Here is a 144179-nt window from a genome sequence, read left to right on the forward strand (position 1 = left end):
TCTTTTGCGATGTAAAGTTGAAAACGTGGTGAAATGTTACAAAGACCAAGTTAGATTTTTTGGCTCCTCTGTCTGCGCCAGAGCATCCCTCCATCCAGGGAGAGAAAGAGAGAGAGATACAGAGATAGAGCAGGAGACAGTGAGGGATGCTCTGACTGAAAGTGAGACGGGAAGTCCGGGATTCTCCCTTTTCTCTCCTGTTTTGGGATTAAAACGATAAGTAAGGGAAAGACTTGACTTTTACCGCAAATGCGCATCGGGGAGCTTCGCGTTTGGTCACTTTTGGGAGAGTCTGTCTCTGTCGACGTCTCGTTTTAAGATAAACAAATAACTCTCCCCCTGTTTATTTTACAATTTCTTGGAGATTGCTACAGCTCGGAGTCGTCGGCTTTAGTGTACAATGGCTGCTCGTTGATATCGCCTGTCTGCCCGTCTCTACATGGAAGGATTGAGGATGGTTGGCTGAGAAAAAGAAATAAAAAGACACATCCAACTCTCGTGGATCTGACCGTCCCGTCCCCCCCACACTGGGATGATTTCAAAGTAACATCTTTCATGAAACCTCTAACCTTTTTGATTTTGGGGGTCTATTCTGTGCATCGCTTTAGTCCGGAGCGCACTGGTGTCTGACTCAACGATGTGCCCCGGTGGGAAATACTGTGTGTTTCTGTTGCTGCTGAAAAGTGTCCTCTCGGACCCAGGAACCACAAACCAAGGTGAGCATTGCTCCATCCACAGACCTACAACAAGGGTGTGGGTGCACAAACATTTCAAGTCTTTTCCCTGGTATCCTCTGCTCCAGCCATCATACTCATGCAGGCGCACAGACAAAACACAACTTCATGTTTGCAGCACAGTCTCATTTACTGTGTGCAAATATATATAAAAAAAAAAAAACACAAAAAAACAACAAAACCACATTCATTTATATTGGAATGGCTTTAAACAAAGGATATAGTGTTATCTTCTATTTTACATGGGGGCTCTGGTCAGTATACAGAGTCATATTTTGGTATGTTACCTAATACATATTTATATGCTAATATTAAATATGGGCAACTAATAGCTTTTCACCTTAGGCCTTACTATTTTACTGTTCTATTTGTTGCTTGAACCATGATATATCAATATCTTTGTTTTGTAAGGAATAAGGAAGGAATGTAAGGAATCATCAGTTTACTGTTTCAGAGGTGTTCATGTCTTGGTTTTACGTCAGTCTTGATGTATTCGATCATTTGAAATGTATAATTTAAAACATACATCCATGTATTCATTCTTTAAACACATAAATCCATCCTGCAGAATGCTGGAGTGCATCAAGTGATTACACCTCAGTAGAGTTGAACAAATAATCAAATTTAATTGAAATCGCAGCCTAGCCAAGTTCACATCTTTCAACCTGAGAGTCCAGTCAAAAAGCCACTTCATGGATCAGCCCTCCTCATCCAGAACCACTTAGGGACTTCGACACAGCTTCAGCAGCAGTTCTTATCACCTTCCTCTGATGCCGGGCAGATTAAAGACCAAACTGTCTGCAAATCCTCATTAGCCCAACTCTAGAGATTCACAGAGAGTTTACCAGCCATGGCCGTTACGCTCTTCCATTAGCTCCTGGTACTTAGTGCACTTCCCCTCATTGACCTCACTCAAATGCTCCTCCCAGGATGCTTTGAATTTGAGCATGATCAGTTTGCTTGGTGGTGTCTAAAAAGATTCATTTCAGCTGCCAGATCAACTACTCTAGTTCCCTACCGATAAGTTTATGTCAGAGGAGCAGCATAATAGTGGGCTTAGATAATGAGGACTGGAATTAGTCCAGTCCTTTACCCGTCTCCCACCTTGGGTTTGTTGGTGTTGATAGTCTTCTTCAGGCCTTAGAGTATCCACCTGCTGGTCAGCACAGATGTGATGTCACAATCCAGGCTTGATCATAGTCCCCCTTTACACTGCGTCTGTACTTTTGACAAGTGTGGACATGGTGACAGAATAAAGATGGCTCAGATAGTGCAGCTAGTTAAGAGGCGTGCCAGTCTAATGTGCCAGGCCCAGTGGCTCTTAGTGCGCCTTTATCGTGATAAAAATCTGGAATAAGTTCCTTGAACATGATATTAGTCTAAAATGTATTAAGTATTGCACCTTTACTCATGTATAAATGAAAAAATGATACTAAATTGTTAAATGGCTTCCAGTCAGTCTTGCTTTTGGTAGGTTTGTCATTATATCTTCTAACACACATCTTTGAAAGGCAAACTTGCTGATGTTGCTTTCTTTTTTGACCTACTCCAGATAAATCAAATTTGTTTCAACATGTTCAGATGTGAAATATGAACATATTTGCAGATTTACAATCTGTGGATGTGTTGGCTGTGTTCAGTACATATAATTAATATTTCACCACTTGTAACACATTTAAAGAACACAGCAATGCGATTTATTCAGCAGTTTAGTCTGAAAATTAATTAATAATATGATGTACATTAAAATGCACATTTACCCAGTCAAAATACAAAAAGTCACATTTAAATGCTGCACTCTCTTAAACCAGCAGACAGACTCTCCATCAGCCAAATTATGATGAGATTGTGATGTATCTGATATATTCTTTATCGCCAACATTTGAGAGCATAAAAACATGGCCTGATGCTTTTTAGTTGACTGCTTTCATCACTCTGACTGAGGCGTTCATACATTTAGGAATGGAAACATAAGCCATTTTTTGCCCATATAGGGTCCCAAGAGGATTTGCTCACGTACTTGTGCTGAATAAAGGAGCATGAATTTTAATACGATAGGTCAGTGGTTGGCACTCCTATCTATCAGAGTCATTTCCCACTTTTTCAAACCAATTTCTAGTCATATGGGGATTGTTAGTATGCAGTATTGATGGACATTATAATATCTCTTTCCATAAATCACATGTGTACCTGTTCTTGATATTGACTTGAAATTTGCAGGGGTCAGTTTAATTTTCCTTCCTTAATGTTTAATGTTTAAGTCACACATTCTCAAAGATAGCAGGAGGCCTTTCACCAACCAAATGTCAGAGTCTCCTTCACTTCATTTCCCTGAGTGTCTTGTATCTGTGTGTGTGTATGCTCAATTTTCCCCATAGGACGTCTCTCTGCCTGTGGTGGTGACAGGCTTGACAGGGATGGGATGCACACAGGGGAAACTTGAAAAAACAACGAGTTTTTTTTTTTTTTAAAGAGAGAGAAGAAGTTAATATATGTTAGCCAGGTGCAATTTATCTGAGCGAGTTTTGTAATGAATGCGAATCACTTGAGTATGTCCTCTGGGACTTACTCAAGAGAGATGAGATGTAGTCGTATGCGTTACAGCTCTTTTCTTGGCTGTTTTGCTGTTTAAAATCAATATAAATTTATAATAATAATATAATTATAATTTCAATAATGTCAAAAGTAGATCCTCATTCAAAGTTGCCTGGTTCAAGGTGGTATAAAAATCAATCGCTCACTTAACTCTTGCACCTTTCGAAAGTTTCTCCAGCAAAAACTTTCTCCTGCTCCACTTGTAGCTTTCATTGATGACAGATGTAACACTGAAAATCAAAGTCATGTCGGAAACATCCAGCTCTTCTCTAATTGGTGACCAAACATTTTGCTGATGTCTGCTGGAGACATATGAACTGTCTCCGGTAGGTGTAATAGGCTGATGCTAGAGCTGAGTCAGTTCAGGTTGATGGCAAAATGCAGTTTCTCCGGTTTGTCTCTTGTCTACATGGAAGTGCACTCCATTTTGTCTGATGAAAGAAAGGAACAGAGGCACCATGTGCCAAAATAAACCAGTCAGTCTAAAGAAGCTGAGAAACAAATTTTTGGCATTTTCTCTTAATAGATGGCTCACACAAAGCAATAACAGAAATTCTTTGAGATTTAGCACACTACGGTTCTGGTAGCCTTTACGTAGATACTGTCTTCTGGCCTCTTTTAACACATGGATGCCACATCCTCTATCCCACGACCAGGTGAATTAGATGCTGCTGTTGTTGAAAATAACAATTTGTTCCCAAAAACACATCCTAAAAAACAAACCCAAATAAAATAAAAGAAATAGAAAAATTACAGACGCGCTCGTCTCTTAGAGAGAGCTCCGCCAAGTGCTTGTCTACATGAATCTCCTCAGCCAAATACTTATATAATTGAGTATCTGACTTAGCTTTTCCTTTCAGCCAAGGTTCCAGAGAGGTGTCACTCAGTACACACAGCAATTTTCTGCTGCTGTTACTTGGTGAAGACTCTTTCGTACTTTTAGTTTTGATGTCAAAGAAAGAGTCTTCGTGATGTATGTGTGTTATATGATTCAGTGTTCAGTCTTCTTTGAAAGTCACATGCAACGAAGCTCAAATAAATTCACATGCCTGGTTGACTCAACAAATGTGATTATTGTTAAATGTACCAACAATAAAATAGCAACAATAAAAAAGTAGCAAACACGTATTGTTATAAAAACGCCCAGGATGGATGGAAGTCCAGTTTACAGCGTTCATGTGAATGTTACACTCAGTACATAAAAAATAAAAAATGGCTTTGACAAAGACACAGCACAGGGAGACCATCCATGGGGACTATTAGCTCAAAGCCCTGTTGGTCTGGCAGTCTGTCAACACCCCCTGAGTCTGTGAATCGTTTCCATCACAGTCATTTTCACCACAGCCATTTAAGTCCAAGGTTGAATTTCTCTGCCTTTACGAAGAGCTGCTAAAGGGCCTCAGCTGAACCCAGAACTGTCTTTCCCTTTCAATGGCTCAATAACGCTTCGTGATAACTTCAGCTAACTTGCTGATAGCACTCTGAAATGTTTCCATTGCCAGTTGGCTAGCTGTTAGCTGAGATTGGCCCATATGACATTTGTGTTAACACTGACTGAATTTCACTTTTCTACACACGATAACTGAGCAGAGTTGTTTTGTGTAGTGGTCACCTTCTGAGTTACACACCTGGTGAACAGGTTTGGGAAATCACTTCATGGAGTTGCGTTACTGAGTTTTCCAGACAACTAGAGGTTTTTCTATAGTGGTAGAGTGATTTTATGAATCATAACTCAACATATGAAAAATATTTACAAAAGTAAATTAAATGTGGATTGTGAAGTATTCCCCCGAGCAAACTGAACACATTTTGCTGTTTGGTTTCTCAGCTTTGTTATCTCTGATTATATAGTTTGCTTTGGAGGGCTCAGTGCTGGAGACAATAGATTCAGTCAGTAAAACTAATTATTCTGTGCATTTAGAATTTTAAAGAAGCTCAGGCACATGCTGAACATGTAATCCTGCAGTATTGATGCATTGTAATATTATCAATAACATCTCAACACGGAGCGTGGTGATTTGCTACAATATAGACAACTTGTCTTATTTGATAAAATTTGGTGAGGAAAATTCAGAAAGGACAGTTGCAGATGATTACGTTTCCACACACAATACCCAGGCAAGAGTAATGTGATTTGGCCTTCTGATAAGTGCTGGACTGTTTGTGAGTGAGCGATGTGAGTGTGTGTGCACACGCTTTGAGTGAGAAGATCTATCGATCAAATTTGCCAGTGTGGTCTGTTATTTCCTGGCTCCGAACATAGTTGCAGGAATATAATTATTTTATGACTACATTACTGCGTAAGTATGTTTGGGTGTGTGTAAGAGACAGAGCGACAAACGGTGAAGGGAGTTGTGGGGGAAAATATGTTGCTGTCAAACATGGTATGAAGCATTGCTCATGGTTATGAAAAAAAATACGTTTTTTTTAATTTTGTCAAAAATCAAATCCCTTTGTCTCTCTTGGCATGTCTTACAATGTCTTTACCTTTCTCTCTGTATCCATTTTGAACAGAGTCAAGGCAACCCTTATTTTAATTCAACCCCTAATTACCAGCTGGGGATCAAGGACAAAATGAAGTTTCTGTAAATACTGAAGCGCTTCATTTAGTGCCACCAAAGTGTATCTTCTATGGTTATCTAACTGCAGCAACCGCATTAAATTTGTTTGGATACGGCAAAGTCAGCTGAAGTGACAGGTTGTCTGATGATGTGACTCTTTGCTCCATAATGTCAACTACTGAAGTGGCACGCACTTTATTGATAGAGATTGTAATTAACTGGCTGTGTGGAGACAAAGGAAATTGCACATTCATCATATCAAATTGGCTCTGGGGGCTTAGTAAGGGCCAGATAATGGTTCTCTTCATGGCTGTGCCGTGACCAGAGTGCAGACAGCTCAACACTGTTGAACCATGTACGCAATGCAGTCATGGACGCGCACAAAGAAAACAAGGTTAACATGCTGACTTGAAAAACACTATTGAAAATTTTCGTCTTTCAAAACGATCACTGTGTGATACACTGTGTACCGACAGAGTCACAACTATTGGTGTGATTTGGCTGACAAGCACAGCTGACTAAACACTTCCACCTGCCAGCACTAGCACTGACAAATGTTTTCATATGTGATCACAGTTTGATGAGTGAAAGTCAACCTCTGTGGAGAAGGTGGGCTTTGTCTTTTTCCTTTCCACTGACTAGGGAGAGACAGCGTAACAAGCTCACACGCAGAAAGATGCCGCATCCATCGATATTATTGAATTAATTATTTCTTCCAACATGCAAATATGTGAAATGGTAGGAGATTTACAGACATGAGTTGAAATATTATTTTTGTTTGGGTGCCATGTTGCTGTACTGAACTGAGCACGAGTGTGAGCGATGCATTCAATCATCTGTCTTTGCCAGTCGACCTATTTACCTTTATCACACACAGCACCGTTCAGCCTTTCAAACAACTGCAGTGATGTGGTTCACCCCCGGGTGGGTGCCCTTACATATGTGCTTCCTACTTTTTGAGGAAGCATCTCCTTGCTGTTGCATTTGCAGGGCATATATAGACGTACATAACTTATTGAAGACTTCTTGGCTCCAGTGAGTGGATTCTGGTGAGGAACCATCCAACATGGGTGTAATTCTGGGTTGTGACAACATGTAGTGGCATTCACATACTCAGTTGGGAACTACAACTCCAACGTATTTTAAATTGTTAAAAAAGGGGTTGTTACCATTTCAAATTGTTGGCAGAAACTGTAATTATCCTAAATGAGTTAATTGTGTCATTTTGTGAAGTTGGATATTTAGAGTTTTCACAGTCCTTCCATCTCCCCCCTTTATTTATTTTTGGGCTTGTCTTATGATGAAGCAGAAAACTCCTGACCTCTGAGAAGGAGAGTACTAATCTTCCAGACTTCAGCTAGATGAAGGGTGGATCTTTGTTGTTCTGAACTTTCCAAAGAGCTGTTATTTCATAGGTTGTTGAATCTGATAAGAGCTTATGGCTCTTTCAGCTCCTCATTGACAGCTTGATAACTATTGTCTGCTCTATTCCTATTTTGTCACCTCCATTTCTCTTCTTTTTAAATTCACCGTCCAATCTCTCTTGCACTCTCACTGCTTCCCTTTCTGCTCTGCCCTGTCACTCTTTATGCTTATACTGCCACTCCTTCATGCATCCGACTATTCTCCTCCATTTTATTGATTTCTTTTTTTCCCCCCACCAACCTGTCTCTCTCTGTAGTGGTTCTGTTGGACACTACGACAGTGCTAGGAGAACTGGATTGGAAGACCTATCCTGTGAATGGGGTGAGTGACACTGACACTGCTTAAAATGCTGTAAGAATGTTATTTCAGCAAATTTTCCCACACTCAATATAACCTGTCAAACAAATTACCAAATTGAATAATTACAATATAGTGATTCTCCAGTTTGCTTTGGCAGTGCACTGCTTGGACCTAGTAACCGTGCCAGGGTAAATATGTCTTTTTTTTTTTTTTTTTGCCAAAAGAAGTACATTTTTGAGCCAGATAAATTAAAACTGGTCTTGTGCTTAAGTGAGATACATGGAGCTGACGGGACCTTGGGTCTCATTAAAAATCGAACAAGCAAAAGGTGACATATTTTACTCGACGACCGTCCTTGACAGAAGTCAGATCTGTGTCACCCACTGAGCAATAATTTGGTGATTTGCAGGGTGGAGCAGCATCCATGTGTCTGAGTAAAAACTAGGAAGAATTTTAAAAGTGAATTAAGTGAAAGTATATGGTTGAAAATTCTTTCAAGAGCATTTTGATGCTATTCCACAGGATGTAGGACCTGCTCATCACTGAAACGTGGTTCAGTCAGCTGAGGCGGAGCGATTTATTTTTTTTATTTATTTATTTTTTGTTAATGCTGATTAAACATTTTTAACCAAAGCAACACAAATCAGAAGCCAACACAAAAGCACATAGTGCAAGGAGCAACCATACCATCAGTCCAAGGGGCAGGTAGATGCCGAGGCCTGACACCTACAGGTGGATGATGAGTTGGAGGTGGTGGCGTTATAGTGGCAGTGGTAACACAAAGCGTCAGCAGAGCTTTCTGCTGAGCGCTCTGACAGCTGCCATGCTGCAAACAACTGACAAGGGCACTGACAGCTTCAGTACAGGAGTTACCCACGTGAGTTACATATTCAGTTTGACCGACCTGAGTAGCTTCCTGGCCTTGCTTCAATCAATGTAAAGGCGCTAAAATCATTGCTATATTCAGTAAAAAAAAAAACAAATAAACACACACACACACACAAAAGCATTCACAAGCGCACACTTAACCAAATCATGTCTTTTGACCTGAAAACCACCACATAGATGGTGTTATACCCCTGAAACTTGGGGTTTCAGGGGTATACACATTTTTACATAATTCTTCTACCTTCAAAATTCAATGGTCTTATGATTCTTCCCGTTTGTGTTTTTATAAAAAAAAAATGCAATAATGCAATGAATGGTCAATCAAAGGGAATGAATTGTTCATACCTTTAACTACCAAGTAGTTGAATTGTAGCATGTCATTATCAGAAGGATAGGTCTGCAGTTTTCACTCTCACAAAAGGCACAGCTGTGATTGAGCAACCACCAGCAACAACAATCATTTTTTCATGACGCCGTGTCTTATTTGAGACACGAGCTGGTTGCAAAATTGTGCTTTCAGGCTACAATTAAAAGTGTTGTAAATCCTTTGGAGCAAAACCAACAAATAGGAATGAAACTCAAAGAATTTCAGGGCCACACGCCAATATCGAAAAAAACTTTGTCTGCTCTGCACACAAACTAAACAGGTATTTGTTATAGGGAGCAACAATACCATTAATTGGTTTAACAAAAACACAAGACCACAACCTATATTCACATCAAATCAATAATTCATCACAACTACAAAGATTTAATGATATTTTCACTCCACCCCTCTCTCCTGCCTTCCTTTTTGTCTGACAGTGACAAATTGTCTTGTTTCAATGTAAATCTTACATCTCTAAGACCTGACTGTTGCCTTCACTGTTGCTGAAGCAATACCTGTTTGTGTAATGTAGTTAGGTGTTTAAGTGTCTTTAACTTTTGGAAACTGCCTGTAGTTTTTTTTTTTTTTCCCCAACATCTGACATGAAACATTGAGTTGAATAGAAAAAGACATTTTTGCCTAAATGAAAGTTCCAAATATTTTTTTCCCCATTGCCCATAACTCCTGGCGGCTTGATATTAATTATTACACATCTTAACAGTTTATAGCACTGAAATGCAATGAACTGGCCACCTCTGATCATAAATTTTTCACAACGTTAAAGGTTTTTTTTTTATACTGTGAAAATGTATGTAAATGGCTCATTGGTCTATCATCTCACTCACTCAAAAACACTGTTGTTGCAGTATTAACACATCCTCTCAAACCTCTGTGGTGACTAAGGCACCCTGCAGGCTGTAATCACTAACCACTAATGCTAATTATTTTCTTTTTACATACTTAATTTATAACAGGACAAGCTTTTGATGAGCCACAGTGAAACCAAATTGTTTCTTCTCTGAAATACCAATGTATTAATAATAGAAAAAAAAGTTCAGCAGTTTCAGAACACAGAGGGTGCTTCAGGGCCAACAAACTAAGATTTTTGTTCTTGAGCGCCTCATAAATATTGCAACAATCAACAATCATATGATGTGCAGAATTAAAGTTGCTTATTTGACGATGAGCTTCTAGCATTGTCAAACTGGGGCTCATATCTTAATACACATGGGTCACTGCTTTTGTGAGCAGAATTTTGACCCTGGTGAACCACAAAATCCCAGCCATCTACAATAATGAGACTGGCTCAGATTTTAACCTTTCATGTCTCACTTATTCTGCACTTTGAGAGATTTAATGTCAGTATCTGAGTGGGATTTATTTAAATGATCACATAATGTAGTTCACAGGTTGTGGGCAAATGTAAAAATTCTAGTTAAGGGTCTAATTCTGCAAAATTTGCATGAAATTATTACAATAAAATGCTCAACTTTTATTGCTCTCCCCTTCTCACAGTTCTCAGATTGCAGTCACTGACAGCGTAGTTAGCTGTGTAACATACAAAAGCCATGAGTATGCTCAGAAAGGTAAGAAGCCTGAAAAGGCAATCCATGTGTGAGGCAAAAGTAGTAACTACTGCAGCAGGCTTGTCTTGATATAAGCAATGGATCTCGACTTTCTGGCCCTCCTCTACTTCCCAGAGAGGATATTTAAGTTTTTTGAAAAATACTCAATCTAGAAATATTTATTTGTTATACTTAATTAAATACCAAGCTGAAGCTGATAGAGAAAGTAGAGGGTTGTGCTTATGTCAGTAAGCCTGGTCGCTGTGTAGCCGTCCCTGATTTGAAAGATCTCTTTATCTGCTCAGCAGAAGTTCCATCGAAAATGTCTTTCAGCAACTTGGTGTTTTTTTTTTTTCAGCTGTCAGAAATTCTTGTCAAAAACTGAGTGCAAACTTTAAGCTGCCGGGAGCCATTGTGTGTGTGTGTATGGGGAGGCTCATCATAACAAATAGTTATGAAGCTCACAGTTCTCAGTATCGGCATCAGAACATCTATGCATAGTGATTGAGGTTTGCAGCAGCTGCTGAATATCACGAATAAGGCTCAAGTGTGTGGCTACGAAATCAGTGAGGGGCTGTAGGAACGTGGCATCATCAATTTGAAAACACATTCAAGCAGGAGGCAGAATACTTTGCCTGAGAGGGATTCCTCTCCAAATCCCCATCCCAATGCTACATGGACTAATCTAATTTGTATTTCCATCCAACAAGTTGTAGCTGCTTGCTCCTCTACTATCTGTGAATACTGGGCAAAAACTGGAGCACAGGTGGAGGCATTGTGTTGTTGCTATTACCGCGAACAGACTGGAAAATATCTGGTACAATATAACTTCCTCTTTCATGGAGAGCCATCAAGTTTACCCCAGTTATCACCCCAGAGATAACTCACTGATCATCAAGTTCTTTTAATGACAAAGTTGGAGGCGGGTCTGATCTAACCACCTGAAGGAGCAAATGAAAACAGTATTTTTCTCCTTTTCAGAAAAGATTAGATTAGATTAACCAAATATGACAAAGACATTAAAAATAAATAAATAATCATAACTGCAGATATCAAAAGTTGACAACTCCCAAATTTCATAAATGTAGATTCAGAGCAGGGCCAGTTGTATCTCACTGAGATTTTCAATGTGGATCCTTTGAGCTGTTTTGCAACATATGAAAGTTTTCTCACCAGCAGCGATAAATATGCCACAATACGAATCCTGTTAGCATCACTTCAGTATATTAATATCGCTGTCGCAAGAAAATCATTAAAACTGAGCGACTTCTTCAACTCTGTGGAGGGATCGGGACACTCTCATTCCTAAGTAATAATGATGAGGCCTTCAGTGGTTGCCTATCCCTCTCCTTCATCACCAGCTCAGCCATTTATTGCTGTGCTGTAAACTTTGCAAACGTTAATTTAAACAAACAGGAGTTAATAAGACACCTAATAAGGGCAGATCTCATTGTTGCAATAGTTTCAATGTGTTGACGGAAATTTGAAAAACTCTTTGTGCTGAGCGAACTTGGCTCAAACTAAGTAATTACGCCTAAAATTGTTTACATTCCTTCAATCATCTTCCACCACTTACCTGTTTCCAGGTCACACAATAGTTTCCATTTCCTTAGTATTTCATCGTGAGATCAGCCTCAAAACTAAGTCAACAGCGAACGTTTTTCATGGGCCACTTTCATAAAGTCACTATCATCTTGCAATATTAGTGTGAGTTCTGCACATTAATTAGTTCTACACACTGTACTCAGCTCCTGGTTCATGTCTGCTACAGTCTGGTAAGCTTGGGGCTAATAGCCATAGCGATTAGAAGGTGCATATCTGATTGCCCGAGAGAGCACGGGCTGCAGCTCATCTTTCAAACTCCAAGATTTTATTCGTTTTCTCTGCTCCGAACCATGCCACGTCCCAAGGGTGCATTTTAGAACAGTGACAAATCACCATTTTCTTTTGTTTGCATGCATAATGGTATGCCAATTACTTACTGCTGACTTTATGCAAAACCAGAAAGTCTGCTGCCTTTAAAAATGTTTTTGAAAGTCTTTTTTTTTTTTTTAAGCATTTTTCTAGTTTCTATTTGAAGGCCTGTAGAGAGGGCACTGATACGTTGAAGAAATTCCACTCATATCAGGTGTGAGTCCTTTTTTTTTTTTTTTTTTTTCTTATGACCTCTACAGCATTTTACACTATAGTATGGTAGAGCATAAAATCTTGAACAGCATATGGAAACACACAGCAGTGGCTTGGCAGTACAGCAACATTTCAGAAAACTGAATGAATGTTTGAATTTTAGATCTCAGACCTAGCAAGTGTGTGCGATAGATTCAAGGTCCCTGCAGTATGACTTTAATCATAGCTCGAGTATATTACATTAATGCTGCGTATGCATGCAAGAGTTAATTATGAATACCGAACAAAACTGGGATTTCGTTTTAACTAAATACTGACTAGAATTCTGTACATTTAACTAGAATATTTCCCACGCAATGGCAGAAATGATATGATTATCTATCACCTCAGAGTCCACTTAACATTAAGGCATTGGCACTGCATTATCGGGTGGCTAGAGTTCCAGATGAAAGAGGGAATGACTATGGTTGATTAATCATCTAGCCCCTGGGTTGAACATAAAGCTAATTTAGATAGTCTAATTAATATAAGATTAATTGCTTTTGCACACGCCAGTCAAGGTTAAAGTGTTATTTAATGTTTTACATTGGAGAACACTCTACCTGACTCGCTTCAATTTCCTCTGTGGCTCAGCTCATTCTCTCTGTCATCTACTTTTATTAGCTTCCTCTCTCGCTCTCTCTGCACACTGTATTGAATACAGCAGCTTTGGCCAATTTTCTCCCATTGAATACCCAATTTCGCAGATGTCGCTGGTAAGAGAATTAGATAATGTAGGCACCAATATGGCAGAGAATTAAATCAATAAGTTGTCACCAAAGAGTGTTTTCCATTTAGCTGCTTAGCTTTCTCGTGCCAACTCCAGTGTGAGACTCTGGAAATGAAGCCTCAGTCTTCTGCATTCAGGAGAGAGCCAAGGCTGCCAGAGGAAAGATACACAGGTTCAGCCCATGTGGAAGTTTTTTTTTTTTTTTTTTTCTCTTACCCGTTCATGACCCTCCATCTTCAGTGGGAATCTCTATTACCTCTGGAAAACTATTCAAGACCAAAAGTCATATAATCTGACTATTAGTTACTCTAATAACTAATGTGATCTTTGTCAAACTGTAATCTCAAAAAAGGTCATATTACTGTAGATTACAACAGTTTTTTTGCCGGAAATTTGTCTAGTTTGCATGATAAATGTATGACATAAAATAAACAGATGAAGGAGTTGCTGCTGTAAATGATAAAAACAGGCGCAAATTCTGTATTTTGCTCTATTTAGCAGTGTGTAATGCGTTTGAGTGTGTTGCATTGGAGTGTACTTCCTCTGAAATTAAAATGTGCATTGGAAATTTTTAAATTGTTGATGGGGAAGGCATAAGTGCATCACTAGGTCTGAACTCTGTGAGGCTATGATGTCTCTTTTGGGAGACTAAGGTCTTAGCTCTGTGAGGACTGAGCTCTGAATGGGGACGTGGCTGTAAAGTGTAGCTGGCCTGCTTGGAGGAGAGGGCTGGATTAGCATAAGCATTATTGTAACATAATATTGCAAAAAAAAAACAAAATAAAATACAACCAAAACAAGTCTTTGAGTATTCCAATGGCAGGTTTACATTTTATATTGGCTATAAACTGAGAGCACACACAAATACTCTTAGGCCTCTTTGGCCAAATAGCTTGGAAATCCCTTCCCCCTCTTTCAATAGCTTTATGAAACCAGCAGTTGAACATTAACACTCATTTCACGCTCTGGCAGCTGGAACAGAGGTGAAAACAACTAATTGCACTGCTCTGCTTGGAAAACCATCCAGGAGAGAGTGTTAAAAAATGTGCACTATAAAAAAAAAAAAAAAAAAAAAACAACTGCTTTTTTGGTTTCTGCTGTTTAAAATCTTTCTACAGGTTCTGCTCGAGCACATTCCAAAACTGTCTTTGCTAACATGCAGAACATAAGATAGCATAACTATGAGTAACACTTTTGTGAAATCTCTGGACTATTAACCCCCCATGGGTGCAATAGGGTGCCACTCCCAGATAGTTTTTTTCAACATTGAGACGCCATGACTGACCGTGAAACACAGTGCCGTGGTGACCGTCCTTTGGTGCTGTGCTCTGTTTGTACTGCTGTACACACAGTCACATATGCATATTTAGTAACCCTCCCCCATAACACCAGTTTCAAAGCAGTGGAGGTCTAAACAATTCACTGCTGCAAACATACACTTCAGTGTGTTGTTTATCTGAGCGGTTGATGCTTCCACATGACAGCTACCAGACATACACAAACCTTGTGTTCTGACCTTGTGACAGAGGCCAAATCTGAAGGAGCTGCCAGCACCTTTATGCTTTTCAGCTGAACTTGACAGAGTATCATAACTTTCAGTTGCACCACCTTCACATATCTCTTCCTTGTCTTTATCTAGAGCTGCCAGACTCTCTTTTTTTTTTTTTTGAGAAGCCTCCATATTCAGACGCTTTGCAATAGTTAGCAAACGTTCAGTCCCTGCTACTGTTCTGTCACGGTCAGTCTGCCACTCCAGCTTGAGGAAATAAGTACTCCCTCCCATATTCAAACACACTCTAGGCCCAAATCAGTTTTTATAATGGCTACATTATGACACTGGAATGCAGGATGTAATGGAAAAATCATTCTGAAAAGATATTTATGAATTTTTTCATTATTTATTTTGAAACTCCCACAATCCCCAAAACGTATCCCCCAACACAGCAGGGGTTCCTGGCCCCCCGGCTGAGCACTGCTGCGCTAGCGAGATCTGTGTGAGTATGTGTGTTAAATGTTAGTTCTTTTGCAAACATTTATGCTAATGACATCTCAACCAAAAGTTCTACTCCCACTTTAAATAAATTTTAGATGTAATGTAATTTGTTTTTGACAAAAGTTGAAAAGTTCTCCAGGAAATTTATTTCCTGAATAGCAGAAATGACTTGCAAATATCGAAATATTTTCAAAAATATTATCTCCTTTTCTCTACCACGGCCATTCCAGGACAGAATTAATATGAAATGCTAACATGAATGTTGTGCTCTTGAGATACAATTACATGTCCAGTTGTGGGACTGACACAATCTCAGCCCCTCCCCCCACCGCCAGCAACCCCCCCAGCTGAGTCAATGCCACAGGAAAAGTTCTGTCATGAAACATTACATCTTTTGAAGTTCTGATCATCACACCGTTAAAGTGAAGCAGGCAAATGAAAGCCTGGCTGATGCAACAGCTTGAAAACAATGGTGAAACTAATACAGTGTCTCTGAAATGGCATGTTTCTATAGAAATGATGTTTCATTACATGCAGGTTTAACTTCTTTTGAACATCCAGATCATTAATTGGGTGCATGCACTATATTAGTATATTAACTATTAATTTGTAATCTACTATATACAAATATTATCAATATCTGAATGAAGTGAATATATACACAACGTAATTGCATATTAGCCAATCACTGTCTCTCACAACAAGCCACAAATTACTGTTTGCTACAATTTTATCTATTCATGCAGGTGGGGCACTTTCTAATACTGCATACACAACATCGCATAAAAGAAACATGTTTATTGAATTTAATAGTAAACGAAAGTGTCGATATCTGATGGGTGTGAAGCCTTTAAATTCAGAAGAGCTTGCATTGTTTACAAATGTACCCATGTCTACTTTCTGTACTTTTACAGTGGGATGCTATCACAGAGATGGATGAGCAGAACAGACCTATTCACACCTTCCAGGTTTGCCATGTGATGGAGCTAAACCAGAACAACTGGTTACGGTCTGGATGGATCCAGCGGCAAGCTGCACAGAGGGTCTGGACTGCATCACAACAATTCCTCTGACGCATATTGTCCTATTTCAGAAGTCTGTCTGAGATTTGGATCAGATGAAGTTGCCTTGGAGCAGAGCTTTGTCGTCTCATTGACAAAATGATTGGCATCGTGGTGATAATGAGAATTTGTGTAGTTCACAGCAGCAAAATCAGATTATCATGGATTGTTCTGAATCCATCTTAGTATAGATTTTTGTAATCAAACATACATTTTTGAATGGAAAGGCTTCATGTGACTGTCTGAAAATGTGTTAATCATTTAGTATTTGTAATATGAAATTGGCTTGTGATCACCCGAATGCTTTTTCTCTTCTATGACTCAGGTTTACGTGGAGCTGCGGTTCACTCTGAGAGACTGCAACTCCATTCCTTGGGTGTCTGGCACCTGTAAGGAAACCTTCAACCTCTTTTATCTGCAGACAGATGAGCCACTCACTGCAGGGGTACGATTTCGGCCTATTGACTATGCCAAGGTTGGTAATCAGATCTGTATCCGTTGCCCTGACGGTGTCAGTCTGTGGCATTGAACAGAAAATAATGCATTTGTTGTTGGCTTTGAGGTGGACACCATAGCGGCAGATGAGAGTTTTACACAGACAGATCTTGGAGATCGTGTGCTTCGCCTCAACACGGAGGTCAGGGAAGTGGGGCCACTGACACAGAAGGGTTTCTACTTAGCCTTCCAGGATGTGGGAGCTTGTATTGCTCTTGTGTCTGTCAAGGTCAGTGAGCAGGGTGGTGCGGATTATGTTCGCATGAACTACAGCCGTGAAGTTGTCTGTTTCATTTAATCCGCAAGACCAAGATTTGAACCTTCTCTTTCACCTCAGGTCTTCTACAAACGCTGCCCATCCACCTTAAGGAACCTGGCAGTGTTTCCCGACACAGTGCCACATATGGACTCTTCTTCTCTGGTGGAAGTGAGAGGTGCGTGTGTGGAGAATGCAGAGGAGAGGGACACACCCAAATTGTACTGTGGCGCTGACGGAGACTGGCTGGTGCCGCTGGGCCGCTGTGTCTGTAGCATTGGTCATGAGGAGATGGATGGCTACTGCCGGGGTAAGAGGTTGTTTTTGTTATTTTTTGTGAGGGGCTGTGTTTGTGTTTTGCACAAACACTGTACGCTCGTATGCTGCACTAACAGCATACTCAAGTTTACTAAAGCTGCAGATACAGAGGGAAACAAATGGATAGCAATGGGTAGAAAATAGGAGAGGGGAGGAGAGGAGAAGAGGAGAGAAAGCATTGCATCGCATTAACAAATCTCTAAGGCCTCCGCAGTTGTTGGCAGAAGTTACAGAGCTGTTATCCCCCCCCACCCACCCACTTCTAGAGATTCTGCATCCTTGTCTGATCCTTTCCATCCACATCTCTCTTCATTTTTTCAGCTCCATCTCCCCTTGTCATCTTTTCTTCTCTCTTGTCCACTTTGTTCACTCTTCACTAAACTGCCCCCTCCATCTTCCTGTCACTGTCTCTCTTTGCCAGCCTTTTCTGCCGTGCAACCCGAAACAGTGTGAATATAAATAGTGTGTCGTTTGATGAGATTCCAGATATAAAATCATTACTGTTGCTTTCATGAAGGCCTCTCTGTGTCAGTCATGTAGCTAAAATATAATTGAAAGTAATTTCTTGTAACATCTGGATTTGAGCCATTAATGTCTGATCTTACCTTGATAAATGCCTTCCTGGGGCAGATATTCAACCACTTAACATTAACATAAAGGCTTTCAAATCTTTTTTTTTTTTTTGTTTATTTTTTTTGGGTATACCTCCTCTCTAATTTGTACAATCAGCATTGCCTAGATGTGGTCCATTGTGAGCAGAACAGATTGAAAAAAAAAAGAAGTAACTGTTGAGCTGTTCCAGATAGTCATTGACCTGGTTGCACAAATAGACTGTGCAGACAGACTGCAGGCTAGCAGGCTAATTGCCTTCATTTGTTAGTTTCATAGATAGTTTAGCTCACTCCAAGTCTCTTTTAAAACTCCTCCAGCCTTCTCTCTGTTTGACCTAGGCTCAGATTGGTTCTTGTAATTAAGACAGGAGCTAAATTTTGGCATGCTGCAGTTACAATTAAAGCGTACCTCGTGTTACTTATTACATTTTGCACTAGTCTCAGCTGGTCGGGGTGGAATTCATGTGGTGATACGGATACTCAGGTTATTACAGCAAGAACTCCAACAATCATTAGCACAGCTGATATGTAGCACAGGCTGTAATATCTCCTTATTTTGCTCCTCGGGTGTAATTTTCCTTTTTATCTTCTTTGCTTCTATCTGCTTTTTATTTATCTTTTCTCTTTCTCGCTCTCAATCATCTCAAAGACATAGTTAAACAGCGCAGCAGTCAGGAGAGATTACTGATGAGACGGCAGCTCAGAAGCAGAGCTCTCGTGGTGTCCCTAATACATGTCGTAAATCTAAAATCCCTATCGATTCCCTTCAGCTAACAGTTGCTTCTCTCCATTGTACCTGCAACAGCATCAAGGGGATCTTGCTGGCCAGTACAAAGAGTAGGTCAGTAATTCATACAGCAGCGACCAACTTGATATAGTGATATAGTATTGAGAATCAATCTAGAAGTTGATAAACAGATTAAACAAAAAGACAAGAATGTCTAACCAAGTCAAGGTATTTGTCTCCATTACTGTGTAAAGGTAATACGGACTTTAGCAAGTCTGGCTCTTTTTTTTGCAGCACTACCAGATGTTAGTGTTTTTTTTTTGTTTTTTTTTAACCGTTAAATTAAAGTGACCTCAATTTATAATTTCTGCATGTGTCACAGAATATAATAATGTGGTAGAAATAAAACATCTAAATAAGAATAGTAAAATAAACTGTAACCTTCTACTCCTGATTTAATGAACGTGCATGAACATATGTAACACTAACCACTAAAGGAAAATACTTAAACGCTGGTAAGTTCAAAGAATAAAAGAACGGTGGAGCAACAATATATGTAATTAATGATAATTGACAGCAGTCAATGGGATTTCCTGCCTACATGGCATTTTTCTTGAACAAACTATCAAAACAAATAAAAAAAAAAAAAGAGAAATTTATTTCATTCATTCATCTTCAACGCTTTTCCATTTCCGGGTTGCACAAGGGGCCTGGAGCCAATCCCAGCTCACTCTGGGTGAGGTCAGGGGTCACCCTGGACAGGTCACCAGTCCATCACAGGGCCAACACACAGAGACAGACAGAGACCAACAACCACTCACACAATTAAGTCACCAGTTAACCCAAACATGACGTTTTTGGAGAGTGGGAGGAAACCAACACAGGCACGTGGAGAACATGCAAACTCTGGACAGAAAGGCCTCAAGCCAGGGAACCGAACCAGCGACCTTCTCATTGTGTGGCAACAGCACTAACCACTATACTGCTGTGTTGTTTTATCTACTCTAAAATAAAAGTTTGAAAGCTCTTCTAATCCATACATTATACTTTTATTTTTGACAAGGCTAGACAAGCAGTTTACTCTTGTGTCCAGTATCAATTCTCCGGGCTATGTCTCCACTGGAAGTACAGACGTGTAAATAATATCGATTTTATCATCTGAAGGTAAGTCTGAGAGAAAACAAGCATTCTTTCCAAAATGGCTGTTCTGGCAAGATTCATCCCTCTCTGGAATACTGCTGTAGCATCTTGAGTAAAAGGAAACTACATTGGTCAGTTCGACTCTTGTGTTTTGACATGTGAGGTTTTATCTATGGCGGATGCTCTGCTGTGGACCTTGGCATCTCTAAGCTCAGTAGGGCCAGAGAAGTGATCAATCGCAAAAACACCTTATGGCCTTCTAATGAATAATGAATGATTTTCATTAGTTATGACCAATTTTTTTTTTCTTCTCATCAATAATTTCCATAGGTCTAGCAGAACCGACGCTGTGATGAAGATGTGCACTTTGCAAGTAGTTGCAGGAAGTTTAGGCATGAACTTGCGATGACTTCTGCTTTCTCCTCGTTTTCATTTTGGAACACTGCTTCAAAGGGTGCTGTGATCAAAGCTGTCTGAGAGGCAGCATGGGGAAAGAGCAAAAGAGGGAGGGGGAGAGAGAGAGAGAGCGAGAGAGAGAGAGAATAGGGAAAACCCCGACACTACAAAATATAATCAGACATCTGCACTAACACGTTAACACGTCCTTCTTTCCCTACCAGCTGCCTAAACAAATACATCAGGGCTTATCAAACACGGCTTTCCACCCCGATAGCATTCTGCCAGACTCTTCTGACATCTCAATCAAGTGCCTTATTATTCTATTCCTTTTATACAGTGTCAGCCACAAGAGGATTACTCATAGATAGGATGGTTATATCATGACCTAGATAAGGCAACATCATAGCGATAATGCTATTTGTTCCGCATCCTTTCGTCACAGCATCATATCCAAGAGGCAGCGAATTATGGGGGAAACTGACAGAAATGTCTTTTTGAATTTCATTTGAGCCAGAACAGACACAGACAAGACCCAAAAACCCCACCAGTAGGTGAAGTGATTGGTTTCAATTGCTAAAAAAAAAAAAGAAAACATCTATATTCAAATTGTTTTGTTTCAGTAAAGCCTCATGTATGACAGCTTTTGCTGCTTACACCACCCATAAAACTGGCAACACCACAACTCAAATTTTCTTCTTACTGTAGGGAAAAACGAACAAATGGAACGAATGGATCAAAAACGCAGACATGCATTTTGAGAGTCACCCTAAAGTGAAGTCAGCCTTTTTCCTTTCCTCTTTTCCTCCCAATGCCAATCAATGCCAGAGTTTTCCAGAAATCAGCAACATCTGTCACAGATTACCTCTGCTGTCTCAGGATGTAGGAATGGTCAAGCAAGGAAGGTGCAGGCATGTTACTTCAAATTCGGGTAAAGTGGAAGAGGTAATGAGGAAATCGATACGTTGTCTGAGCTGCATCTGACTCTCTGTGCCCTCTTGTGTCCATTAAGGACTGTGTTTTGCTCCTGCTTTTAATGCAGCTCTGCCAGACCAGAGCATCATTCATTCTGTGTGAACTTCCCATCTGCATATCAAAGCCGAGAGACCAAGGTAAACATAATCTCTGTCTCCATCTGTTTCTGACAACGTAAAGCCAAGAGAAAATTTCCAACTCAGCCCACCCAAACAACTCAAAATCTAGCTGGCATGTCGTTACATTCCTGGAAATGTGCAGGTGATGTGCCTCTTTGGACCAAGTTCCTGTGAGTAATTTCAAGTGAAACTCAAATCTTAAATTCGACCTGAGGCCAAGATTTAAGTTGATCTCATCAGTTTTTTTTTTTTTATGAATCTCATTACCATTTACAAGAGATCACTTGTAGTGATAAATTTATACAGAATTATAGCCCTACTCTGGATGTTTTCAGCAGGCAGGAAGCTATTTGCAGCAAAATGCTCTTAACAACTGCCTGTGTGACACCAAACAGCCAAGTTAACAACTACACACTGGAGCATTAATTTGAGTTGGTTGAGACAAAAAAAGACCAGCAGAGCGATTTTATTTCGTACTTAGATTCATCAGCTGTGCAAAAATGCTAATGTAGCTACATATCTGGCCGACTTGTAAAAACGCAGCTGTGCTTAAACATTTGCCATATTCACTTGCAATGATATCCCAAAGTGTTGCTCAAAGTTTGTTGTGGTGCCAAAAAACAGGTTCATATAATAAGAGTTTCCTTTTATATCCTCTTTCCACCAATAATTGACGAAAAGTATTGGTAAGCCCACTCATAAAAGCCTATTGACTCCTTTTCCACCACAAGTGGAGTTTCTGTTCCAACGTCATTCATATTAAAGTACAAGGAGAGATATCATCACAGGCACTTACAGAACACACACAGGCATCTCATCACCACCTTGCTATTCCAGTCAGTGTCACAGCATCCGTTTGATGTGCTTTGATCAATGATTGAGTGTTTTGAAATGATTTCAGGGCTCAGACAGCAACTGAGTGCGGTTTATCCGCGGTGTGCCTTGTGTTATGGTACAACAGGTGACAAGTGTATTTACGCTGTTTATGCTTTGAACGATCTTACAGCAGGAGAAAGGGGCGAACGCAAGTTGAAATATCCGCTTTTAAATCACTGCTGATCAGAGCCAGCCTTGATGAAAACCGGTTGTTAGGAATTGGATTTTCAATATAATTAAATGCTATGATTCAGTAGCATATTTTGTGGTGACTACTAACATGTAAGTGGATTCCAAAAAATACAATTAATTTTACTATGCAATTCTACTTTCTGAAATTTTACAACTCAAATGATTATGATTTGATGTATTCACTGATAATAAGTAAATAAGCAGAATAATGGTTCATGAAAAGCAGCCGCTACAGTTATTGAGAGGTGAACCTTACTCTATCTGCAGGGTTGTGGTTTATTTTGTGTGCAAGACAGTACCAGTGTTGTTCCTTTTCTGAGTAACAAAGTCTTCCATGAAAAAAGCAGGTGATAGTGAACAAATCAGATGTCATTATCAGTCTGTGTGCATGTGTGCGCGTATGTGTTGATGTTTTCAAACCATTTTTGTGATGGAAAAAGTGGTATGAGTGTTGTAATTGCTTTTTTGGTGGTGATCTGCGCAGCTCATAACAGAGAGCAGGGAGCAGGTGGAAATTGAAATGAATGTGGGTGTTGGTTGCCTCTGGTAGCCGCTCAGCATAGGAGAAAAGTAATATCCAAGTGAATGAGGTGCCGCAAAAATTGGAAACACGGTGACAAATTACTCTTCTCCTTAGGAACTAACTAGCGATGTTATTTTGGCAATACTTTGTGTCTGTGTGTTTATCTTTCGTCTCAGCCCTTTTACATGTCTTCGTAGTCGACTCTACCTGTTTATGTGGATTGTTTTTACTTGAATTTCTTTCCTTCTTTCGATATTTGATGTTCACTTTACCCTGCATGTCATTTCTCATGCACATTCTCTTCTTCAATAACATGCACTACCCCTGCATTTCAAGGATGTCTATTCATTCATTCATTCATTCATTCATTCATTCATTCATTCATCCATCTTCAACCGCTTTATCCGTTTCCAGGTCGCGGGGCTTCTGGAGCCAATCCCAGCTCACACTGGGCGAGGGGCGGTGTAAACCCCGGACAGGTCGCCAGTCCATCACAGGGCCAACACACAGACAGACAGAGACCAACAACCACTCACACTCAGACCTACGGACAGTTTAGAGCCGCCAGTTAACCCAAACATGATGTCTTTGGACGGTGGGAGGATACTCACGCTGGCACGGGAAGAACATGCAAACTCTGCACAGAGAGGACCCAGGCCGGGACCTTCTTATTGTGGGGCGACAGCATTAACCACTACGCCACCGTGCTGCCATCAAGGATGTCTAGCTATAGCTAAAATAGAAATGTACTAAAAACGAACAAACAAATCATCCAGTTCACTGACTTATTACTCAGTGAATGGATTAGTTACTCTATCAAAAATAAATTGGTCATAATTTTGATGATAAAATAACTGGCTTGTGTGTCAACAGCTTATTTAATCAGAATATCCATTATTTCACGAATATACAGATTGTGATCAATTTCACAAATTTTTACTGAGTCATTTAAATTGGTAATACATTTAAAAATAATGATCCTTCAGAGGGAGTCCTCGTTTGTAGTTGTGGATGTAGGTAGCAGCTGGACATTATACGTGTGACACAGTAGGAAACTCCCCGCTGTTTAAAACAAACTCACCCTCATACAGTAACAACAGATGGATTAGAGCGGTAATGTTTTGTCATTAGATACCCAAATACTAAAAATGTAGGCTGTAGCTGACAATGAGAGAGACAAAGAAAAATAAATAATTGCGCAACATCATTACATCTTCCACTCCTAGTTTTAGTAATTATGGGAAAACATTTAAAATAAATAAATAAATAGATTAATTAATTGATTGATTAATTAATTTCCTTTCTGCCATGAAGTTTCGCTAATGTGTGTCTTTATTATTGCCTTGTCCATCTTATAATCTGTATTCTCTTTTCCCTCATTTTGAAATTATTACACCACCCCCATTATATATTCTCATACAATTCACCCTGCAATGAAATAACCCCGGGATTCCCAGAATATTAAATAACTGCACTATTGCTGCTTTATTTTTTCTCTGCTAAGATAACTCTGGGGAGAAGGAGGCAATTTGCAATGGTCTTGCCATCATCTGATAAGCCTTAAGGGAAGGCGCTAAGGAGAGGAAAGCAGGAGGAGCCATATGAACAGGAAATTATTGGGAGAAAGATAAACAAAATCAAGAAAAGTTGAAAATTGTGGCAGTGCTGAACAGTAAGAGAAAACTGGAGTGATAAGGACAGGAGAGTTGCTTGAATTGATGAAAAAAAAAAAAAAGAAAAGAAATGTGAAGATAAAAATGGGAGAGAACTGGTGGAAATAATTATCGAGGAAAGTGAACCAGGGAATCCCAGAATGGTGAAAAATACTTAGGTTGGCAAAATGGACTATGTATTTCGGTGGAGGTTTTGAATTTAAAGCGGGGTGTGATTACATTTCATAATGTATTATTTGTATATTCATTTGTAACTTTCCCCACCTGAAAATCAATACAAACTTTGCACAGTTTGTATTTAAGGGAGTATGAACTCCATTAAACCTGCCAATTGCAAAACAAATGAGCTCTGGTCATTTCCATAACTTAAAATTTTACATGGCACCCATTTATTTATTTTATTTTTATCTTTATCCTATATCTCTTAAAAAGTTTTAAAGACTTAAACACATGTATTTTGCTGCATCCTACAGGAGGAATAATTTCCTCATCTGCTTAATCTTCATCATCACCAGCAGCTCAGCGTTTCAACTTGTGCCACACCATAGTTTAAGCATTGTTAAGGCTTAGCCAGAAGACACTTTCCATGTCCGAAAAATGTGAAAAGCATGCGCTGGCAGCAGAGTGAGGACTTTGCGTTTTGGCTGGGCTGTGTGAGCTGGTGATGATCAGCTCCAGTCCATTGTGTTTTCAGGGGACTCATTAAACCATTATATCATCTTTGTTCAGATTTTTGTGGACTCTTCCATGCAGCTTAAGTAACACAAGAGCTAAAATTTGACTAATTTACTTGTTATCAAGTAGTTATTATGCACCATGGCTAATATGTTAACCAAGAACTGGAAGTTACTTCCCACACATTGTTAGTGTTGTGAGTTGATATGACACCTATTGCATAGCTGTGGGAGTCTGTAAGCGTGTGCCTGTCAACTGCTTTACCAAGGTGTAGCTGGTCTGAGAGCAGCTGCTAATGTGTTTTCATTACAAAACAGTGAGTTCACCATTCACTGTGGAGAAAATATGCATTATGGATGTGTGCTCTCAGACAGCAAGACCATAAATATGCAGCTTAGTGAGCTACTGAACAGGTAACTGCGATCCATAGTATCTCAGGAAATAAGGTCAGATCACAGGTGAGCAGAGGAGCAGCTGAAGCTCTGCCTTAAATGCTGATGGAAATATGAGCTGTGCAAACGCAGCAGCTCCAGGACCATTAACCTTGTATAAATGCCCCCCCCCCCAATAACTCTGCATCTTTCTGTCTCCAGCTTGTAGGCCCGGCTTCTTCAAGGCATATGCTGGGAACACTAAGTGCTCCAAGTGTCCTCCGCACAGCTCCAGCCATGACCAGGCTGCCACAATCTGTCACTGCGATAAAGGCTTCTACAGGGCTATCAAAGACCCCTCCACTATGGCTTGTACAAGTTAGCATTTGTATTTTTATTTATTTATTTATTTTTTGCAAAATTTCTGACATGAAACTGTATCCATGAAACTGACCAGTGGCATGCTTGAATGAAACACTTAGGAAACCGTGAGAGCTTACAACCCACACACCTACGTGCAGATATTCAAAGGTAAAAATTGGGGGAGGGAAAAAAAAACAAAAAAAAAAAACGAACTACCACAATTTTATCCAAGAAACTGACACAAGCTGTTGGAATGAAATCGTGCAAGACGTGTTGGGAGCCAAACACCCACACGCCTACTGTACCTACAAACTGAAGAGACATACTTCAAATTCAAGTCACGCTAACTGGCTGCTAAAGCGACCATGTGCTCACTACATTTTCCCCGACAGATCTATCTATCTAGGCGGATTTGCCGCTTACTTCTGATTTTTTGTAAACTTTAAGAAAACTGTCAGAGGCAAATCATCTGAGATGTCATACGTAATCCTGGCTCATATGTCAAACATAATAAAAATTTTGTTTTATTTTACTATTCAGTTGGACTATAATCAGATCTTTACATGTGGTATACTTGCAGTATATAAAACACTATTTAAATAAGCATGAAAAACTTTTGTTTGTTTTTAGTACTGGTCTAAATCCTTTCTCTCTCTCCCCAGGGCCTCCCTCTCCCCCCAGGAACCTGGTCTCGTTGATCAATGACACGGCTCTCTTCTTGCAGTGGATGTCTCCAATTGACACAGGAGGCAGGAAGGACATCACTTACAACATCCTGTGCCAGCGCTGTGACGGAAACGAGGGCGACGGTGGCCTGGCTCAGTGTGAGCCATGCGGACCAGACCTGCGGTTCATCCCGAGGCCCCTTGGTCTGACTGGTACCTCTGTGGCAATACTTGATTTCGCAATGCACGCCAACTACACGTTCCACGTGGAGGCTGTGAATGGCGTGACTGGGCTGGGTGTGGCCGTACGCTCGCTGGCAAACGTCACTGTCAATACGCACCAAGCTGGTGAGTGGCAGAAATCTTTTCAGTTCAGAGCAACTTTTCTAATTGTGCTTGTTTCTGTGTTTTCTGTACCGCATTCACATCCAAATGCAGCAAGTATGATGAGTGGATGTACTTCACACAGAAAAGTAACGATATCCTTGTCATTTCTTCACTTGGATAAGATTTATAATAAATTATTCATTTCATTAGTATAAAAACAGTTGGATGGGATTAATTTGTCATTAACAAAATTAATTGCAAATTGTTCTCCATTATCATTATTTATAAGTCATATACGTGACAAAACATTTGCTGGTTCCACCTTCTCAAATCTGGGGATCTTTCCATCTTACGTTATTAAAGAAGGTTCAAGTCAGATGGGTGTTATAAAGAGCACCATTTTCTGACCTTCCAATGACTGAAATTTTTAAAACATATATGCTTTCACAATTTTAAATGGTATAGCTCCAGGCATGAATTTTTCTTACATAAATCAATTTTCAAAACATTTTGCTGAAATAGTTCTGACATGTGGCAATATATTCACCATTTCGATTCTGCTGGCATGGGAAAAGTCACCACCTGGAATAGTGGGAATGTTCCCAGTGGACCATTCTGTCCATGTATTGGCAGGGAACCAAGCCAAACTGATGAAAACTAGTTTTGTAGATAGCAAAAATATCTAGACTATCCAGCTTACATGAACATTGACAAAGTGTCCCCTGTTTCTGTTGCTGCAAGTATTTCTGCGGTAGATACAAGGAGGCATCAAATTAAGTCAAATGTTCATTATGATTGCGCGACTTTCCTTTGTATTTGATTAATAGCATGAGACTTTAGGGGTGCAATTGGAGAACCTTGATGTACAGTGGCTGTTGGACTAGTCCTCCTAAATAATAGTTGAGAGAACATTCAAAGTTAATGAATGAATGAATTCATTTCTTTCCCTTTTTCAGGACAGATTGTTGAGGGTCAACATGCAGCCAGAGATATGTTTTCATTGCAGCTTGGGGGAGATATAAGATAGCTATGCTGCAGTCCTGGAGGGATTTTTTTTATTCTGTAGATGGATTTGCCTTCCTTCTTACTGTGCACCCTGTTTTTTTTTCCCCCCCACAGTCACTGTTTCTCCATTCAGCTTTAAGTGTCCATTGTGCAAAGCACATTTCTGACCCTTGGATAGCTGAAAGAGCAACTGTGACCTGAACCAAGTCCTAATTAAGAGACCCCGGCTGACCTGAGGTGAACTACCACTAGGTGTCCTTAAGGCAGCATGGTCTTGGGCATGCATTACAGAAAATAAGAGATCTATAGTTCAGGGACTGAAACTTGACCCTAATATTTTAAGGGCAGGAATGTTGATGGAATAATTGATGGAGAAGGTTAAGCTGAAGGAAGCAAAGAGAAGATTCATAAATTATGCTGCGATGGATGTCCACATTTTCTCCATTTTCAGCATACACAGCAAGTCAGCAGTGATGTGAAATTCTAATGAAACTCCCATTCACGGTGCACCATTTGTATTCTAGCACACGAGAAACCAATAAGAAATAAATACGGAAAGAGTTTGGAGATGCTTATAAGTGCAGTATATCCAGAACATTCATATATTTTACATACACTATTATGTCTGAAAGCAATGTTGGACTTGGCCAGTTTGTCCAACTACTTGTACAACAGATGGCAGGAAAAAAAAGTCTTCTAAAGAAAGATACCTGGCCTGGAGTCTGTGACCTCTGTTTTGGACCAAAATCAACCAGATAATTAACTGAAAAGATTACCAAAAAAAAAAAACAAGATTTGTTAAAATCTGAGCCACACTCAGGTTAAACAAACAAAGAAAAAGAAAAAACAAGTCAGTGTCTGGAGCACTGCACTTAAGAGACCTGCAGTAAGATTATAAATGAGAACAAAGCAGCATTAATGGTGGAGGTGATGGCTTAAGTGACAGCAGGTCATCAAACAAACAGTCAAGTGTGTTTGATATGAACACAAAGTTTCGTTCATAAACCATCATCATATTATTTTATCATCAATAGCCATCAATCATTGTACAGTTGGCTGTGAGTATAACATGATCTCAGTTATTATAACACCAACATAGTGCTCATATTTTAGGATTAAATCTCCTTTAGCAGACAATAGAATAGTGGCTACAAAATATGATTTCTTGACATTAAATGGTATGCTGACAGGCTGTCATCATCCCATGGAGAGCAGCTTTATATGTCACCCATCTCTCTAGCAAAGGCATTTATACAGATGGGAGGAAATCGGAAAATAATAAAATAATCTGTAGAAGAGAAATAGCCATTGGGGATGCTTCCCTAAGGATGTTTAGAGTGGATTAACTTGTCAAACTGCCTTTCCTCAGTAGACGTATTGTATGCCCATGTAGCCTGACATGCATGCAAATAAGCAAGCAAAACAAATTAATATACACATGACATTTACACACACATTTGCTTCATCCATGTACCAGCTACGGCCTTGCAGATGATTAGTTATAGCCCAGCTATGCTTTATGCTTTCTCTTTTTTTTTTCTGTTTCCCACACACGTTTTTTTCCTCTATCTGCTATTTACACAAGAGATAACACCACATAACACCACAACATTCTTACTGGTTTCACATTTTTCCAGGGCTAGTTATGATAGTTTTTAAGACTGAAGTATTAATCGCACTAAAAATAACTCCTGTTAAGGTAACATGAGGCATTGGTGTGCAAATGTATGATAACATGCACAAGGATTCATTCATTCATCTTCCACTGCTCAGGCGTTTCCGAACCCACGCAGGCACGGGGGGGAAACATACAAATGCCACACAGAAAGTGGAAACTGTCCCTAACCCAGGCTCAGGAGCCGCACCTGCAACCTTTTTGTTGTAGGGAAAAAGCGCTAACCACTATTCCACCATGCCGTCATACACAAGGATATATGTTTACATTCAGTCACATGACTGTTAGTACTTCAACACAAATGAAGTTTGATATTCATTGCCTTGAGAGGCCCGGTATTGTAGATGTGTGTTAGTGGATTCAGGGTGGAGGGGCTATCTGCCCATTAATGCAGATGCTGCGAGCTGATTCATGTAATTGACTGCAATATTTTGTCAGTGATGGAATAATAGCCCATCAAAAGCATAATTAGATATTAACTGGATTTTTTGTGAGGCAAGGGAATATTTATTTTCTGTTGGAAAGTTAGCTGTTAATAAATCGCATATTAATGCATCATTATATTTTTAATTATGCTAAACACATTAATCGAAATTACTAATAATTGTTTCTTCACTGTTGCCTGTTTGTTTGTCTAACTTTGATAATGCTCAGTAAAGCCTGATGCTACATGTTTTTGTTTTTTGGAAGAGAACAGTGTTCAATGCCATTGTTCTTCTTTGCCACTCTAAGTGGTGAGCAGTATCTGTTTAGTCACTGAGAACATATCTGATGATTTTCAGTGCCTGTGTGTTCACTCCTCCACACTCACTTTCACTTTGTGAAACATGATACCAGTTAAGGTCGGCCAAAACCCTCAAACCTCTCAAGGCAGCTTTGCAAAGCAGAGTGAGTGAGCGGGATGATGTCTGCGTTTAGGAACAGTGAGCTGCACTCTGCCCCAAATACACTGTAGTTATTGCTCAGTAGAGCAATTCCCACTGCATATTCCTCCCACAGAGTTCACTGCAGTGCTGTGTGCAGAGCCAAAGAGAAATCAGTGTAAAATCGTGTAAGGTTGATGCCACGCAGATGGAAAAGTGTGCTTCTACAGGAACAGAGAGCCAACTACAAAGATAGATTCCCTCTGTGATAAATGTACAACGTACGGCTGTGTATAGCCCTGACTGAACATATTGTATATTGAACCCTTGAAGGTTTGTCAGTGGTACAGACTGAAGGGAAAAAAAAAAAAAAAAAAAAAAATCAAGTCAATTACATGTTTAATCCAATGAAATCGTTCATAAAATGTGAGATTTAATGATATATTGCGCCGTTGCAGAGACAATTGAAATCCAATAGCTGCTCATTTAAATGGTGAAACCTGAATATATTTCCTGCAGCGCATCAAAGTGCATCTCTATTACAGCAGAACAGAGCAGAGGAGATGCACTACATACATTATGTTTCTTTTTAAAATCAGATAAATACTTAGTGGACAGCCAGCAGCATAGTAGTTAGCACTGTTGCCCCACAACAAGGCCTGGGGCCTTTCTGTGCGGAGTTTGAATGTTCTCCCCGGGCCCGTGTGGAGACATCATGTTTTGGTTAATTGGTGACTCTAAATTGTCTGTTGAGTGTGAGTGGTTGTTGGTCTCTGTCTGTCTCTGTGTGTTGGCTCTGTGATGGACTGCTGACCTGTCCAGGGTGAAGCCCTCACCCAGTGTGAGCTGGGATTTTTCTGTCTCCCACACACACACACACACACACACACACACGTGTTTTTCCCCTTTATCTGCTACCTTTACACAAAAGATAACACCATTCTTACTGTTTTTACACTATTTTTCCATGGCAACTATGTCACATGCTAACTCCACGTGTGAGCATTTCCCAGCGTTTTTTGGTGCCCTGATTCAGGCGATTTTCTGTTATACTTTGCTCTTTCCCCCATTCCCCCGGTGGATTCTCTTCTGTTTTAATCTCCCTTGCTCTGGGAATAAGGCTGGCTTCTATTTATATGCTCAGATGCTGGGGAGATGCAACCTCATGAGACTTCTTTACAGCTCTCCCTGCTCACTCCCCTCTCTGTCTCTCTTCTTTCCACTTCATCCTTTCTTTATATCTGGTTTGAGCACATAAATTTGGGGGTTAACCTATTTTTACATTTTGCCAATAAAAGAAACTAGAGTGTATATATTCTCATTTATCCTCAGCTGTGTGAATTGTGATGAAACTGTAATGACCATAATTGTTCTCTTTGAGCCACTCATCCACAGCAGTAGGCATCTATATAGCAGATTGATTTTTCCTGAGCCTGAAAAAGCTTCTTGCAACAAAAGGTGTTTACCTTGAGAGAAATCTTAAAACTTGAGTTGGTTCTCACAGAAATGGAAGCACAGAGGCACGCACACACAGTGATTGAGGCAGAGCACAATATACGGTGGGTGGGGCCAGAAATCCCCCTCTAGTAATGCAGTTCTCACAGAAACTCTTTGGGTCTTAAGTGGGTTATACATATTTATCTGCTTGGTTGCACTGAAGCCAACTACAAATTACAGTCGTTGCTTATTTGAACATGAAAATTCAGGATAGGCTATTGAGGGATACACACAAATTCCTTACTCGTTACAAATTCATTCAAATGCATGATCATATTCATGCATAATTTTGAGTATAAGCCACAAAACATGTCTCTAAGTCTTCAAGTTTGGGCTCCGTTTAGACATTACTGTCGACCATAAGTACGTTGGAGTTTCTCCGTCAGAGATATTAATCGTCGCTTCAGGTTTTCGTGTGTCTTTTTCTTGGACGCATTTATTTATACCGTCACATGCATCACAGGTGAAATTGAACTTAACTCAGTCAACCTGCGGAAAATGAATCAGTAAAAAGCCCTCCTATATTTCACCTGTAAATAGAGATTTAAACAATCTCTGCTTTATAATAATGAAAGCAGCACTGCACTAGAAAGGTGATTTAACTCGATGACAATTGACACTGGGCTCATTTAGTTCTGTCAATACATGCATATTTTCAGCATTTTGTATATATTTTGCCATAAATAACTGCAGTAGGTAGACTGACTGGGAGGGGTGGAGGGGTGAGATATTTCCATACCTTCATGAGGCGCTTAGACACCACCTGCTACCAAGAGAGAAAGGAGCACGATACCTGAAAGGACATGACTGACGGCTGTGTAATCTGACTCTGCAGGTTTCAATAGCAGTGTCGACTTCCCTTTAAAACAAATCTTAACTTTGCGAAATACACGTGAAGACGTTGGCCAGAAATTCACATCTAAATGTGTGTGAGTGTGACATGCTTAGAAATGCAGCAGACTTGAGTTGGGAGTCTGAATTTTTGCACCTCGCTGTGAAAGTTGAACCACTTGGATTTACATATTGGTAAGCTTCACTGTGCATTTTTGCAGGAGTCAGCACCACACTGTTACTTCTGCTATACGGCACCCCCCCCCCTCCACCAATCTTCATTTGGTTTAATACAAGTTTAAATGATTTTGCTGTTAGAATGTGAAGTCTTGTGTTTAGAGCAGGACCAAATTACTGAGAAAAATCCTGGCTCCTTGACACGATGTGAAGGTTGCGTTGGCACTTTAGTACGTCTGACTTAATAAAGTGGCACATCACCTTTCTGAGGTACTGCATTTTTTCCTCTGTGTAGTAGGTTATCTGCTTATCTGGGCATAAGGACTGTTTAACACATCAATCTGCCTCTGAATTGGTATTCCAGCACTGATCTCCCAAACAACACTCAACAACAGAGGGGCTGGATCTATTAGACTGTCAAACCTCTTCAAATGAAGGTTTTATGAATAATTGATGATGAATATTTGTATCTCTGCCAGGTGATTTTATGTCTCCTAAGCAACCTTGTACACAATATGCCCCCAAATCTGGCAGTAATGGCAGACATGATAAACAGCTGCTCTGAGTCTAGTGCTTCAGTTAACAGAAATCTTTTTCTCAGGCTGCCGATTAAGCTGGCCAGTAAAATAATTGTTTGCTGGCTTGTCCTCCCTTTAGTTATTCCTGTGATACTTTGCTCAATTTAAATAGCTTTAGAATTAAAACATGTGTTTTGAGGTCATGTCTCTAAACTCAGATTACCTGTAAAGTGGTTATGAAAATCAGTGCAGTTAAGGAACATGTATAAAAGAGTTATATTTACATTTCAATAAGATAACTTTTAGTACAGCAGCTCAGTCAAATGAGCTCAACATTGTTTTTGTAAATTTAATTCCAAGTTATGTATCATAAACTTGTGGATATTTATTATCACTGCATGATCTTATCCACGATGTGACAGACATGTGTAATTATGTTGCTATTGCTGACACCCCACTCCTCACAAGTTTGTTCTCACAGTTCATCTAAAGTCCCTGTACTCTAATACTGTGTAGCAGGTCCTGCTTTGGTGGGTGTAGTCAGGAAAGATTGGGCCACTCAAAACAGCATCGCCCTCTCTTGGTCAGAAGTGAAACAGCCTCCTTCGGACATAGTGGACTATGAGGTCAAATACTATGAGAAGGTAAGGTCAGTTTTCAAGGTGCCGTTTATGAACCATAGAATTTAATTGCATTGTGGCTGATTTGTACTACAGTCACAGATGGAAATGCATCACGTTTGATTATGCAGACATAGAACAATTTTCATTGTTAGCATACAGAAACTCATGTGCAAGCGTGCAGCATCCAAAAATGAATTACTATCTCTGTTTCGTTCAGCATCTGCTCTGATAGTTAATAGGATAAAAGATGATGTGCTTTGTTCTAACAATTTTGTGATAACGGGTTTATGCAAAAACTGTTTTTTTTCCCTGCCCTTCTGTTTATCATCTCTGGCAATCTGTTTCCATTTCTGCTTATGTAGGAGCAAGAGCAGCTGAGCTACTCATCAACACGGACAAAAAGCCCCAGCGTGGTGGTAACAGGCCTCACCCCCTCCACTGTCTATGTCTTCCACGTGCGTGCTCGCACAGCAGCTGGCAATACAGCTTACAGCCCCAACTTTGAGTTTGCTACTGCAGCTGAGGGTACGACTGTGCAGCAGTGGGCATGAAGGATTTTTTTTTTTTTTTTGGTTCTTTTTGTGCTTGAATTCTTGAATTTTTTTTGCATTCCAGGGAGGACCAGCCCAGATTTTCAGTCAGTCAGTTAGACCTGTGTTGAAATCCAAAAGGTTATGGACTTTAGCTTCCAAACAATGCTAAGGATAAGAAGGGAGTTTTAAAGACATATGGAGTGGTTCGTGTTGAGGAACAACCCTATTAAAATCTCTGGTGAAATGTTATAAACATTAATTGCCAAGGATATGTGAAACCCCACTTCTTCAGGTATGAGCCTTTTATTTAAATGTTAAGAAGTACTGTGAGCTTCTGGTTCAGGCTGAATGCACAATGCTCTGATTTTAATCCTGAAATATGCAGGAATGCACAGCCTTCTACAAAAAACAAACAAAGAAAAAAAAAAAAAAAAACAGACACTTTTAATTATGAATATGTAGATTCCAAATCCTCATATTCCCATATACCAGTGACTTCGTTTAATCCATTTACACACTACCACACTCTCACATAGCCTCATGTCAAAAAAGGTGCAGTTATTCAGTCTGTTTCACATTTTTTGGCTGTTAAAACTCCATTCTATGCTGAGAATCTAATGCTAAAGGACTCATTAAAATAATTGGGATCTTGTACTTCTGAATAAATGAGAGAAAATGAACTGAATCATATATACCCGAGAAATCCAGAGACTCAGTCACAGAACTGCTCAATCAGAGGCACATCAAATATTTTTGACCGCTTTCTTTGTTTACTGGGGAAATCAAAGTACAGCACTTACGATAATTACACACTAATATTTGCAGACACACCAGTGAAGTCAATTTTGAGCTGAGTTGCAAGGACAGTCTTCAGAAAATTCTTTTAAATTTAATTTAAAATTTTAGATCTATGTGAAAATGACTGTGCAGCCAGCTTTTTTGTGACAACTGAAAGATGTGTGCCTTATCTGAATTACAACAAAGTTTTCTGAATACAGAACAGAAGAAGAGCATTTACTTGTATGAATTGGAAATGTAATTGCACTGTTCATAGATTTGTGCAAGAAAGAAAACCACAATGAATAAAACGAGAGGATGACTGAATATACCACATTTAAAGTGTTAATTCGGTTTTTTAAATTGCGACAGCTTGGTATCGTCCACGTAGCATGTCAGTTCTCTGGTCTGAGCTTACTGATCTTAAAAAGTAGTAATTAGTTTTTGCTTTCTTCTTATTAGATCCTGATATTGCTGATCAGGGTCAAGTTCTGGTGGTTGTCACAGCATCTGTGGGAGGATGTTCCCTGTTGGTCATCCTTACCCTCTTCCTCCGCATTACAGGACGGTAAGGCACCCTCAATGCATCACTGGTGTTGGCTGGACTATCACAAGTCTCTCCTTTTCTGTCTTTCACATAAACACCTCAGTGCTTCTCTTTATAATCTCCAGAGTGATGCTACAACCAGAAGTCTGTTAATGGATTCCCCTTTTCAACCAAGCAGACACTCTTATTTTCCAAATGGCTGAACCAATTTTCTGCCTAATTACTCAACATGTAATGCATGTACCGGCAGTTTGCCCCATTCCATTGACTATCCAGGTTAGTTCAGACTGTTGTCTTCAGCCTGCCTCTGATTAACATGATTTTATCATTAGGGGCATTAATAAATAAACAATGAGCAATGGTACTGAATTTGTAAATGTCTTGTCTGGATTATTGTTTTGTTTTGTTTCTATCTGAAATGATAATCAGTGTGATGATATCACAGTTGACAAACGTCATGTTGGAGTTTAGAAATAGAAACATTTTGTAGGCTACTGTAATAAACTGTGGTTAATAGTGGTTGGTATCATGTTGCCAACTTTCCAACAAAATACATAGTCATATTGTAATTAGAAACTAAAAGACATGTCCCATGTCCCAGTCTTGCATTTCTCTGACTCAAGTCTGTCCAAATCTATGGAAAGAGAAATATTAAAAGTTTAGACTTTCAAAACAGGGATCTATGAATGAAACTGAAAAAAAGAAAATCCCGTCCTCTCACAGCTTGACTGCCACCTTATGCTCTACTAAGTAAAAAAAACAAAAACAAAAAACAACAGCAACAAAAACTACAGTTGGCTGAACCTCATAAAACCAGCTGGTCACTCACAATTTCTGCCGTCTCTATTGTATTCAACAGCAGTTTGTATCCATTGTGTATCCACCTCGGTTCTTCCAACATGTTTTCAACAAGTTCGAGCTTGGGAATTTTGGGTATCTCTGTTAGTTTACTGCTTGGTTATGAACTCCTCACCAGTCTCCTCTGGAGATGACGACGACAATGAAATAAAGAAATAAATCCCTCTTTTAACTCACAATAAAAACATGAATTGTTCCTGGAAAACTGGGCTCACCCTAAAGTGAAACTTCAGTTACTGCATCCAAACAAATGATGCTAGTCAATCATGTTGAGTCTTGTGCAGTCGGACCAAATATTCTGAGTATTGTTCCGGGGGGGGATTTACATTGTAGGGAAACGCTCAGTTTGGATTAGTCCTTTTTCTGTTGTTACCATATTGGCAGTTTAGTTTTGGCTGATGTTCAGGAGTGGCTGCAAAAACACAGCAAAATAATGCTGACTGCAGTTCACCTCAGGGCCACAGTTGTCTTTAAGTCCTACAGATCAGGTCATTTTAATTTGTAAATCAATCAAGTCATATCACCACCCTGGAGAAAGGTTGATGTATATTACTTGTACAACATACAGCAAAAAAGAAACTGGTATCGGTTTGCACTGAGACTACTGTATGAGATGCAACAACATACAAATGTCCACATATATCCAGATATTCACACTGAGCTTTTCACCGTCTATCAGTTCTGCAAGTCCATATCCCAATTTTGGCCCTAAATACATTAGGAATGTGCAACATTACAGGCAATGTTATTAGTCAAATGTTACTGTGGTGAGGCTACATGAGAGTGCTCCAGGAGTCAAACCTCTTCCTGTCCCTTTATTCAAAACTAAGTGCATTAAGTAAATGTGGATGAGTCCTCTGAATGGGCACAGTAACACCAGCAGCAGAGAAGCTACAACTTAACTTTCAACTTGGCAATTATTGCCTCATTTTCTATTTCTCTTTGACTTTGGTTTTGATCCAAGTGACTATTTTGTATCAATACATTTGTGAAAAGCTACAAAGTATTAACACATTTAATCTTCAGATGAGATTTTCTAATGGAAACCATCCTCTATGTGGTTTTACATGCAGGATGAAGACTGTTCTAGTTGCTGAATACTCATGTTTGCTCCTTTTGTCCCAGCTCTCTTTTCTATGGCGACTTGAAAGCCCTTAATTTAGGGGACTGTGAATATGATAAAAGTGGGAAATTGGGAGAAAATAAAAAGAACGGCATAAGAGCAAGAACTAAAAATGCTCTGAAGGAGAATTTATGAAAAAGGAAGGGAAATGGCTGTTACTTTTTTTCTGTAGAGATGTCTTTGCAAAGCAAAAGACTGATGAGGGGTTTTCATAATAAACACTGACTTTTCCAACATTTACATAATCTGTCATGCCATATTGATGATCTTAGCATTATTGATTAATGAATGGATGAATGAATGATATCCTTATTACTCCTCTTGGAATTAGTATTGCACTAAAAACCTTACATGAATACAAATATAAAACCTGAGAAATATTTGTCTACCAGAGAGCAGTTCCACACGTCGTCAAATAAATTCAACGTACAAAAAGGGAGTGATTCTTACTCTTGGTGATCTGTGCAGGTGTCAAGGATATATTAAAGCCCGGATGAAGTCAGAGGAGAAGAGGAGGACTCGCTTCCACAGTGGACATGGTACTGTATATCGTTTTAACATCTATAAATAAACAAGTGGCAAAATGGCTTTATTTTACAACCAAAAGCTTTAGTTTTGAAACAAATAAACCACCCATAATATCAGTCACCGGTTATTTAATATATTCTTCCTACTTCCATTCTGTGTCATTAAACTTGAATTTATTTAAAGTTTGATTTCAAACATTTTGTTAGGTTCTGCTTTTGTTTGCTGTTTTTCCCCCTAAAATTGACAAAGATTGAATTTCTCAGTTCTGTATGAGAGGATCTCATACACCCATATTGGATTTTGACAAAACTGTTATTTTCAGCACCACACCTCACGCAATTGTGAATAGCAGTTACCAGATAAGAACAGGGTCATTGATTGGCCCACAGGGAAGGTGTATGATTCACGGGGAACATAGTGGCCATTGTGTCAGTTACCAAGACAGTATTTTTGTAGGATTCAATCTGAGACCTTCAGGGGCACCAGTCTGGCTCAAAATCTACCATCTATGGGTTTGACTTGTGTAAATAAAATAGGGTGACATGCAGAAAGGATCACCAATCCAATATATGAATACATTCACATCTATCCAACCACCCTCCATGAATGAGTGATTTTTACAGTTACTACTTGAAGAGCTCTATCAGTTTTGCCAATACAGACCATGTATTTGTGAGACTTTTAATCCAATATTGTGAAAGTTATTTGAAGAGCTATAATCCTTGCCTTCTCACAATTTTTCGCTGCTTGTTCTTTGTGTTCATGTGCAAGTGAGCAATCACCCCAGGCAGGGGAAGCCAACAGGCTCAGCAAACTGTTAGAAAAGTTTTGTTCTATTGTAGAGCTGGGTTTAGACACCCTGGAGACAAAGGTAGGAAAGCATACTCCGAAATGGGATCTATCTCAGACGAAGCCTTCAACCCAGCACAATGTGAGCTGACGCAGCTATAAAATACATTTAATCCCAAGATCATCTGTTTGAGGTGTACCAGAGGCTGCGTCAACTTATCATTTCTGCCAGTCATGATACACAGCTCTCACTGTAGCAGCAGCCTCAGCCAGAAAAGAGAGCGCTGTAGTCTGCCTGCCTGCAGTGTCTTTATGCCCAGGGCTCTGGGTTTTCTCTCTCTCTTTTGTTAAATCAATCAGAAACAAATACACCAGTACCAATTACTATGTGGTCTCTGAATCAAGAATCAACTTCCATGGCATAGCTAAATGCATGAGTACACAGCAATGCTATAGGACCATCCAACTGGTCTTTTATTGTGACAAATGTTTAGTGTGAGCGAATTCAAATAAGCACTGTGACTGACCGACCAGTGAAAAAAGTAAATGGCAGATTGGGAGGCAGATGTTCCAGCTATCAGGCTCCTCTTCTATGGGACCAACTCCCTGTATCATCTCAGGGGGTGGTGTGGGGGGGGGACTCTATCATAGCTTTCAAGATCAGGCTTATAACCTTCCTTTATGACAAAGCCTACTGTTAAAAAAATAAGGTTTAATTACTCTCTCTCTCAGTTTTGCTGCTGTTGGGTGGGGGTTGCACTAAGCACCTCTGTCTCCTTCCTCCTTCTCTTTGTGGCTCTCTCCCTCTCCTCCACGCATCTACATTACAACCTTACGTCTCTAACTTTGCTTCTGCTTTTTGTCCCTCCTGTCCTCTCTTCCCATCCCCGTCCTACACATGCTAAATCAACTGCTCCATGTTCCCGCTCAGTATCTGCTGCTTTTAGTTTTAATTTTAGTGCTACTAGGTTGCAATCACTGTGTTTTCTGTATGTTTTGTCTATATTTCCATGGCATCTTTTCTTCTCTTGTTCTTTCTCCATCCCTGTACCGAGTCCCCCCTTCCCCTCCTTCATGCTCGCTCTCACTGCCTCTGCTTCCCTCTCTGCCCCATGTGTTAAAAATATGCTTTCCTTAATGTACTCCAATCTTTTTATTCCATGATGTGTTTAAATCACTTGAATTTGCTGTTCTGTGTTGCAGTCCCATTTTCTGGGATAAAGACCTATGTGGACCCAGACACGTATGAGGACCCCACTCAGGCTGTGGAGGAATTTGCCAAAGAGATAGATCCCTCATACATACGCATCGAAAGGGTGATTGGTGCAGGTGAAGTCAATACTAACCACTGAGTTCTGATCTTCAGTAATATATAACTAGACAAAGGACACTGATATGCTAAAGCCATTAGTTTAAACTGGGTTTTGTGATCTAAATTAATCTTGTACACAGCTCTGTGAAAAGGTCCTAGTTTACAGTTGAGAACCACATAAAAAATGATTTTAAATTGACCAACAATTTCATTTTATTTTATAGGAATTGTTAAACCCTGTGAAGTTACCTCTAAAGTGATATAGCTGACTAGTAAGTTGATTTAAAGGTTTTTTTTTTTATTTATTTTTTTTTTTTAGATTATACCTTAGAGGGGTACAAACACTGCTTCTGACAGAGTAATAATTTGTCGTGGTTTAATTCAATTTAACAGCTGCCATTTAACCCATGAGTCGAGAGCGACTGTAATGATGTTTGGTTTTTGAGACAAGAGCTCCATCTGGTGGAGGCAGTGTGTAATGACTGGGTTTCAAATTTCCAGGACAAGTACCAGACACTGGGTGTGAGCTGCAAAATCCGCACCTGAGAGCGTTGTTTCCCCTTTTTGTAAAACACTTCATTTCAAGAATATCTGGACCATTGATACAAAAAACTATTTGAAATTCAAGTTTTTGGAACTGCCCAAAAATGTTTATTTCAGCTTTTGCGGAGTTAAAATAAAAAAAAAAAAAAAAAAGACCATTTTGGCAAAACTAAGAATCATCAAATATTTCAAAGGAGGAATGAGTTCTGAAATAAAGATTAATTTATAAAACAAAAACTATTTGCATATTTACAATTAAATTTTAGTTACGCAACAGTGTGTAACAGTGCATGTTTGCAAAAGTACATGCATAGATCTGTGATTTGTGTTCTTGCAGGTGAATTTGGAGAAGTCTGCAGTGGTCGTTTGCGTACACCTGGCAGGACGAGCATTGCTGTGGCAATAAAGACACTTAAAGGCGGCTACATGGAACAACAGAGGCGCGACTTCTTACGAGAAGCTTCAATCATGGGACAGTTCAACAACCCCAACATCATCAGGCTGGAGGGAGTAGTCACTAAGAGTAAGGTTCTTTTCATGCCACAACGCTTTACTTAAGTCTCTTTGCTCAGTTGGTTATTAGGTATAGATATATACAGGTATATATTGGGTAAAGTATGTCCTTTACCTTTTCCTTAGGCAGACCGGTAATGATAGTAGTGGAGTACATGGAAAATGGAGCACTTGACTCGTTCCTCCGGGTGAGATTAAATCATCATCATCTTTTTATTTTTTGCCTTTAGGGGGTATATTGTGTTCTTGGAGCCACATTTGTCCTCTCTCTCTCTTTCACAAACACTCCAGACACGCGACGGCCAGTTCACGGCACTCCAGCTGGTCGGCATGCTGCGTGGTATCGCAGTAGGCATGACCCATCTCTCAGATATGGGTTACGTTCACAGGGACCTCGCTGCTCGTAACATTTTGGTCGATGCAAATCTGGTGTGTAAAGTTTCTGATTTTGGAATGTCCAGAGTCCTTGATGATGACACCACAGCCGCCTACACTGCCACAGTGAGTGTGGATTTCATAGCACAGGGTGGAACAATCTGAGCGTTATGAAGGTAAACTCTGAATCTCAAACAAACCTATTCTGTGTTACTGTTCTGAATCAGAGAGGAAAGATACCAATACGCTGGACAGCACCAGAGGCTATAGCGTATGGAAAGTTCTCCTCAGCTAGTGATGTCTGGAGCTACGCTATTGTCATGTGGGAGGTGATGTCATATGGAGAAAGGCCCTACTGGGAGATGTCCAATCAAGACGTAAGCTGCTGAGCTCATTAGTGTCATTTTATCTTTTAATGAGAATGACTAAATAAAAAAAAACTAGATGAGTAACTGTTCCTTTTTTGATACTTCATTGCGCTTAATTATGTTTGTTTTAGGTTATTTTATCCATCGAAGAAGGATACCGTCTGCCAGCACCAATGGGCTGCCCTGTGATGCTGCATCAGTTGATGCTGCACTGCTGGCAGAAGGAGTCGAGCAAACGTCCACGCTTCAATGACGTGCTCTCTTTCCTTGACAAACTCATAATCAATACCAGTAGTCTGCTGACTTTGGTGAATGATGTTCAGATGTAAGCACTGAACACAGACACTGAGGAATTCTACTAGATTGACTAAATTTAACACAACCCACTGTAGTAGTCTCCAACATTTTTAATCTGAGCGCCACATTAACCAATTAAAAGAGGCTGAGTGCTACCTAGGCCTGACGTATACATTTCATTACATATTGTGTCAAAAAGAGCCACAAAACAGATCAGACGAGTGAGATCACTTAACAGACCAATGTCCTTAACTCAGATCAATGTAATGTAATGACAGTCATTATTCAGCCAAACCTGAAAATTAACATTCATGGCTCTGCTTGGAATCAGGGAAAAAAGTAAGTAGTCAGTTGAATGTTGCCCCAAGGCACATGCCAAATTAGCTATTGCTGTAAACTTAAATTTCCAAAATGTAAACAAACATGGGCTATAAAAACAGAGCTAAAGTTGAAGCCAACAGTTTAACTGACATAATCCACAGGAACATATTTCTGATTTCCTGCTTCGCTTATAGCTTTATAGATTATAGATTGTTGCCAACATATCTAATGTAACTGATACTCTGACATTGTAGTGATTATGGTTTTGACCATGGCCATGAGAGAGTTAGCCACTGGTAGTTTGAGAACTACCTTTTGGAAACCGCTGATCTACTGCTTTTTAAAAGAAATTATGAGGTTATATTCTTATATTCTTATCCAGCTGCTATTGCCTTCAATTTTACTTGGGTATGAAAAAGTATTTACTCAGATAACCACATGAAACATTAAATGTTCGAATGCTGTCTGCAGAATCGTATTGTACATTTTTTAATATCCATTCTTAGAATACCAAACAAATATGAACATCGTGAATTTGTAGACTTTCAAAAATGTGCCTACGTTTTGCATTTTTCTGATTATTCAGCAACCTTACACCTACATATTCACTCTGATCCACTACTTATCTAAACCGTATTTCTTCAAGTTGATTTGCATGAAATTGCATGAAATTAAACCAATGACTTATTTGTAGGTCAGAGGTTATGGTACGTATTGGAAATGGTAAATAGTAATACAGAGGATATAAGGTTTACAAATCATGGGATTAAATGTGCAGAATCTGGGAAGGTGCTAATGAGATATAAGATTTTCTTAACTTGCTGGTCAAATATGCTATGCTTAACTTTGCATTTGTCATCCTAGTTACCCTGAATCGCCAGAAGACATGCCAGACTACCCTCTTTTTATCTCAATCGGCGACTGGCTTGACTCCATCAAAATGAGCCAGTACAAGAACAACTTCCTTGCAGCAGGATACACAACACTGGATTCCATTTCAACCATGAGTATAGAGTGAGTGACATTATGAAAAGCACAGCCAAATTATCAGAAGCCACACTAAAAGGACACAGAAAATTAAAAAGGAATTAGAAGAAAGCTATATTAGATATGTTCCCTGGCTTATTGCTGTGTTATCACAAAGCTGTAAATATTTCATTCCTATTTCCTCTGCACTCTGACATGGGAGCTATATTACTACAAGAACTATTACTATAATTATAGTTTGTTCTCCTGCTTTGCTAACTTTGTTCTTATGATCAACTTTTCTGAATGTGGAAGTGATGTCGGCACAGCATTGCTCATTTGTCATGTTGGTGTGCTGCACTTGTCAAATGACTTATTTCAAACTACAGAAACTTTCTTCTCCCCTTCAGCGACATCAGGCGTATCGGTGTCTGTTTGATTGGTCACCAGAGGAGAATTATAAGCAGCATACAGTCTCTGCGGCTGCAGCTTCACCACATTCAACAAAGTGGCTTCCAAGTCTGAGACCGATGCACAAAGACACGTGGTGTGTGCTGCACACTGAGGTGGAAACGAGTCTCTTGCATTTGTCATTTGACTAATTGCACAAACACCAGACTGTTAGGTGTAGCAGGTTCCACATGCTGCTCGAGTGAGAACGATCCGTCAGTAGACCACATGTGGTCTAGTTAACACACGCTCATCATCTAATGGATCATTATCAGCGCAGCATCCACAACAATCAACCTCTGTCAGCGTTGGCCAAATGCGGTCTCTGTATTATCTCAGCAATTTATAGCATTCACTTGAATTAAAGACTTCTTTTCTTTATTGTTTATTCAAGTGTTCACCAATACCTCTTCTCTTTCCAAGTGACAATCCAATGGTTTCTATTGACTTCGAATGTCTCAAGTCTGTTACCTCGTGACCAGAGAAGATGTGGACAGAATATAGGGTATGGTAACATATAGTGATATCAATAGCAACCATTCCAGCTGATTTATGAATCAACTCATCAGAAATAAAGTTTGATGGAAAGTAAATACAATCATGTTTTTTTGAGCTGAAGACCGCTGAATGTCAAAAGATTTTATAGAAATGTATGTTCTATCCTCATAATGCAGTATGTCTTGTACAAAAAGTCTTGTGAAAGTTGTATGTTTTATTGAGTATGTTTGTTCCTTAATAAAGAGCCCTCTTTTAATACTTAAAACACCCCAGGCAAAAGTATCTAATCCATCTCTCATACACATTGGTACATGTATCCATGGCGCCACGCTCCCTCTCAAACATGTGCACGCACAATAACAGCGTTCGCTTGATTGTCCCTCAAGAGACTGACAGCTTTTCTGGACATGAAGAATTGTCAGGTGAGTTTGTCAATAGGTGTTTGTGGACAGTTATTAACACAAGGCAGAGAAAAGAAAGATACTGAACTTCTTTCTGTCGACACTTGCACATATTTACATTTAAATGTCATATTTAACTTTACATATTCTGTCCAAGTCAACTTGTAACTACAGTTACCGAGATGATGCATAAACGGATGGCTGCATTAATAGTAGGATGGATTCATGACAAAATTAACTTCATACATACTATTTTAAAGAAATTTTTTCCAATTGAATTTAAAATGATTTAATTTTCATGGTAATTTCTGTATAACCCCCCACATACTCGATACTTGACTGCTATCATGTAGAGCATGAGCTGCTGCAACATTACAATCCTGATGTTGAAAAAGTTTCTCCACCGTAATATTAAAAAAAAAAAAAAAAGGCACATCAAATCCTACTGCTGAGAGCTGAAGCTGAAATGGTTTGACCTTTCCCTCAGAGTGTAAAGATCAACGTTCGTATAGTGAATTCATGCAACAGGACGGTCAAAGGCATTTCTTATGTTCATGCTGAAAACAGTTACACCACAAAGCATGACACAAAACTAAATAAAAGACAGTCAGTGGTAGCATTAGTTGTGAAAGTATTTTTCTCACCTCTATCTTATGTCTCAAGGGATAAGAATCTGGAAAATTTTGATAAAATACAAATTATATTCTATCATGTTCTAAAAATCTAAATGTGCTTGTGTAGCTTATTACTGATAGTCCTGACAACCATTACAGGCATAAGTGATGAGCAGTTGAGTGGACGTGAGCAATAGACAGACATCGTGGATACAGACGCCACAATGACTGTGCTATCCTGTAGCTGCTATATGTCTTTAGAAAGCGAGAGAACTTCTAAATAAAAAGCAATTGTGCTTACATTTGATTTATTTTGATTAATTGTTCCACAACCAACAATTTATTTCTATTTATGTTCAAATTATTGAGACAAAAGTTAGTCTTTATATAGTATGGCATTCATGGTGAGGCACTATCCACCAAATTTTCCAAACACAGAAGTAAATAGTGGCGGACTTCCGTGTTTTTCTGCATCTCCTCCGGTCAGACGCTTCCCCTTACCGTGCAAGCTAATGTTCATCATTGTCGTGGGTACACTAAAGAAATAAAAAAAAAAAACAAAACAAAACAAAAAACAGATGGGAGACTGGTACCACATCCTCAGACGCTTACCGACTGACAGTACCAGTTCATAGCTGCCCAGTCAAAGCAAAGCTGACCTCCACTCTGCTGGGGTCCTTACTACATCGGTCGGTGTGTCAACCGATTTGGTTCCCCATTGGAATTCCTGTTCCCCCTCGAAAAGCCATGTTAACTGACACTTTCCACAGGTCCAACCCAGAATTAATTGCATATTTGTGATTTCTTAGCTCCGAGTACACGCCTGTTGATTTGTTTATAATTTTTAATGAGTAAATAAATACCATGCTTTGTTGCTGAATTGATATTGGGTACATGACAGTTTAACTTGCTGATCATCACAATGACAATTATGTAGGCCTATAGCCTATTTTACAGGCATGTCGTGCAAGAGATAACAGATAATGGGTAGGCTTTCAGTATTTTAAGTGTTCAGTGAATGGCTCATTGACTTTTGTATAAATTATGCACTTACCTGGAACTAACCTAGTGCGTAACCCAGAGGTCGGCAACCTGCGGCTCTTTCAGCCCCCTGATTTAAAAAAAAAAAAAGTGAACAATTAATGACCAATTAATTTATTTTATCTTATTGTGGTCCGAGCCTCCACAAGGCAACACACACATGAGAAAAGGCAAAATAAAGAAATCGACATACTGCCAAATTAATAAATTACATACAAAACGAAATTGCCGGTTACCTCCGATTATTGCGCAATACTCCTACGGGAGAGTCACATGGAGATGCCAGAGAGCCAGGACCTAAAACAAAATAACAGAGTGTAAGACACTGCGATTGTAGTGTTACATTAACAGTGGAAAGGCCACCATCCTACCAAGAGACCAGCAGCATGGACCCGTCGCACAAGGAGTCGGGGGGCCCTGCACGCTGCATCGGGCAACTTAAATAATGGAATTAATTGATTAAAAATGCGGAAGTAGGCGTTACTGTGGCTCATCTGGTACTATGGTAGCCCACGAGTGACATTCTGCCGCTGGCTATATTATTTATTTAGTTTTTTTTTTTCGTTTTACAGTTATTTCTTTGGAGATTCACATGCATGTGACTTTAAAATAAATGTGGCTTTAATAGCTAATGGCTTGCTCAGAAGCACAAATGGAGCGGAAAAACCGGATAAACTTCAACACATGGAACGCCATAGATGACACTTATGTAAACGTGGAAAAAGGAAACATTTGGAGTCCCGTCGATCTTTGGATCCAAATACCCGTGCGAGCAGATTTTTTTCCACAATGAACTTTTTAAAAGTTTCATTTACAATGAATCAAACAGGCCTACATTATGTGTTGGTGTTAATAAATGGAAAATAAAAAAGTAATTTTCTGTTCATACTTATTTCATAAAGGTAACACACTCTCATAAAACATAGGTTTAAATAAACTATATGCAATAGCTTCAGCGTAGTGGTCAAATAGATTTTGTGGGATTTAATTTGGTGGGAATGGGCTCAAACGGCACTTTTTGTGCTAAAGGCTGCAGACCCCTGGCGGAAATTAATTCCCAAACCAGTTTTCCAAGGGCGCGAAGTTGATAAATGTGGGTGGGCGGGATGCGTGTTTGTCACGTGAATGTATGTTCATGCTAGTAAAATGGACAAACTTATGTTCAACGAGCTCGTAAATTATAATATATATATATATATGGACGCTATCCAGTGGGTATTTCCGAGGAGCAGAAATATGCCATTCGCAGGCACTCCGCGCATTTCCAAATGAACGGTAAGCATTTGTAATGTTATACGTCAAAAATGTTACTAATTCGTCAGTCGAGCACACTAACCAGTAAGCTAGCAGGGCATTTCGAATCGACTACTTAGTGTAAGTGATCCGGCAGTAAAGCTACTCTCGCACAGCTAGGCTAGCTGGCATCCATTTACACAAAGATTGAATGGTTTGCCCCATTTCGCTTTCCGTACACCCACCTGTGTTTCTCTTTGCGTTTCTTCTTTAAGTACGTACGGTAACATAGCAACTACGCACGAATCAACAGTAAATGAGCGTAAAGGGGAACAGGAACCTGGGGGGAACCGACTCGGTTAACACACCGGCCGGCTATTCCCGCAGTCAGGCATGAAATAAAAATTCAACTTGAGAATGAGAAGACATTTTATTTAACATCAAGTTGTATGTGTAATTTTATAGTCTGAAAATCTTTTGGTACCATTCAGTTCCTGAAAAAACAGAAGAATTAATGAAAAATACAGGTGGCAAACACGAACTGTTCAGAAAAAAGCGAGCTCATTCAAGAAACACCCTCTTTCTCATAAATTGTAATTGTTTTGTTAATGTAAACATACACATTATATATGCATGTATATAATATGTAAAAATGATAGCACAATGGTCTGTAACTAGATAAAAAAAAACAAACAAGTGGACATGACATTTTTACTCAGCATCCTCATGAAGGCAAAGGGATTTATCGCCTTTCGGCGGAGAGTGCAGATCATATCGCGCCTTACATCCACATTTAGCTCGCGGCCGATGTTCAAAACAATCCCCCTCTAGGTAAACTTTGCGTTTATACCAGTTATTATTATTGGCCCTAACCGCACAAGAGACCCCAGTCTTCCTTGAAGCCATTACTTAACAAAAAACAACAACCGCACAAATATCTCTCTGTAGCTGCGGTAGACACAAGTTAGCTAATAGCTACACACTGGTGAAGATTGCTGGACCGGAAGTGTCGCACAAAAACCGGAAGCGGGCTGTGTTCTGTCTTGCCTCCGTGCTTCCGTGAAAAGTTTGGTGAATAGAGCAGGTGTAGATCAAACTCCGTGGGGGGGGGGGCACATAAAGATGTGGGAGCAGCAGGTGTTGCAGAAGCATAGAGTAGCGATGATTCATCACCTGCAGGATGAGGACAGGGAGAGACTGAGACTTTAGGAAACATGGTTAGTCAATACAGAACACATGCTTAAAACTGGGAGAAACAGGGATTTAGGAGAAGCGTGGTTATTGTTAGCGCATGCGGGGGTCAGTCTTTTCCCAGCAGACTAGGCCTATAGCAGCATAGCTAAAGAGTAGATGGACTTTAACTTTTTATACTCTTTTTACTTTTTATACAATACTCTGTATTTTAGCGGCAGCCAATGAAGAGCAGCTAACACAGGAGAGATGTGATCTCTTCTTTAAGTTCCTGCTCATATAATCAACTGAAGGCCTTTCAGAGATTTCTTTGGACATCCAGATAATAATGAGTTACAGTAGTCCAGCCTAGAAGTAACGAATCCATTGACTAGCTTTTCTGCATTCTCTTGAGAGAGGATGTTTCTGATTTTGCTAATGTTTCTCAGGTGGAAGAAAGCTGCCCTACTGACTTGTTTTATGTGAGGGACAAAGGACCTGTCCTGGTGAAAAGTTACTCCAAGTTTTCTTACAGTGGAGCTGGAAACCAAAGAAATGCCATCCAGAGTGATTAGATGCTTAGATAGGGTTTCTCTAAGGTTCTTAGGGCCAATTACAATAACTTCAGTTTTGTCAGAATTTAGAAGGGGGAAAAAAAATCCGTTTTTTTTTTTGTTGTTTTTTTTTTCTTTCGAACAACACTATTTCCTGGTTTTTGGCGTAGGTACACTTTTAGTATGAACCCCACGCACTGATTTATAAATGAGACCCCTGAGCTCCATAGATGGTGGTTTCTTCTTTGATCATGGAAGATCATAACTTGGTGTGAACAAAATAGGGTGACTGAACTGGCTCTAATCAGCAGTTGTGGAACCAAAAGTCTCCAACTCAGGGTTCATGGATAGACTCCGTGCCTTGCTGTGTTTTGTCTTCATTAGAATGGGAATGATGTTTCAAACTCATTGAGGTTCCCTGTTATACATATGTTTTTATATCTCTTCAGGCCCATGGAGATACCCCCAATAAGGGCAGGTTATCTTCTGCAAAATGCCTTTAATTGGAATCCTTTACGTGGCTGTGGTAGTAGAAGAGATGATCATCCTACATGACATCAGAAGGCTGGCAAAGTACTTCTTTGAGCTCCTTCAGGAGGTCTTCATGAACATCATGCAACAGCAGGACCAATGCTCAACAAGAGTGCACGGGCTCAGAAACAAACTGCTAAACAAATGACTGCTTTGGGGGACTTGGGACTCAGGTGAAGACAAAGCAAGCTATACAGTAAGTGCAATGAGACACATGCAGTATATTCCCACTGCAGTGTCAGGGTGGATTATGTAGTTGGGATTTGTGTCTTTGTGTTGAATTAGTTCTGGTCTCCCGGTTCAGAGAAACAAGTTAAGACTCCATCTTGCTAGGAGAATATTAATATTAAGGCTGGGTGATATGTTTTAAGAATAAAATGTCAGATTTTTTCGCACCAAGCTCTAAATATGATTTTAATCAAAACTTTTTTCTTTGAAGCACACTGCAAATTACAAAGAAGTAATTCAAAACAAGTTTACTTTTATTTAGTTTTGATTTTTACTTGTGTGATTTGAACAAATTTCCCATCAGGATTAAAGTGCCCAAGTTCTTATTTAGCGTCTTTTGATTGAGTTGGGTGCCATTTTTGTTTAAGGTGAATTGCTGTACGTAGCTGTCCAAGATGCATAATTCTCATTAAAAACAAGTCGTCCTAAACTACAAATTCTAAATAACAGATAAAATTTATTAATCGCCCAGCCCTTGTTAGTAGAATAATTTTGGGGATAATTTGTTGAACTATGTAGCCACGAAAGCACGTTTAAATTTCAAATTTGAAGCAAGAAATTACAAGTCGTATAAACCTTTCAGCTATTTAAACTTCACACCACAAGTGTTGTTGGGAAGTATTGGTAAGATCGCTTTACATTGTTGTATTAATTAACTTCAGTGAAAAAACAAAAGCAAACTGACTGATTCTTTGACCCGTGAATAAAAGTATTTCAAAACTGAGTAAATGACCTTAGTGGTATGTGGGGTATATTAAAATCAGGGGTACTTGACTAGCAGCAGTCGTCATCATTGTTATCATGATTCTGTGTGGTTCTGCTCATGTCATGGAACACTTAAATGAGCTTTGTTGCATCACAGTTCTATAGAATGTTTCACACAATGAGAGATCAAAGTTTGAGCTCACTTCACCTGCAGTCATCACAGAGAGAGACACAAATATCCTCACAGACCTCAACTGGAAACGTCAACAAGACCAGGTGAACTGACCAAAGCATCAGTGAATGCAACAAGTATGAACTGAAATAGATTTTTTAAAAGCTGAGCTTTAAAAAATATTTCTTAAAAATGCTTGTTCTTTGTGTTTTTCAAAATCATAACTTAGATATACCCCAAACTCTTCTGTGAGATATTAGTTATTAACTTCACCAGATATGTTGACTAAGTGAAGAAACACAGTTTATTGTTTTATTGGCTGAAAGTTAGGCCGATGACATGATTACATTAATATTTATCAACATGTTTGCTGAGGTGAAAAGAATAATTATATATTGTTGAATAGTTTTATCTTTCCTAAATGAGCTACATACAAAATAATTTTGAAAAAAAAAAAATACAAACTGTTCGGTGAATGTAGCAAAGAAACGTACAGTTTTTCACCGTGAATGTCTCTCAAACAGCTTTCTCTTTGTGTCCAAAGCTCAGCAAAGATGGACATCAGAGGACATCTGGATCATCCCAGCAGAGGAATAAAATGGTGTGAGCTCTTTCAAACTTTACCGGACATGGTAGATGAACTAATCTCTCCACTTCTGCCTCCATCTCCTCCTCCCTCCCCTCTTATTCCTACTTCCACTCCTACCCCCTCCCCTCCCCCTGCTTCCTCTCCTACTCCTGCCCCTTCTCCTGCTCCCCCTGGTGTCTCTCCTCCTTCTCCCATCTTTGCTCCTCTTCCCCCTGACCTTGAGGACTTCATCAGTGACCTCTTGGGTGACACCAGCTGTGGAGCCATTACCACAGAAACAGCTCCACAAAGCTTTGAGCAGCCATCAGGGTCCATCTTTGATCCTCTTCCCCCTGACCTTGAGGACTTTATCAGTGACCTCTTGGGTGACACCAGCTGTGGAGACATGACCACAGAAACAGCTCCACAAAGCTTTGAGCAGCCATCAGTATCTGCTCCTGTATTCTGTGATGAGGCACAGGTAAGACACTAAACATAGCTGATCAGTAGAGTCGTGAGAATTTTATCAACCTCTGAGTCAAAACAGATTTTTAGTTTTAACACAGGAAATTTGATTTATTATTTAAATATGTAAATCAGGGCAAAGGTAATATAAGAACATTACTAAACAAACTTCAGTCTTTATTAGACTGACTCATACATCCACTGCTGTATTGTTGGTTTACAATAAAAGTCCTGAGTTCACAAATGTACATTTATGATATGTAATATATTACGTATATAGATAATTAACCTCTGCTCCCCTCTTCACAGTACCTGCCCTACCAGTGGCCTGGACCCCAGATCCTGGGAACAGTAGATGCCCTCGCTCCTCCTCCACAGGTAAGGCCCAGGTTTTACACACTCTGAAGAAACCTCACTGACCTGGTGGACAGCAGCTTCAGGAGCATCCACTTGGTATCACTAATGGATTTCAAAACTTTGATACAAGCAAATCTTCTTTTAGCCATATGACTAGAATTTAAACAGGTCTCACTGTGATGCTGACACTCCATTAAAAAGTGATCAGAAACCAGGTTCAATGAGATGAATAAAGACTATATACTGTATTTATTAAACCTAAGTCTGTTCAAGGTGCACATTTAAATCATTTTGGAGTCATTAAAGGTGGTATTACAAGATCACCAGCCCCTCCCCTCCTCCTCCCACACATTCACCATTCAATAAAGAACTGACTTCAGCATGGAGTGAGGAGAGGTGAGAAGACATGGCTTGCCTCCCTGTATTTGGATAAAACACTTGTAAACAACTTCCCTTACTGGTGGACACTAATCACAGTCATGCTTGTCTTGTGTTTGTGTTTATTTGCGTGACATTCATTATGGCTGTTGTATAAGTCTAAATGTTCCTGAAGGAAATGTTTATATATGTACAAATAAAGTTTCGAAACATGGGCTTCATGAAAGAATTAAAGCATTTTCCAATGTATGATGTGTGCATCAACCAATGTGATGCACACATTACAGGTTTGTAAGATGATATTTATTGCCTGTATAGATAATCCTCCTGCAACCCCCCTTCATCCACTTCTGGGGTATTATGGTTATTTACTGTGTGTGCCAGGTGACACAGATGATGAAGATGGAGCAGCTTGTCTAATCACTTGTTGTGTACGTTATTTGTGGTTCCAGTATTACAACGTGCCTGTTTTAAGCCCTCCAAACAGCATGCAGGAAAACCTGGTTCCCGTCAGTGTATTGTAAGTAACACGCACACACCTGGAGGCCTCAGTCTGTATTTTGAATTACTTTTTTTTCTGTGATCTAATTTATATGTCTGATGTTATTCATGCAGGAATGGTGAGGTGGTGTACGCATTCACAGCCGTCCAACCCATCGCCTCCTCTGTTCCTTCTGTTTCCACCACATCACAGTAAGTCATCCTGACTGGTTCACAGGAGCATGTCACATCCGAACTCTGTATTTCATTCCAGTTTGGCTCATTGGTGATAATCTGTTTTACCACAGTAAGAAAAAACGTGAGCAACAACAGGACAATGAACAGGAATATGTGAAGAAGCCACTCAACGCCTTCATGCTCTATAAGAAGGAGCAAAGGAACGTTGCTGCTGCAGAACTGAACACCAACAACAGTGCAGTAATAAACACTCTGCTTGGACAGAAGGTATTTTGATGGAGAGATTGATTGATTACAGTTACAGACCATTGATTGATTTCCTGAACCAGGATTTCCAGTGTTTTAGGACTGTGGGGCCCGTAACTGTTAATGTTTCCAACGGTATGCATTGCAGTGTGCTTTGAAAATATGCTGCTGTTTGTCTGCAGTGGAAATCCCTTCCAACGGAGGAGCAGGCCAAATATTATGAGCAGGCAGCGAGGGAGCAGCAGCTCCATGCCCAGATGTTTCCAAACTGGTCCTGCAGTGACAATTATGTATGTAGATGATGCAAACATGTTTATATCTTTATATTAGATAATGCTACACAGTCACTGCACAAAGGTGATGTCACGCAGAATGTCAAATGTGTTTGTGATTTTGTAGGGCAAAAAAAGAAAGCGAGTGAGGAGAAATGCCACAACTACAGCTGAAGGTACAATAGTATTTCTACTTAAGTGATGAAAACCGTGATGAATGCCAGCCTTTATTTTCTGCTGTAAACTGAATAAGAAACTACTGAGAATAGTTTTTTTTTCTTTTTTTTTTACTATGGCAGTAGAAATTAAAGTGTTAGAAAGTCACAGTTGACTGATCAGTGTGTCTTTGCTTGTGTGTTTGGCAGCCATCTGAAGCATAAGCTCCGGCCTCTCTGGAATGAGCTCCCTGTCAACTCAAGCCAGACAGCAGCTATGGAGCCCTCCTCGTGAAGCCTCAAGATCGACCACCACAGAGACCTCATCCTCCCAGACCACTGCCCCAGAGGGCTTGACCCCACTAACTGAACAGACTGAGCCTTCCTGCTCTGCAACCTGCAGGAGTACCTCAGATTAACATCTGAAGCTCCACCCCGCCGCCCCACTTTCAACACGTCTTCAGATGCCTCCAAGTTCTGCTGAAGATTTACCCTCCCCCTCAGACTACCCCACCTGTCTCTCTACAACTTCCAGACCCCAGCACCCTCCTTCACCCAACAAACAACCCCACCTAGCCCGCTAGCCAGAACTCAACACCCTACTCCTCACCCATGGTGGGAATGTTAGGCTTCTGTAAATAAAATAGTCTGGACTCTGGTCAAGGCACAAATAATATTGATGAGTGAGTGTTGTCATTGATGAAAGGTTTCAAGAACAGCCACAATGACTCAAACTCTTCAAGTCAAGAATTTGTGATCTTTACGTGAATTCATAAACTTTGGATTTTAGCAGAATGCATTTTACCTTGTGGATTTGTTACATTTACACAAGTAACACAAGACACCTGCAGCTGATCTCAGACTCTCTGGGACCAAATACCAATCCACTGGGACCTTCTGGTGCCTCGGACCCTGATTGGCTGCTGCGAGAGCTCAACCACTGTTTAACATCCAGTCAACGACGCGGGAGGATGGTGATGTTGGAGGTCCCCACATGTTTTTTTTGTTAAGAAGAGTGATACCTGAAAAAGAACAATACAAGTTCCACTATGAACATCGCAGTAACTTAGAAACATGACTATTGGTATGTAAAAATCAGAGTATCGCTATCCCCCAACTCTTTTTCTTTACATAAAGATGTTGCTGCTTATGTGTACAACACCACAACAGTGCTTGGAGTTAAAAAATAAAAACTGAATAAAAAAAAATTAATAAAAAAATAATTTTATATACACACACACACACACACACACATATATATATATATATTTTTTTTTTTTAAATCAGTACTAATCATAAAATTAGTACTAATCAGTACTAAATTATATAGAAAAAAAAAAAGTGACTAACTCACTAAACTTAACAACCTTGCGACCTGCCCTACATGCCCTAAAGATAATTATATCTATCTTTAATATAAAAACCAAAAAAAAAAAAAAAACAGAAGCTGAAAAGAGGCTGTGGACATGGAACAAGGCAAAAGAGATGACAACGGCAACAACAACAACCGACCAAGGCTAGAAAGAAAACAAGACTTAGATACATAGTGATTAGACAAGCCAGGTGAACCACATGAGGGCAGGGAACGCAATCAATAGGAGGGAAACGGAAACATTACAAGACTTTCAAAATAAAGCAGGACGTGAACACAAACATATAAATCTAAATCAAATTTATTTATATAGCGACAACTCATGACAAGGTTACATCAAGGCACTTCATATTCATTTTAACATGATAAACACTTACATATTAAGCCGGATCTTCTTCTCTTCCGTTTTACATGTTCACAGTCATGATGTTGAGTTCAGGTTTCCAGTCACACAACTCGTCCACCTTGGTAAAATGAAAACATAGTTATTCAATTCAGTCAGTAAATGCAGACGTCCTGATGACTTCCCTGGATGTGTAGCAGAAGCTCCTCAGCTCACTATCTCTGAGAAAGGCCTGCTGAAAACTAACAACCGGAGTATTTATTTCAAGGCGCCTTGGTTCAACTAATTTCTCATTAACTTCTGAAAACAGTCCATATGGTTTTACGCAAGGCGCTTTTCGGAGGCAGCCTGACGGCGAGTATTCATGCCAACAGGACAGTAAACCTCAGTGGAAGCAGGTCCTACCTGAGGAGTAGCCGGCGAAGCAGTGTGTACAGTTAAGAGTTACACAACGCCACTACTAATATGGCGTCGGCGTATACGTACGACCCGTGACTCCATGTGCCGTTGGCGTGCGTCCTGCACTCGGGAGGCCGCCATGTTTGACCTGCAGGTGGCGGGCTGGAGGCAGCTCAGTGGTTTCCCGGCAACGCAGTGTAAATAACTCAGATCGGTGTTTTTATTTTTTTCCTGTGAGAGTGGCGGAGAAATGAAAGAAACGCTGATCTTATCCCGGTTTACTTCTTGAGCGCGGAGGCCATAGTGGAAGCAAGACCCCCGAGGCCAGAGAGGTGAACTTTGACTCCACAAAACAACCCGCGAAAGGGTAAGACAAGCTAACGTTGGTGATATCGTTAGCAGCAGCAGCTAGCGTGTTAGCATTAGCGGTGGCGCTAACGCTGAAGTTATGTCACAAACGTGTGTTTTTCATCCTGTCTTAGAAACGTTACTGTCGTGCTAAATGAGTAATATGAAAGTGCCTTAACTAAACATCAAATATATGTAATATGATATTTAATCCCAGCACACCGAAGTAAATAGTGGTTAAACGTTAGCCGTGGCTACCAAGCAACATTACCAACAGGAGATTAACTACATAGCTGTTAGCGAATGTTAATTACGTTACTTCCTGCTGGTTGGCCTAAGCTACCAGTCAGTGAGTAAAAGTCCCAGAGAGGCATTTATCCGAAGCAAATCCACACATGTCTTAGTTTCATAGTGACTTTTTATCAGGGACTGGGAGTTCATCCAAAGTCTTTGCTGAACCTGCGGCCTCCTTTCGAGTCAGTGCAGCAAGTAAACGCAACAAAAAGGAATAATTTACATCTTCCGACCTAATACAGATGTTTATTCGTTGACATTCTTATTTCCTTAATTAAACTTTGACATTGTCGTAAAAGATGATGATTTGCGTCCTGCTTCCCTAGCTCTTGGTTCTATACGTAATCTGTTTAAAATACAGACATCCAGTTTATATGCAATACATATGTACCGCGATTTAGTTCACAAGAAAATGTCATTTAAATCAGATCAGATTCATTGGCGGGGAATTTGACACAGACATGATTTCAATCAGGAAAAAAAATAAACAAATAAACACGCAAAAAGCCCAAAAAGCAACACAACAACGAAGGTGAGCAAAGATGACTAGACTCAAACATCACTAGTGTGTACACCGCTGCGGAAGAAAAAAACATGTTTTATTTATCTCGTTTCTTTTTTATATCAGATTATATTTGGGGAAAAAAACATGCACAGAGTATAGCATCAACAAGCAAAAAAGTGCTGTGCTTTTATGGAAATGTGCAAGTGTATGTACATATTTGGTTTTGTTCAGTATATGCAGTATATACATGTGTATATACAGATTATACACCTCTGATAGCCACCCAAGGCAATTCAATAGATATTGAAAATTTATGAATGCATTATGATGTAGTTGTTGGTGTTTTTCCTAAAGTGAATCTATTTTGATGTGGTGGTGAACTCTAAAGGTTGCATTTTTGTGGTCTTTTTCTTGAAGATCAGACATCTCATGGTTGCTGGCTAGCCAATGGGGCTGTTCGACAAGTTGGCAGGATGGCTGGGGTTGAAGAAGGAGGTGAATGTGCTCTGTCTTGGCTTGGACAACAGCGGAAAAACAACAATCATTAACCAACTCAAGCCCTCCAATGTAAGGCTGCCTGTTCCTGACATAACTAATATCAGAAATTATATTAACTAATACGGCTGCATGTGTGACACTGTACTTCTCCCATATTAAAAAAAGTGCAGTTATGCTACACATGTATTTCTATAAATACATTGCTGTAAACAAGAGTGCTGATGTGTGCTGTCACTTTAACTTCCTGCTGATAACACAATGAATTTGTCTTTCAGGCCCAGGCACAAGACATTGTACCAACCATTGGTTTCAGTATAGAGAAGTTTAAGACGTCCAGGTAACTATTCATCATAAATCAACAACTTACATTAAGTACAATTAATGTTAAGTCCAACGTTTCTCAAATTCTGTCAAAGTATGATATATTTGTGTTAAAGTGTGTGTAATTTGCACGAAACTTTCTCTTCTCTTAGTCTTTCCTTCACAGTATTCGACATGTCTGGTCAAGGGAGATACAGAAACCTCTGGGAGCATTACTACAAGTGAGAGCACTGATGTAGTGAAAACAACAATCTCCTTTGCCATGTATCCATTTATGCAGTTGACTTCCATGTTAATATTTATAATCTCTTTGTTCTCCCCAGGGAAGGTCAGGCTATTATATTTGTCATTGATAGTGCGGACAAACTGAGGATGGTTGTGGCCAAAGAAGAACTGGACACATTACTAAATCACCATGGTAAACCCATTCATATGTAATACAGTTCTTGATATTATGCATGCATGGGTTTGATTTCCTGCTCCCCTTCTTGGTGTAGCAGTGGGGTACATAAAGATTTTAGACTTTATAAAAAAAAAATCTCTATATATTTTGTCTAAACAAGTTTTCAGTTGAAATTATTGTTTCTATGAAGGGATTAGCGGCACTAAAGCTTTCCTATCTGTCTGTTCGCAGATATCAAACACAGGAGGATCCCTATCCTGTTCTTTGCTAACAAGATGGATGTCAGGGATGCTCTGTCTTCAGTCAAGGTCTCACAGCTGCTCTGCTTGGAGAACATCAAAGACAAACCCTGGCACATCTGGTATGACCATATACGTATTTACCCTTACACTTATGTGCTTGTACGCCTGCCTAATCCCAACCCTTTAGTGTCAACAAAAACAGCTGATTAACCTACACAACCAGCATGTGACAGTGGCTATGCTGCCATCAGAGTAGCCATAGACAGTCTTTAATGCATACTGTTGATATGTTTCAGTGCCACGGATGCCCTGAAAGGAGAAGGTTTACAAGAGGGAGTCGACTGGTTACAAGGTATGCTGACAGTTCATAAGAATGAAAGTGAGTGTAGAAGTGTAAGGCTGTATTCACAGGTTTTCACCAGGTTTTGTTGCATCTGTATGCAGATTAACTAATTGAAAAACAGGCTGCTACACTACATCAATATTTCCTTTTTCCTTTTTGAATTGTGTTAAATGCTTTCAATCAAAATCCTCCATAGATCAAATTATGCAGTGAGTATTGGGTGTTCTGTGGGTGTTATTGTTGGTTATTAATTGAGTGGCTGTGTAGCTGTAAAATATTGTTTGAACTCCCCTGGTTTCTCCTTACCAAGTTGATTTTACCACTGTCCGTAGCTGAGTGAAGTCTTTAAACTTTCTCAAATTCTTCCCATATCTGAAATTTATTTTCTTCAGTTTCATCACCTACAGCGTTCTGACCTGCAATTGCCTCTCCTGAATTTTGCTTCATCCAGTTAGGCTGTTTGTTAGTGAGGGCAGGTATCAAATTCTCAGAGGATCACACCAGATGAGTCTGAAAAATTCAAATATCAACACTTGGCTTTGAAAAGTTTTATACTTCACTCTATTACAGTGGATATTTTTCTTATGATAACCTGCTCTGTTTTTGTGTATTAATGACACCCCTCACCCTTTTTTTTTTTTAGATCAAATCAAAACAATGAGAACATGAGGGCCTAAGGAAGACACATCCAAAGTAACAGCATTCATGGAATTCTTATTTATGACCATGTATAAATAGCTGCAATGGAATAGTTCTCTTCCAAATAGAGTATTTAGATTGTTTTGGATGAGTGTTGTTCAACTGAAAAGTTAGGAAATAATAATAATAATAATAAATAATAAAAAATAAAATCACTCTCTGGTGACTGTAAAACTGTAAAAAATCCATTCCTCAGCCACCAGTTCTTAGCCTGCAAGGAGCACCAACTTCAGCAAATTTGTTTTGGGTAAACAAATTTTTGAGTTAAACTGAAAAATACAGGTGTCCAAAGAAACAATAACATTTCAATTAGGAATTGTTTCAAAGTCTACCTCCACTTACATCACTCCTCCATTTTTCAATATCTTTGTATCTTTATGAACCAGGGATTTTGACGCACTACAGTTGCTCTTAAACATGTTATTGTGGATGGTGCTGTCTTTATTTTAAGGCGCATGAATACCAAGGATGTCTTGTAGAAGGTGGTATGTGATGCCTTCCCTGAGGAGACTGACACTACGTTAATTAATTAAACTAAATGTCTTTTGCTGTTTTTTCCACTTGCTCACAATTACCTTAATAAGCTGTGGTGTAGCTTTGTGGCCTCTGACAATTGCACCTTCACAGCAGGGGATAGCTCTAATGTGCAATTTTATGACCATTACTTGACAGCTAGTGCAAGTCCTGACCTGTCTCAAGTCTCCAGTCATCAGACACATTCAAACCAATTTTGAAAAATTGTGGCGAGTACAAGCATTCCCTGTATAATAACCTAAATCGTTTCATGCAACCTGTAATGACTTAACAAATTATTTCCACCTGTAAAATAAGCCACATGCTCAATTTAGTTCTTTTCTTCTTGTTTCCTGGAGCCTCTGGACATTAAACGTTTATGTCAAATATCCTCTATATGTGCAGCAGAGGCAAATTTTCTGGTATTAGTAGGACAAAAATGTTCACTCTATTCAAGGCCACATCACACGCTTGCAGATAATGCCCTCTCAGTGTCATCTTTACTGCAGCTAATAGCTTCATGCAGCTCTGCTCTGTTTGGTTATCCTTGCCCTTTTTTAGTAGCTGTGAAAATGTATTTAGCAAATTATTATTATAGTAATTATAATTTTAACAAATTAAATGCTACCTAGGACACAGTTGATTCTGTTGTACATATTATTGTCTGTGAATATGAATATTAAAGTGAATATGGTTAATTGTTACCTTAGCTGTAACAAATGAAACTTGATTGTCACAAATGAATGTCAAGTTAATTTTCGTGAAAGGTTGGTTTTAAAGTGAAAGCTCATAGATGCATAAGACATATTTTAAACTAGTGTTGCCTTATTTCATTGCTCAAAAAACAATTTAAATAAAATTCTTCTTAATAATTATGGTGAATTCAGTCATTCAGAGACAGTTAACTGAGAAAGCCATCAGCTCAGTCTCAGTCAAGAGTTTCAAATTAAGCCTGTTATCGTCTTCTTCAGTCTCTGACTAAAAACTGTACAGACCACATTGAGAGGTTGATTCTTTTCTTTTTTTTTTGTCTAATGGTGTTTTTGAGAAGTTTCAAGGCTAAGGGAAATACAGTTAGTTAATAAGTTATCATAGTCCATTTTACAGCTTCTTGTCATGTCTTATTTGGATGTCCTCTTAAAAATTCAGCTTTTGTTTCTATTGGCATTTTAAGTGTTTGTTTGGTTGTTGTTTTTTTTGTTTGTTTGTTTGTTGTTGTTTTTTTTTTATACTTCATGCCATGTCCCCATGGCAATGAGACATTTTTATTGACAATGCTACTTCTGTCTCATAAAACTCAGGCACCGAGTTTTTAAACCACCACTACGGGACATCCAAGTTAAAAATACTCATATCTGTTCATGCTGGTTTACAGGACACCACATGGAGGTCTTAGTAAAATCATGTTTTGTATCCTTTTTGAAACCAAGGGCCTGGGTTCACCTTGGCTTCATAGAAGCTATAGATTCTTCCTCCAACTGTATCATCAGATGAGTTTTGTTTTGTCTTTACTATATTGTATGTGTTAACTTTCACAGAATAAACAAAATGAAAAACATATTTTTTTCCCCATTATTTAGGAAGTAATGACAGTGATGGTTTTTATGGATTTTATGGGTCTTATGTGTTTGTACAACCCCCCCCCCCTCTCGCTCTCTCTCTCTCTCTCTTGCATCTTGAGCACTGCCAGCAACAGCTGCTCATTAAACCTCAAGTCCCTTTGGCTCCAACAATGTATTTATTTCAACATAAATGTTTGTTTATACAAGCTACGAGCATTAGTGTTCTCATGTAACGCAGCACACAGTTAATTTCGCAAATTGTCGTTTGTATTCATGTCAATGTCAATATAAATGGCACGATTAAGGAATGTGAATGTGGCTCTGTGGAGGCTCGGCTTCAGTGTTGAGCTTGTGTTAAGGTCATGCCCCTGCCATCTGCCAAACATGTAGTTTGACACATCTCCAGCTGTCTTGTGGATGTTTTAGCTTTTGGCATCAGCATCACTTGTCAGATGTTGAACAAAATCCAATCCAAGTATGTTTACTCATCATTTTCAAACTGTATCCAAGGCTCCCCATCTTTATTTACAATTTTTTGTTAGTTTAAATAGGAATCAGAATGAACAGAGCAGAAATGAATAACCGTCATTGATCATTATTCCCAAATGAACCAATCACTTCTTCAGGGAAGAGAAGAAAATGTTTTTTGCAAGGAATTATATTCATTTTATTGCTTAAAGCAATAACAAAGACAGACCTGTTTACTGCTGTTTACCTCACAGACTAAACATCAGAAAAACACATTTTCATCACATACTGAAATGATTGACAGATACAGAGAAACCAGCTCTCAGACCAGAAAGAAAATGAAGTGTTTCTGGACAAACACACTGGACCCTGTGAATGATGTTGAATCTATATTTCCAGAAGGGGGCGCCAACCTGTCCCCCTTCTGAAGTTGGACTACCTCAGTCCCCTTGAGCAAGACGTCTAATCACGGAGCTGTTTGGTGTGGCCCCTTTTAAAGGCAGACTATCATTAAATCTCTGCGTTTCTCTCCAGGATCCCTCCTAATAGGGTGCCTGTCGGGTTTGAAGAGAGGAGCCCAGATGAAACTCCATTAGGCAGCAGGGGCCATTAAGTAGGCACACAGATCCTGGAGGGAAAGTGGCAGGTACATCGGCCTCCGATGACCCCTTAATTGCTGAAGGGCGAGGAGCGTTTAAAACTCCAAGAAAAGGAGGAGGAGGGCTGCTTGTTATTAAAGCCGAAATAGACCAAATCCTAACGAAATGTGCTAAAAGAAAAAAAAAAGAAAGAATTTTAGTTGGGGTTTTTTCCCAGCATGTTTTAATTGACGCATCTCAGTTGTTTAAAGTCAGTTTTGTCGTCCTCAGTTGCACAAGAATAGCTGCCGTGGAGCAAAGTTTAATTGCGGTTGTTCACTTAAATGCCAACCGGAGAGAAAGACAGCAGAATAAAGGCCACGCCTGCACCTTTACGCAGCTTTTACGCACTGAGTTTGACGGAGCCGGAGCCCCCTCAGGCACAATAACTCTTCCGCAAGACGTCGATATAGATGAATTAGTAAAAAAATGCAACGTTGCCATTAAAATTCCTGCCACGCTGTCCATCTATTAGCTGCTTAGTGAAGGAATCTTCGGGCAGATCTGACGTCGGGCCGTGCGCGCTGCGCTGTGTGGGGGGGTGGGGAGGGGGGCTTTATAAGCCTCAGTCAGTCACCGGGGAGATTTCAAGCTGGGTTTCTCCTGAATGTCGCTGGAGGTGCCACAGGGGGGGACGAGGCTCTTCATAAGGTCTGCCTGCTCCGCTCACCGCTGTCCGCCTCAGCTGCCCCAGCTGCCCCGGCACATGACTCCAGCTTCACTTCAAGTAAGTTCCGATTTATTTTTATTTTTTTTTAGCAAATAGCATTGCGGTGCATGTCCTGTAATTTCCCCGGGAATTTACTTAAGTTCTATTTTTCACATATAATAAAGTAGTACAAAATAGGGAGGTTATGTTTCTATCGTGAATGGCTGTGCGTAATTTGGCTTTTACGCACGTGTCACTAGAGATGGACAGGAGATGGACCGAAGAGACGAATTAAAGGGTTGAAGGAAAACCTACAGCCAGTGGGAGGAGAATATTCATTGTTTTCAAACATTTGTTTCATATATGTTATTGCTATTGATCTACTTTACATTTTTGCACTTAAATGTTTCAGAGAAAAGCCAAACTATCCATGATAATCCATGATAAGATCAACACAAAAGACATGAAAAAGGGTCATGGCTCTCTCTTGGATTTGTTTCCAGGAACACCTAAAATCTGTAAAATCAGCCCAAAGAAAAATATTCAGTTATGCCATTCTGATTTTTTTTGCGTTTTATTTCACACCAACGGGTCAAAAATGTCAAAAATCTATCTTTTATTAAACCAAATCGCGCAACATCCCCCAAAAACTGAGAATTTAAACGATTAATAATGATTATTTATTTAGTATTTTCCATAGCCTACTTCTTATAAATGATCCCTTTGCTCCGGGCGGCCCAGGAGGTCTCCATGCCGTCCCGGTCCTAGAGCCAGACCCGAGCGACGATGACCATCCACGTAGAGGGGCTGGTGGCCATCGCGGTCTTCTACCTGCTGATCCTGTTCGTGGGCATCTGGGCAGCATGGAAGAACAAAAACTCCGGGGAGGGCACCGACCGCAGCGAGACCATCATGGTCGGCGGGAGGGACATTGGATTATTTGTCGGTGGATTTACCATGACAGGTAAAATCAGAAACTTTAACAACAAAACCGTCTTAAAATTGGTAAAAAAAAAAAAAAAAAACCCAGAACGATTTAGGTGCATTTTATGAATCCACTTCTCTGTTAATTATGTGATAATTCTGCTCTTAAAGAAATAAAAAAATTTTTTTGGACTCACTTTGAATATCTATCTGCACCCTCTTTAAGAAGTGTTTGTCCCAGAATGGTCTTCATTGAAAGCAGCTTTAGTGAATCCTCTCAATGGTTTTCTTGAAAGAAATATAAGCATATAAATAAATGTTTCCCTTCAAATTTCAATTTAAATCAAAATTTCTCTGTGCTTAGTGACTTTTTTTGTGATTTTCAGCAACCTGGGTGGGAGGAGGGTACATCAATGGCACAGCTGAGTATGTGTACCTGCCAGATTTTGGTTTGGCTTGGGCACAGGCTCCCTTTGGCTACGCCCTCAGTCTGGTTGTGGGTGAGTGCTTGTGCACGAATCTCATATTTAAAACCGCTTAAAATCCAGGTGTGTACTTTCTGCAAGAAGGTGGATAGCCCAAGATTTAGTGTGACTTTAAAATGAAACATACCTGCACACATTAATACAAATATTATCCTTTTGGTTCTGAGCAGAAATATCTTTTTTTTATAATCCTCTGTATACTTGACTTTATTTTTAGTAGTTTTCTGAATTTCACACAATCTTTTTTGAAGACTGGATCTATAGATATAGATATAGATATCCACACTTGAGGTCGTTCAGCCAAGATTTAGACCCAAAGGAGCTTGGAGCGCTTGGTGACTCATGTCCCTCTGACTGTGACGTCTGTCTCCTGTGCCCTCTTGGTCCCAGGGGGTCTTTTTTTCGCCAAGCCCATGCGCTCACGAGGTTATGTCACCATGTTGGACCCTTTCCAGCATCTTTACGGGAAGCGCATGGGAGGCCTTCTCTTCATACCTGCACTCATGGGTGAGATCTTCTGGTCTGCGGCCATCTTATCTGCACTCGGTAAGTTCACAGTTTTTAAAGCAAACTCATCGCTCGTTGAGTGTTTGTCTGATGTTATGTTGCCGTTTGTGCAGGTGCTACTCTGAGCGTCATCGTGGACATCAACATTAAGATGTCTGTGGTTATTTCAGCACTCATTGCAATCTTTTACACCCTGGTTGGAGGACTGTACTCTGTGGCCTACACTGATGTGGTGCAGCTCTTCTGTATCTTTGTTGGCTTGGTAGGTTCATATTCAGTTGAAAGTGAAAAGGAAGTGAATGTATCTTCATAGTATAAGTCATCCAACATTACAGTGACCATCGAGTCTGTTAAGTTGGCTTGTGACTTGGCTGTTCTCGTTTTTTGGCTTTGTACAGTGGATCAGTGTCCCCTTTGCTTTGACCAACCCCGCCGTGTCAGATATCACTGTTACAGCAGTGAAGCAGGTCTATCAATCACCCTGGAGAGGCAGCATTAATAAGAGCGACACCTGGATCTGGATCGACAACTTCTGCCTCCTGGTACAGCAAGTTCCTCAGTTCACTCAAATAAAGTGTAAAAACAAAACAAAAACAAAAATCCTTAAAACTCATCAAGTTGATTGACATATTTAAGAAAAATATAACAAATGAAATACTCTCAAATTAAATCTACATATGAATCAAATATGATATGTCACAGTTGCTGTTAAGGTGAACAAATAAAAAGTATATTGGACATTCAATAATTTAGTTGAAGCTTTAGATGTGTGGGTTGGGCTCAGTTGTGTGAAAACTCAGTGGTCTGTAATTGTGCTGCAGATGCTTGGAGGAATACCTTGGCAGGTCTACTTCCAGAGAGTCCTCTCTGCTTCCTCAGCCACCTACGCTCAGGTCCTCTCCTTCCTGGCTGCCTTCGGCTGCCTCGTTATGGCTGTGCCCTCGGTTCTCATCGGCGCCATCGGGGCCTCCACAGGTTAGAGTGCACACATTACGTAGTGTTTGGTTCATCTCTTTGTGTGGATGGAAGAGTGAAGCTGGGAGTTGGATTGGATTTTATGGGAAGTGTTGCACTAGTGCGTATATTTGTGTGTATGTGTGTGTTAGTGTTTGGGTTTGGGTGGGGGGGTCCCCTCAGATCTCAGGTAGCCTGGCAAATAGCAGCTGGTTCACCTCATCCATTATGAAGCAGCAATCCGTTAAATGACCATGCTGGTTGTATAAATATTACATTAGATGGAGGCATGGGACCAAATTAGAGGCTTCACATCCAGATTTCAAGGTGGTAAAATATTTCCATAAACAATTGAATACACAACTCTTGCCCGGCAGTAAATTGGGAGATATCATTTCAAGACTGAATTTGCTAAAGTGAAAATCTACACAGCATATCCTGGCAATTGGAGACATTTAATTCTCACAACTGACACTTAACATCCTCTATTCTCCTCGTCAGTAAAATATTGTCTAATGCTAGGTGTTTGCAAAACAGGTAAACATAAATTTGAGAACGTAAATGGACAAAAATAAAAATGTTCCATGACAGCACATACACACAAACATGACATTGTCAATGACATGTCAATATGTTATAACTGAATCTCTTACTTTGTACTTTGGCTTAAATTCTATATATTATATATTGAACTGGCTTTTAATATTTAAACATGAACAATCTTATTTCGACAGAAATTTACAGCACATGTATACTGTGCATACTGGATGTGTTTTTCAGACTGGAACCAGACAACTTATGGTCCCGTCCCTCCCAGAGAAAAGGATCAAGCAGATATGATCCTACCCATCGTGCTCCAACACCTTTGTCCACCGTTCGTCTCGTTTTTTGGCCTCGGCGCAGTGTCTGCAGCTGTCATGTCCTCCGCGGACTCTTCCATCCTCTCAGCGAGCTCCATGTTTGCAAGGAATATCTACCAGCTCGCCTTCAGACAGTCAGTGAGTACACCTGTTTAGTAAACTGGCAGTTTTGTTTTGTTTTGTTTTTTTTTGCTAGTATTTGGCTGCTCTGTATACATTTTAATTCCTGTTTCACTCCTTCCTATATCCTCAGGCATCTGACCGTGAGATTGTGTGGGTGATGCGCATCACCATCTTTGTCTTTGGTGGCCTTGCCACAGTGATGGCACTGGTTACCGGGACAGTCTACGGCCTCTGGTACCTGAGCTCCGACCTGGTTTATGTGATCATCTTCCCCCAGCTGCTCAGCGTGCTCTTCGTAAAAGGCACCAACACGTATGGCTCAGTGGCTGCCTACCTGTTTGGCATGGTGTTGCGTATAGGTGGAGGCGAGCCCTACCTACAGCTGCCTCCCTTCATTTATTACCCCGGCTGGACCACCGAGAAGCGAATGCATCACATGACCGGAGAAATGGAGGAAGTTGTCATTCAGAAATTCCCCTTTAAGACCGTCTCTATGCTCGCATCTTTTCTGGGTAATGCTGTTTTCTCCTACCTGGCCAAGTACCTGTTCGAGAGCGGCAAGATTTCACACAAATACGACTTTCTCGACGCCGTGGTGTCCAAACACAGTGGTGAGATTATGGATAAAACAACGCTTGTTGCTCGTGGCAACAACATTGGGCTGTCGGAGATGACATCCGTCAAACCGCGCCTGAGTGTGACCTTGGCGGCTGCCTTCACTCGTCGTGATACACTGCCAACAGAAACTGTAGAAGAGGAGGAGGAATCCAGTCCTGACTTCTCCCAACACGATGAAGAATGACAAGTTCAGGATGTCATTTTAACAAAAAACTGAAAATGAAAGACTAAACTGCCAGCGAACTCGTTACTCTGTCAGACATGGAAAAAAAACAAGTCAGCAACAAGCATACTATTCCCCCTTTGGGACTACAACAAACCACATGCCACTTGTTGACTGGAAACCAGCCATGTCAGGATGTAGATATGTAGTGTAGCAGCTTTCTGATTGTCTGGAGAAGTTGTACATCAATCGCACATACATTCATATAGTACTTAAAGATAGCTGGGTGTCCTTTCTTGAACTGGAATGCAGATAAACTTCAGAGAGATTTTCACCAACTTTATTTTTTATCAGTAATAATAATAATAATAAGAAAATGATAATTAACAAGTGCAGGAGAGGATAAGTGGTGAAATATAAAACAGGCTTGAAGTGACAGCACAACCATAGTTTAAGAGGAGGGAATACTATGTGAAGTAACAAATGAAAAGCAATAACACACAAACACAGTTTGAATGCAGCAACGATTCAACATCTGTCTGCTAGAGTGGAACCAAAAACAGAGCAACAAAAGACAGATAACAACTGATGATCTTACATCTTTAATGTGCCATATCAAACAAATGAATTCACGTATTGTCTAATTTAATTTAATTTGTAGCGCTGCGACAACTATGTTTTAATTTATAAATGAATGAACACACAAAACATACTTTAATATCATAAAGTGTTACATCAGCTCTATTAACCCAAAGGACTCCGTTCCTTTGAAGCAGTTTCAACAGGTAATCACATCTCTAATGTATATTATTAATTGTTACTGACGAATGTGTGAATAGTACCGTGAATCAAGAAAGGAACACACATTTATCACGCTGAATAGAAACTATACAAGCAGTAGTGATGGTAGTTGACTTAAAGCATTAGCTCTTTACTGTCAGGTGTAGAAACAGTTTGAATCATATGAATCAGTATAAATTAGTGTTTGACACCTTCTTGTATTCAGCAGCCTTAATGAAGCTTATAAAAAGAGATACTTTTACTCCCACAGTGCAGCCTCTGGTCAGACTGCACTGAACAAAGACTTGAATATGAATGTAACCTCTGCAAAAGATCTAGATATATCAAGTGGTGTACCTCTACTGATGTTTGTGTACGTTTTTGTTTGTGATTCGCGTAGTCAAATAGTAACTGTTGCAGAACAATGTGGCAGCGGGTTCTGATTTACAAATCAGCTCTTTATTTGTTGCAGTCTTCAGATTATTTTCTCTGTGGCGTCTATGTTTGTATACATATAATGAAAAAAAAAAAAGGATTTACAGAAAAATGATTCAAATAAGATGGAAATGATGCTATCAAGATGTTTATTTATTTTTTGATGTCCTAAAAGATGAAAAGAATCAAATAAAAGAGAAATTTAAGGAAAATGTATATAAACTCTACCATTGTGAGAAGATAACATTTGTATTTCATGTTTGCTTTCCGAATTTTCAACAATCCACGGTGGGGATACTATTGATTTGTAATTTTGTTTAAATCAGGTATGTGTGTGTATGTGTAGTGTGTTTTAAACATTTTTTACCTTTAGTTGGTCACAGTGATGACAGAAAAACAACGCTGTGATCCTGTTAAGACGAGGTCCGCTTGTGGGGGGTTTTTCAGCAGTTGCTTCTGACATTTATGGCCCTTCGGTTTTTAAAACATAGTTTCTTTGATTTGAAATGCCTTGTCACGTAGCATGGGTTCAACCAACAAGTCACTACGGTCAGATTGTTTGATATTTTAGTTTTAGCAGAGAAAAGTTTTTTTGTTTTTTTGTTTTTTCTGGCTTTTTTTGGTCATTTTCTCAAACATTCTGTGACCACCTCAGATTTATCTTTACAGCCGTGGGGAGGATTTTCTAGGAATTATTATTGTCAGAGTCAATGACTAGAATAATATTAATGAATTTTAAGCCTTCTTGTCTATTCAAATTTGAAGCTTAAGGTAGGTTTATAGATGATTACCTTCACCTAATAGTTCAGTCATTGGAGAATACATTTTTTAAAATCATCTTTCTTTTGAGAAAGGCTTACATTGAATTTGCAGCCAAGCTCTTCGTTGTCTGTCAGGCCCTTCAGCTAGCACGAAAACATCACCGAAAACGTGACTGACATTACAATCGCTTGGCTTGCATCTTTGTCCCCCTCCATGGCCACAGAGAAAGACAGCATCTTAAAATAGCTCTTCCTTCCTGATTATTTACATTGCCTTAAGTGCTGTACTCTCCCTTGTCCAGGACTCTGGGAGGAGCCGGCCGCGGGTGGGTGGGGTTACTGATGGGGAAGATGGACTGGGTTGAGGTTAAGGGGGGAGAAGAAGCTTACGAGCACCCATTGCTGTAATATCCACAAACCCCAGTGTGCAACAATGACGCAAGTGGCCCACCCATTCACTACGCCTCCTCCCTCCATCATTGGTGTCCTCTTTGGCGTCCTTGAGAACTAAAACCAATCCCATAAAGAGACCACAGGGGTGGGGGGCAGCAGCAGAGAACGTCCCATCTGCATTCATAGAGTACCACAGAGAGCACTCATGATAATTAACAGTTATGGAGAAAAACTGTCACCCGTCCAAAAGTCAATCCATTTACTTACAGATGACACAGAGATTGTTCAGGGAGGGTTTTTCTGCGTAGGACTGTCTTGAACAAAGCATTTGGATGCATTCCCAAAAACATTCATTCATTCATAACCACTAGATATATTTAGAACATCCTACATGATGTCTTTCCAAGAGTCTTTAAGCACTTGGTCAGATATTTATTTTTCATCTCCTTTTTTTAAAATTAGCTTGAAAACTGCGTGGTCATACTGGCTCAAGATCACACTCACATTTTTACTTTCCATCTTGGTCTGGAAGAATCTAACCAGCTTCCAAAAGGAGAATTAACATGCTTTAAGCTCTGGGCAATGGGCAGACAGCACGTTTAAAAATGTGAAATGAAATCGATTTTCTCTAATTAGATTTTATCTCCCACAGACTGTCGAGTCTCATTTCTACCCAGATATTTTTTTTTTCCTCAACCAACCTTAACAGATAAAAAGGAATTCTGGGAATCAAGGTCCCACTGGAGCACTTTCCTTCCATGTGGACATGAGTAGATGAGATTACAGCGAGGAGACGGTGCATTCAGATAGACATCTAGTGTGCCAGAGACGGGGATAACTTCAGAAAGAAGGTGACTGTCCAAACATCTTGCCAGAAATGTGATTTGCAATATTAAATGTTGTCTATTTAGTTTTGGTTTGTTAATTTTAACTGTTTACACTTGGAAGCAGATCAGAATTTGAACAGAATACAATTGTTGTTAATATTATTCAAATAATACATATACGAAATAGGGAAAAAAATCATCAACAGTCATATCTGAACATTGAACACATATATTAACCTGCATCCAGTTCCTGTCCCTCTCTCTTGAAATGTCCACAATCTCTGGATACAAAGTTCACCTACAGCGCACAGGTCATGTACAGTTCAATGTATAAGTGACTTTGTCCTGTAGGCTTAAAATTTTCACATCACATTTGTGAGTTTTCAAATTAGAAAATGCATCTGACACTTTCTTATTCAAATAAATAGGAAAGTGTGTCTTTTGAAGGGTAGTAGAAGGTGAGGATTAACCTTTTTTTTAAGTGAGGGTGGATCGTCGTATTTAAAATGCAATATAACAACAAATATAGTTTCTGAATTGGCTGGTATGCTCTCCAGACAGAGTGACTCAAGGCAGCTCATAGCTCATCTGAGGCCGTGGCACCGCTTGCTTGTTGGCAAGCCACAATTCATGTCCTTCTTAAATAATGGCGCCTGTAATTTCACTGTACAACACCTAACTGAAGCATGGAAACAAGGTGAGGGAGAAAGGGAACAAAAAGAAATTATCATAGTTTGAGTGTGAAATTGAAGAAAATTCTGAGTATGTTTGTGCTCCACGTAAATGTTGAGAGAGAGAAAAAAAAAATTCTGAATGTAATTTTTGACTAATTGGCTAAAACACACAGTTGAAAAGGACCCACTCTCAAACGCAGACAGCATATGAAGATGTGATATCTTACTGTGTCTCTCCATTTCCTCCATTGCTCACCCTTCTCTCCCCCCATCAAAATAGCAGCTGAGGAGCATCCTTAGCAAAATGAATGTAGCAGCTACTCTAATCAAATCAGCCACGAGAACCTAATTATAGAAGCAGCCGTGGTGCATTTGGGCAGCCTGCAGGTAGACTGTCTGGGACCCTGCTGCAATCTTCAAACCAAGCAAATCTTAATGAGTGTGAGCTATGAATCAGCTTCAGTGATGAGAAATTACAACTGTGAATTAAACAATTGGTCAGATCAGACGATATTTTACAAATGGTGGAGAGAACATGAGGCTCAACAACAATCAAATTTTTCCCTTTGAACCTGCATGTACAGTCAGAGGTGAAGGGATCGAAAAGGAGAACAAAAAAAAAAAAACCTTTCTATGCAAAATGTTTTGCAGTCTACATATATAGTTTACTGTCAGACCCTGATTTAATTATATATAATGTAGTAATTTTCATTTTTGTGAATTTGTTTACATTTCATGATATTTGAACATTTGCTGTGAAACTTACATATACTGTGGAAGAAACACAGATGCAACAACTGTATTTTTAGAAGCATTGTATGTCTTTATTCATCTGCGTTATAACATGTTCCCATAAGCCCATCTCTTTTCTAAAGACTGGAAGGTAGGGGCAGAGTCAATGGACAATTTCATACCATAGAAAGTCAGTGAGGAGAATAATGTAGTGGCCATGCTCACACACACACACACACACAGACAGACAGACAAAATCACACATTGGCCCCTGAGGACCTGTTTGCTCTCTGAACAAAGAGGCAAAGGGAGGGAAGTGGATAGGACCAATGAGAACCATTCAGATATACACGAGGGCCCTAAAAGGAAAGACACAACATTTTCGATAAAAAAATACTATCTGTATGTTGTATGAATTTATTCTGAATACCTTAAAATTTAAGATCTAAGATGGCTAAAGAAAAAAAAAAAAGAAAAGATTTCTTGTAAGATGACTAAACATTAGATCTTTTGGTTAGATTTTATGTCACCTAATTCTAAAATACTGAAGAGTTACATAAATTGAGTGCAGGAAGTGCAGCATTAAGAGCCTGGTAATGACCAGGCACCAGTGAGGGAGGAAAGGACAGATCGGTAGAAAATGTTAGGAGGGTCGTTGTACCTCTTAGCTCATCACGACGCACATGCGCCTTCAGCCCCGCCCTGTCTTACGTGTGTGTGTGTGTGCGACTGTAGTATCAGTCACAGTCCTCTGTCTGAGTCTGAGCCAAAGGATTCATTAGAGCTGATTGAGGAGCACAAGGGTGCAGACTTCACCCTGAGAGAAGGTGACGAGAACACACACACACACACAGAGCGAGAGAGAGAGTTTAGTCACAAAAAGAAAAATGACAGCCACACAATCTCACAGACAGAGATGGCAACAATAATGTCTGTAACGCCGTGTAAGCACACAAAGACACACTCAGTTAAGTGACCCCTTTTCTTCACTGATGTGTGCAGTTGAATTGCAAAAAGAAAATAACTCAGTGATGTAATCTGGTCACGTGATGATGAATTCACTTAAAATTACTGTACATTTAAGCTGTGGTGTGCTCACATACTTTAGCAACTAATGGAGTACATTAGAGTGAACTAAGAAGCAAACAAGCAGGCAGCAAACATTTAGCAGCTAAAGAGCTTTGACCAAAAACAGAGCTCACAGAGTACAAATTCATTAGGAGCTAAAAAAAAATGTTTTTATTAATGAATGCTAATGTCACTTATATCCAAGAAATGGGTGAACTGTGACTCTTTGCTAACTGGTGTGGAGTACGCATCCACTGCCCCCTAGTGGCCAATAAGACTAGTCACTGCAGGATTAAATCTGAAACATAACCCCTGTGAGAATTCACTCTTTGTTCACTTGGATCTAACTTGCGGGTTTGTTACAGAAGGTCACAGGTGTTCTGAAGGAGCCCATGATCTGACAATCACCACTAAGTTTGTCCACAGCTGTGAATGAGTGCACTCCTGGGCACCGCTGGTGAAACTGGCCTGAAACCTGTAAACCAGGAGCCACAGTAAAACATCGTTTTACATCTGTTAGTTTCTCAAGGACCGAAGTGAACTCCCCTCACCCTTCCTTTTCCATGCACGAAAGAACTGTGGCCTTCAAATAATAATTGAATAAAACGTGAGAGACCCTCAGTGATTGGCTTGATCTCTTCTGGGAGCTCACTCTGAAGGCAAAGGCTCCTTCAGAGTTCACAAACACACTTTCAGGTATTCAAACATATATTCCACACCCATAACGCCATTTCTGGGAGTATTTATATCTCATACTGTTATTAACTGGTTTGATTATGATAACAGTCGATAATAATAATTTTGATCCAATCTAAATGAGTCTTGCTATGATCCAGAGCCACTGGGATATTTTCTTAGAACTTAGTTACTTTTCCCTGCTTCTTTAAACACCCATTATATAATTGGCATATTATGAACAATTAAATTCAGAGGAGGGGAATAAGGTAGGAAGCAAACAGCACAAACCAACAGAGGAATCAGGCGAGATGGGAAGTCCATAGCCCCACGTGTGTATACCAAGGGTTAAGACAAAGCAAGTGCAAGGGATTAAAAGTCTGTTTTGGAGAGAAAGGGGAAGTAAAGGGAGGAGCTGAGTGAGGGATGAAAGGCCTGGTGCTGTACAGAGCACAGAGACAGTGTCGACAGGGTCACGCTGCAGTGCGCTGCAGACTGACAACATTTGGCAGGAGGCTGCTTGACATCACGCACAAAGGCTCCCACCACACATTTATATAAACATACGCAAAGTCACAGCAAACCAACAGCTCCTCAGGGTACAATGCACTTTTACAACCATAAACGCGTACCAGCAGAATCTAAAAACATAATACATGTAGTAGCCTTTTTGCCTTTTTTTGTTAATATTTACTGTTTCTGGATGAAATTAAGTGATTTATTCATCAATTTAATATCAGTATTTTTGCTTTTTTTGTTGTTGCTTTTTATCTTTTAGTTTATTAGGCCCAATTTCAGCTCACACTTTGATTATTGCTATAAAATGTTCGAATTGGTAGATTGTTTTGTATCAGTTTATGGATGCCTCATATTTTTTTTTAGATTTAATTCCTTTGAAACTTATTAGTTCAGAATTCATCTCTTTTGTTTCAGCAGTCCGAAATTGAGTTTCGATGCAAATATATTTCCTGAATTAAATATGAAACTTGATTCTAAATATAAACTTCTTTGACCTTGGGGTTAGTTATTTTTTCCTGATATGTTAACTGGAGTAAATTGTCATTTTAAACATTTAGACTACACATGCTACATCACAATTAAATCTAGGATGTCAACAACACATGACATATCTCAAAGGAAATATATAACATGATCTATGTAATATAATCTTGATACACTGGGCCATAATATAACCTTCATATGCTGGGCATAAACTGCTGTGTCTCAGAAGAAACTGTTTTAGACAATGACAGGGAGCACATGATGACTAAATGAGCTGCCACAGTTATTATAACCACCATATTCTGCAGAAAATTGTTGAAGGACTAGACTTGAAGATATCTTGTATCCAATTATCTTCCATCAGGCTGTGAGGAAAATTGTAACCTTTAATGGTGATGACACAGACACTGAACCTCAGCCAGGAGGGTGAAAAAGGGTGATGGTTACTCGCAAAGAGAAAGAGGCAGTTGACCAATGCGTGTGAAATGTGTTTTCCAGTGTTGATAAAATGTGTACAAATCGCATAACAAGCTTGTTCTACTTTATACAATAAAAACTGAGCAGGGCAATGCAACCAAAACAATGTCTCACACTGATTATTTCTACACAAACATCTCTATTTTACAGTGACAGAAAATAAACAACCTGTTACTTTGTGTACTTTCCACAAGATGTCACTCTAATCCAACAACTGAAGTGTCTCAAAGAAGGCATTTACTGTACATTTAAGCTCCCAAAAGCCAACTACAGGTATTTTATGCTTTTAGTTGCAAAAGAAATTGCACGTTATAGCCAGGGCTCTAAGTTAACACCCCAAAAAAATAACTTTGGCGGGCACCAATAAAAAAGTTACTGGTGACGATGACTGAAAGAATGAAACAATAATTTCTCTACGGCTCTTGGCAGTAGGCCCACTTTTCCTACATTTCCCATAAACATCCGTAGCAGATATGTTGGTTAAGGAAGAGTAACCCAGCTGCTGCCGGCCCGGACAGAAAGCAGGCCGGGGATATCGTTAGTGTCGAGTGGCTCGTCTTTGACCAGGAGAGAAACATCATGCACTGTCAAGACTGTCGAATTTACAGGAAAGAAACAATGCTTCAAGACAAAGCATTTTTTAATCGGCACAAATAACTTCGAAGTCAAGGCCGTGAACGGCCATGAAAGTGCCTGAAGCCATCTAGGCCGCCTGAGTACGAAGACGGCCACGGCGGTCAAATGCACTTTCATGTAATGCAAAAAAAAAAAAAAGAAACAAACAAACAAACAACTACAACAAAAAAAGTATGGCTAATTGCATTCAGCTGCCTTTGTTTTCACCTGGAAAAAATGGCGAGTAGAAATTGTGATTGGCTGTTAACTTTAGAAATTTACCAGCCACAATATATGGTGATGAAAAAAGGCAATTAATAACCCTGGTTACAAACACCAGGAATCATTATAATGTCAACTGGGAGGTGATGGCTTAGATTAGTTCACATCTTACTGATGTGTCTTCAGCACTTCGGTCGCTGGTTTTCATTCACTTGTACAAGAAATGATGTAAAAACAAAACAAAACACCGAGAAGCAGCCGTGGCTGACGTTGTAGAGCAGTTACTTCACTGCATTTGTCAGGAGATTTCCCAGCAGTACCTGAAATGTTTTCCTCAATTATTTTTGGGTTAAAAATTACTTTTTAATTGCATAAAGACGGCTGTGAATATATAGATTCAAAAATACTTGATTTCAGAGATTACTTTATCATTGTGTTCGTGCCATTTAGATGTTTTTTTTTTCCATTCAGCAGAGTGCAGGTGCAGGTTCTGGATTTCACACAAAACATCCCCACTGCTGCGAGCTGTGTTGTTTGGCGTCTTTATAAATCACTACAACATTTATATCATAACCTTATACATAGTGCAGCTGCGTCCAGGGCTGTCACTGCAATGCCATTCTGACTGATCTTGATTACTTCCTGTATCATTATGATGATTAGGGATTTCTGGAGGCAGCAGCTGCATCTCTAAATATTCATGTTCTCTCTAAACTTGTTTGTGTCTGAGTGGCATTATGACAAGAGTTGTTCCCTTAAAATCGATGGCTCTTAATCAGCCTTCTCTCTTGTTAATATCATCTTAATGAATTAGGCAAAATTCAATATTCGAGAAGGGCCCAATTACATCTATTGGGATTATGTGCTGTAATGTCAGAGGTGTGTGGACTAAAATATGAATGCAGCCCACACTGCACTCCCAGACTACATCAAAGAAGTCTCAGGTGCTAAAATTAAATCAATTCTGGGTTAAGAATTTTGGGGGTTGGAGGAAAAGTGCAGCCTCAATTCAGAGGAATTTTGAAGACACCATAGATCAGAAAGGCCAGCTTATATCGTACTTCTAAAGCAAAGGTACCCAATCTCTTCTCCTGTTGCCTGTCAAGTTTCAGTCCAGGGGTACACACACAAAGGCCTTTGGAAAACTTTTACTCTTTCCCTCGTTGTACTAGGGAAATTGGGGCTTTACTGGTGGATTTTCAGTTCCGTGTTCCACCTTTGAAGTAAGGATTTGACTTCAAGGCAAATGGTGTTTTCCGCCTCGGATTTTGATTATATCAAGTACATTGCAGCTCTTCCTGGTATGAAGAGCTCAAATTCTCACTCCTAACATGGGAGGCCTGAGGATGAATTTGATTCCTGCAAGCTCCACTGAAAAAAAAAAAAAAAAAAAAAAAAAAACTCCAGGCAAAATATTTCAACTAATGTAAACAGCCCGTTCTCCCTGAACTTTGACGATGTGACTTAACTATTTGAGTTAGAAAATAAAAGCACTGCCACCTCACGTTTCAGCAACGCTTTGGAACTTATATTATTCATAAATGATGTTTCAAAGATTTTCATCTCTGGGTCTGTTTAACAGCTGAAACTTTTGATCATATCCCACAGTTGAAAATTTTTTAATTCATCAATTTTTACTGAAAGCTCCAAATGTCACTATTGTGTTTTGTGACATGCATTAAAATACTATGCACTATGTCTTGATGTTTGCTACTCTCAAACAAAGAAAAAACACACAAACTACAGATAGAAACACATCCTTACCTTATTTGAAGCAATCGGTGAGCTGTCATCAGGGTAAACCACCATGAAAACTGACTAACTGCACTTATACTGTTCTGACTTATGGTGCATTGTAGTGTTTTCATTACATTAGTGAGGTTGATAGAAACTCTTACCATTATTCCTGCTAAAAGAACCGATTGTAATTTTTGCTATTGCTGCAGCTCTTTGTTTACCAGCTGAGAAGAAATGTTGCAAGCTCAGAATCAATCTTCATCACTTTACTCAGCAGGAGCTGTTTCAATCTGTGGGAAGCAACACCAGTCTAAACTCCTGACTCTGTCACGTTTTTCTTCTGCCTCTGTTTAGCGTGCTAACCCGTCTGATCATATTTCAAAAGTGCCATGCTGCAGCTGCACTGGTGCATTATAGCCTTCTGTCTTTGTCTTTAGACTCAACAATGGTCAAAGCTGTTGTGAAGGAGCTATCACAACCACTCAGAGCAGCAAACCAATTGGCCCCTTTAATCTGAACTGCCTGTGTTAATTTGCTGTATTAGTGATCTCGGTGGAAGGAACAGATCTTGCACGTCGTTCCTGGCCTCATCTGAAGTTAACTCAGTGACTGTCGAAGTGACTTTACAGCCCCACCTGGCCCAAACACCCCCCAAAAATGCTAATGCTAACGAATACCAAGTGAAACATTTTTAAGTGATGTTCTAACTATAACCAATTTTGGGGATCCGTGTCACACATGGGTCCATTTTGTGTTGTTGTATCCCATGCTAATCGGTCGCCCCTCTGTGTGAAAGTCTGTTTATGTTTCGCCGCAATCAACGCGCCGACGTTGCTCATTATTTTCGCACTTTGGTTCCGGGTTCCATTTTTTCCCGGTCTCCAGACCGAGCGCATCGCGTCATACTCCCAAAGCCACGCCCACTGGAGGGGAAAACAATCGGCGGCACAATTTAAAAATTGTGTGGTAGTTATCTTGAAATATTATTTCAACGTGTCAAATTATTATTTTAGCACGCTGGAGATATTTACAACTACCTGATAGAGTCCCCCGATAAAGTCATCATTTCATCCTAACAGAGACAAAAAGTTAGGCTACATCCACATCACTAGATCATCATTTTAAAATAGCTTTTTATAGCCCAAACGTTTCAAATCTGCCTGACTGATGAAGTTAGAAAGCAGTTGGGTGGATGTACTTTAGCCTTGGTTAGCTTCAGGTCTTGCAGTAAGCCTTGCCAATTCAGCAACCTTAACTTGGAGTTAAAAAAGAATGAATGCGCATAGCTTTATTATCTTTTTATTAGCTTTATAAAATGTAACATTACAACCTTTATGTTACAAAATATTCGAAGCTTGGCATGAGAAGAGTACCCAGTGACGGCTCATTGCTTATTTATCTTCCCTTTTGTTGGGAATATACGCTCACACCAATGAGAAATTACAGATCTCTGGATGCCCATAAATTTTTTTTGTAAGAGGACGCCTCTCGTCTTACTGCCTGTATCCCCTTCTCTCGTCTTAAAGGCAATTCTTCTTTCTGTTCGGCAGCTTTTAAAAACTTTACCCTGTTTGTAGAGCACCCTACCACACAGCAGCTTTTGGGCATTTGTTTGTGTTTGCTGGCACACTGAGAGCAACAAGAGACATCTTTACACAATACAAAGTCAATGGAGAGCTATTGATTGTTTTGCCCTCCGATGTGGGTATACATGCAGGCCATTGATGGTTATGTTGTTTGTGTGTGAGTGTTTAGTGTTGAAATAGGATCTTTGTTGGCAGTAACGAAAGGCCTTATTAAAGATAAGCATGAAAAGAAAACACGTCCTCCAGTTTGTCGCGCCCAAGCTGTCATGTCTCTGTTCCCCACAGAGCGGAGAGTTAACCTAACCAGCTGCTGGATATACTGAACAAGTTGCTCTGATCAATTGAGTTCAAGTGGAAACCCATCGTGATGTCACCCAGTACTTTGTGAAGCCTCGAGTTGTTTTATTTGACCAGCGTCATCTTGTTTTTTGTTTTGTCCTCCAACCAAAAGAAACCTAACTTTGACGAGAGTATGGGGCCATGCCTTTCACCAACGACCACCAGGTTGTAGTTATTAAGAATTTAAAATAGCAGTTGAGATAAATTAGAAGTGGTCCCAGAGACTACAATACAATTGGACTTATTTTTGGAAGTTTCTGATGCTCAACAATTAGTTTAGGGCTCTTAAACTATCCTATTATGATTCCAAAGTTTAGCCCAATTTAAGTACTCAACAAGTGGTCGCAGCTAACTTTTTGCCAACATCGTCTCTTCAATCATTTCAGTGCGACTACCTGCACTGCTGCTTGTTAGAATATGAGGCGATAAGGGTATGAATAAAGAGTACGACTGTGAGGCTTACAGGGACTGTCAGTGGGCAGCATGGCGTGTTTCTCTGAGCTCTCCACTGAACAGTTAAAGTGTGTGTTGTCCGTCCTTCTCCTCCTCCTCCCACCCAACCAAAGCAATATAAACATGACGGCACGGAGAGGACGCCGCACTGCCGCCCTTCCTTGTTAGGGCAACTACAGGAGCACTACCAACAAGTTCTGTTAAAAATAAGAAGAAGAAGAGAGCGATGGCACAGAAGAGCCGAGGTTTCCCTGAGATAGTGGAGCTGAACGTGGGGGGGCAGGTGTATGTGACCCGGCTGCAGACTCTCACGGCGGTGCCTAACTCCCTGCTGTGGGCCCGCTTCAGCCACAGCTCCCCGGAGCAGCTGCCGAAGGACAGCAAGGGCCGCTTCTTCTTCGACCGGGACGGCTTTCTGTTCCGCTACATCTTGGATTATCTGCGGGACTCCGAGCTTTTCTTGCCCGAGTGCTTCAAAGAAAGGAGGAGGCTGCAGAGAGAAGCGGACTTCTTCCAGCTGCCGGAGCTGTCGGGGCGACTGGCAGCTCCCAGCAAAGACGGCTCGGACAGCGGGGAGCCGGAGGAGGCTGAGCCGCCCAGCCAGGTCAGCTCCGGCTCGGACGGGACGGCGCGCCCCGCCGGGGCCGACTCCGGATACATCACCGTCGGATACAGGGGCAGCTACACCATGGGGAGAGACATGCAGGCGGACGTCAAATTCCGCAGGGTGGCCAGAATAACAGTGTGCAGCAAGATCTCTCTGGCCAAAGAGGTTTTCGGAGAGACCCTGAATGAGAGCCGGGACCCGGACCGGCCGCCCGATAAGTACACCTCCAGGTACTACCTGAAGTATAACTTCCTGGAGCAGGCGTTTGACCGGCTGGCCCAGGCGGGATTCCGCATGGTGGCCTGCAGCTCCACCGGGACCTGCTCCTACGGAGGGAGTGACTCCGGGGAGGACAAACTGTGGACCAGCTATACCGAGTACGTTTTCAGCCGATGAGCCTCCTCCTGCCCCTCCTCTGGGATCAAACGCAGTTTTAACTTTAACTAACCCCTCAAACTGGCCATTTCTGCCTCAGCTCAGATGATGCTTCACTCACTCTTTTTACAGCTGGATCAGACTTAAACCATTTCAACTTTTGGGCCGTTTCCTCCTGTTTTCTGCAAAATGAGAACTTCTCCTTTTGGACCCAACTAAATTTTGCCATTGCGCTATTTTTAAGGTTTACTGCAACTCCCAACTTTTAGAAGGCTCACAAAGAGGTCTTTGTTTTTTAAAATAAATTACATAAGTGCGGTAAATGGACTGATACTGTGATAATTATGGTTACGTTTGAAACGACCAGACAGAGAGGCACGTCTTTAGAGACTTTGTCACAGTTCTACATTATTATGTGTCATATAAGTTGCCATAGTTTTTGCTTCAGCAAATAAAGGGTGACAGTGTAACACTATCCACTTCATTCATTATGCCCTTGGGTTCATAAGAGCTATTTAAAATCTGTGTCTGTCTCAAATAAATTGATATTACACAGTTTTTAAGTGATTTGTCAGACAAAACAGAAGGGTTGTTTGAAGATTTAATGAGATGCTTTGATTTAGTCATTTTTAACTAGACTGACCTCACACGTGGTGTGCATGCATTTTATTTCATATTTCTTTTGCGCAGAGGTTTGTCAAGTTATTTGCCTGAACATCTTATGTCCATTCCAAACTAAAAAATGCAAAAAAAAAAAAACAAAAAAAACAAAACAAGACAACAAATTGAAGTTAAATACAGAAGTTTGTTTCCTATCAGGATGGGCATGGTGTTGTGTCTTTCTTTGCTGCACAGAGGAGCTCTGTTATCTCTTCTGGACAGGATGCAAAGACGGAGGAGGGGCTTTCTCTTTGGCTGACAAGTACAGTAATCAAATGTCTGTTCTCTTTTGGGATCTTCGGCCGCCATCCAAGATATCCCAGGATTGGGTCTAATACAAAAAAGCTTTTGTGTGGGTGTTATATGGCGCTGCAACACAAATGTGTAAAAAACAAAACCAAAAAAAAAAAAGATAGCAAAATGAATCATTTGTAAGATGTCCAGGAGCACTAAAGCTTTCACTGTCAAATATATTAGTGGGAAGTTGTTTCATATCTCTCCTTGTACAAGTGAAGTTGTATGAAGACATGTACAAAAAGATACACACACATTTCACTCAGCCCCTCCAAAAACCCAACCCCATCCCACTCACTGTTTGGCCATGAAGCAGCATCATAAAAGCTTCAAAGATAAACATGTCTGAACAGAAGACCTTGTATCTGCTGACAACTGATGCTGCCATCTGGACAGGAAAAAGGAAGGATCCACTGCAACTCTTCCTCTGTTGTGAGCTTCAGAAACAGGATGTAGAACTTGCTGTCCTCTACCAAAAGTGAAAGCAGGCATTTGTCATCAGGCCTTACTTTGCATGTGTCGTTATGAGAAAACTAAATGGAATTGGGGCTTGAATTTGCTGTGAGATATAAAAATGCCCTCCAGTACCTTAAATCCCCCTCATTACACTGATAATAAATTAAATTGTGGGGGAAAATGTTGGTCAAAAGACACAAAAAAACCTAATTAAATTTCCTTCTCTTGTTCTTCTGAGACAAAGATGAGTTTCTCTGCCAAGCAGCTATTTCTGATACAGACCTTGTTGAGAGTGCCCACTGCGTGTCCTTGGTGATAAAACACCTCCAAAACACATTTCACTTGATGTATGCAAATTTTTTTTTTTTTTACCCATGCTTAAAATTTTGCATTCACACACACACCCTAACACACAGGAACACACAAAGCGCAGGAGGGGGACAGATAAAGGGAGCCATATTAGCCTATTTGCAGAGTTGGAGATAACACAGACGTGCTGGCTTTCTTCATATCAGCCTCTGCATGTTAAATCTGTCACACTTTCTCTGGCATTCGGCCACCAGCGCTGCTTAACCTGCACATCTTTAACAGGCCTACTGTTCACTTTTTTCTTATCCATCTCCAGCTCTTCTGATAAAGACAAATCACACTGTTCATGGAGAGAGCAAAACATTCACATTTAACTCAAGCTGTGTTTCTCTTTTTTCAGACCAGGTGTGAATATAGACGCCAACTAAATGTAATGGCATTGTCCCCTCATTTCCATGTTGTCTTAAACGTCCCCTCACAGCAGGCACTTCTCCAGCCCATTTGCATGAGTACTTATAATTAGTTAGATAATTTTGAGAAAGGAGAGGATCCTCTTAGGCCTCTCTGTACTTGAAGGTCTTATCTCTCCTGTGAAATAACTCTACATCATATCTTGACTACATTTATCAAATTGAGAAAGAAGAAGTAAAACCCACTGAAATTCATAGAAAGCAAGAATATAGTTTTCCTATCAATGACATTTTCAGGAGGCCAAAACTTGTACCTCCAAACCTCAGCGCTACCACAGTCCTCATATAGTTAAAAGATAACCTGCCAGCAAAAATATTTAATAATCCTCAAAGCGCCTTAAATCTACTAAAGCAGCAAGTATTTATTAATTAAAGCAGGATTTCTTTCAACATACAAGTAAAGCTGTCTGTTTACAGCTCAGTTATTTTGCTTGTGTAGCAAAATTTGCCCTGATCAAGAAATGCTTTGTGGTTACATGTAAACGGTGAAAAGTATGAAGTGTCAAGGATCTTCAAGTATCCCTTGAAGCTCTGGTTTGACATTTCTGTAATGTATGTTCTTTCTGCGAGTTTGATGACAGATTTGACAGATTTCTGTCATACAAGGGGGGAAATGGTTAAATCTTAAACTAACAAAATCTGCCCCAAAGCACATCTAAAGCTCACTGATGATACACTAAATAAATAAAACCAATAACTGTATACATCAAACAAAAGAGGTCAAGAAACCCAGATTAGACCCTAAATTAGTTCATTTGTTGAAGGTACAATCAGTGATCCAAATGGAAACTAATCTCAACAGAAGACTGCAGCCTTCCATCATTTCAAATAATTAAGTGAAAACTCATCGTTGTCCACTATCAGGGGTTATATTCAAGATCGACAATTCACCACTAGTTTCTTTTATCAACTGCAAACAGCAGTTGACAGATTTTGGTCCCATATTGTCCTTTCTTAAACTATTGAGTTTGCACAGCTGCCTTGAAAATATGGAGGCTTGAAATTTTAATCTCGTCACTTATCACAGCATTACGGCAAACACTTGTTGTTTGTTTGACTAAGCCCTGAGAAATTTTACAGCCATTGATCGCTAATATAATGTACACATATTGTAGCAGACCAGCAAAGGCCTGTGCAAACTTTGACTGTTTACTATCCATGTGAACACATCATTAAGCCAGTTAGACGTTTGGGTTACCAAGCAATGAAACAGTGAACGATCCATACATTCCCCAAACCATTAACTGTTCTGAGAATCATGCTTTGCCAAAATAAATGTTACATCTACAAAATCTATGAAATCATCACTCATCACATAGTCAACATAATGTATTATAGGATGTATTAGTGACCCTTCCTTTTTCTTTATAGTTCTTCAGCACTTCACATAAAAACAATCACTGTCTTTCAAAAATCCTTCCCTGCAGCAACAATCTGGCTGAGCCATTGAAACACTGTTTAAAGCCACAATCAATCATTTGCGTTCTTAGCTGCTGAATTGTGACACTCTAATCTATAACAATGTGACGCAGAAATCTTTTATTCAGCAGCATCATTCAGTGTTACAGTCTGATAGCTGTGTTATCGTGATAATGGATCGCAGTTACATTTCACCCTATTTCCTCTTCAATTACAACACTCTGACACACTCTGCAGTTGAAGTTTTTATTTTTTTAATTAATTAATTAATAATTTTTGTGTGTGTGTGGGTTTAAGTGTCTAAGTACTGGATGGAATTCAGTCACTGCACTGGAGAAAGGTTATGGGAAATGAAAGCAACAATAAATTGTAATCAGCAAAAATAAATAAATAAATAAAAATTCTAATCAACAATTCGCTCTGCATTCAAGTCAATCATACAATCCTGCAGCTTGATGTGCGTCAGATGAAACGTAAATTAAAATGCTAAAAATACACTCTGGCTTAAATAGAGTGAACTGGTATATAGACCCAGAGCAGCTATATATATACATATTTATGTGTGCTTTTTAAAAAGTACAATATTTTCTAATCTTTAACAAGGACCTTCATAAAACAGCATCTGTTTGCAAATGTTTGCTACATTTCAGTAAACTAAACTGCATGAAATTATTATTAGTCTAACAAGTTTATATAGTTACACTCCATTGTCAATTTTTCTTTATAATTATAGATCACTTGCTTCTAAAACAGGAAAATAGCATACTGAAAACAATATACCTGGCACAATGCAGCTGTTGGGGGATAATTCCAGATAAAATCTAGTCTTGGCTGCAAAATCTGTGATTCTCCCGTGGCCATGTTAACCGTCTCTATCAAGGGCTCAAACTCTAAGTCAAGCTCTTTGTCCCTGTTGGCTCCATGTAGTTAGTTTAGCTGGGGTTTAGTAGAGAGGAGAGTCTAACCGTCGCCAGTGTCCACTGAGCTTCTCTTAGCACCCAGCGGCACACCGGAGACGGGAGCAGTTCTTGGTGACAAGTCTTGCACTGTGCTGGTGAGCTCAAAGGTAAAAGGCTGCCAGCATCAGTCAGCTGCAGGGAACAGAGGAAGAGAAGCAGCATCCATCTCCCCTGCTGTTGCTGCACCGAGCTTCTTTTCACAAGGGGTCCAACCCTCCACCCAGCCAGTGCCGCGTGAAAGGAAGGATCCAGCTCTTCATGCTGTGCCTTACTTAAGTCAGTCATTTCAACTGTTACACTTGCCCGTGAATAATGAGATACTACAATTATTTTCTCATTCAAGCAACGTGTCTCTCCACAAGTATTTCCTGTTGACAACTGACACTGGTAGAGGTGTCATATTTGAGCTCTCATGTAAATGTACATATTTCGGTTCCTCTATGTCAGCCTGCTGATGCTGTTTTGACTGTGTTCCTTAAAATAATATAGAAATGACTACAACATGCACAAGAACATAAACTGGTCTAGCAATTGTAGGTGCTCATTTTTTATTGATCAGCCTTTGACTTTGGTGAATTATTTCAACAACTATCAGAAGCCTTGTGGTGAAATTTTACATTTTGATTTGGAATAAAAAAAACAAAAACAAAAAAACCCTGATATAAAAAATACAATAATGTGAAGATACCAAACATTACACTTGCTGACCTATTAACGTGGCTGTAGACTTTTGTTTAGCCTTTGGAAATGAATTATAGTCCCAAACCTGGCATTCCGCTTTGATAACAATTCAAGTGACGCTTGTAAAAACAGATTCCAGGTCACCCAGTCTGTGTGTCTGCCAAGACTCTGGTCAATGTTACAGTAGTGATGTTCCAATGGGAGGACAGTTGCCAGACATCCGCAAGGCCCAGACATGCCCGCTTCTTCTTGGCCCTTATTTCCTGCGTCATCCAGACAGACAGACAAATGTGGGGTCATAGTGCCGTTGTCACATATGATTGACAGATAGATGGTGGGGGTTTGTGACATTCTTGAAATGGTCGCCTGAAGTTTTTATGCTTTCCTGTTATACTGTGTAAAAAACACACTTGTGCATTGTGCATTTTGTGCTGCGATCTTCTTGAAGATACTTTAAACCACACAAGCAAACCACAGGACAGGAAGTCTCTTTCTCATCTTTGATAAAAATAGTAGGGTTTACTTTTACAAAGATAAATAAAATTTAATGGGGATGTCTTTATGAAAAGATGGAGCAGGACGGAGCCTAACTAATGATGAAATATGCGGCAGACTGAATAGAGAAGCTCTTATGGAAACTTCGTGGTGAGAGCTTTCCAAGAAAAACCGCTGAAGATCAGCACCATAATAAATTCAGAGAAATTCAAAAGAAGCAATAGGATCTTTAAAAAGATTGGTTGACAAAGACCAGGGTCATGGTTTTCCACTTGGCTTCTCTGCAATCGGGTATTAAAAAAGGGAAAACAGTAGCTCTTAGAAAATGTCCTGGTGATGCTCAACACATCTCTCCCAGAAGTACTTACACACATTTACACTTACACAGCTGAGCGGTTATAAAACCAGTCTCTCTGTGAATGGCCAAACATATAAATCAGCATTATTCAGCAGCTGTGTGCTGTTTGCAGTGCCGTTGTCTGGATGTCTGCGAGAGCCACTGTCCACTGTTGCTCTGCAGATAAGGTTTTGCTCATTACTAATACAGATACACTGATGCATTTTATCTCTGAAGTAAACATGCTTATGTTTTGTCTGGATTAAACGTATTACTGGAATAAAGCCATGTTTTGACACACAAAGTGTAAAAGCGTGTAGGTGTTACACTGAGATGAATATTCAGAATCGCTGCTCTGTAAACACCTTCACACAGTCACCCTAGGTCATATTTCAAAATTTGCAAGAACTTATGTGCACATGTGCAGCCTGACTGTTATGCTGGACCCTTTACTGGTTCCAACTTTACTCCTCCTCTGTTTAGCTGGAGTCACAAGAGTCACCCTAAACAGATGGAGCATGTCAAAAAGTGAACTATGGCTTCTCGAGAGCCTTTGGGGAACTGAACTCTCCCTCTCCAAAGACCAGGTCACATAAAACCATAAAAACATTTCCATCCATCAGTCCAAGAGCCCTGGACAACATTCAGCTTGACTGTCTTTGTGCTCAGGGAACTCATCTTCAAGAGCCAATAAAAATCATTTCTCTAAGGTTAAACAAAAAACACTCTGATCGCTGCCACAGTGGTCAAAATAACATCTTTATTGCACCATCCTTGATTTTGCTCACCTCAGATATGAATCAAACATCTGCTGAATGGTGACAGTAAAAAAAAAAAAGAAAAGAAACTACAGAGTGAGAGCAAGATCTGAGGCATCATTTGCGAAAACATGATTTGAATAGTTTACACAACTTCCTCCTATGAATGAAATACTGCTCTAAGTACTCAAGGGGTGTGTTTATTTCCCCGTATCTGTACAAAGTAATCTTATCTATTCAAACTAGTCACCTATAAATCAGAGCCACATTTCCCCCCCATTCGCAAATACAAACACCATTGGCAAATTTTGGATGTCACAGTTCAGGTCTTACCATTTTAGTCTACAGTACTTTCCCTGTTTCAAGGCCAGAGGCCAGAAAACTTTCTCTTCCCCTTTGTTACTTTTAGCTTGCTTCATTTCCTGTAGAAGACCAATGCACCCAAGTAACATGTTGTTTACTCCAAGTACAATACATGTGAATGTAACTAAATGTTTTGCTCCCTTAAGCATTTAAAATAATAGCTTTTTCCCCCCATGGACTGTTTCACCCCCCCCCCCCAACCCCACTCCCACTTGATATGAGCAGCACTGTTCCCGCACTGACTGATATAAATGTCCTCAATGGAAGGAAGCCTGCTGCGGGTGATCTTCACCATCCTCTGCAGTGCCTTCCTGTCAGCAGCACAGCAGTTTCCCTTACAGGGGGCTGACGGTCATATTAGTGTATTCTGCCAATATCAGTGCTTTAGTTTAATAGTCATAAATTCTACCATACAATGCAAATGCACACTACAACCACATTAAAAGAAGAAAAGAAAAACCCAAACAGTTTCACTGCCTTCATACCATTTCCACCCATAGAATTAGACTGACATTACTATGGAGGCCAGCAATGCCATCATGTGGTACATGAATGAATAACAAAAACATGTATTGACAAGATTGGGTGCAGTTTATTTGCAAAAAAAAAAAATAATAATAATAATAACAATAAAATAATCATTTTAGTTAAGATGAATTTTTTTGTGAGGAATACATGTCACATATACCAGTGATTTTTCCCAAAGTGCACTTGGTGATAGTTCAACAGAGAGTGCTTCAGTACAAGGTGTGCTTCCATATATTAGTAACATTGACAAACTATATAATCTTTAATGTACTACTGAGTGACAATCAAAGATAGTTCAAGGATATCATCAACAGCCACACTAACATTAAAATACAGACATTAATCAAACACTAATAATTCCCATCATTACTTTATTTCATATATTATCCTAAACCTTTCTCGAAAATAAGTTAGCAAAAAAAGAACAAACATACCGTATCTGTTTAAAAAGCAGTCATAATGAACCTTTCTTGCGGGTCAAGATTTGACTTCAGAGGGTCGAGTTTAAAGTTTTACTGTGAATGTAGAACCCAAATTAAGTCATGTCTTGGCTGCGCGGCTGATGTTTCTCCTCTGTGTTCAGTTTATTCAGCTGCTCAGTCTGTGATATGGAGTACGGCATACTGGTCACACTTGGGGTGTGCTAGTACCTAAATTGTTAATAGAAAGAGTTTGCTTTTTACTTGCAAAAACGAGTAAAGCAACAATCTGGGCAGGGTGGTGGCATGAGGTAATGAAATGATGAGGTATGGTATGTTGAGACCTTTTGAGGCCTCACAAAGGTCAGCTACTCACACTTTGGATGGAAACAGCGGAGCTCACAGTTGGGCTTTGTGTTTCAGATTCCACCCTGGACTGCAGTCTCAGTTCCTCTGAGATGTTGGTGGCAGCCCACACACTGAGGAGGAGGAGGGAGAAGTGAGAAAAGAGTGAAATCCAGCAGACCTGTGATGTGGGCTTTTTGTGCTCAAGTTATTTCACCAGATTGTCTGCGGCCCAAAGCAGAGACCAGCTAACAACTTTGTTTCAGCATGAAACCAAACAAAATGTACACGATAGTGTCAAAAGTTTGAACACGTTGAATGAGATAGTGTGCCCAAACCTTTGACTGGTAGTGTATTATCAACATGTATGCCTGTAACTCACACAGGGCAGAGTGATGCAGAGGTGAACTGTTTTTCACGTCTACATGCAAATGACTCCAACTCAAGTAAATGTGACAGTGCATGTAAGAGCAGAACAGGATGAGCGAAGTGGCTTCTTCCATTTAACCACTTGCACACGGAAAAGTAAAAAATGAACAGAGAACTCTTCCACCCATGCGTTAAAAATTGGGTAAATGGCTTAAGTTCTGTTTTAATTATGTTAACTGACTGTCTGACTGACAATTTACTAGAAAAATACATTTGATGGTCTTGACCATTTGTTTTGCGTCATTTGTTTTATGTTTTTGTCTGCCGCCATTTTATCCACACTAAATTCTTCAGCTCAGTAATTTATTTTGCGCTTCATGCACACACCCTTATGGATAACACACGAAGCAATGCATATGATGCAGCTTTCAAGTTAAAGGTGATCTGGTGAAAAGGTGAAATCTTTCTGTGTAACATAATTCCTGCTGTATGCCTCTTCCTCACATATTTCCGACACCTACGGCTTATAAAGAAGTGCGGCCTATATATGTACAAAACAGTTTTTCTCTTTAAATTTAGCAGATGCAGCTTATATTCAGGTGCGCTCTATAGTTACTTACCGTAATAGGAAATTACGGTAAGTAACTCAGCATGTACTTCATGATTTATTTGCTTTTTCCAAAGCAGTTTAAAACTACTTGGTTTTACTGACAGTCCTTCCTAAATCCACAAAGCTCTTTAAAAATGTATCTGAATTTTGTTTCCTTTATAATTGTTTGTTTTTTTATTGTGTATTTAAAAAAAAAACAACAAAAAAAAACAACAAAAAAACTATTTCTAGACAGTGAAGTGTGCTTCTTTTGTTGGCCATTCTTGATTTGCATGCATGACCGAGCACATGAAAGAAATGAACCCCACCCTTAAAAGGGTGAAAGAAACAAAGTGAGCGTTCACAGGGAGCTGAGCTATGGAGCCCAAACCTTAGCCCAGCAATGACCTCTCACCCTGAAACAGGTGAGGTGGAAAGCAGTGACTAAGGGCCTCTACGACTATGGCTGACCCACTCCAAGGACACACACACTGGGTGGCTTTGACTACCTGCCAGGGTCCATGGATGCACTTCTCTGGGGTATTATTGCTCCTGTGCTGTAGCGGGAGGAAGAGTTCCTGCTTGGAGCGTAGTAACCTGCAGCGGCCGATTGTGGACGAGGGTAACTGAATGTGGCGGCCGAGACTTGAGACTGACGCAATGTATCCAGATTATCCAGAGACTCGTACCTGCAGAGGGGAGAGTTGTCGTGGTTCATAAACTCGTCAGCCACTGAGTTCAAGTCAAACTACAGTCTGAATGGGATGCAAATAAAGAACCCACCTCTTCATTGGAACCCCAACATAGACTGGCTCCCTGTAAAAGCTGCTGCTGCGCTGACGTATCCAGCTGTTGTCAGTCAGGAGCTGAGTCTTTTTCTTCATCTCCTCCAAAATCTGCTGCCTGTCGAGCTCAGCCTTGGATAAAGGTTGCCCTTTTCTTTTCCTCTGATCACCTGAACCAATCAAAGTTTTATGGGGGTGTTAGCCCAGTGTTTTATTTGAAGAGAATATTTTGGAATATTACGACAGACCAACCTCTTGTCGGTTTATGGTAGCTGGCTAATGCTGGAGTAGACAAAGACTTTGCCCTGAGGGGAGACAGGCACACAGTTGATAAGGTCTGCGCTCAAGTGTGTGCATGCTGATTGTGGATTTATGGTGCCTCATCCTATGATAGCAGGTAAATGTGGCTGTATACCCACCAGCAGCAAACTTTTCTTTGAAAACATTAAGAACATGCAAAGTATGTGAAAAATCAGTGGCAACTGAGCAGAGCTTTTGTTCCGACCTGTGTGCAGGAGACAGCCGAGCAAAGCCACAAGATTCCACAGCCCTGAGGGAAAGCATGTATACCGTTAAGCCCCAAATGCTGCAAAAGCCCAGCAGATTCAGCACCAACAGTAGTCAGAAAAAATAAACACCCAGCAAACTAATATCACTACATTGCTACTGCTGAAACAACAACAACAATTCTCGTGACATTAAAACAGGAGGAAAGTTGTTTTACCAGTCTTGTTCAGCTCTCTTTTCATTCAACATTGTACTTTGAGGTTTTGAGCCGGCTTCCTTCAGCTCATCTGTGCCAAAGCTCTGCTCTTCTTCTCTGGATTTGTTTGACAATGCCTTCCTGTGGATCTGGGTGCTAGCAGGCTCCCCACCACCATTGGTCATCTGGGAGGTCGTCTGCTTTAAACAAATACATGAATAATAAAAAAGGAAAGAAAAAAAAAAACATTCTGGAAGTGGACCTTCAATTCCACTAGGATTCCCTAAAAATTGTGCAAAGTGAAAGCAAATGCCAGAAAGCATGTACCTTATTAGCAGACATAAGACAACCAGGTTGTATTTCTAATCAGACTGATGTGCCTGTGATTACTTTGCCGTCAAGTACCTGCTCATATTTCAATTATGAAAACATGAACTTTTCAGATCTTGATTAGGATCCAAGGAAAAAAAAGCCAAAAAAAAAAAAAAAAAGAAGAAGAAAAACCTGATAATTACTTTTCATGAACACTTGATAACTAACAATGGCCTGCAGTTTGGAACAGGCTCCAAGGACGAAACACATGACATCACCTCTGACTTCCTCCACGAGTCTCCCATCACATCTTGTTGTGCTCTCCACCACTCTGCCTCCAGCCTCTCCTGATCCCGCCGGTATTGCTCCTGAGAAACCATAAAATAAGCACACATTCACGCAGGCACACCCACCCACACACTTTGGATGATGATTAAAATGAACAATAGCCTCCTCAGTTCAGTGTGAACCAGTGTTTGACACACACACACACACACACACACACACACACACACACACACACACAAAACAAAAACCCAAAAGTCTTCACCTGTAGGAGGCGTTCCTGCTCTTCCTGCCACTTCTCCTGACGCCGTCGGTCCTCCTCATGGTCCCATGACCAGCTGGATGAGGAGGGGCTGAGGGACGGCACTTGGAGCTGATAACACACAAACAGACCGTAGGCTCAAACATGATCACAGTGCTGTAAACAAATTCAGAGCACATGCATGCGCACAAACACACAGCTTATGCTTGAACATGCAATAAAATATCCCAAAAATGACGTGGTGAGGTGACTTACATCAGATATTGCAGATTCTGAACCTCCTATGTGAGAAAGTAACAGGTTAGTGATGACAGCAGCAAGAAGGGAGGATTATGTTGTGCATTTTATGAACACACACCACACGGAAACATTAGTAAGTGTGAAATCATGGAAAATGTGCACAAAAACTAGCTGACTTTTTTTCACATTTTCATTATTTATTCTAATACCTGACATTTTCTGAGAATATTATTGTATGGGACACACAGAAATTTGGGTGTACAGTTGTAGCAGTCAAAAATAGTGTCACCATAAGTAATTTGCATTAATGCCAAACCTGGACGTTCGCAGGCCGCTTTACAGTAAATAAGACTAAAGTATAAAACCCTACGTTCTTGTGGCTACAGTGTTCACTGAAACCAAAGACAAAACATGCTTTACCTTAAGGATGGGTTCAAACATTTGGCCATAAAAATCGAGCATTAGGTGGCTCACAAGTCTGAGTGGATCAGACTGAATATGCCCGATTATGTTTGCCAGCCAGTGGATCAGCAAGTCTGCATGTTAACAAGCAAACTAAACTAAGCTAATGTATCCCCAGACTAAAGATGCTTCACACAAATACTGAAAAATAATCATCTGAGCAACATGCACAAAAGCTATTCACATTGCCATCTCAATACAAATCTGCTTTGTTGTAGAGCTTGATCAGCAAAAGAATAAATAGCTTTTAGACTCCAGGAGAGAATGGTGAAAAACAAAAGCACACAGACAGGGCAAAGCATTTACCGCACAAGTAAACCCATGAGCTGAATCCTGCAGAGCCTGAAGAGAACCAGTGCAGGGCGACGCGCATCAGATTTATTAGCAACATAATAGAACAGCAGTACAAACCAGTCATTGTGCAAAAGAACAAGAAAGTTTCCAATTGAAAATAAAAATAAAAATAAAAAAGCCTGTTCACACACAAGAGATACTACAGTGAATAGAAGCATCTATTGCACATCCCACATGATACACGAGAGACATGATGAACACCGTCAGCTCCGTGGTCGATAGGAGAAGCTGTAACGGACTTTTGATGCAGAAATATAGTGAGCGCTAATTTAAAGAAATGCTGCTTCTCTCATAGTTATGCTAGTTAGTTTGGCTCTAGGCTGCCTTGGATTAAAAGTAGAAAACTAATATTATTACGGGGTACTGAAGTTCTCATCTAATCACAGCGGATCTCCTGATTTTCTGTTCATTAGCAGGCTCGTCCAAAAGTCTTGAAGAAAAAAAACCTGCCGTGCATTAACATATCCCATGATGAGGTGATATGGGAATATGGCAAAATTAAAAATGAGCCTTTTTATTTGCTTTTCATGAGAACGGAAAAGTTAACCAAGCAAAGCGTCAGACACCAAAGCTGTTGCACAAGGAGCCAAAGTTCAAACTAGAATTTTACCTTTTGGATTGAAAAACTCTGCTCTCCTTTTCTGATTTTTCCTAATTATTTTATTATAATCTACATGAAAGAAGGACAAATCAATTACAATGAGAACATTACCCTGAGAAGGTAATCTTAGAGGGGATTGTGTGTCATGTGTTGATTTGTTAAATTAGTCTGTTACCTTTACTTGTGCTCATCCCATGACTGTCAGCATGCACTCCAGCCATCACTTCCTCTTGAACCTGGTCAGGTGGCAGAACAATAAGATCAACTCCACTAAATAAGCTCCACGATCAGAAGCACAGCTTTGTGCAAGCATTTGTTTGATAAGGACATCTGAGGTTAAACAGTCCTCACGTGGTCTCTCTCCCTGCTGAACTTCTGTGCTTTCGTGACTGTGGTCGCCGTGGAGGCCGTAGTGTTGGCATGGTGATCAGGGCAGCCAATCAGAACAGGTGCAGCAGAGGTCAGATTGATGGTTTTCCTGCTCTGGCCTGGCTGGCTGTGATGACTCCCCTCAGTGGTGCTCCAATCTAAACCAAGAAAAATAAGGCCATGTCGTAAACTGGCGGTCGGGGTATTGGGGGTTAAATTACTGTCTCGCAAAATATTTCACGAGGTGGTGAAACTGGCTTACCCTTGTTGCCGTAGCGGCGAATGTCCATGGTCAGGCTGCCGGTTTGCAGGGCGGATGTCATCACGTCCTTCCACTGGCTGTAGTTCATATATGCCACTGAAACTCCATCAACAGTGACAATCTCGTCATCCACACCGAGCTGGCAAAGCTCTGCTGGGCTGCCTGAGGGAGGGAGCCCAGGCATCAGGAGGAGGACGACAACAACAGAAAGATTAGAGCAAGGACAGCACAAGAAAAGACGGTACTTGATTAAGGAATGATTTTCCTTAGAAGAATCTGAGTAACAAGGCTCAGCAATGAGGTGAAGGTCGCTTCAAGTAGCAAAGTAGACCAGTAAGATAAAACTACATGAGTGAGTGAGCAAGTGACACCTCTCTCACATCTAATCAAACATTTATTGTTCGTGTTTAAAATCACTGGCCACATTTCAGAGTCTTTTTAATGGACAAGTAGTAAGTGCATACAAATTCAGAAAAATCTGAAAGGTACCTTAAGAGTGTTTCCCTGAACATCATCATAATCAGTATAGTCAAGATAATAACTTTTATCAGAACATTTATTTTTTGTTAAAAAAAAAAAAAAAAAAAGAAAAAAGAAAGAAAATAAGGAAATGCCAGAAATTGTACACTCCTTAAATTCAGTTGCACTTCAGTTTCAGTGTCACTATCTCGGCTGCAGGCTGTGACAGCAGTAGAACCTATCTGGACTTAATGTCACACTGACATCTGTCACTGGATTGTTCAATTTCACACAACAATGTGAAGTCCTAAACTTCACGCTATTTCACTAACCGGTGCTAGTTCAGAGTTAAATAAAGTAAAAGTCTTACCGGCTTGAATGGATTTTATTCTAACCCCTGTGGAGTCCCTGTGAGTCTGAAAACCAAAGTCTGGTCGACTGTTGGGTTTCAGGGCTAGGCTTACTCTCATGTCACTGTGATCCACCTGTGAAACACACACACGCGCGCACACACACACACACACACACACACAGTTAAAGGTGACACCCAGTGATCCAATGTCTTGTGCTTCCTGGTGGAAATTAGAGATGCCTGCCACACAAATATAGTGCGAGATCTACTAAGTGAGCAGTTTATTATCTACAGTGTAGGCAACAACTAAACAAACAAAAAAAACACAACACTTTAAGAAATGTATAATGATTGGGTTTGTTTGTTTTTTTTTTTTTTTTTTTTATAGATGCATTCGTTTCTTTCACCGTTCACCACATTTAAGTTTGCTAATCACTGGACCATTGAGTGATTCCTGACAGGGAGGAAACAGGAACCGAACCAACACACCTGCTCACCTGAATGAGTACAATGTCATCATCTACACTTGTTTTGTTCTCACCATTACACACAGATGGACAAGTGTATCGTACTATTCGAAAATATCAATTCATATTTCAGGTGTATAGTTCCACATTACACATACAGTAAGCTTTTTCAGTAACAGAATTATATTTGTCCTTTATGTTACAAATATGATTTGGCCCCTTTTGTTTCACTCAAATGTAGATAGCTCAGTCTGTAAAAATCATGAGTGGCACTTTTTTTTAATGCACCCAAAGCACCTTTACTGGTGTCCTGATTAGTGATTAGTTAAATCATAACAAATAGACTAACAAGCAGTGAGTTTTTTTTTCCCTAAATCAGAGCATCAAGTATTAAATGTGATTATTTTTAAGTCCATTTTAGCTGAGTAGTTTCTAAGACTGTCCCTGAACAGTAAATGTGGACAGTTTAATAATCCCTTGTTATAAATAGCACAGTTTAATCCGACATAATTAAATTCAAATGTTAAAGTTTTGTTTGCAGCTTTGCTGCATAACTGTACACAAACAAAACAACACAATATACCTTCGTAGATGGCAAAGTCGAACTGTTGTGGTGGGACTGTAGATCTGAATAAGGCTGTGGCAGCAGCTGAGTCGGGGCAAAGGGTTGATGGTGATCGTCGGTCGTCTGGAGGGAGGTCTGCTTAGAGACACTGGCTCCCCTCCCATCCTCCCACTGCTCGATACTCCTCTGCTTCGCTTGGTTGGCTTTCTTCTGTTTAATTGAAGCCTGGTACTGACCCCTAAGATGGCTGGCCGCAGGTCTGAATGAAGATTTGGTTGGAGAAGGAATAGTTTCCACTTTCTCACAATTCACCAGCAAACTCTGGTAATCTACCTGGAGACCAAAAAAAAAAAAAAAAAAAAGTGGCGAAATTAGACTGCACCATTTATTCTGCAGCATTAAAATGGGACTGCACTGATGCAAAACAGTTGGTACTGACAGTTAACACCACTACGTATATGTGAGTAAAAATGCGCAATATTAAATGAGTTGACAGTTCACAAGAGGTGTAGCAGCATTTCTATTATTCATGAGCACAGCAATCCAACAAAAAGGCAAGACTCACTCACACGCGTCACACACATACCTGGTCCCACCCACGCCAAGTGCTCTTATTACATTAACAAGCATGAATATTTGGCTGACTTAACAAGCCCTGCACCCTTTGCTGAACACTACCATTCCAGTACGCACAAATAACTAGAAAAGTGAGCAGGCTGCATCAAAAAAATAAAATTATCTGGTGCATGTTTTGTAAAAGCCCCTATATTTTAGGAATAGTGGAGAATATTTTCATTTTTTACTGTTGAGACACAGACCCATCTATTTATTTCTGTCCTGAGGTCCATGTCCATCACCATAATTACCAACAACATAATGAAAATTCATCAGAGATTGTTCCAGTTTTGAGGAAAGTAGAGGAGGAGAATAGCAGAGGAAGGTGCAGAGGAAAAAACAAAAAACAAAAAAAGAAAGACTGCGTGGTTGGTACTGGATAAATGTTTTACATATGCTCATTTGTATACCAAGAAGCTACCATTAAAACTTTGGTCTACTTCGTATTTTTTATATTTTTTTATATGTGCATATTTTCTGTAATTGCCAAGTCCCTTTAAAAGACCAATACATAACCCCCCCTTCTCCAAAAAAGAAAACATTAACAACATGTTACTGTGAGTGTGAATAACATTGCTTAATTGGGGTGTATGCGGTTGAACTGAGAAAACTCAGTTAAACTCACCGTGTGCTGTCTCTGCAGTGAAAACGACTTTGATTGCTTGGTCATGAAGGGCCGAGCGGTGATTGCAGAGGAGAGACGGGAAGACCCGTCGGACCGCCGGTAACCACGTGGAAGGCTGGCTGAACCGGACCATGATGTGGCTCTGGACAAATACTTGTAGACACCTGCAGCCTGCTGGTCTCCAGCTTCATCACCTGCAGTTCCCAGAGATGTCTTCTGGCTCTCTCTGCGGGACATGTGGTTTTGGTCCACTGGAGCATCAGCTGTTTGATCAACTTCGTCAGTGTAGAAAGGTGGACATTTTGGATCAACACTGGATGGATGGTCCTTGTGGCTAAGTACATACACAGATGGCTCTCTGGTGCTGGTGGATTTTAGGGTCCCATTAGGCTGTATGGTTGTGACCAGAGTAGAAATCTGGCTTCTGCAAACCGTTTGTGGCTGCTCCAGTTCTGTTGTAGGCTGGATGCCCTGAGCTTTGACTTGGGTCAGGGAGGTGAAAGGGAAGTCCAGAGAAGGTGTGGTCACTCCAACTCCATCTGAAGCCAAGGAGGCAATGTTGGTCTCTTCTCCCAAGATGTCCCCATCAGGGCCAGGCATGGTTCCAGCTGATGATCCCTGATGAACCATAAAAAAAAAAAAAGTGGGAACAACAGAAACAATGGAAAATAAATGGAAAATAAAACAAAACGTGTTGCCCTGGACAAGTGCACCGATTTTTATTATACATCATTCAGATAACATTCATGTTGATGTGGTGAAAAAGCACAGCTGTAAAGTTACCTGAGCGTGGGCTGCATCATGAGAGTTAAAAGTCATCTCAGTGGCGTAGCTGCGGGCCAGCAGAGCTCGAGTACGAGGACGGAGATCAGAGCCGGATGATTTAGATGGAGGGGAGGTGGCGTGAACACGGGGGACAGGGTTATGTCTGCAAGGGGACTGCTGCTGTCTGGAGAATTGAGATGTCACAGGAGAGGAGTAAATGTAATGAAGGAGGCAGAAAACATTGGAAGGTGGTGTGTGTGTGTGTGTGTGTGTGGACTTCACTACGGCTTTTTATGCACGCTATAAATATGCAGCAGGGTTTTGGAGTACTGGACCAAAGATTTCCAGTTTCATTCTTAGCTAGATTGTACCTCTTCAGCAGTCTGCCATGCGCCTCATTCCTCTCAGAGTTTGTCACAGCACCATTGGTCATCTGACTGATGACATGCTCTCTGTCTTGGGACTTTGTGCGGAGTTCAGACTTGGTGCTCCTGCGACGATTCTTCCACTTTGTGAAGTCCTGAAACAAACATATGTGCCAATAACATTGTTTTTGTGGATATACAAACAATGCAATGTCATTGTCACTGATAAACCATGTTCATTGACTGAAAGCTCAGTCTTAACCTTGAGAAAATGTAATTGATATAAAAACTCTAGAGCTTATATTCATATGAGTAATGCTGATAGCATTACATGACATGACATTGTAGAGGCTCCAAGTTACCGCTTTTCCTTTTCAGGACAACATTTAAGTATGAACTATATCAACATAGGAGTACGTAAAATGCACAGAGAAAAAGATTTTAAATACAATCTGTCAACAATAGGGAAAACATCTGCTGAAGACAGTGAGGTATGGTGTGCTCAAAAGCTACAGGGGGAAAAAAAAAAAAAAAAAAAAAAAAAAAAGAAAAGCAAAACTTTGTATCAACACTGTTGGTATTGACAGTGACTTACATCTTGCCACTGCGCCTCACTGTCCTTGACAGCAACACTGCTCTTCTGTGTGTTGTTTCGATTCCACCCCCTTGGCGTGTTAGCGCCCAGGCCCACATTATGGACAGCACGCTCGTTAGAAAATTTCTGCACAGGGTATACCATGGGGATGTCACTGAGTGATTTGCTCCTGGTTCAGCAAGACATGTAGACAGGACAAGGAAATTATCAATGGATATACAGCAAAAACAAAGATGCTATTTACAGCACTGCTGCTTTATCTTATGTTAAAAAAAAAAAAAAAAAAAAAAAAATCCTACTAGTTTCTTCACGTGCTCAATGCCAGCGTGCGCACATAGAGAATATTAACAACTGCAACATGGCACATTCTGCATTCAGACAACACAATCCTTACTCAAGTGTGAGCCAGAAAGTAGCATGCAAGTCAGATAACAGCAGCATAAATGGTAACAGATGTTGCTGTCTGGATAACAACTGATTCGACTTGTAAGGAGTAATAGCACCACTGCGGGCAACAGAGGATGTCTCGCATGCCATTCAAATAACTTAGAGCAAAATTTAGTGGGCAGTACATCAAAGCTCTGACATAAAGTGATGACGGGAACAAAGACTGATCGAAAACAATCCTGTAGTTTGTTGTAAATTCTTATGTCAAGTTTCATTGAATATTAGCAGTGTGAGGTATACCAAGTGCTCCATCTTCCAGAACAAACAAATGCCAGGGCAGCGTAGGAAGACACAGACGAAGCCGCAGCGAAGCAGTTACGAGCAGAAAAGCCTCAGATGCCACACAGCTCCGACTTTATACCCAAAACTTTAGTACTTACCAAATCCAGCCAGGGTTGACCTGAAATGGTCTGTCACGCCTGGCCTGGTTTTGATACACACTACAGAACCAAAGACACAGACAAGCAGATGGATGACTGCAACTATAGAACTAAACAAAGTTTGACAAACACAGCTATTTGCATAGTTAAATGGCCCGGAATGACGAGGGGGTGAACTAAAAACCACATTATGTTGGGAAGAAGAAGAGTGCAGATTACTGATGAAAGGGGCACTGCTATTTGTCCGATACAAGACATTGTTTCAATATCAGCCCTGTAATGCAAAACACACAAGATTTTGGCAAAAATAATGTGTTTAATGCAGAAAAATCACAATTTCAGCATTTTACTTTGTTATGCCACTATGACACACTATTATTCCTAACCAAACCACATCAAAGCAGAGGAGATAAAGTGGAAAACATTAGTGCTTGGACAGAAGGTGTTATAAATAACATGCATCTTCAATGAAAACAAAACCATGACACAGCACATGAGTCATCTGTTTAACCATTATGAGCTAATGACTCACTCAGCATGATGCTGTCAAAAGGTTCTCACATCATCAGCGCTATAAAAAGGTGCCTCAGTCAATACCAGATAACAATATGCAGCGCTTAGCCCATTTGACTTGCCCGATAGCTTCATGAAACATCTACTTAATAAACAAAGAAATTTGCATCTCTGCCCAAAGGTTGTTGCTTTTTCTGATGCAAGATGAAGGTGCAGTTCATCAATGTCGAGATAATGAGTAAAGCGTGTGCAGTGTGTTCTGTTTGCAGTATTCAGGACTGTGTGTGCGTTCATTATGGGTAGTCAGGGCAGGAAGTCATGTTCGCACTTGGAGGAGGGCTCTCAGTGATGGTTGGGAGACGGAGCTGAGATGTCTGGCACAGCAGCAGATGTCATAGGCCAGGAAATGAAGTCGAAGTCAAATTCTCCCTCAGAAGAACTGAGAGCTTTATGGCTACCGTAAAAGAAAAGGAGAAGAACATGCATGAAATGAGTACAACATGACGTACAGACCTTAAAGAATAACATGGAACATAAAACAGAATTTAATCAAATAACTGAAAATTAAAAACATTTTAAGTCTGTGACCTTTTAGCATTAGTAGCCCTGGCTGTAGCCCTAGCTGATCTCCGCAGTTTAGCAAACTAGTTTGCTTTTAGTGGTGTAGTTAAACTGGATGCTGCCATGTAATGTCACAGCCAAAAGCAAAAGTAAGAAAAGGATTACATGGCAAAATAAGTTTCTGTTCGCAACACATACAAAGTGCTACATTTCATAGTTAAGATTTAATTAGATTTCAGCGGGAAAAAAAAATTAAAATAAAAATATTCAGACTTGAATCTGATAACTGAGCCATTAGATGATGCATCATAAGATGTGTCAACAGCTTTGGACATTAGGCAGAATGCAAGAGTGCAAAATAAGCATGCCTCATATTATTATTATTAAGAAAATAATACTTGCACTATTAGCACTGGATAACAGAGCTCTAAAAGCAGCCCACCGACCTTAAGCCTTGCATTTTACGATACCAGGGTCTTCTCTGGGAGCCAAGGTAGATAGTGCGCACATGAATCTCTTCTTCGGGGGTCCAGTATTTGGGCAAAAATTGGTCATAGTAAGGGTTGATAGATGTCTGATGGAGTGTTTGCTGCACTCGCCGGAAATACAAGTCATCTTGGACAGGGTCCGCCTCAGTGTAATCATCCTCTGAGTCTTCCTCCTCGAGAGCCCGCATGAAAAGCTCTTCATCGAAGGCGTACGCAGGAGGAGTCGGAGCGAAATCAGGTGGCGGTGACACAGAGGCGTCTTCAATACTGTGGCAAAGAGTTTTATACCTACAGCTTTTATCACACTACTGACGGTCACATAGGGATGGTTTTGGATCAAATGGTGACATTAAGAAAAGCTCTTATGTTAAATGGGACAAAGCTGCTTTCTGCACGCCCGCTGTCTGCTGTAGATATGAAGTAAAGTTGCTTAAACACACGTGATGTTAGTGCATTAGCTTTACATTTGTTCCATGCATAAATCTGCTGATTGGAGGTGACGCTTCTTGCGTGCTATGCAGGATTGTAGTGACGCTTAGAGGAAATGACTAACCATGACGCCTATCCCACTTTGTAGTTTTAAGGACAGTATATTGGTTTAATTTCTTTATATTCTTTATTTTGTAATTTAAGTTCCTCTTTTCCTCATCAGGAAGGTGATGGATGTATTTAACTGCGTGCATTGTTGCTGAGGGATAGCGAGTAAAGTACACATTTCCAAGAAATGTGTCTTTTCTTTCTACACAACATAACGCAGCATCAGACCTCCTACTTAAGCAGTGGAGTAGTCGGTCATGTTCTTAAATAGCAGCAGAGGTCAGACATCCACACTTCTTCACACTCCCACTCCACACTGAGTGTTATTGTGCTTAGAGCCAGCATTTTGAACAGCCACATTAATAAAGGCTATTGTCATCTACCTCTAAAAACACCTCCTCTCCATTATTGTGCATTTATCAGAGCTGGGAGTCTGTTCTGACAGCTGCAGTTGCTGCTGCCATGTGGGCACTGACAAACTGACCCCTAAGGTGGTCTAACACTAATTCCAGGGCTGCTCCAAACAGTCCTCAGATTTATTGTTACTATGGTAGCTATACATTAGATGCACAAAGTCACAAGCAAAAAAAAGGTACCCATGAGTTGGAGAGCCCATTTGGTCTAAAATAACCCAAATAGAATTAACTGACAGCTCAGGGTTAAATTTAGAGGTTAAAGGCTATATATTCCTGAAACTGAAACATACTTTAGGGTAATAAATCAACTTCCTAATGCAGATAATAATTACCATCTTGTGTGAAAACGTTGTCATCTTTTAATGACAATGTCCATGAACACATGCACGTTCACACAGAGTCGTTGATATGGCCCTAAATAGTATCTATTAGTATGGAACTAAATAGCCACTCAAATGCAAATGAGTATGAAATGTGTGGGAGCATATGCTATATATTTGTTAATAGCAGAACAAAGCACTGCCCATGCCAATGACAAGATTACTGTCTGCATTTTAGTGACTGAATTTTTGTGTCCACCTTCCAAAATAATAGCAAAATTCACATAATCTCAAATATACATGGAAGGACTACAAAAATTAGCGAGACAGTATCCAGATAAATTCAGTTAGTAGCAGTACGTCAATTCTCTCTTTACAATAGCTGCAACATTTTCAATACCTGGCAAGCGGACTGGAGCCGCCTCTTCCATTCACCTCCTGTTTCCTTCGGAGGAGCGGAGACGGTACATAACCTTTGTTTTGACGGACTGGAGGTCGTGTGGGCTCCATCCTGAAGACTTGCTCGGCTTCCGCGTCGCTTCCACAACCTGAAAGGCACACAGACATATTGTAAACAAGCAGGAGATTAGTTTTGGGTTTGTGGTTGGGGGGTGAGACAAGTCAGGAAACTAAGGAAACGGTAGCAAAACAATGTGTGGTTAAAATAAAAAGTCCGAATATTAGAGAACAAGGAACCTCTAGTCGATGACTGAGTCTACACACAGCTAAGTCTTTAGTGAGATTCACGCCAAGTGCATGAATCTGCAGAGGGTAAACTCTGCAATCACAACCTCACTCTTATCACCACCATGCGGAACTTGCCACAATATGTCACTGATGTGGACTGAAAGTACAACAGAGTGCAGAAATATGAGAGAATGATATAAGACTGGCTGCTCCTAGATAGCTATGATCTAACGAAAGTAAACTGATCCACCATGAAATGGAATATTTCAGTTTTAGCTTTTTCTGCAGTTTGACAAGTGGCTGGGCCACCTCTTCAGGGAGAAGCAAAGGTTATCTAAGTAGTTCGTATAGAATTATACAAAGTAAATTAGTCTAAACACTAACAAGCACGACCCCCCACCAAAAAAAAAAAAAACAAAAAAAACACCCCACACACACACACAACTAAAAGCTGCAAAGAAGTGCTTCATATGAGTGGGGTGTACTGACTTAACTAGAATGACACTGTATGAAGAATGGACAAGTAAATGTACCTTCACTATTTGGACGGGGGCCACGGGAATCCACAGCGTTAACACTGTCCGCAGACGTCCCTCTCTTATTGCTCAATTTCATGTGCTGATCTTCCTCCCTCTCTGGGTACCAGCACTCTCTGTCCCCACTGCCTTTCACAAATGCATTACTGTCCTCGTCTAGAGCCTGGATATAAAAGGCAGGGTTAATGTGGATACACAATAATTACATGCTGAAAAAGGGAACAACAACTGTGAAAAAAGCCTGGAAGAATAGCTTACTTTGGACAAGGCCAACCCTAAAAGCCCCTCAAAGGCCTTGAAGTTAAACTCGGGACCAGTGTAGAGTGAGTCTAGATGAGCTTTGCGGCCCAACCAGTAGATAGTGATCAGAACCTGAGAAAGAGTAAATACAAGAACTGGGCATGCTATACATTTAATTTGTTCTTTATCCTTACCCGAAATATGCTCTCCATCTCCGCACCCTAACCCTAACCACAGAGAGATATTTCTGATTTAAAGTTCTGTGTTAATTTACCGTCTGATCAGATTACGATTGTCAAGATTCAAAGTGTTTGTCATATGTACAGTAAAGAAATGCATTTCCCTGTACAATGAAATTCTTATTAGCTGTCCACAATGAATGCGCGCAATATAGACATAGATAAATAGAATTTAAAAAAAGAAAAGGTTTAATAAAAAAAAAAAAAAAAAAAAAAAAATGTTGGGGAGGAAGTGGAAAGCCCATCCAAAATAAAACTACCAATGTAATAAAAAGAAGCGAACCAAAAACCTATAAATACAAATCAAAGAAGGTGTGGCACAACGGCTTCCGTTTCTAAAACATACTGTACAAAAGGTCATTTTAACTGGCTGCCCAACCTCAAGTAAACTCACCACCAGTGTGACAGAGATAACCAAAAGTGACAGTTAAGTGGTGCTGTGTGTGACACTATCCCCATAGCAGGCTGGACAGAAGTGCCAATCTGTGCCTGTTATGTTTTTCAATTTACGAGAAAGGACGATATACCGTGAAAGTCCTGAGAGAAAACGCTGAATGATGCTGCGCCGCCACATATTTTTAAGTCTATGACCAAAGGAAAAGCTTTAAAAGGTGTTACACTGACATGTTAATGTTAAGTAGTATGATTTTCATCATCTTATTCCACTCATTTCATAGATAACACTTGCTAATTAGCACTAAAAGTACTATGGTATTTTACATAGATTGGTATTGTGAACTGATGATGTTGCTAGATGAAATGTCAGCCATGAGAATGGGGGAGATATTTTACTGTTGAGATCAAACGCTTTGTCTTATTACTAAAAAAGGTACTAAAGGAGAAGTCATGGGACCACTATATTTATTACAACCGTTTAAGGACCAGCCATAGGTTGTTCCAAATTTCATTTTGATCCACCCAGTAGCTGTTGTGATATTTCAAATAGCGGACAAACAAACACTGCCATCCCTACAGCCAAAATAGTTTCCTGCCAACAAAAAAAACAAAACAAAACAGTAGCCCGTTTGTGTTTCCGTCCTGCACCCCAGCATATGATACAAACCATTGGCTTTAAAAAAAAAAAAAAAAAAAAAAACACACTATCTGAGGGACAAGCTAACCAAGAATGACAGAGTCATTCAGACAAACACATGTAAAGGCATTGAGTGCAAGTCTGAAATATAGGCCATTTCCTGGCAATTCTTTTTTCTTTCTTTCCAAAAAGAGCTTTGAAACCTGATTTATTTCTCATTTGCCTCTAGCAAATGATTTTTCTTTTTTTTTGGACAGATTGCCTTTCACTCTGGAACCCTGTGTTTCAAAAGGCATACAATTTTACATATCATTAGTCTCCTTCATAATCTATCAATTCATCATAGGGCAGTTAGGTAAAAAAAAAAAAAAAAGAAAAAAAAGAAACATGTTATTTGTGCTAGCCATTAGGAGTTGTCGCAAAGTCTAAGTATGACTAAAGAGTTATGCTTTGATAAGAATTAAAATGTAAAGAGATCCTCTATGATTGATGAATTCTGTCTGTGCTACTGAAGTTAAAATATCTAGTTTCCCTTCTTGTTGCGAGAAGCTTATAGTTTATTTCAGTTGTAAATGCAGGAGACAAATACATTCATTATTCTGTGAGGGCTTTGCAACAGAACTAATGGCTGGACAATCATTCCACTGCAGAATATGTTCATGGGTCAGTTCTCTTACCTGCCCAAAAAGACTGTATCAGGCCCTGTCAACAATGCTAATCCATACGAAAGCTTACAGTACGAATGATTCCGCTTCAAAAGATCTGCATGTTGGTTTGGAAACCAGAGTGAAGTGGGGGCTTTGAAGGCTGCAAATTGACCCCAATTGGTTAATCCAAGCAAAAATGCTACACCCTGCTCAAAGAAAGAGCGCTGACATGCAGCCTCATTACCAAGTCCAAGTTGTCAGCTATTGTGCGATTCAAACGAGGCTTCCCCGATAAGCAAACAACTTCATGAGCCGCAGAACATGTAAAATACCAACAGTGCACAAAAGCGTGTACACATGTTCCACAGGACATAGGAAACACACATGCCTATTATGGATGGGAGAGACGCATTTACAGACAGTGACAAAGCTCAAGGCTACTCTTAGGCACGGACTGTGACATGCACAGTAGTGCCGGATTAGTGAGATGGGCCTCAAACTATCAGATAAGCAACCCCTTTGACCACCATCGTTCTGATTCTGGATGGGTCTTCTGCTGGTGGGATGCTGGCATCAGCTTGAGGAGCTGAAACACACGTGCTGCAGCTACTGGTGATTGGATTGATTCATGAAACGTGGACTACCGATTCACTCTCGTTTGCTGAATTCCGCTAAGTATGAGATGCGGAGCAGGTCAGACCTCCCTTTAAAGCTTACAGTCACTGACAGAGAGGGGATTGGAAGACTATATGAACTTCAGATGCAAAAGATCTAAAAGCTGTTAAGTAGAAATCGTCCTTGTAAAACTTACATTTTTGAGCCTTCTGTCGCCTTCGTCTTGCCTAAAATGAAAAGACGGAAATGTTACGTATGAGAGCTATTAGGAAGTAAAAACACGTGGCGTGACAGTTCAAAATTTCTCATTTGCAATGCTGTACTAATCTGCTGCTTATCAAAATTTATATAGAACAGGCAATAGAACTGCAGCTTGTTAGGCAAACCTCTTATCTTCAAAAATGCAAAAGCAGCCATGAGCCTGGTGCACAAACTATAAACCTTTTAAACCTTTTCAGTCGACAGTCTGCAGCAAATATCTCACTGGTAAATCCGTTCTGCACAGCCAATTCAGAAATAGCTCAGAGACGTAGAGAAGTGGAAGAAGTAAAGTGCACTAGACCCTTTGTCACATTCAAGAAACCAGATTGAGAAGATGTTTGCCTGTTGACATGTTGCTTTAACCTGACGGGCCGAACCATAAGCGGTCATAAAGAAAAACGGAGAAGGAGCAATACTCAGTCTGTGGCCCGATAGGCTAAAAGCCAAATGAACATTACCTCACACTGAAGATTAAGAAAATTGATTCATCTTTAGGCCAAATTCTGACCCCACTGGTGTCAGCAAAAAAAAAAAACAAAACAAAAAAAAAAAAACAAAAAAAAAAAAAAACTACAATTTTGGGCGACCAAACATTTTCTTCCACTGTGGGCCTGTGCCCACTCCAGCCTCAGACTTCCTCAGATCATGAACTGAATCTCCTCAGCATTGTCTGTCTGCTGCCATGGCTGACTGGATACTCATGGGAGAGCACGCCTATTAAAATGTTCCATCAGTGTACATGCTTATACAACGTGCACTGCCATGAACACCACCATCGCATACATGATGGCACGACTGCTTGCAGAGCGGCAGTACCTGAGGGTTACACGAGTAGACAGGTCCTGCAGGTCCCCTGGATGAAACAACTGCGACTCATTCAGTCCCAGCTTCCCGCAGGCTTTCAGGAAGACATTTATATTATCCTTCGAGTTACAAACAACAAAACGAGACGGGGAAAAAAAAGAAGAGGCAAGATGATGATATTGATGTTGTTCAAATTCATTTAATGCTACTAAGCCTGAAAAATAACACTGACTAAAATGTTTCAAGAATTAAAGTTGAGATAAAAATGCAGCACCATCTATAAAATGAATGATGAATCGGACTGGGACCACTGTTATAATTACTGATCTACCAACAATTATGCCAATAATGAGTCATTAATTTGCATGGCTGATGAAATAAAGTTTTGTAGATGAGTAATAACACTCTTCCCTCATATTTGCTTCAACCTGACGTTGAAAATGTAATTGTCATGCCTAGATTGTCATTTTCATCTCTCATTTGATTAAATTTATTTTTAAAAACAATAATCCTTTGCTCAAACATCTATTTGGTTATACCTTTTAATACAAACAAAATAAACAAAGGAATCAACTCATCAGGTAAAATGGCACATGCCATTTAAACAATTTACACATGAATTATGGCAACTGAATATGCATCTCACCAACACCACACCAAAAGCTGCACCGTTGGGCTCAGTTTATTTACGCTCAGTGATGTTGCAATCAATCTTTTTCTGCTTTTACTTTGGGCAGTTTAGTCAATTACCCTTTTGTGAAGCTATCCAAACATAGCCAGAAGAAAAATTTGAATCTGTGCTTACATTTGCACAGTAAAGACAACACCCCGCCGCCCAAAAAAAACAAAACAAAAAAAAAAAAAAAAACATCATCCAAGTACATTTTTAGCAGTTGCTTTGTCACACTGAAAGGCAGTTTCAAGATTAGGTTTACTGTGGCAACATTGTCTCTCAGTGTCTAAGTGCTCATTTAACAGGAAACCACAGAATGTGTCAAAACTTCCTGGCTGGCAGGTGTCTTGTTCCTTTCTTTTGTGATTGTATTATGACCAATAAAGACATTTAAAATATAGTTGAATGTGTTAATTTTATTGTCAACAGAACTGAAAAACTGACAGAAGTTTTTTTGATTTTTTTTTTTTGACAAGCTGTGCTTCACAGCCAGGCTACTTGTTACAGACACAGACAAAGACACGTGGTCACAACTGTAAAAACAACACTCACCAGGCCAGCGATGGGAGTAGAAAGTCTGTTTACCCTCTTAATGATGCCAGGCTTCAACTGGTTGATCAGGCTATAGGAGACAACAGCAAAATAGCGGTTTAAAAAACAAAAACCCAGCATTGTTGTGCAGATACTTGAGCACCAATATAAATCACCAGAGTCCTATCACACAAGGTAAGTAAAACAGAAAGGCTATTAACTGGCAAAAAAGAAATTGCATTATGAAAAGATACACAAAAATAAGAAAAAAGACAGACTAGGTTGATTGCATCTGAGCTTTAACCTGCAGTTTATGGGCTTATGAAATAAAACTTTTGGAATATGCCTTTACTGGTGTTTCAGGGATATATTGAGGGCCATCTACACTACACATCAACATCAACATGGCATTTTAGCCTTAATATCCTTCTATCCATCTTCTACTGCTTTTCCGTTTCCAGGTCGCGGGTGGTGCCAATCCCAGCCAACATTCCAAGCGAGGAGCGGGGTACACCCTGGACAGGTCGCCAGTCCATCCCAGGGCCAACACATAGACAAACAGACGAACAACCACTCACATTCAGTCAGACCTATAGACAATTTAGATTCACCAGATAACACAAACATGGCGTCTTTGGACGGTGGGAGGAAATCCACGCAGGCACAGGGAGAACATTCAAACTCTGCACAGAAAAGCCCCAGGCTGGGAACCAAACCCGCAACCTTCTTATTGTGGGGCAGCAGCACTAATCACTACGCTGCAGTAGCCTCGACATATTTCTCTGAAATAAAAATATCATAACATCAAAGTCCAAAAGCCCTGTCACTCACTTGCAAAGCAGGACTCCATTCTCCAGGGCAGCACGGAAATCATTGCAACCAAATTGTTTTCCAGTCACCTCCTAAAAAAAAAACAAAACACACAAACCCCAGCACATTTAGAGTTTATTTACTCACCGTTGTGTGGAATTTGCATTTCTTAACTGAAGTGTGTGCTCAAAGTTTGTTTTGTTTTTTTTTTACTGTTCGTCAGTGTCATTTTTTTATGTTTTCAGATCTGAAGGTGACCTTCAGTAGATCACTCAGAAACAATGCAACATTCTTGGATGAAGTAGAACTTGCACTGCATTAGACGCTGCCCACATCTACACACTTGTATTTTTCATCAACTCAAACTTGCACGTGTCATTTTAACTTGTGCTGACTATATTATTACAGAAGTAGGATCCTCAAGTGATGATGCATTTTGAATTGATGGTCCAATTTGACCAAAATTATCTTTGAGGCAACTTATTAGTGCTATATGTAGACATTTTGCTATCTGCATATACATCAAATAATAATTCACTGGGAACATAAAACATGCTTATATAATAAAAAATAAGTACATTTGGTGCCAAATTTCCTCAAACATATAATTATCAATATAAATTATAGATGAGCCATAGTGAGAGAGTAATGCTTTAAACCAACTGTTTATGAACAGTAATGTAATTGAAACAGTTTGGTTAAATTGTTAGAGGCAAAGTCAATCCTTTATTCGTTCCAAGTAAAATGCACACTGATGTGTGATTTAAAAAATAAAAATAAATACATAGCCACAAAATGGGGGGGGAAAAGGTCCTGATTGAAATTCATGGAGAATTAAAAAAAAAAAAAACAACAAAAAAAAAAAACATGTAGACAAGCATTCCCACAAATATTCAAACATAACCCAAATGGTTTTACATAGAAATGCCAGAGGGCTCTGTAATGAGGACAAAAATGAGGCTATTAAGGTTCAGCTCCATTACTAACAGAGGGCCCCAAAAGACTATTCTTCTCACTAATTAGTCCCCCCAGGAATCCACAGCCACAATTTGTTTTTGGTAGATCTGGGCACTGGGCATGGAGTGAATGCTTCTCAGTGGAATCAGACAAACAATGAATTCTCAGATTAACACAATAAAACATTATCTTGCCAAAAATACCGCCTGTTGTCACTACCAAACTCTAATTGGTCATTTCAATAAAACAGTCGCCTCTACGAAACCAGTTTCAACAGATTTCATCAGCATGATCTTCAGTGTTCCCTCAATTGGAAACATCAAACAAGGCAACACCTGGGACGAAAATTTAAGCATCATTATTGAATGTGTGTGACTCAGCTCAAACGTGCAGTTTACCGAATAATATCAAATATAGAACTGCAATGATCAGTCAGTTTCAATTTATGTTTTGTTTTGTATGAGGAAAGAAAATACCAAACTTCAGCTGGTTCCTGTCTCTCAAATGTGACTATTTGAGGTTTTTCACTACATATACAAGGTAAATTTCAAGACCCTTCAATACACGCACACGCACACGCACACGCACACGCACACGCACACACAATCATCCAGTCTATAGCAGAGGATACTGGTGATAACCCATATTCACTGTGGTTTGGGACCAAGAAAGAGTTTATGACGCCATTTAACAACTAAATTCACTTTTCATCTGCCCTTTCATCCATCAGTGCTGGAAATAGTAAAACTGGCATGGGCTTCCTGCCTGCAGAGCTCTGGACAGAATTCCCATAATAATCTATTGAGACACAATTGCCATTAATTCCCCCATTTGTTAACATTCAGGGCCTGCTGCCTACAAGTTGTATTCAAAAGCTTTTTAAGGCAGGTTATAACTTTGGAGCAACTGACAAAATGCACCACCATGAAACCACATCCTCCATGGTGCATGTGTCACTCACAGCCTTTCACGTGACCACAGTCATTGTGCAGAGAGCTCCTACTGACTAATCAAATCAATCGGATCCAAAATGTAAGGCCCAATCTGCATCTGTTCTGCATCTCTCTTTTGCACATTACCAAATGATGTGCTCTCCTACCACGTGAATTTGCCTCTGGAAGCTCACACCCAGGTCTCTGTTAGGAGACAGGCTCCTTCCTGAGGCTTTTATCAGCCTCTAGTTTGCATTTAACCATAAAGATAAGTCTGCAGAGGTGGCTCAGTTTGGTTTTATGAGTGTCATTTAAAAAAAATAATAATTAAAAAAACAACAGGGAGCATGAGCTTTTTTGAATTATAGAAAATTCAAGTCCTGAGACAGTGGCCGAACTGACTGCAAATGAAGTTCATACCGCAATTACCGTCCCCACCAACTTCATGAACACACACACACACACACACACACACACACACACAGGGGGAACCATGTACCTCGATCCAGCGCTGAGCCTCCCTGAAGGCGTCCGCACAGCTGATACTGGTCTGCTGGCGCCACTCCATCTTTAACCTGCAGCTGCCCCAGCAAGACAGAGAGTGGGGGGGGGGCAAGAAGGCAAAGCAGCATTTAGCACTAATTCATCATGGTGAAGGAGCAAGAAGCCACAGCTGGTTTATCACAGTAAATTCTACTTATGTCAACAAACATCAGGAAAATCCGTGCGGTTTGATTTCTGCTAGAAGAAAGCACAGAGAAAACATTCTTTCCTTTCCCTTCCTGTGGACTCACCTCGCTGTGTGTGTGAGTGTGTGTGCAGCTGCTCACCGGTGAAAGGGCTCCACTAATTGACTTCCAGGTTATCACGGCTCTCTGCCACCTCCTCCCCATCACTCACAGCTTCACGCTCATTGGCTGAAGTGCAACCCAAAGATCTCCGCCCACTTCCGAAACCACAACCGAAAAGTTTTTTTTTTTTTTTCAGGAGTCCCCCACCAAGCCCCTGGTGGCCTGTCGGAGCATGACATCGTGTTGGGTCGAAGGGAAACGCTGGGAGATTATCAGGGGACTCTTAAAAATCTGAGGGCATGACAGGGCACAAAAACCACATCTTATCACATCCCGCCTGATTCCACATCAGACTTAAAAAAAGAGCAATAAAGCCATTTCACAAAGCAATATTCTCAAAATGCAATTCAAATATCTTGCAAAGACATATATACAAGCGTATATATGATATGTCTGATCTCACAGCAACCAAAATGGCATTTGAAATGTAAAGAAGGCTCTTGTATCATTAACATCAAGGGATGACGTGCATGAAAACTGGAAAATGAGTAAAGTAAAACATTTGTGTAGGTTTAAGATACAGATGTGTAAAACAAACAGCTTTCTGTATTTCTTTTGTTCCAACATTGTCCATCCTTCCACTGTAAAGATAGCAAACAGCCTGATACCGGTCGTGAGTTTCAAGGCCGGGTCTATTCACTCTCCTGGCATCTATACTGAAGTGAAGAATGGCCTGCAATGGTTTTATGTTTACACATAAGCTGCACATGTTGTTGAAATGTAAAAGGGAAAACTTAATGAGAACCAAGTGGCCAGACCTCACCTTGTATTACAGCACAGTTTAGGCCAATCCAGTTTCCTGCCAAATACCCAAGGAGGTGCACAAAGTGAGGAGCAAGGCAGGTAATGGAATTAGAGAATTTCAAAGTAAAATGAGGTGCAGAGGTGTAGGCCATGGTAGAAAATGTAATGATATGTCCAATAAAAGCACACAGAACATTACCTGAATCAATCATTTCCAGAGACCTTGTACTCATGAGCTTAAACTGGGTAGTTAAAAGATAATTTTACCGAACCATTTGGTAATGTCCTTTCTCCAACAGAACAACGGAGGCTATCCCAAAACCTCCGGTTCAATTCTATTGGTAAAAAATTAGAATGAGAATCTGAAATTTTATTGAGATTGTTCATACACTCTTTACAAAACTACTATAATAATACATCCAAGGTTGGCTCCCACATGTTTCCCTTCGCTGCATCGATACTGAAACCGAGCAGTGCAAGATGCACAACAGCTTAATTAGAGAAAGGAGGGGTTGTTACAAATAATGATACACTACAGATGAGGAAGAGGATCAGTCAGCCCAACGAGAACCAGCGGGTAAACTAAAACGCAAATAATAGATAGATAGACAGATAAGCAAATAAACAGATAGATGAATGTTAAATTACATTAAAAAGAATTAAAATCGCTTTGCATTGTAGTATATCGTCTCCAATTCGTCGGTATAAAATTTATACTGTCACTTGCAGCTTGCCATTTCTGTTGTTTCTGTTTCTGCAACCATCAAAGTTTGCATCATCTTATCTTTGAGAGGGAATGATTCTAACAATGAGCATGCATTGAAAAGGGGAATGCCAAAGAAAATATAAATATAAAGTGCATTTCATTTTGTTGGTGACAAGTTTTCCTATGAATACATTACCCTGCCAGAGGTGAAGAAATTTTCCGTTGCATTTATATGTGACTTCAAGTAGGGGTTGCTGTAACCCTGCTTGTGCATGCATCGTTTCAGGGAGGAGGGGTTGAGGGCTGCTGGGGTGAGGAGACTGAGGAAGGTTGACAGAGAAGTGGACAGTGACAATATTCTGATCGGCCTCCCCGTGCTTTCTGTTGTCTGTTCCCCTGGGTCCGGTCCAGCTGGAAAAGTTTGATTTAAAGATGCGATTTTCAATTACATCTGTTATCATTACTGTCATCAGGAGCAAAGGCGTCAATTCTCCTCACCCAAGTCATAGTTAAAATATATATATCTATATATATATATCTATATATAAGCTATCTGAGCAAGCAGGTGTCATGGATTTCCTGCAGGAACACTGTATACTGTGTCCTGTGTGTTCAAATATAGCTTTTCATTATTAACTATTTTCCTCTGCCGTTAAGAACAGAGAAGCATTCACAAGAAAGCATACCAAAGAAAGATATACTGCTTAAGGACTCTACACGTGAACAATGTGTGCATTAAATGTATTTCCCAGTCTTGCTTCCACCATATATTGCTGTTATCTTCAGTCTCTCAGCAGCCCCTTTCACTGTTGATACTGGGGACATCGACCTGATATGTGTTTCCGCATAACTCCTTTCTCTACTATATTATGTGTGCTATTTTACACCATGAGTGAGAGCTACTGTAGTAATGTTATACTTGGTGCATTAGTGGATCATTCGGGCCATGGCGCTCAAATCTGAGCTCATTAGCTGGAGGCTATGCCCGCAGTGTTCCTCTGTGGACTGCACAAAAGACAAATAGAGACACACAAGGTTCCTTTTGCACTATATAAGTAACTATGGTCATTAATTACACATTCTTCCAGATAAAAATGTCAGGCTTAAACTGAGAAAAAAAAAACAGCATGTTCATTTACCTAACCGTTTATTGATTTCTATATTGGCACTCAAATGAATAAAGTTACATTCATGATACAAGTAAGTATGTACACTCACCAGAATGACGAATTAAGAGTGCTTCTTGAAGGACTCAGAGAGCCATTAACCCATAATTTCATTATATTGCCCTCAAAGGGCACCCAAATATAAACGTGTTGGGCATCTATGGACTAAAAATACATGCACATGCATATACTGTGGCAACAGTTGGCGCTTTCTGGCTGCTACTGCTCACTGCCGTCCTTCTTTATTACTTGAAGATAATTCACATTAACACAAAAGGTTGAAGCCTCTCTGGATCTTTGAGAGAACATGCAAGCTATGTCCTTATGGATTTCTACTCCTCTTCGACAAGTGGACTAAAACATGAATGAAGCTTACAGAAAAGAACAAATACAACAGTGTGTATTAGATGGAAAAGAAGATTCCCCCTCTGCATTAACCCCTTTGAAAAGAAACGTGATTTTCATTAGGCTGTACTGTTAGTTGCGTTCAAGATTTAGGCTTATAGTAAAGCTTATTCAAGATCACTACCCTTTCCTGCACAGCGCCTGGTGTGTGTTCTCCTCGCCAATGGCTGAATTATTATCACAACAGGATGTGGGCTGGGATAACACGGAGAGTGCTTCTTCTGCAATGCCAGTCACCTGGGAGATTGTTCAATTATCAGTGTGTTTTAATGTTTCTTCTGAGCCTGAGCTGTGACTCTAAAGAGCCAAAGAGAGGGAACAACATGGGCAATGGACCTGCGGGAAAAGCTGAATTGATGTTGTTTTGTCTTCCTGACTGTGTTTTTGCAGACCAGTATTTTTACATGCAAGATCCGATACTCAGCTAATGCAGTGAAATATTATGAGCAGCAGTTGAGTCCAATCAGCACATATAACTTGATATAGCAAATGCTGCTCTGTTGCTGCCCAAGGACCAATTCGAAAATACTGATTGCTATTCATTGTGCCAAAGTTTGTATATATCCAAACTAACCTTTTTATTATAAAGTGTAACTTTCCAGGCAAACCGAGACAACAGGAAATATAAACTGACCACATCAGCGTCAGGTGAAAGTATGGATTTCATGTTATCAACTGGCTGTGTGGCAGTGTGCGCTGTAAGTCTCTTCAGAATTTTTTTGTTTATAGTTTCATAGCAAATTCACTTTCTATTGCGTTTATAATCTGTCCACAATGAGAAAATATACTGCTATCTCTACAAAATCAAAATTACCTCATTGAAATTGGATAGCCTATAGTTGATTTCTCCTCCCCATTGGAATGACAAAGATTTTTTTTTTTTTTTTTTGAAGAAAGTAAATTTGAGTTTTGAACTGTTTAGAATTCCACTTTAGGGAATGTGCCAGCCTTGGATATTTCTGGTGGTATTCTAGACATAATAAGCAGAACCAGATACTTTATTGTGATTACAGTCTAGCAATCTAGGGCTTGTAGGCTTAACTCTTGTGTTTGTATTTTCTTGTGCGCATGTCTCTGTTTGTTGTGTGTTATTTTATTGATTGTTTTACCTGTATTTTTTTTAAAGCAAAGATTTGGGATTCACTTTTACTTTATAAAATAAAATAAATGTTAACTTTTACTGATCCACTGAGAATCTACCAAAACACAATCTTTTTTGTGTTGTTAGTATTTTATAGTTTTAAAATACGTTTGAGTTGAAAAAACAGGGAAGGGACATAATACCTTCATCATTGTGTGACATAGCTGTGTCGGTGGCGGGTGTCAATATGAATCATTTAACTTCATGCAGCCATGCCCATCCTTATCTAATTAATTAATCATTTTTGTCCTCCCGATACATAAACCTTCAGACAGGGCAGGTTGATATATGGTGAACAAGACCTGTAGAAACAGAGAATAATCACGCCAAAGTAATTAAAGATATAATCCTGCACACAAAGCTATAGAGAGGGTTTCTGATTAACCATTAATTATCAATAATTATACAGCTTACCACAATAAAAGTTCATGGGTGAATCATAAGTATCATGAGTAATTATGATGCCAGTTACTTGGTAGCAGTTAATTCAAAGTTTTCCTTGTGAGAGGGCATGGTGAGAATAGAAAGAAAGGTTCTGCTCCTGCTCTGGGACGGAGAAGAGTTGATGCAAATTCAATATGATAATGATGGACCTGAGAAGAAGAGGGAGGAGGCATTAAGATGCGTCAGCACCTTTGTCTCTATCTCTCACATGGAAAGGGAAGCAGATTTAAGGCACATTCATTCTCTTTTTTCCATATATGTGATTTAAATTTGTAGTTCAAAAGTATAAACTGCAGTAAAACTTTTTTTTTTCCTTTCATCAATCATCATCATTCATATGACCACTGAGCCTTGAAAAACAGTAAAATAATAGCAGAAATGTATTCAAAAAAGTGAAATCTCTGTCTCTTCTTCTGTTCGTTCGCTTTTTTTCTGTTGAACATAAATATGTTGGTACATGTGAGAACCTCCTGTTAGAAGTAGATAAATAATAAATAAATATGGACCCAAAAAATAAATCCTCCCCGCTGATTAGACATGGTACAGTCCAATCAGCAGCGTCCAGGTGAGAACAACTTCCTGAATTATTTCTTCTTCTTCTTTGCTCCCCCCCTTTTTTATTGGCAGTTGACAACCATCGTTACTACGTATGACTGCCACAGACTACATTTGAATGTGGGCTGCAGTAATCTATGTTTATGAAGAAATATAATACAAAACAAGAATGGCTGAGAGGCCTTCAGACGGCGAACCCTCTAAACTGGTTTAAGGATTCTGGCCTGACTCAGACCTGCAGGAGCTCCTGTTCTCCTCCATTTGTGAGTACCTTGATGCTAATGATTATGACGATGTTGCCACCAGCGGCGGGCTACAGGGAAAGCCATGAAATGTTTGGGGAAATGTTGCTTTAGCTGGCTGGTGTCTATCATGGCATGGTTAATGTGGTTTTTGTGTCTTTATTAGCGCTGACACCTGGCTGTGTGTGTGTTAGTGGCCAGCAGAGGCCGGAGCGTTCGGTGCTAGATATCTGTTCCCACATCTGGTGGCAGTGTACTAAAATAATAAAAACACATTACTTAAGACTTTTGATTTTATTCATTCATTCATCTTCAACCGCTTTATCAATTTCTGGGTCGTAGGGAAGTGCTGGAGCCAATCCCAGCTCTCACTGGGTGAGGGTCGGGTTCACCCTGGACAGGTCACCAGTCCATCACAGGGCCAACACACAGAGACAGACAGAGACCAACAACCACTCACACTCAGACTATTTAGAGTCACCGGTTAACCCAAACATGAGGCCAACCAGGCCGGGAACCAAACCTGTGACCTTCTTATTGTAGGGCGACAGCGCTAAACCACTACACTTTTGATTTTTAAAATATCGAAATCAGCTTCCCTTGTTTCACTAAACCATCATTTGCAGAGTTATTAATTTTGACTTAGAATAAGTCTGTGCTGTCTCCTTTTGATTTTAAGTGTTGAATTATTTAGTGCTGGAAATAATTTCCTTTTTTTCTGGTGGTTATCTGTAACCTGAACCCCCTGTTTGCCCTGTTCATTGTAGTGGTAAACAGTAAATTAGGTTAAATTGGTTTCTGCTGTGATGACTGATGCTGCAAATTTCAATGAAGAGCAGTCAAGAAAAAATTAATTATCACAGTAAACAACCAGTTTGAATAATATCATTGTTACTCTGTGCACTTTGTGTCTTTCAAATACTGTCTTAAATAATGTCGTCACAACAAAGCCCACCACGCATTTGATTGTATCTCAAGTGAGGAGCTCTTGTCTCGCGGCAAAAGCTGAAATGGTTTCTACATGTGAGCATTATTGCTGAGATCTGTCACATTTTGAGGACAAAAGTGTTTATTATTGGCTCATTGTTAGTCTGTGGAATTAAAAAAACCACCATGCTCCATGATGGTACCACATAGTACCGGCAGAACATACAATACCAAGTTTGGATAATCTCTCCTATTCATCTGAATGGGAAAGTGCGTTCAAACTTCTGACTGGTACTGTTCACTAAATGCCTTCAATGGCAAAAAATGAAACACAAAGTAGTTTGTAGCCGTGAAACAGGAGCATGATTTGACATGAACTGCAGTTTCCAGAACAAGTAAGAACAACATTTGCTTTGACATCCATTTTGCTGAATTTATCAAATATCAATTTTTATTTTTTATTATCTCCGCCTGACACGAGTGGATGGCTGCTCCACGGCTGCTGTGAATACTACCATCAACCAGTGGAAATAAATGAGAAGATAAAAACAAACGAGGCATTTATACAAGAATGGGTGCAAGAGAGCATCCTAAACATCAAACCGCATAATTACTCTGGGGCAATAAGCATAAGAAAACTCAGTTTCAAACTGTAAATTCGTGAAACTCAGTTTCACTTGTTCTGGAAACTGAGTTACATGAATTTCCCCTCAAATGAGGCTTTAGCTGTACTGCTCTAAATCTGAGTTCTTTTCTGTTGTCACTTCTCTCTCTCTGTCTGTACTTTTTGTGTATTTTATGAAAAAAATAAAATAAAAAAATGCTGCAGTGTGGAATCTTTATAAATTTGGTTAGGGTTAGGATTTCTTCTGCTGCCTAAACAAAGCCCATATTTCATCAGACCCAATGATGCACCTGAGCTTGCACAGCAAGTCCAAAAATGAGGGAGAAATAAATCCATGCAGCTTACTAAGTAACCGAAACTGTACAGTCAGCTGTAAGGGATCCAGACAGTCAGCTGTTCGGGGACAACAACATCACCCTCTGGCTCGTCTGAAGGGATAAGTACCATGGAAATCTCAACTGGGTGTAGAAAATAATAAATAAAATAATAATTAATTAATTATATATATATATACCAAAGAAAAAAATGTTCATGTCTGTCTCCTATCCTGTCACTCAGCTTGTCAGTGTCCCCCCTGATTTTCTCTCATTTTTCTCCTTCTATCTATGTCTCCCTTTCACTCACCCCCTCACCCCCCACATGTCCTCGATGCCCACGTCAGTAACTTTGCTGCTTCTTTTCCAGGTCTTGATGTTCAGCATTTCCTGTGACTTTGCTGAACACACCTCCCTCTAATATCCACACATTTACAATCCAGCATTCACTTCCAAAGTCCACTCTAATCACTGATTGTAGCCCTCTACATACTGACAGCAGCAGAAAGTTACACACAGACACATGCTGGCCGTTCGCCACAGAATGACTGAATGCTCTCTCTCTCTCCATGTCTTACTTAACTATAGTATCCTGGAATGTGCATGGCATTCACTCACAGCCCCAAAACCCACAAAAAAAAGGACTATATCACAAATTTAAAAGCAGATATCTTCCTCATTCAAGAAACCCACTTAGTCCTCAAGGAATACATGGAAGGCTTTGGACTTGCTGATGGCTGGAGAGGGAAGAGAGAAGAGGGAGTACACCCTCTACTCCCCAGTGCAGCATTCTTTCTCAAGAATTTACTTTTTCCTGTCAAGCAACTTTATTACACAGAAAATCAACAGCAGCATACACCCAGTTATAATCAGTGATCATTCACTGATGTCCCTCCACCTTCAAACAGAATCCACCCACTTGGCGCTTTAACACCTCATTACTTTAGTTTTTGGAAACAAATGACTCTCCAAATGTATCTCCATCTTTGATTTGGGAAGCTAGGAAGGCTGTGATCAAAGGCAAAATTATATCTTATCCGTCTTACAAGGAAAAAAAACAAAACATTGAGGGTATGATAAAAAGGACTAACACAACAATATGCAACAAAATGGAATAAACTCTTACGGACCCAACTAGAAAATGTGAAATTAGAAATAAAAAATATCCTTTAAAAATAAAACAACTCAGATACCAAAATTCTGAACATAACAACAAATCAGGCAAATGTCTTGCAAATCAGCTCCAACCCAACAAAGAAAATTCTCTTATAGCTGCAATTCAGGACTCAAACAGCAAATAGACGCAATCACCCAGGAAATCAGTCATATATTTTACAGCTTCTATCAAGCTTCTGTATTCAACAACAAACAACCCAAACCTAGAAGACATTCAGGCCTTTCTCAGACATCTGCTTCAACTGACTGAGGAACAAAGAAACTAACTAACTAAAATATGCCTGCAGGTGAGGCGGATGGCTTCCCTGTCGAACATTTCTGCCTCTACTCCTCAGGACAGTGAACGAGATTAAATACATGTCAAATAAGAGCCAAAATGAATACAGCTGCAATTAAATTACTTTTAAAACCAGATGAAGATCCAACAATCCCATCCAGCTATCACCCTCTGTCACTGATCAATACCGATATCAAAATTATTTCCAAAGCACTTGGGTCTAGATTGGAGGCAATGATCTCATCGATAATTCTCAGTGACCAAACAGGTTTTGTGAAAGGCCGATGCTTTACAAATAACATTATAAGGTTCCTTAATTTGATAAGCATGTTGCAGCCCAGCAACGCAGAAGTTATTGTTGTAACAATCGATGCTGAAAAAGCCCTGCAAAAATGTGCAAATATCCCCTGTCCTCTGTTTGCTATATTCATCTAACCACTGGCATCAGCAACACGTCAGAACACCAATATCAAAGGTATTCACAAAATCAATTTATATGCTGACGATATATTACTCTACTTGCAACAACCTCAAAGATCATTACAGGAAGCATAACTGTATCTGAAATTTCTCAATTTCTCTGACTACTCGATTAATCGGTCCAAATCAACAATATTACAAATAACAGAGAATGCTCGGACCCTGCAGATCTCCAACTTTCCTTCTCCACAGGCAACATTAAATACTTGGGTAGAAATATCTCAACTAAATGATCAGAGCTAGTTGAACTTTGGTCCACTCCTGGAGAAAATCTGTGATGACCTGGGGTGCTGGAACAATCTTCCCATCTCTTTTATGGGGCATACAGCTAGACAATCAGCTTCTTGGGGGCCAGCTGGCCCCTGTGGTTGGGCTCTGGTCTGGTGCCAACAGAATCAACTCTTGGCCATTCATCCTTTCCGGTGATGCTGCAGCTACGTCCTACAGGTGCAGGGGCATTGCCATATCCGGCATGCTGGTGCCAGGGTGATTTTAGGTACACAACATACATCCAATGTAGGATTTTTTGAACCACACCTTTTGGGGCACTCTGGTGGGGCAGGCTGCAGGACAGCAGTGTACTGCAGACCTCTTACTCGTCCCAACCTCCTCTCCTTTTCTCCAATCTTAATGCTCCACACCACATCCAGGGTCACTTATTCACAGTGCAGGGCAACGCTTCCTCGACAGGGATTGAGGAAGCACAGGAAAGGGGACACTCTCGCTTGCAGTTACCAACTGTTTCCCCTCCCCTGTCCATCCTTCCACACTTTCTCTGTCCTTTATTCCCCCCCTGTATTCACTGAGGTGTAGCACTGCCCTCCCTGCCACACAAAGGTCATTTCACTCAATATAGATCCACAAACTAGCTTCCAGGGAGGGCTGCTGATGGTCACACACACACAGAAATAATAAAATATTTAGCTGCAAGACTATAAGTGCATCAGTCTCAGAAAAAGTTGACACGCCCTATGGTGTTAAACCACGAGGACAAATGCAGACAAAAAAAAAGAAAAAGAAATAGTACCATGCAGCCGGAATATTGAATGTGTACTTAAAACTAAAAATAGTGCATCATTAACTTACCAACTCCATTATACAAAGGGGACTAGACTGCTGCTTTAAAAGTAAGACAGCTTTAATTGAGGAATGATCAGGTTTTTTGCATGTTTACAAAATTGCAATACTTGTAGAGGAGCCAAATTCAAAATAATGCTACGGTAATTTAACTAATCTCCCAACTTTAGATGTTTTGAATTTCAGTTTTTAAAAGGCTCGGTATCAGCTTTCATCGGAGGAAATGTGGTGTGATTGAAGATAAATCACACTTGTACTGCAAGATATAAAAAAGAAGATTGAATGCCCATCCTTCTGAATCCTGTGTTTAATGTAATTGGAGAACTACATGAAAATGTAACAGGTGAATGACCAAATAGATATACTATACATAATTGAGTAGCTGTGGCTCAGTAATTAAATCTGCTTTTTCCATGCCAGCAAACAAAGCTCACTGTCACAGGGTTTATGATCATAGATCTGGTTAACTCATTAAGTAGCTGTGCTGCTTTAAGTGTATCATCTCATAACCACCTAAAAAAGCACTTTTCTGATGGCAGAGGTCTGTGTTCATTCATTGGCTCACAAAGCAGGACTGTCAGACTTTCATTAATTGCATCAAGGTCACTGTCTAAGATCCCATGTGTCTGTGGTCACAATATATAAGTTAGACATAAATTGCTTTTTTGTAACTTTCATCATGTTGTGTATGTTTTATACTGTATGTAGGAAGGTTGTGGAAGGAAGTGTATATATTTAACAAGACTGACGACTAGATGTTTTGACTTCCTCAACAACATTATTCAAAACGCCATGTCTGAAATCAATGAGCTACAAAAACCCTGTAATTCAGTTTAGACATATGCCAGTAATATCTGTTTACCCGATAGTGTCTATTGATTGCCAGGAAAAGACAGAAAAAAGCCATAGAATTTATCAAAGCCTTTCAAACGGGCTCTCTTATGGCTTTGTGATATGAAACACAATGATCTTTATTACAGTAAAAGGAAAGTTGAAACTAAAGAAGAATGGCTTTGATATTGGCTGCATCTATATTTGAAATTTTCTTCGATGGAATTTGTTTTAGTCTAGACAGGACTAGCATGTGCCCAGTGTAAGCTAAAATTAAAAACACCTTTCATCTTTGTGGGTTTCAGTGAAAGTTCACATTCTGCAGAAAGTATTCGTGTCAGGGTGTACGATGTTCTTCTTCTGAAATAGCAAAACGATAAAAATGACCAACAAAGTGCATATAAGGTGCAAAATTGTTAATAGAATAAATAGAATGTAAATTAGAACCAATTGTAATTTCAGAAATGCACACATATACCTGTGTGGCTATGATGTGTTTAAGTGCATCTCAAAGAGATGTAGTACCTTTGCTATAGCAAATGTCACTGGCAGTAGCTTAGTGTGGGAAACAATGAAAAATGCTTTAAATTGCAAATTAAGAACAGAACAAGAGACACAAGGGACTAGCTTAATGATCTGATTCATTTCACCAAGTTGGCTGGATGTATTGCTTTTTTTGGAGAGCAAACAATGATGTCAATAAAGAAAAAAGTTTAAATGCACAAAGATAAAAAATAGTAGGAGTAGCAGTAACTTTGAATTGACAAGTTAATGGGAAAAAGTAGCTGTTTTGTGCAATGGCATGCGATGCGTTTCTGTTTTTCTGTTCATGAACGAAAGCAGTACCTTAACCACTGATATGCCATATTGAGACAGTGACAAAAACCATCGACCACTGCTTTGAGGAAACATGAATTGCAAGTCAGTGTGAGACAGCATTCAGCGCAGTACAATGGCTGCTGAGTGATAGATAGTCAATCGGGAATTCAGCCTGCAGCGCCAATCCCATCTCTGACTTCAAAGTCTCCCAAACTTTAAAAGCAGCTTCCCGTGGTTTTGAAGTTGGGAGCGCTTGCTGGTCTACAATTCACATTCTTGAAGAACACTGCACGGATGACATTGTTGAAAGAGCAACAATTAGGGTACTTTCTGCGCTCGCCGCTTTTTAGCTGCCAATCTGCATCACACATTCCTGAACCGAAACAGATGCATTACTCAGTATTTTAGCCCACCACAGCAATTTGTGTGGTTTCTCCTTCTCATTGCTGTTTTTTTTTTTTTTCAACAGTAATGAGATGGTTTCACATTGAACAAACAAACCAGAGATGATTACAAACCCGATACCTGGTAATCAGTGCCACAATATGATTAAAGCAATTTTCACAACACAGTTGTCCTGAAGTAGAAAATTGGAAATTCATCCATCCACATGTCCTGTTCTTGAATATCTCTTAACATTTCATCCAAACCCATTAACCTGACCTGAGTATAATCTGGTGGCCCAAGGTCAAGGTAAAAAAAAAAAAAAAAAATCAGGATGAAACTAAGAGATGACATTTTAAAAACAAAAAGTCAAAGGTGAACTTCAACGTGACATCATACTATCCAGCCAACTCTTCTCACCATAATCAAATGTTCTGTCTGTGGGAGAGTAGATTGTATTTGTGTTTCATGCCATTTGGCTGGTTGGCAGATCCACACAGCTAAATAGTAGTAATTCCAGTTAGTACCATGCTATAAATATGTTAATTTTGGCTTTTAACTTTGGCATTTTAACATAGCTGTCTATTGGAATTGACCCACTTTTGAAGATGACCTCAAATGGCAATGTGCGAAGCCTTAGTTTCTGGAACCTCCATTGTTTTGTTTGTTTTTTGTTCATTTTCTCACTGCATTTGCAGCTCGGTTCAAACCCCAATCTACCGAATTGCGTGCTTGTTTTATGTGAGACTTCCAAGGATGAAATAATTTTGAACTTTCATATGGTTCTTGTTCAACCCATTAAAGAAAAGCAGCTGGCTGTTATCACCTGACTGAGTGAAGATTGTATACATTAAATAAGTTGATTTAATAGTCAGTGGCATTCTTGCGTGAATGGGGGAGAGTTTGAGGCAGAAGAAGATAGAATGACACTACTGTAGTCTGGTGTGTGTGTGTCTGTGTGTTGCAAACCAAATGAAACAAGGACAAAAATCCATTAATACTGAATTGCTAATGAGCTCCAACTCTTAAATTACCTTTGCAGAGTAAAAACTAGCTTTAACTACCGACTGCAATTCCAATACTAAATGCAATAAATGGCTCTGGCTAGACTTGCATAAAAAAAAAAAGCCTTTAAATAAGGCTACAAAAGGTTTGAGGTAAGGTTAAAAGGTTCAGTGTTGCTGGTTGGTAGTTTGAACTCACATAGTGCTTTGCACCATGAAGCATCAGAATTCAGAGAAATGGGCAGGGAGATCACAGTGGAAGCAATGAAGCATTATAAAGCCATTTACCATACAGCTCCCTGCACAGTAGCCGTGTAATAAACAGGGCTCAGCTGAAGAGCTCAATCTCAGAGGACTGCTACATTTATTGCTTCCATTGAGATAGATGAAAAAACAAAGGATTATCTAAGATTCAACTGGGAAGTGCTTCATATTATTATATGAGGCAAAGTTTGGAAGCGTTGCGTATCACCTTTTTATTATAGTAAGTCATCCTACCACAACCAGAAAGTAGGTTCTTGACAACAATGACTTTTAGTCTGAAAGTATTATTTATTTATTTATTGACATTTAAGAGCAGCCATGTTTTCTATACTGGAACTCTCCGTGTGCTTTTAACCTCTTTTCTGGGAACAGACTACATAATTGAAATTTGACACTGACTCAGAATTATGTGGAACAATTTGTCTACACTGTGGTCACATAACGCACGAGCAGAAATAGCTAACTTCCAATATGGACATCAAAACATTCTGACACAATATATTTGGTTCAATTTAAGTTACCCTGATGGCAAATGTTTCAAGTCTTCAATGTGAATTCAACCTAAGACTGAATGAGACGACAGCACCCAAATGCCTTTTGTTGGAAAAGAAGGTATTTTGTGGTCAAAGCAACTAGAGGAACTATAAACCTTTTCATATGGGGCATCATGGGCCACTTCAGAAGTCTGTAATTTAAAAATGCAGACACAATTCACAAAACAGAAATGTTTGCCTCCTTCCTAGCAGGGAGTGTTCATCTGTCCTCGTAATAAAGCCATAAAGCCTTCCACTTTCCCCATCCCTGCTGGTCTCCAACCTCTTCCTCCAGCTCTGTTCATCAGGGTTACATTTGTGGATGATGTGGAGTGGTCGCCCGCCTCGTCCTGTTGCCAGCTGTTTCAGTTCATTTCCTTTTTAATCTTTCAGCCATCCTTAAATTTACTTCTTTCTAACGTAGCCAGGTATTTTGTCATGATGCACTCAAAGTGAGGTGAAAGTGGCACAATAAGCACAACCTGCTCCGCTGAGATTTACTTCTTACGAACATACTGACGTGGATGTGATCTCTATGCCTTAGACTTATATTTTTGTTTACAAAAAAAAAAATCTAAATATGCAAAATGTTTTTCACCGCCTCACAGGCTGCACAAATATTTAAGGTTTTTTTTTTTTTTTTTTTTTTGCTCTACTTAACTCTACTTAACCTCCATATTGTTTATGTTTTTAGGCATCTGTGAGAAATCTTTTATCAGCCCATTATATTAGCAGAGAACATATGGAAGTATTTTTTTTTCTAATAACAATCACAATAAGCAGGAAAATTGTTTTCTATGTTCAGTGTCTGATTCAGATGGAAATATATTGTTGGCTCTGTGACATTGATTGCAGGGTGTTGCACGTTACATCTTTTGGTGCAAGGTTAAGGATCGGCTGCTTTGTATTTGTGTATAAACGGGTGCTTTCATTTGCATACCTTCAGTATGAAAAACATCTAATGAGGCTAAATGCATTGTTTGATATTTAGACATAGCTTAGCGTATGAAAAAATATATACTTCAGGAAGTCCCATTGCAGGGTAAAATTTCAGGGAGGCTGGGTTACATTGGGACACAATCCATGCAATTAAAAAGAAATGAGAAAACAAAATCAATGCAGATCATTTACACTGTGGTGACAAAAGACTCAATAGGGGACAACACAAACCTAAATCTTAATTAGCCAGAATATTGATGCTGTAGCACAAAGGGCAATCCAATGCTGGAGCACAATGTGCTGTAATGAAATCTTGATTCAGAATAAACCGGAAAAAAGAGGACCCAAACTTAAATATTCAGTCTGCCCTCAAATTACAATTGAAAACGAAATGGTGACTAAAGAGGAAGTCTTTCTCACAGAACAAAATTTTCCACACACCCCCCAAGCGCTTGAATTGTTATAGAAACACGTCGACTTAGAATCTGATGGGGTTATCTAGCTGCCATGATCCGCCACAGTAGGTATTTACTGGTTGAGACATGAATCCTTTGTGGCAGTTTAGGTTTAAGGGCTTGGCTCAGTATTTTGTTTTGTCTTGTCAGCAGTTACCAAGAGGATAGTGCGTCTGATTGAGGAGAATTACTGACGCTGTCTAATGAATGAATTACTCTAAGATTTTAAATTCTCTGAGTTTATTTCTGCCTGTGACAAAAAATTCAAAACAACTGCAACAAGTTGCAATCAAGAGGTTATAAAACAAACAATCAATTTATATTCTCTAATTCGTAAACAGATTAATTATTTTTTTAAGGGGATTCATTAACTAACAATAAAAAGGCAGTCCTACAGGGACCGTGGGAGAGGCTTTGCACCACACTTTGGAAACTACGGTTTACTATCATCGTTAATTACTCTGATTAACCCAACTCACATTGGATAGGATAGTGTGCAGGATCAGGCTACAGTAAGGCGAAGGCTCTGCTCATGCTAATATATCTAGGATTACATGGAATGAAAATTTAAATGGGTTTTACAATTTCATATGATTGTGTTTGTTTTTTATTAAAAAGTCTAAATTACTAAAGATTGATTAAGGCATTTCTGATTTGCATATTGGCTGAAATGATGTCTAATGACATCCAGGTTAATTTCAGAGATTTTCAGTGGAGCTGAATGTAATCATCATTTCAATCATCAATCCCTATGAAGGAATAAAGAGCCAGACCCCCTCGGGGCTACATGCCCCATAGTAATCAAAAATCCTGGGGAAACACAGCACTAGGTGCCAGGAGGTAATCAGTTCACATGATATACAGTGCGTTCAAACAGTATTTATATCTCTTCTCCGTTTTTCCCTTTTGTTATGCTGCAGCCGTACGCTAATATAATTGAAGTTTATTTTCCAGTTTATTTAATCAATCTACACTCAATACGCATGTAAAAAAAAACAACAACAGAGCTCGAGAGGTCAATTGATTAGATAATCCATTCATTCATTCATTCATTCATGGTGTGGAGGTACATTCATGTATCTGGTTGGTAACACTGAGAAGCAGCAGGGCGATCGACTATGCGAAAAGTTTGAGCAGCGTATGGCGGCTGAACGCTGAATGTTATCTTCATTATGCTCTGAAACTGTGCTATACTGATATTCATCAAGGCTAGGGCAGTTCAGTGGAGGGCTGCTGGGTGACAGGGGATATCCGTGCCACCACTATTTGGCAATGTGGCCCTCTGCAAACCAGGGCCAAGATGGAGATGACCTTTGGGGTCATCAATGCCCGTTTCACCTGTCCCCGTGGGCTGCATGCATTGTTCTGCACATTATAGCGACCATCCGGAAGGAGAGGGCCCCTCCTGTCAACCCCCCAGCCCCTGATGTGGTAGACCCCATCACCCTTGAATACCACAGTAACAGATTCTTTTTCAGTAAAGCACAAAAAGTGAGTTTTTTCTTCTTTATTTACTTACTTACTGTTACTGTACAAAAATGTAACATATTTTGGTTTCATTCTTGCAATGCCTGAGAAAGTAAATGACTGAATTACCTTTTTCTTTTGCTTTAGTTTTTCCACCTTGTTATTATTTTTTATCTCACATTTTTTGTACATACACAATAAAGAGGCTTTAGCATAATATGTGCTTAGTCTTTTGTATTGTTCACTTAAAAATAATGCCAAGGTCACTGTCTAGTCCACTCCTGGTTTTCCCCTCCACCAAACCGCTCTACCTGCTTGCCTACCTCTGCTAATCAAGATTAGACTCACCTGGTTCTGTCGCCCAGCCTCCACACTCTCTGCCAGATTGTTGTTGCGTCATGTACTACTCTCCAGCACTCTTTTCAGGAAGGATCTCCTGGTACGTCACCTGACTTCTGCCCCGGTAAGCTGACCTGCCTTCTGTTGTTGGACTTTCCGTCTGCCCGGACTCCCTCTCTGGAGTCTCCTGTCCCATTCAGAACTTGGACCGTGCTTGCCAACCGGGCTTCCTGATTGTCATTAAAGTTCTGAAGTGTTCCAGTCTAGGCTGGCGATCAGCAGCAACAGATTGTGTGTAAATGCATATGATATGATGATTTATTGTTGGCAGCATTTTTGAAAGGTGAGGCAGCAGGGTCAGTGTTAATGTCTCACAGTAAACACATTATTGTTTAGGCATCCCAGTTTCTTAACATTGGCTCACTGAAGCATACCAGGTACCAATTTGATGTTTGTGAGCTGCCACCTCCACCAGGGTCTGATGTGACCACTCTCTGCAGCCTCCATCAACACTCATTATTTTAAAGGAAAAGCTCCTGAGTAGGAGGCATCTTTTTCATGTCACACATTTTTTTTTTTTTTTTTTTTTTTCCCTGTGGACTGCAAACAATCTGAAATCATTACCATTGTGATCCTAAAATGAAGAGATGGCTTGTGAAAAAGCTTTGTGTTGGTCATAGCTCACAACATGGCCTATACATAGCCTATATTATAATAGACCTATACAGCAAATTTTGGCTTTTGAATAAATTCCCTGTGAGTTGAAAACAACTCCCTTTTAGTGTACTTGCGTGACCATCATGGAGCTGAGTAAAAATAACTTTTTTCTTTTTTCTTTTTCTGCTTTTTTTTTTTTTTTGTTGTTGTTGATCTTGAACCCCTTTTTCTGAGTTAAAATTTTACTTCTTAGGTGTACAAGTTCTTGTAACGCTAGAACTGAGCTAATTTAAATATCAGAAAGTTGTGATTGCCAGGTATGTGCAAACATGCCACAAATTTGACTCTGGTGCTTCAAATCTTGACCAGGGGAAAGACAAAAAGAAGGGAAAAGCAAAAAAGGAAACATGCGTATGCTGATTATGGAATATGAACTCTACCAGTGTTTGGAGGGAAAACCTATACAATGCAAATTTAATTCAGCCCTTTTTCTTTTTTTTTTTTTTTTTTAAAGTTAACAATTCAGTATTCATATATTTTATGTAAAAATGAGTGCTGCGCAATGTACTGTTTACAACAGATTTTATTTAAAACAATAAATCATTGTGTGGGTTAGTGCAGCTTAGGTTATAGCAAACAGTAACACACTGCATTAGATTTAGCTGTCAGAACTGTCAGAACTATAAAAACATAGCATGTGTAACATGAGATAAACTGGGTAGATTAAATTCCCATGGATCCCTCTCAGATGAATCAGACAACACAATTTGCTGATACAGCACAACATTGGGCAATCACACCCATATGGCATTTGGACATCAAGACACTTGGTGACATTTGGACATAACAAAACAGAGTAACGTTTACAAAGGCTAAGATCAGATAACACAAAACTACCATGATTGCAGTCTACAGACATACAGTATACTACGTTACGTACCAAGAGTCATATTCTATCACATAATCTGTCTTGTTGGAGCAGTCACCTGAGTACACAGTGGTCATCTGTGACTTTCAGTGTTGTCCTCTGGTAGGAGAAACGTACCCTGGACTGTAGCAAACCAGAATTAGAGTTAAAGAATAAACTCAACACATTTAATACTTTCACATTTTTTGGCCTAACTGCCAGATTTTCCACTACAGAAATTTGCTGTGCTGACCACATTGCACTATGTTCTTATATTTGTTTTTCAATTGTTCCCAATCCCTTTGTGCTCCACTGGAGTTGCAACTGAAATAATGAGGCTCAAATTGTAGAACAAGTGATTTAAAAAAAAAATAATAATAATAATAATTCTGAAACATAAATTTTTGGGGTACAGCAAATCTCACCAATGTTGTAGATATTGAATACTATAATCCTGGTAAAATACGCATTCGAAGAGATGGCTTTTTTTTTTTCTTCTTTTTTTTTTCTGCTCTGCAGCTTCTGGCAGCTGCAGCTGTTACTCTTTGCTTTAATAATGGGTTTGTACCCCAAATTAGTTTTCTGTATATCACACTTTGCTCCTCCATTGTGAAATGTGCTGCTCTTTGCGTCTTCTCTGTGGTGATGCAGCAAACCCCGCCCCTTTTTATGTGAATGTGGAATGATGCAGATAGGAAAATGTCTGGGTTGACTTAGCAAGTTGAGAACCAGCTTTGTCACACCGCCCATCCACGGATTTCTGGGTAAGTGAAGGTGGATAACGAAAAGAGAGAGATCCCGTGCATGTTAATCCATCGTGATACAGGCCCCAATCTAGTTTCATATTGGTTGAAGCATCATGCTGTTTTTCTGTGGCAGGCACAAGGAGCCTGTTCGGGGCTGGGGGTAAGCTTAATTTAAACAGAGGACAGAAATACTCCTGATGAAAACCTAGTTGCAAGCACTCAGACCTCAGAATGGGCTGTCCCACTGAACAATGATCCAAACCACGCTGAGCAGACGATGTAGGAAGGGCTTGGGGACAACTCTATGAATTTCCCTCAGTGGTCCAGCCAGGGTCCAAATTTGATTCTGATCAAACATATCTGCAAAGTCCTGAAAATGGCTGCCCATGGATGGTGTCCATCCAGCCTCACAGAGCTTAAGGGTGGTTGCAGAGAAGGGCAGACAATTTTGGTATCCAGGAATACATTTGCCAATGAGAAGAAATGAAATAGGAGTGTCAAATGATTAAGAAAATATATAATGCCCTCCTTAGTAAAATATTATTTGCTTATTTGCTCCCTTGTTTTCTCTTACTAAGTGGATGAACTACACTGTGTGATGACAGCTTGAACAAAGAAAACGGCCCGAACAGGTTAAAGGAAAGAGGGCTTAAGACGGTTTAAGGGCTTCCTTTCATGTGCTTTAAGGTGCACACTGTGATGCAGGCAACCCTCTGGATAAATGTAGTGCATGTTTAACACAAACAATACAAAAATTCCCCACAAAGCCTTGTCTGTGAGCATGATAGGCCTGTAGCAAATGGATTTAGTCAGTAGGATTAGACCACCCAGATTGTACTGTGTGCATCACTCACTTGGTAAAGAGCCTATGTTCACCATAACGTGTTGCAAATTGCTTGTTTCCTATGGATAAGCTGCTGTTTGGCTCTTGAATCACTGCCTCTGCTTCTCTCTTTCCCCCAGTTGATTTGATTTGACTGTGGTGAGAGCCATGCATCCTCCACAATATCTCCACAGGTGAACTGCCTGATCCACTCTCCATACCAGACAGGGGTATTCAGGGTCAGCATGACCGGGAGGCAAATGGCTGTTCCTTGTGAAGAAATTGGGCATGTGATATTCCATGGTGCCTTTGTATCATCAAAGACATTCCAGATTTAACTGCAACACCACCATGGTACCATAAATGAAATCAGTGCTAAGCTCAGAGTGTTTCAGACCTTTTTTTATAAACTCCTCAAAACCAAGTTACGCAGTTACAAAGCAGTTTGTAGTCAGCAGAGCTGTCTGGACTCCATTGCATACGTGTGTGTACACAGAATGATTCCTGCACATGAATCTGTGCTGCGATGTTGATGTGGAATTTTTACAGCCTTAGAGTGTAAAAAAAAATTATTATTATTATTATTATTAAATTCTTTTTTTTTTTTTTTTTTTTGGCTAAATCAAATTCAGCGTTTTGCAAAGCATGAAATTAAGTCTAGTTTTCCCTTGGGAGGAACGGAGAGTTAAGCTTACATCTCAAATGTGAGAACTTAAAAGATGGTATTCAGAAAAATTACTATATATTTAATACAGCTATAATTTCATGGAAATTTGAAATAACTATGTCCCTAACATTGTACTGTATATATTTCTAACAACCTAGTTTCACTGTTACATCTGCTAATGAAATGTTACGACACTAGGAAAGAAGTAAAGTTTGACTGAAGGGAGGTTTGTTTTCCTTTGTGCAAGGGGACATGTACAGCTCAGTCTGTTTCTAAGTTGATAAGAACATTTTGGTCAGTGAGCTGCCTCTATTGAGTGCTTCATGCGTTGCAGCTTGTCGGAGATAAAAACAGACTTTTATGTGTACACTGCTGAGGAAATGCCACTGACAGAAGCTTTAGGCTACTGCTGATAGTGGCACTGCCCAGCTAATAAGCAGCCTGTCTGGGTAGCAACCAGCCAAGCTGGCTACAGACCAGCCCATCTGGTTGGTGGCTAAACTGGCTGCATATGAACTAGTTTGTGTGTGTTTGTGGGGGGGGGGCATTTTAACAAAGAAAAACCTTTGCAGCCATGACAAAGGTTACTTGTAAATAGCATTGATTGATTGATAATGTCCACATTTGAACGTCTGTTTAAAATGTAAATTAAAAAAAAAGACAACACAATAATCACTTATGATTATTTCAAGCACCTAAGCAGTTCTGGCTGATTTCTGGTGTCGAGCATGCTTAAAGTGAATCCAGATGAATTATCTGGTAAGATGCAGCTTTATTTTATTTTTTTTGTTTAACATAAGTTACAGAACAAATATAGTTTTTCTGCAACTGCTGAACATAAATATAAACGTATCTCAAACTAAGTGCTTTAATCAAATGCAAAATAAATCTGTAGTACATGTCTTTTGTTCTATATCCAAGTTTTCTGTGTTCCACAGGTTTGCATGTACATTCCCATACAGTTCACGTAAAGTGGCAGTAAAGTTCAGTATTCTGCTGGGAGGGGTTGAAATTTACCCAGAAATCACAAATGCAGTGTTGGACTATATCTATTTTGACAAAATGTTACTGTTGTAACTGCAGTACAGTGTTGTTACTGTTCATCCACGAGTACAGAATAAGATATACTGTGAGACAAATGTGGTGGCGAAAGCAGTTGGCAGAAAACTGTACCGTCACCAATTTAAAAAATAATTTTGGCATTTGTAATAACATGAATCTTATGCTTTCACTATTATACTTTGATGGCGTTTAACAGCCACTGAGATTATATCCCGCCCATCTGAACCATGATGGTGGTTATCAATACACCGAATTTCTCCAGTGTTGAGTTTAAATTTTTTGGTTCCTCTCTCCTTCATAAACGTGTGCACAGCGCACTCCTGAAATGATATACTCCTTAATTAAAATTAGTGAAGTGATGTAGCTGTTGAACAGCTGAATGCTTTGTCATAAAAAGATAAAGCCTTATTCACAGCTTTCTTTTGGCGGCTAGCCACAGTGAAATATTCTGTGAAGTGACCCATTTATCAATATGTCATACCAGGAACCTTTTGGCAGGACTATGACAGCCTCCTTTCAACCCCAGCGTGAACGAACTACTGTAGATCAAATGCCGTTTTGAACTCGGGTAGAAGCAATTTGGGAACTCACTGAAAGTGCTGGCTGCTGTTTATTTAGTGCACTCCATGGTTCACTTACTGACAACTCTGTGCTGTTCACTTTTTTTTTTTTTTTTTTCTTGAGCTGAAATACAGAAAACAAATACACCTTAAAATGCAATTACAAAGTGCAGAAACACATAATGGCTAAAAATAAAAGCAAGATTCTCTTTAAGTTGAGATGAACAGGCCACTCTGTGAAAATGTACAGTATTGGCTTCTTAAAAGCCCAACGATGGAAGAATCTACAGTAAAATGTGACCCAAAAAAAAAAAAACCAACCTGATTTCAGTGATAGTGTTCAGCAGGTTAACAGGGCTGTAACAGTGAATTTAATGAACATGTCTCTATAATGAGTGGATAAATAACGCATGAAGAGAGAGGCTCTGTTTTAAATAAAGATCATCTTGACATGATGAGATTCATTGCAATGGACACCGTGTCATAGCCGATAAAGGAGAACACATTCACACTGATGGCAGTAAGAAAAAATTTGTATCACCATGACAGTTGGGCTTATGTTGAAACATTAATGACGGTGCCAAAGCAGTAAGAAACACTGGAGAGAAAAAAAAAACAAAAACTAAAGAAGCGTTCAGTCAACACGTCCCCATATAAGTAATCTCTGTGAGACAGTCACTGGCAACACTCTTTCAACAAATTTAAATCCAGGCCTGTCTAATTTTTTTTTTTTTTTTAATTATTAGCTTTTTTTCCCCCCGTCCTCCTCTTTACTCTCTTTATTTTATTGCTACGTTAGTTGTTTCATATTTTTATTGCAGAGATGGATAAAATGCATATAAAGTAATTGCAAAATCATACTTAGATACAGTAACATTTTTTATACATTTGCATAAACATTGAAAGGATTCCAGGGGCCATATGGAATAGATTTGTCTGTGGTGATATAAATCAACTTTTGCTTCATGTTCACTTTGACAATAATAGTTTCGCTGGGATAATATGCTGGTTATTCTCCGCCTGCCCCAGTGACTCAAATGTCACTGCTTGACTGCTGTTGCTTGTAGAAATGCATAATTTCATTTCACTTCCTCCAAAATGGGCCAGCGGTTTCTGTAATTTATTGCAATTGCATTGTATACAAGTCTCTGAAATTAGCAGTTTTCAGTCAAAATATATTATCTGGCAAACAACAATGATTTTAAATCACTCTGGTGGTTGAAAGTATTATGACACAAATTGATGTCATTTTCTGAGCTCCACCTGGCCACATCACCAATCCCGTTCGTGATTTTCATGGACAGGATTTCTAGGTGGAAGTCAGGGAGGAGAGAGATTGCTGTTCGGGTGACTCGGGATCACATTGCTGCTTTTTGCAGACGATGTGGTGCTGTTGGCACCGTGACCACAGTGACCTTGAGTTATCACCGCACAGGTTCACAGCTGTGTGAAGCGGCTGGGATGAGGATCAGCACCTCTAAATCCGAGGCCATGGTTCTCAACAGGAAACCTGAGGACTGTCTACTCCAAGTTGGGAATCGGTCCTTACCCCAAGTACCTTGGGGTCTTGTTCATGAGTGGGGGGGACTTTGAAGTGTGAGATTGGCTGGAGAGTTGGAGTAGTGGGAGCAGTACTGTAGTTGCTATATTGCACCGCTGTGACAAAAAGAGAGCTGAGCCAGAAAGCGAAGCTCCTCAGAAGGGTAGCTGTCTTCTCCCTGGTCATCCAAGAGGAGCTCCGAGTAGAGCAGTTGCTCCTTTGCTTTAAGAGGGGCCCGTTGAGGTGGTTCAGGCATCTGGCAAGGATGTCTCCTGGGCGGCACCCTCAGGGGGTGTTCTAGGCACGTCAAGCTGGGAGGAGGCCCCAGGGCAGACTGAGGACCAGGTGGACTGACTATATCTCCACTCTGGCCTGGGAACAGCTCGGGATCCCCCAGGCAGAGCTGGTAAATGTGGCTGCCCCTGTTGAAGCTGCTGCCCCCGCGGCCTGATAAGCGGATGAAGATGGATGGATGGATTTTTTTTTTTTATTATTAATTTATTTTTTTTGAGCTGAACTCTTTATGAAATGTGTGTTCGGCAGTAGCCCTGCAGATAGGTTTATGTTCCGTTTAGGAAAAGTATCTATTCGCAGAAATATACCTACTTTCTGTTGTGATGACAGCTACAGATATAAAGGAAGGAGATTTGATTGTCCTGGGAATCAAAATTTCATGGATATATCAGTTAAAGACTTCATAAATAACGCCTGTACCGTCTCAGCAGTCATGGTTGGTACTACTCTGAGGAAACATTTGGGGAGAAAATATTCTGACTTAATCGGAACTTTTAAATTGAAGAAGGATGGGACAGCCGTGAGATAATGATCCATCCTCTTCTACAAAATGGAAATGTGACTGTTGGATGATGGGCATGAGCCCAAGATGCCATGCTCATTGCTCATGTGCATAGTGAATGCTATCAATGCTTGTCTGTCTTTGAGCAGCGGAGCAGTTGTGTCTGCATACTGAGGATGCTTCACTATCTCTTTCTCAGCAGTGATGAGACCACAGTCAGAATGGAATTGGCAGGGGGGAAGAGAAAGCTGGGTTGCTCGATAGACACGGACAAAATAACAAATCCATCTGTGAGGTTACTGCATATAGTTTCTAGATAATTTTATGTAGCTGATTTAAATGCTAGGTCAAGAACATGACATTATTGATGTTCCAGTTCTTAAGGTTTTCGATTAGCCTTTTTGGCAAGACACTGCTACAGCCAGAACTCCCACAAGTCTGTTGGGGCATTAATTATTTACACTTCCTGTTTTCTTTCTACTGCTTGTGCCTATGTACATAATAGAGAAAAAATTTTCTGGCACAGATGCCTATTATAATCACATTTCAGTGTTTTATTAAAAAATGACCAATCCTTAATTTATCAATAGTCTGTGTGTTTGAAATGGAGTTTTTAATTATGTTATGCTATAAACACTATGTTCAGAATTATGAATGAGTGAGAGGTTTATGCCACATAAAGGTGCAGCATGTGGCAAATACTCATGAGTAAGTTAATTGTCAAAAATTGGTAGATGGTACATAAGACGAGGTGTTTGTTTCTCTAGCAGAGAGACCTAAGGGATTTTCAGAGCTGTTGAAGTTGCAGTGGTAAAGTATCAATTAAAAATTCTGAGGGGGGGAAACTTTCAGGAAATTGGCAGGACATGAGGATAATAAGATGGATCTGTCCATCCATCCGTGTCTGGGTCTGTGGGGTTACAGGTTAAGCACGGTAGTCCAGTCGTCCTTGTCCTGGATTTTTTTTTTTCTTTTTTTTTTTTTTTTCCTTGCTCTTTCTGGTAGATCCAAAGGTGTTTGTGAGGCCAGATGAGATATTTAAATTCTCTCTAGTGTAGTCTGAGTCTACTGCCAGCTGGACATCCTAAATAGGTGCTCACACCGCCTTCTATGCCTTCTTTTATCAAAGGAGCAGCAGCTTTTCTTCCAGCTCCCCTCTGATCTGAGATTGTCGCTGTATCAGTCACCCTAAGGTTCCACCAGACGTCCCATCTGCACTGCTTTTGTCCTCTGGTAAAGATTTTGTTTGCTTGTTTCCTGTCTTTTTTTCTTTTTTTTTTTTTTCCCCTCCTTTTTCTACTATGGGTGTATGATTCAAATCTTGTCATTTAAGCTCTGGCCTGGTGTCACCCGTACTGACGTTGTTGTTGTGATGTGAGAGATACACAGTCCAGATTCTCTTTTTAGAAAATTGAAGTGTAAGCATGGTCATACTTAAACTTCGCTTGAGACAAAAACTCAGTCCATGGCCTCAGAGTTGGAGGTTCTGATTCTTTCCCCGCAGTCATTTCACACTCTCTAACAGTGCACGCTTTATTTATTTGTTTTTCATTTTTCAAAAAAGACAACAGAGTGACATCATCTGAGAAAAGCAGGGAGATGATTCAGATGTCCTCTAAACCAGACACTCCCCTCCGCTGGCTGCATTTTCCGATCCTCAATATGAAAACTGCAAATGAGTTTTCAGCAGTCACTCTTGGTCTGGCTCCTATATGCTGGGACCATTAGGCCTTGGAAAACTGTAAAATGGGCTGTTCTCCTTCCCCCAATTTAAGACAGGAGGGAGTAATGGTAGTGTATTATTTACATGAGGCCTTGTTTTATATTCAGCTGATTTTTGGTATAATATTTTACGTGACTTTGGCATTGTTAATCTTAAGTTTTGTGAATGAAAGCAGGAATAGCTGATCAACATGATATCAAAAATCTGTAGAAAATATGCCATGAATATTAATCACTGTAAAAGTGAAAATATCAATAATGCACTGGACTGGACTGGATATGCTCTAAAAGAGAAAAAGTCAATAGCCGTCATATAGACCGTCAGGGCTGTTTACCAGGAAGATGTTTTTAGTGCAGTTTGAATTTGGAGCTGCTGGCAGATTGATGCAGAGCTGCTGCATCTTTAAAACACCTCAATGTGAAATTTTGATGACAGTCACAGTTCCACTGTCATCAAATTTGCATTGTTATTTGGTAGGTGAAGTTTCTTGACTGTCTCAAATAGACAAATGAGGTCAGAGGTTTTGGTGGTGTATCAGCTAATTAAGAAGATGACTTCTGTGACTTCTTGTCCAAACATGCCAGACCAAAAGGTGAATTTGACAATGAGGCTCGGTAGATGTATTCTTATTTAATATTTGTTTCAATCGTACGGCAACAAAAGGAAGTGGTTTGTTTTATTTCAGACGATAATAATCCAGCATTATTCTCTGCGTGTCTTAGTTGCCTCCAAAAGACATGGGCGTCCTTATGTTAGATAAATAGATGAGCTAAAGACAGGTATCAAGTTAAGTTCTGAGCAATTAAATCAATGTCTGCTGGAAATCGTTCTTCATTAAGGAACCCTACTGCTTCAAATGAGGTTTGTTTTCATATGTGTCAGCTGAACTCAGTGCTCTGAATTCACCCGTATGTGTGGCTGAATGCTGATTTTTATTATTTATTTATTTATTTATTTATTATTTTTCCTCAGCTCTTTTCTGGCAACAGATATATTTTTTGTGTACCGTCCTAAGGTAAGGTCTCTTCCTTTATAGTTGATTATAGCTTTCCTATATCAGTGTTTCTGAAGACTTAATGCTAACACACTCTGGGTTATGCTGCCTTTATATCCACTTTCATGTTTACTTCATATGATCATGGTCGCAACTTGAACATGGGTACAAAAAAGTAACCTGATCTTCTGAATTTAAACCTAAAATGCATTCAGAAAAACTATTTACTACAATATACCGCTGTTGTTTGTAGAATTTTGAGTTATTTGTATTAAATATTCTGACTCCTTTTCTTTAAGTGAATGCTGACCAAACACTTTCACATTGTAAGCTCTAATATTTGTCTAGGCCTTTTGTTTTTTTATTGTTTTTTTTTTTCCTTTGGTTCAGCTCTTCAGAGACTCTATGAACCTCATTAAACTAGCCATGATTAATAGATCAGAGATTTCTCAAGAAACTGGGCAATCCCGAAGACCATCGGTCTCACATTTGTAATAGTGTGGTTTTAAGTATGTCATATTAAGAAAAATTAATATATTTAAGTACTTAGTAATTCCCACATAGCCTGAGGCAAAATGCATCAGTTGTCAAGGTTACTGAGAACTCATGTCTCATTAGAACAAGTGTCTGACTGGCAAAGTGTTTTTTTTTTTTGTTTTGTTTTGTTTTAAGAATTTATTATTATTATCAGCTGAATATTTGCCTTGGCAAACATTAAGTACGTCACACATATGCTTTTAATTATCTTTATTTCAATGCTTAAAATAATATTTTTCATCTGTGGATGGATGCTGCGATGAGAATTGAGATATTTTACATTTAGAAACTATTCATCCATGTTATTTTTATTTCATTTTTACATCACTTTCTCTTTAAAGAACTTAAATTAAAATATCTGTTTACAAATGCGCCCCATAAATACATCAATCTCAACTGTAACAAGAAACTGCTGATTTGCGGTACCATATTTCTTTACGTGTAGATGGTGCTCATGTTGTTGCTTAGATGCATCAAAGCCATTATACCAAAAGCAGATGAATAAAAAGACAAGCGTGATGAATGAATATAATGTATACAAATGAAGAGTGCACTAACGCTTCAAAAGGTCGTGTTGCGGTATCATAGTTGTACTTTGTGAAGATGCTGTGCTCAGGCTCAACTTTTCATTTCTGCCTTTGTCCCGGAAA

The 144179-nt window shown here is 39.8% G+C and overlaps 5 protein-coding genes and 1 long non-coding RNA gene across 13 annotated transcripts; 4 read left to right on the forward strand and 2 right to left on the reverse strand.

Annotated features, from left to right (window-relative positions):
* The first annotated feature begins 233 nt into the window (after positions 1-233).
* On the forward strand, positions 234-45256 carry epha6 (eph receptor A6). 3 transcript variants are annotated; one of them, XM_029497539.1, is made up of 20 exons: positions 234-716; positions 7572-7636; positions 16239-16367; positions 16711-16860; positions 16948-17109; positions 17218-17446; positions 25955-26110; positions 26758-27108; positions 34173-34297; positions 34639-34801; positions 36049-36154; positions 38583-38653; positions 40635-40760; positions 41624-41809; positions 41926-41987; positions 42091-42306; positions 42351-42551; positions 42674-42867; positions 44025-44174; positions 44537-45256. In XM_029497539.1, exons 1-20 carry the CDS (start codon positions 638-640, stop codon positions 44649-44651), a joined length of 3036 nt encoding a protein of 1011 aa, XP_029353399.1. In that variant the 5' UTR covers positions 234-637; the 3' UTR covers positions 44652-45256. The 3 variants fall into 3 exon arrangements, with proteins under 3 accessions (XP_029353399.1, XP_029353400.1, XP_029353401.1); XM_029497540.1 differs by having other exon boundaries at positions 42091-42300; XM_029497541.1 differs by having other exon boundaries at positions 42091-42300; positions 42402-42551.
* Positions 45257-52496: 7240 nt separating this feature from the next.
* Positions 52497-56999, reverse strand: LOC115041272 (uncharacterized). The gene is made up of 3 exons (XR_003840596.1): positions 56963-56999; positions 56592-56678; positions 52497-54265 (listed from the first exon to the last, which is right to left on the reverse strand). It is a non-coding gene; the product is annotated as an uncharacterized LOC115041272 (long non-coding RNA).
* Positions 57000-57147: 148 nt separating this feature from the next.
* Positions 57148-62671, forward strand: arl6 (ARF like GTPase 6). Of its 2 annotated transcripts, none has more exons than XM_029498255.1 (8): positions 57148-57323; positions 58521-58670; positions 58877-58938; positions 59075-59143; positions 59246-59340; positions 59557-59686; positions 59864-59946; positions 60554-62671. In XM_029498255.1, the coding sequence occupies exons 2-8, from the start codon at positions 58551-58553 to the stop codon at positions 60577-60579; spliced, it is 585 nt and encodes a 194-aa protein (XP_029354115.1). In that variant the 5' UTR covers positions 57148-57323; positions 58521-58550; the 3' UTR covers positions 60580-62671. The 2 variants fall into 2 exon arrangements, with proteins under 2 accessions (XP_029354115.1, XP_029354116.1); XM_029498256.1 differs by having other exon boundaries at positions 59864-59919.
* A 1721-nt stretch (positions 62672-64392) lies between these two features.
* slc5a7a (solute carrier family 5 member 7a) lies at positions 64393-69094 on the forward strand. The gene is made up of 9 exons (XM_029498497.1): positions 64393-64517; positions 65181-65403; positions 65750-65863; positions 66239-66394; positions 66469-66617; positions 66754-66897; positions 67177-67330; positions 68090-68307; positions 68423-69094. Exons 2-9 carry the CDS (start codon positions 65226-65228, stop codon positions 69092-69094), a joined length of 1785 nt encoding a protein of 594 aa, XP_029354357.1. The 5' UTR covers positions 64393-64517; positions 65181-65225.
* A 12909-nt stretch (positions 69095-82003) lies between these two features.
* Positions 82004-83599, forward strand: LOC115040797 (BTB/POZ domain-containing protein KCTD12-like). The gene has a single exon (XM_029497837.1). It carries the CDS (start codon positions 82076-82078, stop codon positions 82850-82852), a length of 777 nt encoding a protein of 258 aa, XP_029353697.1. The 5' UTR covers positions 82004-82075; the 3' UTR covers positions 82853-83599.
* Positions 83600-90604: 7005 nt separating this feature from the next.
* lmo7b (LIM domain 7b) lies at positions 90605-115191 on the reverse strand. 5 transcript variants are annotated; one of them, XM_029497831.1, is made up of 30 exons: positions 115147-115191; positions 114852-114933; positions 112485-112555; positions 111675-111744; positions 110462-110568; positions 109581-109611; positions 106869-106982; positions 106608-106773; positions 105788-105935; positions 102553-102612; positions 101726-101894; positions 101137-101285; positions 100784-100949; positions 100001-100618; positions 98779-99093; positions 97747-97861; positions 96918-97079; positions 96638-96813; positions 96462-96522; positions 96296-96355; positions 94885-94910; positions 94633-94740; positions 94361-94450; positions 93792-93967; positions 93573-93617; positions 93320-93372; positions 93066-93237; positions 92792-92971; positions 91356-91458; positions 90605-91210 (listed from the first exon to the last, which is right to left on the reverse strand). In XM_029497831.1, the coding sequence occupies exons 2-30, from the start codon at positions 114918-114920 to the stop codon at positions 91157-91159; spliced, it is 3834 nt and encodes a 1277-aa protein (XP_029353691.1). In that variant the 5' UTR covers positions 114921-114933; positions 115147-115191; the 3' UTR covers positions 90605-91156. The 5 variants fall into 5 exon arrangements, with proteins under 5 accessions (XP_029353691.1, XP_029353692.1, XP_029353694.1 ...); XM_029497832.1 differs by having other exon boundaries at positions 114852-114927; positions 115147-115178; XM_029497834.1 differs by lacking the exon at positions 96296-96355.
* Positions 115192-144179: the final 28988 nt, after the last annotated feature.

The sequence above is a fragment of the Echeneis naucrates genome, chromosome 3 (assembly GCF_900963305.1).
Source record: "Echeneis naucrates chromosome 3, fEcheNa1.1, whole genome shotgun sequence".
Classification (NCBI taxonomy): Eukaryota; Metazoa; Chordata; class Actinopteri; order Carangiformes; family Echeneidae; genus Echeneis; species Echeneis naucrates.

Excerpts from the sequence above, each read along its gene's own strand:
- arl6 (XM_029498255.1), top strand. The coding sequence starts at position 58,551 with ATGGGGCTGTTCGACAAGTTGGCAGGATGGCTGGGGTTGAAGAAGGAG. Across the intron at positions 58,939-59,074 it reads GAGAAGTTTAAGACGTCCAG|TCTTTCCTTCACAGTATTCG; the intron begins GTAACTATTCAT and ends CTCTTCTCTTAG. Across the intron at positions 59,687-59,863 it reads GACAAACCCTGGCACATCTG|TGCCACGGATGCCCTGAAAG; the intron begins GTATGACCATAT and ends GATATGTTTCAG.
- LOC115040797 (XM_029497837.1), top strand. The coding sequence starts at position 82,076 with ATGGCACAGAAGAGCCGAGGTTTCCCTGAGATAGTGGAGCTGAACGTG.
- lmo7b (XM_029497831.1), bottom strand. The coding sequence starts at position 114,920 with ATGGAGTGGCGCCAGCAGACCAGTATCAGCTGTGCGGACGCCTTCAGG. Across the intron at positions 110,569-111,674 it reads CTACTCCCATCGCTGGCCTG|GATAATATAAATGTCTTCCT; the intron begins GTGAGTGTTGTT and ends TGTAACTCGAAG. Across the intron at positions 102,613-105,787 it reads GGCTCCAGTCCGCTTGCCAG|TGTGTATCAAAACCAGGCCA; the intron begins GTATTGAAAATG and ends TTGGTTCTGTAG.
- slc5a7a (XM_029498497.1), top strand. The coding sequence starts at position 65,226 with ATGACCATCCACGTAGAGGGGCTGGTGGCCATCGCGGTCTTCTACCTG. Across the intron at positions 67,331-68,089 it reads CGCCATCGGGGCCTCCACAG|ACTGGAACCAGACAACTTAT; the intron begins GTTAGAGTGCAC and ends TGTGTTTTTCAG. Across the intron at positions 68,308-68,422 it reads AGCTCGCCTTCAGACAGTCA|GCATCTGACCGTGAGATTGT; the intron begins GTGAGTACACCT and ends CTATATCCTCAG.
- epha6 (XM_029497539.1), top strand. The coding sequence starts at position 638 with ATGTGCCCCGGTGGGAAATACTGTGTGTTTCTGTTGCTGCTGAAAAGT. Across the intron at positions 7,637-16,238 it reads AGACCTATCCTGTGAATGGG|TGGGATGCTATCACAGAGAT; the intron begins GTGAGTGACACT and ends GTACTTTTACAG. Across the intron at positions 17,447-25,954 it reads GATGGATGGCTACTGCCGGG|CTTGTAGGCCCGGCTTCTTC; the intron begins GTAAGAGGTTGT and ends TTCTGTCTCCAG.